Source organism: Pezoporus flaviventris, unplaced genomic scaffold, assembly GCF_033815535.1.
Source record: "Pezoporus flaviventris isolate CSIRO_AGI_PZ_B2104156 unplaced genomic scaffold, CSIRO_AGI_Pfla_v1 ptg000076l, whole genome shotgun sequence".
NCBI classification, from domain to species: Eukaryota; Metazoa; Chordata; class Aves; order Psittaciformes; family Psittacidae; genus Pezoporus; species Pezoporus flaviventris.
In genome coordinates, this window is record NW_026892624.1 from 838227 (window position 1) to 953489 (window position 115263).

Sequence of the window (115263 nt, forward strand, 5' to 3'; positions counted from 1 at the left end):
TAGAAATACTTCTGTTCCTGACTATCCATCAGAGAAGTGATTCATAAACTATGTACAAACCAAACCAGTGCAGCACATTTCTAAATGCTTCACATTTGGTCCTCATTACACAGAAAATGCAGAACATTCTTGTCCTTTGTGGCTATCCCAGAGGCCTATGAAAAAGTTGGAAGACTTTTGCATGCTGGTAGTTTACTGCAATCACTGGACAGAACAAAACTTTCTGGTTAAACCTCACAGCAAGGCAATACCTAGCACTTCTGAAGTTTAATGTAGACCTCTGAGTGAAGCATTTAAGCTAACAACATCATGTGCTAAAATTAGATGCCCAAGAAGGACATCTAAAACAGGCAGCAGGATGAGTAGGGAGCTATTTAAATTCAATGTAGACAGTTTGTATCTGTCTAGATTTAGGACAGAAACAGTACTGGAAATCTTAAATTCTGTTTTGCAGGTAATACAAACAGCTCAAACAGCTAATTCTGGATTCCTGCTTAATTACTGGGACTTTTATAAACAAGAATTTATTTAATTTATTTCAAAGATATAGTCAAAGTTAACTTTTTTAACAAAAATATCAAGTATGTATTAGAATGGCAGGGGATACTGTTGTTACAATTCCATTCTTTTAAGGTATCTTTTGCAAGATGAAACTGTCTGTATACATGTATAGGTACTTTTTTCATCTATTTGTTGTACCCAAAGTATAGACCAGCTTGAATCTCCCTTATGTAGTTGCACAAATTATGCTCTTGTGAGCCGAAGAACATACCTTATATGCAAAGCCAAAAATCTATTGTTATTCTAAGTAAAATTTTAATAGTTCAAGAAATTATTAATAAAAATTCATGTTGTCCATCTAAATGTCTATCACCACTTATAGTTCAGGCTACCTACAGTTAAAACTGATACAGGCAATCTTTCTAGTACCTACCCCTTTCTTTGCTTTTATGCTAACCTCTCCACTGACCATCTGAGTATGAAACATCAATGGCTTCAGTTCAGGGACTGCATCCTGAATCCATCACTGAGAGGATCATGGTAGTGATGGTGGGATTTCTTCCTCCTGCTTGCTCAAAGAGGTAAAATATTGCTGCTGATGATTTCTTTCTCCTCATGAATCTGTTTGGAATAATTTCTATAGGCTTCTTCAATTTTTTATACATTGCTCTTCATCAGACTTCAATTGCAGGGTAGATCAAAACTTACTATAAGATGTGGTTTACATATGTTGCATACCTGTTCTTTATTTTGTTACCACTATGACAGGTTTTACCCAGCTCCCAAAACTGCACTGCTTTAATGACCCAATAATAGACCAGTAAGTTTCTTATAGCCTGAGGACCCCACTATCATTCTGTACCTAGGTGTCTACTGTCATCTGATTTCTCTAGCCCTCAGTGCTGTGTTTTGTTAATGGGGTCATAGATATTTCATTCTAAAGAAAATAATTACTTCCTGTTACAATCTGTTTATTCCAAAAGGCAACAATTTGTTACAGTAGGCTGACTACGCTTGAGTATGACAGCAGCCATTGCAACATATGGCACTGCAATGCTAAGCAAAAGGTAAAGTGTAATGCAGTAACAGGTAGTAGTCACCTAGGTAAAATATAATACAATAATAGGTAATTATCACCTAGTTAATTACCGAAAGAGTTAGATACTTGCTCATAGAAGAAAATAAACAAAAGCAGAACTCCAGGTAGGCCAGAACAAATCCAGGCAAGTGCTAAGGCTAGTGTTGCTGGTGTAAGACAAAGCCTGTGTCCTATTACAAGGATTTGCATACCACATTTAGTGGACTGTAAGGCCACTATTTTAATGTAATTGCAGGCTAAGAAAAGCACAGGAAACACTGCATGAATTAATGTTTACAGTTACTGAAACTAGTATCAGTGTTAGTTGAGCTTGCAGACTTGTGTTTGAGGTATACAGGTTTTCAACTGAGAGCTGAGAGAGGTTCCTCTGCTAGGGCCATGGTATATTAGCATTCCAGTGGCCATGTAAATTAAAGTGGGGATTGTACTTGTCTGAAATAGAAATATAATTGTACTGTATGTCTTAAATATTTAACTGCCTGCATACTTACAGTGACAGAACGTAACAGGATTGGCTCAAAGCTGAATTAGGGGAGATTCAGGCGAGATATTAGGAAACACTTTACCAACAGGCTGGTCAAACACTGTAACAGGCTTCCTAGAAAGAAAATCAATGCCCCAAGCCTATCAGTGTTTAAAAGGCATTTGGACAACTCCCTTAATAATATGCTTCAACTTTTGGTCAGCCCTGAAGTGGTTGGGCAGTTGGACTAGATAATTGTTGCAGGTCCCTTCCAACTGCAATATTCTAGTCTAGTCTATTCTAGTCTAGTGCATCCTATCCTATCCTATCCTATCCTATCCTATCCTATCCTATCCTATCCTATCCTAATCTTATTCTATTCTGTGCAAACATATGCTACTCCATTCCATTCCATTCTGTTCTGCTGTGCTCTGCTCTGCTCTGTTCTGCTGTGCTCTGATCTGTTCCAGGCCATTCTGTTCTGTTCCGTTCCATTCTGTTCCATTCTGTCTGTTCTGTTCTCTTGTGTCCTGTCCTGTCCTATCCTATCCCATTCCATTCCCAGCATATTACTATACCCACCATGACCAACTAATTAAAAAAAAAAAGGAAAAAAATCTATGAGAGAAAATAAAGCGCCCTGACTAATGGTTATTCTGATGAGTGCTTGCACACAAGGTCTCTACTTTGATCCACTTCTGATTATAAACAAATATATGAAACTTTCACAGATGTATGTGGTGTTATTTACATAATTGGTATTTTTAGCTAGAACCACAACAGACCCGGCACTACAGAAACAGATGAATAGGTGTAGTATAGTTCAGCTGACCTTACACTACTTAAAAATGTCTTAGCTACAAGCTAAGTTACAAGCACAAGCATTGTATCATCCTCCTACAGTAAGACAGGTATTGAAGCTTCTTAGTAGAACAAGCACATTATTCCAGACAGAGAGGACACTACATACCTGCATTCTTGTCCCTTATCTTGCATCCTGGTTTTGGACCTCTTCTGCTTTTGTTCTGCCTGTGGGCATCTGGAACTTAGCCCTGCTTTATTCTGCAGGCTGACTATTCCACATATTGTAAAGGATTTTATTTCATGTAAAAATCAATTGTTGCAGCAGCTGTTCTGTACATGTGCAGACACTGTACAAACATTGACTGAATTTGTGTTCAATATGCATTGGCACAACTCTAGGCAAGTAGACATGATTTTGACTCTGTTTGTGTTAGAATAACATAGTTTTTCTGTTTCCTTCTTCAGTTATCTTACTTAGTTCTGTAAGAAATCTGCTCTATTAAAGACAGAGCTATAAGCAAGTCTCAGCTTAACTCTGTAGGTGAGCTGACTATTCAGGGAGCTCTTCTAATTTCTTATGGAATCTAGCAGTTTGTAATGAATAGTTAGAAGTGTTCCTTGACTAAAATCCCTGTCTAAGTACAATAAGGTATCACTTTCTAAAGACAATGTTAGACAGTTCTTCCAGATGGTTAATTGACGTGGTATAAGTGATGGCATTCTGAGCATTTGTATATCCAGGATGGTAGTAAACTATCAGCCTTCTGTATACTGTGGCTGACATCCTTCATTTAAAACAAACAAAAAAAAAGTAGATCTTTTATGTCACCGTGGTGCACATACTTGCATATTCATTATATTCAACAGACACAGAGTGACATATTCAACACATCAGATAGATAGTAACTATAAAGTATTAAAACAAGACTAAAAAAATAAAGGTTGAATTGTACCAGAATCTAACTTAATTATTTTTTCCCTCAGTATATTTTGTGGGTTTGTGTTTTTTTTTTGTTGTAATGGTTGTTATATCCGCCATCTTGCACTTGCACATTATCAGCCATTCTTTTGTACAGGAAACTGAAGGTCATTGTTTTGGGAGGAGACCTTGCACTTGCAAATATGCAGACCACAAATGGAAATGTTTGTTCATCTGTTTGAGCAAAGTTTCCTGAGGCAGTGGGCCTCACTTCATGCAATTAAAACACTGTAATACGGTGCTTAGGGAAATGCAAAACCAGAGGGTAGTAAGGGAGCCATCCAGTGGACTGTTGTAAGACACACAGCCAAAATTAATAAATATAAACCAAAATTAAATAATCTGATTTTTTTCCACCTTTTCGTTTGCAAGATGTTGGGTGTTCTGCTTTTGTCCAAAACCTGCATGTACTATTAAAAATAAAATTCCTTTTCTGTTCATTATAAGGAGCTAGTTTTCCCAGAAACGTGAAAGTTTTTCAAGATCAGGATATAGAGCTGTATTTTCTAGAATTTTCTAGTTTAGTTTCTACTAAACTGTGAACATCAAGTTGTTTGGTTTTTTTTTCAGTGTAATGGAAAAGGAAATATACCATATAAAAATTAATGAGGTTGGAAGATATTAATTCATCCCTTTGATTTCTATTCTGAAATACGGTTTAATCCTAATGTTTTCAGTTTTAAGTGTGGGATATTTTAACTGAATTTAAAGAGTTTCCAAATTCTCATTAGAGATTTGTTTGGATTATTTTCAGAGATTCTTACAGGTGATTTATTTTTTTTAATTTTTTTTTTTTTTCACTTACCAGAGTAAATTGAAAAGCAATGGAAAAATATTACTTTTAATGCACAAGATTTGCAAACCAGAAAATATTAGAGACTAGCTCAAGGAGTAAGGAGAAATTGGCAGTCTTTCCTAAGCTTGGAGAAAATGTTAATTGAAAAGAAAATTAAAATTTATCTTTATGCCAAATTACACAGTACATAGTAGATTCTTTTTCCTTATCATTCTTACTGATCTAAACCCAATCAGGGTTAGATCTTCAGAAAATAATTTGACTTTGTTTCTTGGCAAAGAATACTTAAATAGTTATAACCTTAGATATAGTCACAATGTCAGCAAAACATGCAACTGAGCAACTGTTAATTGAAAAGGTAAGAACATTTCAGCACAATACCATAGATGGCCTTCAAATTTTTGTTCCTTCCTGTATGGTGTGCTCCTCCTGGGCATCTCCTTTGATTTTTTCACCAATTAAAAACTAGCAGTATAAAACAGTGTCCTGAGTGCATCTGAACTTTTTGAATCTTTTGCTGAAGATAACCTGACATAACAGTCATAACAGACAAAACAGTAAGTGTGGGTTTTGAAGTATGCCTCTCGTTAACCTTTTTGTCTTGAGCAATTTCAGGGACTTTGTCTTTTTTTATTCACCTTTTACTAAAAGTGAAGCAAATCAAGTTTTGGGTAATCTAGGTAAGTATGTGAAAAAATTCTGAATTTAGCCAGGTTAGATTATCAAATAATTGATGCAGTTCCACAATGAAAAAAACGTGAATAAAGATCATGCTCATGAAAATTAATGATCTTGTATTATGAATACAGTAAGTAATGTGTCTAATATTATTTGTTACTTCAGTGTCTTTTTGATATAAAAATATTAGACCTTTAAGGGCATTTGAATAACTCTTTTAAACTTATTTATTTTACTACAGAATTTGGAAGCCCATAAATCTCATACAGGACTAAAATGAGTTCACATACCAAGTGAGAGCTACGTATGCAGTAGTTCAGGGTTTCATTTCTTAATGCTGTAGTATATGGACTGTAGCTCTGGCTGACATACCATTGCAAAGCCTTACATCTGGCAGGTCAGCAATTTCAGCCTGTGAATTTTGTCCTACATGCCTATGCAAATTTGTCTATTAAACAAATAAAAGCCTGGCTACAATTTATCTTCTTCTGTGTTGGCTGAAAGCTGTGCTCAGAATTGCATTAAATTGTTACAATCATAATTTTCTGCTGTTCCACTGGATTCCTGAACTATTTTGAGAGCACTCCTTCTATTGATGAAAATGTGTTTGCTGCTGTTAGGTTCAAAGTACAGTTATTTTATATTTCAGAAATGATTGGATAATTCTTTTTATAGTCACACTAATATTAATAATTTGTTTAATTGATAAATTAAAACACTTGAAAATCATTTATTCCAGGAGAAACACTGCTCCTTTTTCAGCTCTTTACAAATTTTTAGTTTCGGCATGGTTGGCCAATAGGAGAGAAGTGAGCAGATGCTGTTCTTAAATGCAGCTTGGTCACTATACTTTTACGTGACTACCAAATGAATTCTATGTCCAGCTCAGGTGGTTTGCTGGTATTTCACAAATGCAAACTGGAAACTGCTTCTGTGTAAGACAACTGCAGTATATCAGCTGATGCCTTTAATGAGGAAGAGCAATACCTTTGTTATAGTTGTTACAATAAGTATGGACTCTGTTTGGAAAGTTGTTATGCGTGTGTTGATTCAAAGGTGCACAATGCAACCCTGTGTTGAATGCTCTTATTTAAACAAACAGAGGTAGAAAGCCATGTATCAGGATCCTCTGCACCAGGCACAACCTACCATAGTTGTCTAACTATACTGGAAGTCCAGAACATTTTGAAATGGGCTGCAAGGTGACCATAGTTTACATACTTATCTCATTGGAAGTTCAGTTTTGTATTTTGAATGAAACAGTGCCATTTTATTTTGTCCTTCCTTTATATCAGTTCAATGAAATTCAGTTTAGGCTGATTTAAAATACATTTGCTGCAAAATAGCTTCTTCTCAAAGCAAACATTAAGGAATTGTAAATAGAATACATTTAGTTAAAAGGTACAATCTGATGATTTTATTAATGCTGGCAAAACAATCATGCTGCTATGAGATACAAGGCGTTCAGGCCCGAGACCTGATACAGTATACACTGCATACCATGTGTCCTGCTAACTCAAACCAGATAGAAAATAGTGTTTTCTCTTTTCTCATGGTAATTTTACTCCTTGGTGTTTTTTGCTTCTTGGGTTTCAGGTTTTGGGTTGGTTTGTTGTTTTTTTTTTTGTTTCTTTCCCTATTCTCTGTAGTCTTTATTTTTCTATTTTCCCTATTCCTTCTATTCTCTCTACTTTTTTTTTTTTTTTTTTTGGGTGATATTGGCTGGAAGGATACAGTTTCTTGCCAGCACTGGGCTTTTTTGTATGTTGAGGGAGGAAAGATCAACAAATAGACCTTCTGTCTTGATTTCCAGCAGAACAGAGAGGAAATAATCCAAAACATATCCTTCTTTCATCTGTCTTAAATGTCTGGGGCTGGTGAAAAGGCCTGACTTCAAAATATAAGAACAGGTTTTAAAAAAAAGGTAATTTAAGAACATATAATAATTTTCCATGGTGGAACTGGTAAATAAAATACTCAAATGAGAATGACTGTTTTGTTATAGACTATACTTCACCGCCTTATTTTTACTGTTCAAAATACACCAGTATGTTACAGGATTCATAGTTACTATATGAGCAACTCCTGTACAGAAACTAAACTGCTAGATGAGAATGTAAAATAGTCTGTGTTATAATCTCTTTCAGCATCTAAAGTTAAAAAGGTCAAATCTTTCCATCTAGGTTTTCTTATAATCTTCCCATGCAGTTGTTAAAAATGAGGTGGCATAGCTGATCTTTTCCTAGACTTTCATTATGGAGCAGCATCAAGCTATGTTTTATTCATCTGTTAGATGAACTTACCAGTTATTGGAGAATAGAAAGCATTTTCACAGTGCACCCTGAGAAAAGGGCGCTTTATTTCTGACTTTAAATTTTGAGCTCACTAAATCACGCTGCAGTTAGGGAACTATTTTCAAAATAAATTGATTTCAAAACATGAGTTTAATTTACTTTCAGGTTTTACATCTGCCTCTGACTTTCTTCTGCCAGATATGATAGGCTGAGGAAGTTGGGGCTGTTCAACCTGGAGAAGAGAAGGATGCATGGAGACCTCATAGCAGCCTTCCAGTATCTGAAGGGGGCTATAGGGGTGCTGGGGAGGGACTCTTCATTAGAGACTGTAGTGACAGGACAAGGGGTAATGGGTTAAAACTTAAACAGGGGAAGTTTAGATTGGATATAAGGAAGAAGTTCTTTCCTGTTAGGGTGGTGAGGCACTAGAATGGTGAGGCACAGCTTCCCCAGGGAAGCTGTGAATGCTCCTTCCCTGTCAGTGTGTCCTGGGTTCAGCAGTAGCAGTCATGTTTCTCCTTCGTGGTAGCTGGTGCAGTGCTGTGTTTTGACTTTCAGCCTGGGAACGGTGTTGGTGAAGCCGATGTTTTCGGTTGTTGCTAAGTGATGTTTACCCTGACCAAGGACTTTGTGAGGCTCATGCTCTGCCAGGGAGGAGGGGAAGCTGTGAGGAAGCAGAGACGGGACACCTGACCCAAACTGACCAAAGAGGTATTCCATACCACAGCACGTCATGCCCAGGGTGGGGGGTAACTGGGAGTTACTGGGAAGGACACGGGCTTCTGGGTGGGACTCGTTTCTTGGCCGGTGGTATCGTATTCTCTTCCCTTGTTATTTTCTCTTATCATTGTTGTAGTTGGTGGTAGCAGTGGTGATTTGTGTTGTACATTGGTTGCTGGACTGTTCTTGTCTCAACCCCCTGTAGGAGTTGCACTCTTTCGATCCTCCTCCCCGTTCCTCTGGGAGCGCGGAAGCGGAGAGCCCCGGGGGGGGGGCTTGGTTGCTCCCAGCCCAGCACCACTCACTGGGAGTGAGTGAACAAGTTGCCTAACTGGGTTTAAACCACGACAGTTCTTTTGACTGGGAGGGTAAAAGGATGTCTCCTTCACACCTGAGAAGGAGAAAAAAGATGTGTAATCGCTAAGCTAAGCACTTCTATTATATACCTCCCAAAGTATAAAGGTGGTGACCACACTGGGAACATAAGCCAGATCAGTTTCATGATCAATGATTCTATTGTATTACAAGTCATTACCATAAAGTACAATGGGACAAAAACCTTAGCCCAAGCCCCACACTTGAGAAACACCAATACAGCAAATACCGGATGGAAGTAAGATACAATATACTGAAACTGTGAGATCAAGAGGAACAACCTTGAGAGCCAATAAATCAGCATTGTGACGAGTGACTATTAATCCAGTCAGATCTGTCGTTATCTCAACCCCTCGTGCCTCACATTGGGTGCCAAAAAGAACTGTCGTGGTTTAAACCCAGTCAGGCAACTTGTTCACTCACTCCCAAGTGAGTGGTGCTGGGCTGACAACAATCGAGGGCCCCCCCCCCACTGGGGCTCTCCCCTTCCCCGCTCCCGGAAGAACGGGAGGAGGATCGAAAGGGCGCAACTCCCATGGGTTGAGACAAGAACAGTCCAGCAACCAATGTACAACACAAATCACCACCGCTACCACCGACAACAACAATGATAAGAGAAAACAACAAGGGAAGAGAATACAATACCACCAGCCAAGAAACGAGTCCCACCGGAAGCCTGTGTCTTTCCGAGTAACTCCCACTGCACCAGCTACCACGAAGGAGAAACATGACTGCTACTGCTGAACCCAGGACACAGTGTTCAAGGCCAGATTGGACAGAGCCTTGGGCGACATAGTTTAGTGTGAGGTGTCCCTGCCCATGGCAGGGGGGTTGGAACTAGATGATCTTAAGTTCCTTTCCAATCCTAACTGTTCTATGATTCTATGAGGCTTTAGGATTGTATTTTCATATTTTAAGAAAAGTTACTCTTATGCTAAAGACATATTCAAACAGAAAAGGATTGAAACAGAGTCTTCATTGTGCAGCTGAACCGGCAAGTGTTCAAGAAGCAGAACAGTTACTAGGAGATCTGAGAAACCATTATTCACAGTAGCCCTAAAGCCTTTCTAGAGGCTGCCAACACCAGCAGATTCCAAACAAAAAACCTCAGAGCCACAGTTTTCTTATACTGACTTCTCAGCTCTACCACTCCACCCTGGTTAACCTGACCCAGGAATTAATATACTTCTATTTTAATTCTCGGGCACTTGTGAATTACCAGTGTGCACCACCAGTGTGAACTGGTGATTTGGCCTGTTTTAGAAAAACATTAGCATTCTGACACAAGCTGAAGCATAACTTTTAAAACCAAGGAAACTGATAGTGGCAGTATCACTGCATTGAGCAGTAAAGTTGTTCTTAGCATCTTTAAATGTAGCTGAACTTTACTGTGGGAAGAGAGGACTCAAGGGCAGCTCTTCCATTAAGGACAATAGAGTTCATTTCCACAACAACTGTACCATGAATCACACATGAATCACCTTGGTAATAGCTTTATTTCCTTTGTGCTAAACACAGACAATGTCCGAATGACAACAGCAAGGTAGGCATCATAACCACAGAAAAGCATGGTGCTGTAGCCCAGAGAGGTGGGGACTAGCTAAAAAGCATCACAAGTGCCACTGTTTTATCTCAGATTATAGCTCACATTGCAATCTCTTTTCTTCACCCCTCAAAATGCCCTCATTAGAAAGCCTTCTGCCTTCATTGACAATTAAGTAACGCACAGATTTATATAATAAAATTATTTTAATATTAACCATTTATAAATTAGCATTTCAGTGTACAGCCAATAGTCTCTTTGTTTAACAAATGCCTATCCCACTGTGATAAAGTGTATAATTGTCTTTAACAATGGAATTACACTAGTATGTCTCTGGATTCTCTTATCGACAACTTTTAAGAGAAATGATAGCTGCTCATTAGCACTAGTACTACAGAATTGCCCACAGAGTAGCTCCATGTTTGAGTGGCAGAATTGCTAGTCAACAGCCTACTTCAAATTTAGGGTCAAAAAAAAAAGTTATTACTAGAATTATTAAAAAGAGTAAATATGTCTGTTGCATCTATTTGATTAAAGTTTCATAGTTGGAACTAGGACATCAGTTCTGAGTGAGATATTACTTTGTTTAGATTTCTATTTAAAGTAAGATGATAAGAGACTATAAAAAATGATGAAGAGAATAGGCTTGCAGGCAAGAGCACAGAAGAGTTGCAGTGTATTTGTGTGTATTATGTCTAATCTGTGTGTAGTATGTCTAATCTGTGTGTATTATGCCTGATCTGTGGATTTTAATGCGTTTTGTGATTTAAGGGAAGCATAGGGAGTAAAAGTTCTTCTAGACTAAATGACTAGAAACTAAATGTCTATTATGCTTCTAATTTCACAACCAGACTTTATGACTGAGCTGATCCTGTCCATTCACATGGTTGTTCTGTATTTTACACAGGTAGTTCTTAACTTTCAGTAATCCATGGTAAATTCCTTTCCCTATGAAATTCAACTTGAAAGTCAACTTCAAGTGATATTACTAGATTTAGGGTGTTAGCTGATGGAAGCTGAAAAATAACAAGAAGTATACTGAGATTAATTTTAGGTTATAAATAAAAATATTAGCTCATCATCGTAAATTAAAGTAGTGCTTTTGGATACTGAACAGGTGGCTAAAAAGCAAAAGAGAATATTGTCAGATTGCCTCTTTGCCCATAAAAATACTGGACCCTATCTTGCCATAAAGGCTGCAGGAACGAAGCCCGAGATACACTCACTTCAATATGAAGCTAAATATACTGCCAATTAGGCTTGCAGATGGCTTATAATGAGGCTATGTTGCGTCTGTATTTCTAAATTGTCAGTTTAAAGCTAGCAAAACCTTAAATGTGTTCTAAGGAATCAAGAGGAAAGCTGCTGAATTTTTCAGTTACTTGTAAAAACAGTAGATAATACAACACTGAAAACACTGGACACATAATTAAGAAGACATTGTAGAACTCTTACAGTAATATAATCTTCCAAAAAAGAGACTACCTGGGATTCGTACTTGAGGATTAACTCAATGTCCTTCTGAACAGAAAATTTCATATAAACAAATGTTTTATTCTCACCCAAGGGATTTTTATCCCATTTCCATGTTCATGGTGCTCCTCCCAAAAGGAATTTTTCCAGGCATAAATTCCTCTTCAGCAGCAGTTATCATAGAGTAATTGAGGTTGGAGGAGATCTCCAAAAATAATGTAGTCAGCTCTGTTGCTCAAAGCAGGGTGGACTTGAACATGTTACTCATCGTCATCACTTTTTGTCTAATTCATGACTGATCTTGAGATCCATCTCATCATGAGAAACATATCTCATATAAAGTTCTTCTTTTTATCTGCTGCAAGAACTGGGTTTTGCGCTGCATCCATATTACAGTAAACTCCAGTTTCAAAATGAGCAATTATCCCTGTTAATTATTAGACTAATTTAAATGATAGGCAATTGAGAAGAATGAGTACTGTCCAGGTATTGAAATGCCTCTAGAAATTTGACAGATGGTCTTTAAAAGTGTAGCAAGTTGTTAATATCTCAATTACATGGTTTTGGGGAAAAAAATGGCAAAGGCACCTCAGTATGACAAGGTGAAATACTAATTTCTCTGCTCTTGAGTCAAGTTCATAAAATATTTTCAAGGCATATCTTAAGAATAAAGCTTAATTGTTAGCCAAAATTATCTAACTTTAGAAAGACTTTATTCTGTATAATGTTAATCAACATATGATAGTGGTTAATACTAGTTTTAATACTAATGTGTTAGTATGACTCACAGTCTAGTTTTTGTATAACCTTATTCAAGATAACTGCATAATTACTAAGAAAATATTGAAAGCATTTCAGACAGAAAATGTAGAGCTGCCAGGAAAGGCCAGAATGTATGGGTCTTCTAAAAGCATACTTTGAATTATATATCCCTTACTTCTAAACAACAGCTTTATAAGTAGCTTAGACTGAAAACAAAACAAACTCATAATTTATTACAATTAACTACTTTCCGTCTTTCTAAGCTGTCAAAGTAATGAAACCAGACTGAGAAATACTGCAAATTCTGTAGTAAAGATGCAGTGAATAATGAAGAACATATGACTTTCTAAATAGCCAAAATGCAAGTACACCACATGCATGGATAGCGCTATTCTTTTTTTTTTTTTTTCTATTTTTTCCCTTCTCAGCATTTTTAAAGAGGAAAAAAAAAATTCACTGTGCCACCTAGGCAGTTAACATGATGTCTATTGAGGAGCTAAAGTTTCAAACAACCAGTAATAGATTTAATTTCTCTTGTGTATGAACACCTACCTGTTACCTTACAGGAAATCATACACCCCAGGGCACCATTTCACTTTGCCTATCTTATTTTCAGTTCTCTGTATTATTGTAGAATAACCTGGGGCCAGAGTGGAACATAGCCATAAAAGAATTTGTTTAAACATACCATTATGACTTCATTGAATTGTGATTTGCACTCATTTGGGAAACTATTGGTACTATGATAAAAGGGACTTGGGACCCATACGGAGATTTCAAGTCATCATCCTCTGCTTAGCTATGTGAGAACTACAGATTTTTACCTGGGGTTAGTGTACTTAACTCTTCTATTTGTTGGTTTTCTATAGGAAGGAAGGAATGCACATATGTTTTCCCTTGGGCTCAAGCCTGCATGTGGTCATGAAAACATTGTGCTTTGGAATGAAATCAATAGGATTTCTTTTGTTTGCTTTTATGTGTCTCTTCTGTATGTTTGTGTAGGTTGTATTGAATACTTTTGCTCCTTGGATTAAATATTCGGTAAATTCTAAGACACTGCAGCTGCCTTTGAGTCATAGTATCAAAATATAATTTACATTGGAAGAAACTTGGGAGGTCATTTCCTGAAACTGCCTGCTCAAGGAGTTGTGGTCAATGACTCAATGTCCAGTTGGAGACCAGTAATGAGTGGTGTCCACCAGGGATCCTTGTTGGGACCTATCCTGTTCAACATCTTTGTTGGTGACACAGAAAGTGGGAATGAGTGCGCCCTCAGCAAGTTTGCCAATGACACCAAGCTGTGTGGTTCGGTTGATACACTGGAGGGAAGGAATGCCATCTAGGGGGACCTTGACACGCTTGTGAGGTGGGCAGATGCCAACCTCATGAAGTTTAACCATGCCAAGTTGTCCTGGGTTCAGCAGTAGCAGTCATGTTTTTTCCTTTGTGTTAACTGGTGCAGTGCTGTGTTTTGACTTCTAGTTTGAGAACAGTGTTGGTGAAGCCGATGTTGTCGGTTGTTGCTAAGTGATGTTTACCCTGACCAAGGACTCTGTGAGGCTCATGCTCTGCCAGGGAGGAGGGGAAGCTGTGAGGAAGCAGAGACGGGGCGCCTGACCCGGGCTAGCCGGGGAGGTATTCCATACCACAGCACGTCATGCCCGGCGTGGGGGGTAACTGGGAGTTACCCGGAAGGACAGGGGCTTCCGGGTGGAACTCGCTTTCTTGGCCGGTGGTATCGTATTCTCTTCCCTTGTTATTTTCCCTTATCATTGTTTTAGCTGATAGTAGCGGTGGTGATTTGTTGCTGGACTGTTCTTGTCTCAACCCGTAGGAGTTGCACTCTCTCGATCCTCCTCCCCGTTCCTCCGGGAGCGGGGAAGGGGAGAGCCCCGGTGCAGGGGGGGGGGGGGGGGAGACGGACACGGACCTCGATTGTTGTCAGCTCAGCACCACTCACTGGAAGTGAGCGAACGAGTTACCTGACTGGGTTTAAACCACGACACAAGTGCAGGGTCCTACACCTGGGTTGGAGCAATCCCAGGCACAGCTACAGGTTGGGCAGAGAAGAGATTCAGAGCAGCCCAGCGGAGAAGGACTTGAGAATGTTGGTCGATGAGAAAATGAACATGAGCCAGCTTCAGGGTGATCTCGCAGCCCAGAAAGCCAGCCATATCCTGGGCTGCATCAAAAGGAGCCTGACCAGCAGGTCAAAGGAGGTGATCCTGCCCCTCTACTCTGCTCTTGTGAGACCTCACCTGGAGTATTGTGTGCAGTTCTGGTGTCCTCAACATAAAAAGGACATGGAACTGTTGGAACAAGTCCAGAGGAGGGCCACGAGGATGATCAGGGCACTGGAGCACCTCCTGTATGAAGACAGGCTGAGAAGGTTGGGGCTGTTCAACCTGGAGAAGAGAAGGATGCATGGAGACCTCATAGCAGCCTTCCAGTATCTGAGGTGGGCTATAGGGGTGCTGGGGAGGGACTCTTCATTAGGGACTGTAATGATAGGACAAGGGGTAATGGGTTAAAACTTCAACAGGGGAAGTTTAGATTGGATATAAGGAGGAAGTTTTTTACTGTGAGGGAGGTGAGGCACTGGAATGGGTTGCCCAGGGAGGTTGTGAATGCTTCATCTGTGGCTGTGTTCAAGGCCAGGTTGGACAAGGCCTTGGGTGGCATGGTTTAATGTGAGGTGTCCCCGCCCATGGCAGGGAGGTTGGAACTTGATCTTAAGGTCCTTTCCAGCCCTAACTGTTCTGTGATTCTATGATTCTATGCCTTCAGTGCTGGATGAGCCCTTGTCCAGTTCAGTTTTAAAAAACTCTGACAATGGACACTACCATCACAAACCTGTTCCAATTCCTACATATCTTTTTCCCCCCCCTATCTTTACAGGCAGTCAGAATTTCCCTTGCTACAGCTTATAACAACTGCCTGTTGTCCTCTGCTGTGGACCTTTTAGGAAAGCTTGGCTCCTCTTCTCTGCAGTCTCCCAAACCCTGCTGCTCTACACTCTTCTCCTCACATGTTCCATCATCCTAACCGTCCCCTGCTCAGCCTTGCTCCAATATGTGCAGGAAAGCCGCAGACTTTACACAGTACTGCAGATACGGCCTTGTGACTGCCGAATAGAGGGGAGTTTTCTTTCCTTAACCTGCTTGGCTGTCCCCTTCAGTCGTTCCCAACACAGGAGATCTAGGCCCTATACTGCTTGGAAGTAAACATCAAGCTCTGGAAAAAAGAAATTTTTATTTTTATTTTCAGTCTGCTGAGAACTTTTTTGTAACTTGCAGATGTCAACTTTGGATCCAGGGTTATTAGTGCCGTTCACCTGTTTCCACGAGGTGGTGCTAGAGAAGGATTGTTTCAAAGAGCTGTAGGTTAGTAGGAGCTGTAGGTCGGTTAGCAGCTGTTTATCGTCCTTGGTGTTAGCCCATGTAATTTGCCAGAGACAATAGATAGCAGCTGGTAGAGAATCTGCTTCTCTGCAGCTATTCACATATACAAGGAACATGAGGATTTGCTTTTAAAGCACACAAATGTCGGAGAAATTTAGCCTGCCTATGACTTCCTTGGTTAGACAAATTTTGGACAGATAGAAACAAAACCGAGATGACATTTTTAAAATTTGTTTATACACACCCTCTACTTCAGAATTCATGCCACATATATCTAAAAGCAGCAACACTCAAACAGAATACCCTAAATCAGTGGGAAACTACAAGATATATATATTATTATATTTATTGTAATGTCAACATCATCACACCATCCTAGCTAAGAGAAAAAAGACCCTTGACTTGAGACTGAGTAAGTGCAGGGGTGAGAACTTAATACCAGGGAAGCGGCATAACCGAGTCTTTGTGTATTGATGTGCTGTGTTACTTAAGTTTCCCAATAGGAACTGCATGATTTGAATTACTTACAAGTTTTAGTACTGTTGCAATTACACTAATGCTAGATTGTAATTTTTTGTTTATACTGTAAAAGCATTTATTAGACTAACAATTTCTAATTCTAATTTCTAGTTCTTTCATCTGAAGGTGGTATGTAACAGTGTATATACTAGGAACATATTACAGGGCTAGCAGGGCTGGCTGCCAATCTCTTGCTTTAACGCAGAATGGTTGTTCTTAAACTCACACTTAAATGCAGTCATTCTTTTACCAGTTTTCAGTGGTTTTCACTGTAAGTGTTGATTTGTTTTTTTTTGTGGGGTTTTTTTTTTTCTGTTTTTTGTTGTTGTTGTTGTTTTTTGTTTGGTTTTGTGTTTGTTTTGTTTTGTTTTTTTACTGTAAATGATCATTCCCTCTCTATGATTGAAAGAATTCTGGTTTCCTAAAAAATTAGCACATAGATTCTAAGACAATATAGTCCCCTCTATTAAATACATCATTTTGGTTAGCTTTTTTTCAGGTTAACTAGCATAAGGATCACATTGTTTATAGTTATTGATGTTATTCTCACAAAATTTATTCTAACAAATCATAAAGTTCTAGAAGTTATATGTGAAGGATACTTGCATTAAATTGTTCTGCAGCAAATAAAACTTGGTATTTTTTTCAAAGCACAGCTTTTGAAGAGGAGAAAAAAGAACAAAATATTTCTATTAATATTGTAATAATTGTCACATCTGCTAAGTGAAAGTTGAATATCAGTACTGTTTTGAAAATAAACTGCAAAATAGTAATTATGTTTCTAATTCAACTGTTAAATACATTTGATAAATGGGTTTGCATTCTAAGTGTTACAGGCTATATTTTTCTAAAAGACTCACTGGTTTTCATTCTCTGTTTTTTAAATAAAGTTTCTACATGCTTTCTTCCTCACGAAAGAAAAACTTACCTGCCACTCCTGAGACACTGAGATTGGTGGGAATACAAAAATGTCAGTTTGAAGAGTTGGTATGAGCAAAACAAAAATCCAGGAAGAATTAGGATCCAGGACCTGATAACTTGTTTTTCTGTGTACATCTACAGTTACAAGCTGCCTGAATTTATTGTGTTTCCTGAGAAAAATTGTAAAATGACATTTCTATATTAGAACTCACATCTGAAAAATTACCAAATTACCACCGCTGCTTTCCATAAGGACTTTTGTCCCTTAAATGGTTAAAAAAAAATCTTATTTTTAAGGTAGATGGTAAAAGTACAAAATTCTGCAAAGAACCATAATTTCAGTTTTATGTATAAAACGGATTCAAAATTCACTGCTAAGGATACTTTTTTGCTGACGTCAGCAACAGTGATTTCGTTAGTATGCTTTGTGTGTGCTTTATGGTGAATTGTCATCATTTCATCAACTTACCATCTAGAGAGCATGGTCTGCAATTTAGTAAGCTGGTCACATTGCCAATAATAAATCATAGAATCATAGAATCATAAAATCATTAGGGTTGGAAAGGACCTTAAGATCATCTAGTTCCACCCCCCCTGCTGTGGGCAGGGACACCTCACACTAAACCATATCACCCAAGGCCTCGTTCAACCTGGTCTTGAACACTGCCAGGGACAGAGCATTCACAACCTCCCTGGGCAACCCATTCCAGTGCCTCACCACCCTAACAGGAAAGAATTTCCTCCTTTTATCCAATCTAAACTTCCCCTGTTTAAGTTTTAACCCGTTACCCCTTGTCCTGTCATTACAGTCCCTAATGAAGAGTCCCTCCCCAGCACCCCTATAGGCCCCTTTCAGATACTGGAAGGCTGCTATGAGGTCTCCACGCAGCCTTCCCTTCTCCAGGCTGAACAGCCCCAACTTCCTCAGCCTGTCTTCATACAGGAGGTGCTCCAGTCCCCTGATCATCCTTGTGGCCCTCCTCTGGACTTGTTCCAACAGTTCCATGTCCTTTTTATGTTGAGGACACCAGAACTGCACACAATACTCCAGGTGAGGTCTCACAAGAGCAGAGTAGAGGGGCAGGATCACCTCCTTTGACCTGCTGGTCAGGCTCCTTTTGATGCAGCCCAGGACACGGTTGGCTTTCTGGGCTGCAAGCGCACACTGCCGCCCCATGTTCATTTTCTCATCAGCCAACACCCCCAATTCCTTCTCCACAGGGCTGCTCTGAATCTCTTCTCTGCCCAACCTGTAGCTGTGCCAGAGATTGCTCCAATCCAGGTGTAGGACCTTGCACTTGGCTTGGTTAAACTTCATGAGGTTGGCATCAGCCCACCTCACAAGCGTGTCAAGGTCCCTCTGGATGGCATTCCTTCCCTCCAGGGTATCAACTGAACCACACAGCTTGGTGTCATTGGCAAACTTGCTGAGGGCGCACTCAATCCCACTGTCCATGTCACTGACAAATATGTTGAACAAGACCGGTCCCAACACCGATCCCCGAGGGACACCACTCGTTACTGGTCTCCAGCCGGACATTGAGCCATTGACCACAACTCTGTGTGCGGCCATCCAGCCAGTTCTTTATCCACCGAGTGGTCCATCCATCAAATTGATGTCTCTCCAATTTAGAGACAAGGATGTCGTGTGGGACAGTGTCGCACGCTTTACACAAGTCCAGGTAGATGACATCAACTGCTCTACCCCTGTCCATCAGTTCTGTAGCCCCATCATAGAAGGCCACCAAACTGGTCAGGCAGGATTTCCCCTTAGTGAAGCCATGCTGGCTGTCACCAAGCACTTTGTTGTTTTCCATGTGCCTTAGCATGCCATCCAGGAGAATCTGCTTCAAGATTTTGCCAGGCACAGAGGTGAGACTGACTGGTCTGTAATTCCCCGGGTCATCCATGTGGACTGTGAAGTGGTAGTGTATCAGATAGTGAAATGGAGGTGGACTAGATGACCTTTAAAGGTCCCTTCCAACCCATACTGTTCTATGATTCTAGAAATTATTATACCTGATATGTAACTGAATTTATTATGCAACATAATAGATAGTGCTACAATAATTTTAGTGTAATGTATGCTGAAGTCAATATCCAGAGTTTGTGGTTTTTTCTTCCTATTGACTTCACTGAACTCTTATCATATCCAGAAGTTGTGTCATTTAGGGAATACTCAAAAGCTGTCTTCTGTTCAGGCAGCATTGGAAGCAATGGATTGATTTTCACTGTTTGAAGAACACAACAAGCCCAGCAGTGAAACTCCACACTGCTAGTAGCAGGGGGTGGGGAGGAAATCTTTCAAGATCTCACAGACCTTTGGAGTTTGGTCTACTGTAGATAATTACCTTACTGTAAGGGCATTGGTGTGATTGACTGATGCTAGGATTCCTGTTTCAGGTATGCATTGTTGATTATATTTACAGAGAACAATTCCTGCAACTGCTGTGTAGTTTGTAGGTTGTTCCACTGCAACTAAGCAACAACTTCTTGGCATGGGTGCATGTTTGTATATAAATATACACGTACTTGCATCAAATGACACCTACTTGCACCAAATGACTTGCATCTAAGAAAATTGCCACAAAATCACAGTGGTACTACATGCACAGCAGTGGAAAATCAGATCTTTAACAGCTAGTGATCCTGATCACTTTTGATTTGTCTTCTTCTGTATTACAACTGTTTTGTTCCTTGCAGGGTATGGCCTGTTGACATTTGTGTGTCAGCATCTCTTTCACACTGATACACCCTGTTGGTAAAAGGCAGGTGCTCCTCTGTTGTACCACATGCAAGTGCCTAGTTTTTACTTTGTTCAGTCCTTTTGAACAGTTAATTCTTTTTCAGGTGTTGCTCTGCACTCTGCTTTGCAGCTGAACATGACTGTGTTTCCCTCTATGATTCAGAAATGGAAGCCAATATGTCAGAGCAATTTTCTGCTGGTATTCGTAGGCATGCGCTAAGCCTCATCAGTTCAATGTGCCTCCTCTCTGCCTGCACATCCTGAGTCTGATGCTTAGTGTACATTTTCTTAGAGAGCTGCCATACAGGATACATGCTGAAATTGCATAATGGAGTATATTGGCTGACTTAGAGCTACAAGGGCAGAGAGATCTGCCTATCCTTCATCTTCTTCCTTTGTTCTCAGACCTGAGACACCTTTTCCACTCCTTTTCCAAAGCCAGTAAGTCAGACAGGACATACACATATGCATTTAATAACTTCTAAATCTTTTCTTCTGAAGTTCAGGTGAGCTTTTAAGAGACATTTTTAAAAGTAAAATGTTTACCACACAGAGAACTAACTGTGCTTTGTGTTTCATATCCATGTATGCTTCCTTCTTTTTCCTGTCTTTGAAATATCCCCTGTGTATTTTTTCCCTTTCAGAAGAATTCAGCTCCTTAAAAGCATAACTGTGCCGGTAAGACAAAAAAAAAGACTGACTAATTAATATGTTTTTCAAATCTAGCCCTTCTCTTTTCCTATTGAAAGTACAGAAATAAAGGATGGTAATCACGCAAAGAAACTACAAAGAAGTGAAAGTTAAGCCAGGATGGAAATTAGATGATCTCAAATTTCCTTCTTTTCTGCTAGCTTTTGTTATTATACAAGTTGGTTGGGCACCTAGGCCACTGCAAGATAGACAAGTTACTTTTCCTGTAAATATGACACCCTGAAGTAAAAATTTTTGTCCTCGTTGGGTTCTTTGTTTTCCAGCTTGCGAATATCAAGCGAGTCATCTTTCACATACAGGTAGTAACTTGTGTCTTCGTAGCACTGGAACTGCACTGAATCACCTTGGTAATGCATGATGAAAAAGTGATTATCTTCACTCAGCTATGAAAATACACAAAGTAAAGAACATAAGTTATATTTTAATATCCTTTTAAGAGGTTTCCATGTGACAAAAATTGATGTTTTTTCTGGCTTGTTTTATTTTGAATGCTTTTCTCCAGTAACACATACTTACTAATTTCTAGATAAATCTTTGGCAATACCTAATCATTTCGGGAGAGATTCTATCATAACTATGAGTAAAATAATACCTGCCTCTCTCAAAGGACTGAGTATTTCCAGACCCAAGCATTCTTTTGCTTCATAAAAAGACCAGCAGTTTTCCTCTGCAGTATACCTGTTATTTGGATCATTTAGGATTTTCAGCTGATTATTTTCTTATCACAAACCTACCCCGTCAGTTGTCACTAGCAACAAAATGTCAATCAACAGTTTTTCCTGCCTCTTTTGGAGTGAAATTGGAATGTTTCAGTCTCAATTACTCTTAATCAATTTTTCTTTTACCTGTGATTTTTCTCTCCAGTTTCCAACACACTTTTTTCCAGATACATCTTTGGAGGAATGGCTTTTGTCAAAACAGCCCCTCTGTGTGTCGGAATGTGTCTGGGCTCTCTAGGTACCTCCAGGTGAGGATGGAAAAACAGTTACCAGAAAAAAAACATGTCAGAGAGTGGAAGAGGGCGTGCTGAGAGATAGCCTCTGAAAACATAAGACCTCGGGTTTACAAGCCCTGTTAAATCTACAAGGACAGGTAAGGTCAGGATACCAAGGAGGTGCTGAACCAGCCCAAGGCCTCCAGCACAGACTGGCACCCACAACGGATCATGTAACCCACACCACACCCAAGAAAGCAGCGGTTGCTGTAGGAGGGCAGACTACAGGACAGTGTTTGTAAGCACACCCGCTGACACAAGGCACTGTGTGCATGAGTGACCTTGCGCACAGCTCCCTGGTGTGGGTACGAGGCCCTGCTCCCAAGCGTGTGCACTGAGTGAGGGAGTAGCTGAGAAGACTGTGTGAATAGTTACATGCTGCTAATAGTAAGAGCTCAATTAATAAAGGGTTGAGATTTATGATTCCCCCAACTCAACCTCTTGTCAGGGGGCAGGGAATTCATACCATCTTTTGCAGAAGGCTGGGGTGGTAAATGAATGCATCACAATCAAATTATTTCATCTTCCCTTTTTGAGTGACCTGTTTGAACACCCTCATCCTACCTACAGGACAGTTCTATAAATCTGACCAGTCTGGCATATTACCATAGTGCACAATGTTTAAGGGGACCTCTGAAGTGAAACTGAATGCCTGGGGGAAAGGCTTGCAGCTGTGCTGCATATTACAGCATTGGCAATAATCACCCTTCCACAGAAGGAGGAATGTGTCCTTTCAGCCACTGTGACAAAAGGGGACATAAAGAAAATGTCCTGCAGTTATTATAAAATACATGAAAGCAACTTGAGGATACACCTCCTGTATTAACAAAGATAAAATAAGGAAGAGCTAAAACATTCTGTCCTGATCAAGCCAGGCACAAAGGAGTGAAGGGCACACTACAATCTACATTTTGCCTCAGATGAAACAAGGCACATGATCAAAAACTGCATGAGGCATAAAATGATGAAAAGTGAACAAGCAAAACTGAGCTGCAACCTCAATTGCACCAGTGAAGCTACAGACCTTGGAAATATTACAAATTAATTGTAAGGCACTTTGAATTTGTTATTAAAATGGGGTTGAAGACACACCAGTGTTTTAGTTACTGCTGAGCAGTCCATGCACAGCATCATCAAGACCTTCTTATTTCCCACTCTGCCCCAGCGAGTAGGCTGGGGGTGGACAAAAAAGCTGTGAAAGAACACAGCTGGGACAGCCATCCTGGACTGGCGAAAGGGATACTTCATGCCATATGTCATGGGGAGCCGTAAGGACTAGTGTAGAGAAAGCAGAGGGTGCGGATATTTTTTGCTTCTGAAGTGGCTTTTGCTCAGAGACTGGCTGGGCAATGATCTGCTTACGGGATGAAGTAAGTGCTTCAGCGTCACTTGAGGGTTTTTTACCTTCACATATTATGCTGTCTTTCTCTTGACTCACAAGTTTCACTTACACTCTTGCTATTCTCTCCCCTGTACCACTGGAGGGGAGTGGGATTGAGTGAGTGGCTGTGTGGGGGCTTGGCTGCTGGATGTGACCAACACACCTCAGTGCTTTTCTTTTCACAGATGGTCCTGTCCTGACAAGTGGCAGGGCTGTGATTCCAGCCCTGGGGCAGTCGGTTCCAGGCATGCTGGATATCCCTTCACATGAAAGCAAACTGTGGCCAGCACTCTGCTGCCAAAGGGATCAAGAAAAATGCTTTGGCAATGTTAGCTGTAGCATACACTGACATATTTGACTCCCATTCATATTGGAGCTCTGGACATCTGATACAGCAGCACTCGGTGGTGATATGACTTTTCTCAGGCCAGAATAGTTAACTCCCGCACTCCACTAGATTTTGACATGGGCAATATGGGACTACTGAAGGGTGAGTGAACTTTGCTGATCACTCCTTCATTTTCCAGTAGATGAATTAAAATTTTTGAGCCAAAAAATAACCCCAAACCCACAAGCTGCATGCTGGGTTGATCCCAGCCAGCAGCAGAGCACTGTAAAAATAGCATTGGTGTTTCTGACACAATCAAAAGTTCTGAACCAACATAATTCTGTGGACCTCACCTGCCAGATTTTGCCTGTTTGGAATTCCATTTTCTTTATTATGAGCTATTTAACTGATGGAAAGAGTAAGTCCCACAATCAGATAATGGAATCATAGAACAGTTTGTGTTGGAAGGGATCTTTAGGATCATCTAGTTCCAATCCCCTGCCATGAGCAGCGACACCTCACACTAAACCACATTGTTCAAAGCTCCATTCAACCTGGCCTTGAACACTGCCAGGGATGGGGCAGCCACAGATTCTCTGGGTAACCTGTGCAACAGTGAACAACTTCTTCCTAATATATCTAGTCTAAATCTACCCTCTTTCAGTTTAAAATCGTTGCCCCTTGTCCTGTCACTACTTGCTTTCATACGGAGTCCCTCTCCACATTTCTCCAAGGTCCCCTTTAGGTAGAAGACCACTATAACGTCTCCCCAGAGCCTTCTCCAGGCTGACCAAGCCAGGCTCCCTTGGCCTTTCTCCATAGCAGAGGTGCTCCAGCCCCCTGATTATATTCGTGGCCTCCTCTGGACTCACTCAAGCAGGTCCACATCCCTCTTGTGTTGGGGGCCCCAAAGCTGCATGCAGCACTGCAGGTGGGGTCTCACGAGAGCAGAGCAGAGGGGCAGGATCACCTCCCTCAACCTGCTGGTCACGCTCCTCTTGATGCAGCCCAGGATACGGTGGGTTTCTGGGCTGCGAGTGCACACTGCAGGGTCATGTTGAGCCTCTCACCAACCAACATCCCCAAGTCCTTCTCCTCACGGCTGCTCTCAATCCAGTCTCTGCCCAGCCTGTAGTTGTGCCTGGGATTGCCCTGACCCGGATGCAGGACCTTGCACTTGGACTTGTTGAACTCCTTGAGGTTTGTGCTGTCCCTCTGGATGACATCATTCCAGTGTGTCAACCACATCACGCAGCTTGATGTCATCATCAGACTTGCTGAGGGTACATCAGTACCACTGCCTATGTCACTGACAAAGATGTTAAACAGGATCAGTCCCAACACTGACCCCTGAAGGACACCACTCATCACCATTCTCCACTAGGACACTGAGCCATTGGCTGCAATTCTTTGAGTGTGACCATCCAGTCGATTACTTATCCACCAAGTGGTCCATATGTCACATCTATGTCCCTCTAGTTTAGAGACAGGATGTCATGTGGGACAGTGTCAAACGCTTTGCACAAGTCCAGGTAGATGACTTCAGTCGCTCTTCCCTTATCCACCAATGCTGTCACCCTGTCGTATAAGGATCTTTCATGACTATATAGCTAACTTTTGACTTAATTTGTCTGTCTTGTTTAGCTTCATCCAACTATTCAGCAAACTAGAGAGGACCCTAGAATAAAAGCTGTTAGAGCTCTGAATGGAGGTATGAGAGTTGTAGCCTTTCAGACCTCCAGGCTGGGGAATTCCAGTCAAAGTTTTGGGAAAATTGCATCCACCTATCATAACCTAATAACACTGCGTTATCCACCAAGGCAAAACATGGAGAAAAACAGTCAGATCTAGTGATAGAATTATTGACTTCATTAATCTTTCCAGAAAATGTTCCAAGTTGAGAAGGAATTTAGGAGGAATCAACTGAGGAAGGAAAAAGGAAAGAAGTTTTGAAACTGAGGGAAAACTGAGTGCTACAACTACTTAATAAGAGCTGAGAGGGTTAAGTATACAGATACAAAGGTCTGAGAGTGATAAGGTATCATGAACAGTAAAATACTATGGTTGAACCAGAACAGAAATAACACTGAAGGGAGATAATACATGTATGGACTGAAGTAGATGTGTATTTCTCCGATAACCAATATACAATGGCTAAACACTCCACTTCTGGAATGTAATTAATGAAAATGGAAAAAAAAAAAAAAAAAAAAATTAAAACCTATTCCTACATATAACAACACAGAATGTGATCAGCTTTTGTTAGTAATTCCCTCCTCTACTATTTTGCCCCCTGTACTCCCTCCTCCTACAATCTGTTTAGCTCTCTGTGTCCCAAGGATACAGGCTCACCACTGCTACTACATGGCTGCACAATTTTGGTCCAGACTTCTAAGGAAACTGCTAATTTGTGAGGCAGCCTAAAAGAAGAAAGAAGGGCTGGGAACAGTACCAGTCTAGCTGAGAACTCCAGGTCAAATCAAGCCATTGATGCCAACAGCGAATGCTAAGTAAAATTCACTTCAGCATCATGTGTGGCCTACATCAAGTGACAATGTTTATAAATGTAATCTTACTTGCGCTTAAAGAGACTGTGTTGGCTAGTGGGAGAATTATGTATAAGGGGTGGGAAACATCCCATCATTGGCAACGTGTTGTAGGGAGATAGTTGTGAAAACCTTTTCTATTGTGTAGCTAAAGGGAAATACAGTTCTGTATTTCTTAATTCATTCTGTTGTGTGGTTAGCTGCATTTGCTTGTATGATATCATTAATTATGATATCCATGCTCCATTATAGAGTTAAAATAATTACCATTATAAGTAAATGTGAGCCTGCTCCTGAGTGAACCACTGGTGTTGGCCTCTGCAGATGGGTGACTGCAAGCATGTGCAGTGCCTGAGGGAGTAACTGCACATACAATGCAAAGAGTTTTCCACTCTTACCAACATAGTGTTGCAGTAGATGCTGGCTGTGGTCTGTGTTACCTTCCTTAAGGTTTGATCCCCCCCCAGAATAAGATGTTATTATAAAATATTATTTGCTGTTACAAGCTGTTATTATTTTATTGTGTTAATAACAGCCTAATTGCCAAAGAAACTTTCAATAAATATTGATTGTGAACTCTGCCTCCATAAGCCTTGCTTACAGGAATAGAAATTTATAGCACTCTATGCAACTCTTCCTGCTGGTGTAACAGCAGGCTCCACAGATTCTCGTGTTTCTGGTAATTCTACTGGCAGCCTTCCAGTAAAAAGAAAATGGCTCTCTTTAAGACTTACTATTACTTACTATTTCTCCATCTCAGTTGACTATTCATCCTAAGGATAGTGGGAGCTTAATTCATCACACCAGATACTATTTCCTGTCCAGTGTACTCACTCCAGAAGGTTTATTAAGAATCTCATGATCCAGACTTGATTATGATTTTGCCTCTTGGCTTAACTGGATGTGGTTCAAGTATGGGCTGCTGGTTTCTCCTCACACAAATGAGTAATATTTGTTTTAATTCTACTTGAAGATATCAGCAAGAGACCATAACAAGTAGATCACTGTCTGTCTTGCTAGGTAATGAACAGGTTCTCAGAATCAGTTTTTCATTTTAATTATCTATTTAGAAACCCAGAGTGATGAATAGGTCTCTACAGGCAACTGTTACAGATCTTCTTTCCAGCTGTCCCCCAAACTTGCAGCCATCAAACACTAATTCTTTCCCTATGAACAGCTCCACAGAAAAATGACACATCTTCTTAAAAGAGTACGAAGTACATTTTAGAAGAATGCAATATGACTGTGATAGTTTATATCACACAAGGACTAGAACTAGAAGTTGCCTTATAAATTTCCTAAGCTGCACTGCTTTCTCCTTGAATGTAGAGCCAAGGAACGTTAAGTGCCTCAGCAGGAACTTAAACTGAAGGACTGACATGGATTTTTCAGGCCCAGTAAGGAGAAGTTTTTTTCATTAATTATTGAAAAAAATATACAGTAGTGTAGCTCATTCCTTGAAAGACCGTTTCAGAATGACTTCAAACAAGAAATTTGTTGTGGTTTCAAATTACCAGAGTTCCTTTCTGATTCAGGAGAAATTTTAGGCATGTTAGAAATACTAGGCTGGGAATTTTAGGTTTTCAGTGTTTCACATTTGCTATTATGAAGTTCTGATCCTAGATAGCTTTAATTTTGCTCAGTGAAATTGGAAAGACTGTCTTTTCAGTCCCTTGTGTAGCAAGTTCCCTGGACTACTATTATTACTTATATTTCCTTAGGTTTTCATTTTCTCCAGGTTATAATGTCTGTCTAAGGTATCTTACAGAACAAGTAAAGTACTTACTTGTTCTATAAAGTACTTACTGTGTTCACAATATTTTATCACTGGCTCTAGGAAAGAGCCAACAAAATCAAGCTTAGGTCACAAAAACATATTAAGAAACCACCTGTCTACCTGTATTTCTATACAGAGTGCATTAATCCTGGTTTATAATCATCTACTGATGAAGAATTCAGTTTGATAGTATTTCAGGAACTGCTTACTTTTTATATTTATATTAAATTATATATATATTTTAATGGTTTCGTTACTTCTCAGTAGTTTTTGACAAAGGGTTCACTATTTCTGTAAATTATCATTGTTTTTGTAATCTGACCCTTCTAGACCTGCTAATACACTCATTCAGATTTTCTACATCTCATCTAAGAATTTGTACCTGGTGAAAACTGTTTTGTATTTCCCTGTATTTTATATGAGTATAATACTACAGGAAACATCTCTGTCTTTCACGTTTTGATTGAAAGTCAGATATTTTTCCTGTACATTAAAGGATGCACTCATACATTCAAGCCAAGCCAAAAGTACAGAAAATTTCTTATTCTCCTTTTTTTTTTTTTTGAGGAAAATACTAGAGATCAGATGAAGTTAGAAAGCAAACAATTTGTCACTTAGTGAGTAACAGCAGGATGCATTTAGCTGCACTTCTCACAAACCTGTATTTGCATACACACCCTCTCAGACACACATTTTTACATGTTCAATCATAATCAGATACCTGTTTGACATCAGGATCTTCATGGTTGCATGTTTTCATGTTGCATTTTTCCACTGAAGGATAATCTGGCTCTGAACTGCATGCTTTTAAGACCTGTGTTTATAACCACCCAGATTGGTAATTTTGTCTTCATATTTAGCTCTTTTAATCCACTGAATATCTTATTAATTCTAAAGAACACTCCTTTTTTTTTTTAAAAAAAAAGTAAATTCTATTAATGATTAAATTCAAATTAGCCAAGATTAATAAACTGTCAAGCTTTCAAAACTCATCCCTGAATATATCCCTCTTTTACCATTTGCAATGTAAAATGGAGTGGAATGAAGGCAAATACCAAAGACAGTACTTCAAACTGTCTAATGCCCAAATTCATTTTGCATTGCAGCCAAGACTGAACCATGCTGTAATACCAAATACCGAATTTTTTTCAGAGATAAGGGGACATCTTCCAAACCAGAATTCCTGATGAGATTAAGAAAATTAATTGTATTCTGCTGGGGAAAGAAAAGCCCATGATCTTTCAGAGGTTTTTACATATTTGGAGACACTAAACATGTCTGTCTTAATTTCCAGATAAGAACTGCCTTTAATCATGTAAAGAAACATAGTGTGGTATAACCCAGTACTTTAAAATACGTGGTTGAGAAGTAAAATCCATTAGGGCTCAACTCTTAGCTCTTTCCTTGTTTTGGCAAAACACCTTTGAAACAATTTGTGAAAATGTAATCTCTGAACTACAAAAATTCTTTTAAAAAGATTGCTTTTTCTAGGACAGAAAGGAAAATCCCAATGGGGTAATAGGCTATAAATACAATTAATGTATCTCACAACATTCATTTGCCCAGATAATTTCAGGAAATACATCTTAGGGAAAATCATCTATGAATTAAAACCAAATGAAAAACATCAAAGACTTAATTTGAGGAAACATTTGATGATTTACATCACCATACCATGGCCAACATTAGATGAAGGGTCATTCTTTATCTCAATGTAACCTGTGTAATGAGAGCTTCTTGAACCTTTGCCCTGGTTTAGCGGGTAAACTCTACATAATGTCCTTGCTCAAATGGATTTTAATAAATGTTATAACCCTCCAATATCGAAAGCTATCCTTGCCTGCTCTTCCTACCATAAGCAAACTTTCGCAAAACTGGAGAAAATGAGAATGCTCTCACGATATATGGTAAATGTTTAGAACAGGATATTACATTCAGCTGTATTTTCTTTTAATCACATTCCTTATCTTGTAATTCAGGTTGATTGAGAGAAATATATTTCCCATCTTAAACTTCTCTCTCTCAAAGACAGCATTCATCCTCCTTCCTCCACTTTTATTTCTTACATGTTTTCTGGTTGAGAAGTCTCCTGTCCCTCCACAGACACTGGAACCAATATCCCTAACTGTCATTTAGTGATAGTATCAGCTACTTAACCTAATAAAACAGGTTATTGAAAAAATAGGATTTTTTTTTTTTTTTTTCCCCCAGGAAGTGTAGAGGGAGTTGGTCAGAAGTTGTGAAATGTGGAAGATGGTAAGTAAAAGAATATTAATTTGAAAAGGTCTGGGGGGGAAATTGTCCTATAGTATGAATGAGCAACCCTAAGTTACAAAGGAAATAAACTTACCTTCAGAGAAAGATGCTTCTTACCCTTGCACAATAGGACAAATTCATTAAGCTTTGATCTCTGAGTGAGGATCACCACATTTTTAGAATCTGTTTTACACAGAGGAGAATATTGTAATAAAATACATATCACTTTATAAAATGAAGCAGAGCTGAAAGTATTTTGTACAGAAACAATATTCAGGTTCAATTTACACTGATGCATATAGGACTGGTAACAAATATAATCACTTTTGGTACCATTGTCTTCTGTGGTGCATGTAAAGGTTACGGATTTATGATGCTTTAAGTTTGCTATATACACACTTTACTTGTCTATATTTATAGCTATAGAATATCAGTTATATATTAGTATTGAATATGAACTACAAAGGCATATATATTAGTACTTGGTGCATATATGTAATATACATGCTTATGTAATACGCCTAAATATGCATACTATGGAAAATGTAGGATTTTTTTCCTTTCATTCTCTTCATGCTTTCTTTTCAAAATCTTTCCTCTGTCGTAAATGTGGGTGCATTAGATTTACTTCCTTTTCAGATAACACTGTATTTTCAGCTGCAGGAAATAAGACCATATGAATATTACAGGACACTCCTCAGCCTGATAAACTGACAATAGTCATTACCATACAAAAGCTTCAGCAAAAGGTAGACAGGTCAAGGGACCCTTTGTCAATTGACAGGGTATACAAAAGCCCATGACATTAATAATTATGCAATGATGCTATAACTGCCTGACTGTCTTGCAGATTTACTTCAAATAATACATCTTCTGCTTTTAGAAGTATCTTAGGTGCACTGTTTAAGACAAAAAAAAGATTAAAAAAAAAAGTAGCAGTTATCTGTATGTCTGTCACTGCAGCAACTGAATGCAATCTTTACAGATGTTGGGTAATCATAAATGAACAGTTGCAGTTGAGGAGATTTTTTTTTTCATATTACCTAAGGTATTTTTTAGCCTTAGAAGGACATTCAGAATCAGGAGAACATAGTCATCCCACCTGGCTAATCTTAGCTGCTCTAGTCCTGGCCACAATTTCAGTTGCCCTAATTTACCCAACTGTAATGTTTTTGTGGAAGTCTTCTGAAAGAGTATTTTCTGAGCCAGCTACAGCATGAAAATAGCATAAAATTCCTGTTAAAAAGCAATACACACTCCAGCCTAGTGTATTTTCCTCAATTTACATACGTATTCAGATAAATGTAGTGGAACGTAGAGGGTCTAAGATTCTGCCATTGTTAGTACATTTTGTGACATCACCAGATTGCCTCAGCCACTATGGTCCAGCTTCAGCTGTAGCATGTAAGAGGCACATCATCAGGCAAGAGAGATTTCATATCCATGTTGAGAGTGTTCTGACTTAGATGTAAGAGTGGCAACAGAAGAGATGCAGGAGTCCAGCCAATTCACCGGGGACACATCAATGTGAGTTATGTCCTAGCTATCCTTGGCTTTCTCTGTCTGTAGAATTTACTGTGACTTGTTTATTCTTTATTTAGCTTGAGTAAATCCAAAGAAGTCTAATTTTCCCTGTCACCTCTACAAAATATGACAAGTGGTCTACCAGGCAGACACTGAATGGCAAAGAAAGTAAGGAATCTTCCCATGATTTCATATGTGATGCTTCCACTCTCTGGAGGCCTTTGGATGAATTACTTCACCTATGTGATTACTTACCAGAGTCTAAGGGCTGATTTTACAGATTCATGCAAAGGAAATGCTTTGAAATCAGCTAATACAAAAAAAAAAAAATTCTTGCTTGGGTTGTCCCTGAAATGTGAACCATTGGAATTTGGGAGGATATCAGTATCTTATACTGTAACCTAGAAATCCCATTTGGCCATTGTTCAAGGTATGGTACTGGGACAGATAGGTATTTCCTCTCATCTATGACAGCAGCCCTTTATGGCTGAAATTGTAATACATTTCTCCTCTGTTGGAGAATACCTGGAATTAAGATATTTTAGATTTTCCCAATAATTTCTTACTCTTCCATAATATTCAAAGAATGTATTTCCTTTTCCTTGACATCCATTTCATTTTGGGTTTCCTCTCCTGTTACAACAGGTCTTTGCTAGCTAAGACCCATATGTCAGCAATACAGCACACACACTTTTCTTGGGAAAAAAAAAAAAAAAGAAAAGAAGTTGGATTTTCTAGCTTGTATACATTATATTTCCTCATATACAAACGTCTTCAGTCCAAGCCATTACTTGCTAAGGCAAATTTTGTGACTTCACAGATTTTTTTCTTATGGAACACAGAAGGCTCTTTAATTTTTAGAGTTGTCCAGCAACCTGACTTAAATGAAAATCTGGTATAATATGTTACTTCTCTGTAAAGTCTACATATAAATATTTACTTTTCCAACTCTCAAATGCCTCTTCAATACCACGCCCTAACAAAGAGAATGATACCTTTTATTCTAACAGAAGTCTTACCAGTAACTGCTGATTCATTCCTGGTAAACACACTTAACCACGCAATATCTAAAATAAAAGATATTTAATAAATATGTGGAATTGTTTAAATTTAAAAGCACTGTAAGCAATTTAAAGAATTATTTTAAAACATAATCTGAAAGAGACTGAGTAATAACAATTGGTATCAGACTACATTTCTTGCAGGTTTCTGAATTCATATAACCCCAGAAGACCGTGCAGTTAGACTTGTGAACAGGTACCCTGAAGTCTGAACTTTGAGGCTAATAAATGTATTGATTGAAGAATTACCTTTTGCAAAAGAGAATGCACCTGAGAAAACAGAAGTCAGTAATGAGATGTAAGGCCTAAAATGCTATTGAAGAGAAGCCTGGAAGTCTTTGGCAGCAGATGTGAGGACCCTAATAAGAAATGTAAAAGATTGGAAAATAACACATAGCAATAGCAGATGGTTTCTGGCTTTTCCAACAACAGCCTGAATCACTATCTGTGAAAACATCACTCACTTCAGGTCAAAGTCACAATCATCTGGGTTACAGATGTTTCCTAATATGTTGCCTGAACTGTATTGTCATTAATATATGTTTGCTGTGATTGTGTTTACATATACAAGAATATCACATAGCATTTTCTTTTTTTTTCCTTTTCCTCTAGGAACATCAGTATCTTCTGCATCAGGATTGTCATACTACAAATCTATTCACAAACTGTTTCTATTGTATACTTCTACAGATTGTGGTTCTGTTCATAAATTAGCAATACCAATTGTATAGTTTACTTCAAAATTCTATGAAGTTATCAAGTAAAAGATACTTCAAAAGATATAAAGCACACTTCAATATATTATCAGTGCAGCTGCCATTATTCACAATTTAATAGAATAAAAATAACACTAGCTTATAAATATATCAAAGAAGCCTTACTCTGTCTTTGTCTGAAGCATATGTAATGGACTTCTCATTCCTGTGAAAGCTGAAGGTTTGTAAGAAATAAAGTTTCAGTAACTTAATAGCTATCTTAAAGATTTCATCTTTTTCCTGTATTTTGGGTAGAAATATGGTTTATTGGTTTTTGTTCTCCCTACTTTCACATCTCTGGAAAATGTATAATTCTAGAATAATTGCATTTGTTGTTATTTGCCTCTTATCTACTGAAAGAATACCCTCTAACAACTAATGTTCTGATGTTACTTATGATATCATTTTTAGTGTCAGAGAAGTCCCACTTGAGATAAGAGTTCCATGAAACATAAAATAATCCCCCAAATTCCAAAATCTCTTCTATTTTGTTTTTTTTTTTCCATTTTGACCTTGTCTCTGAGGATTATCTTTGCTTTCACTGTCTTCATAGTAAATATCTAGACCTCCCATTGACTAAAATGGGGGTGAACAAAGTAATCTTCTTACCATCTAAGTATATTAATGATAATACTGTACATACCGTAAACTGGAATAAAACTTTTCTTATATCACTATTGATATTCATGAAGATGCACTAAAACATTATGTTTACAGAAAAGATAGAATCACAGAATCATTTAGGTTGGAAAAGACCTTAGAATCATCTATGCCAACCATTAACACAGCACTGCCAAGTTCACCACTGGACCATGTCACTAGCACAGCATCTATACGTCTTTTGAACACCTACAGGGCTGGTGACTGAACCCTTCCCTGGGCAGTCTGTTCCAGTGCTTGACAACCCTTTCGGTGATGACATTTTTCCTAATATCCAATTTAAAACTCACCTGGTGCAACTTGAGGTAATTTCCTCTTGTCCTATCACTTGTTACTTGTGAGAAGAGACTCATCTCACCTCACTACAGCCTCCTTTCAGGTAGTTGTGAAGAACGATAAGGTCCCCCCTGCACATCCTTTTCTCCAGGCTAAACAACCCCAGTTCCCTCAGCGGCTTCTCATCAGACTTGTGCTCTCTAGACCCTTCAGCAGGTTTTCTGCCCTTCTCTGGACATACTCCAGCACCTCAATGTCTTTCTTGTAGTGAGGGGCCCACATAACAGTATATTAAATAATATCCTATAGTACTACGCATACAGTTGGCAAGTTTTGGTATAAAAAGCACACTACCTTCATGGGATTGTGAATCCTTGGTTGATATTTCATGGTGACCATCTTCATCTATGTCAAAATGCACTGTTTTTGAATCTTCAGTCAGTATATAGCATTTCAGTGTTTCTCGCAAACACAATGCTAATAAAAAATGAGACTTAATTAATTTTACTGGCAACAGGAAAATGGTAAAAATCCATATAAAAAGATCAAGTGTATTTTCACAGCAATCTTTGCTTGGCAATCTATGTATACTTGAACTATGAACAGTATAGCTAACATATAGTAGAAATCATACACTGGGTTTAAGCAGCTGCTTGAGGGGCTTGATGGTGGTATAAAGAAGGAAAGCATAGATTTCTTTTCTTGGAAGGTTATGTCAGTGAGAAGAGGAAATGTATGCTGAACCTTTTGGGAAGTTCACAGGTGCGAAAACTTCAGCTTGACAAAATGCCTTCCAATCCAAGAGCTTGAGGGATAGTGTAAGAATGTGGGAGTGTGGAGGTGAGGTGATGTGGACAATGTCCAGATGGCTGTAGTGAAAGAGATTGTGGGGATGGGAGTAATTTGAACATAAGAAAGGGGTCAAAATGAGGAGCTGGCTGGTGAATGAATTATTTTACAGTGGGGGAAAGATCCCTGTGAGAAACCAGAGCCAGAGCAAGGCTGTGCACAGGAGCCTGCACACAGAGAAACATGAAAAACACAGAGTTAAGTGACAAGATTTCATTCTGAGGAAGAGGTGAAATGGGAAGTATCTCTGCAGCATACTGTTTCTAGTCTAGTTTCTTTTATGTCACAGGTAGTCACCTCTCTCTCAGTTTTGCACTTTGAAAACTGGATCTGCATACAGACAAAAGTTTTAGGTTAGAGTGCTTATGGCTATAAAATAGTAGCATTTATTTTGGTGACCTGATGCCTCCTACTGAAAAAAAAAACAGGTCTTCGTAGCTAAAGGCTGTCTACAAGGAAGTGCTTCCCTATCACTACTTAACAAAACTGTGCTATTCTGGATGTCAGAAGTATCTAAGCCCAGATTCTTGGGTGTCTGACACCTACAGAATAACTATGAGGCACAATGTTGATTACGTTAGGCCAAATACTGTTTTCCTGGAATAGGTTTTCTACTTTCATATTCAGTTAAGACATTTATCAGACCACACAGACCACACTGGGTGTGCTGTGAGATAAACAGTCCTTTCTTCACCAGACCAATTAGCCAAATAAAACAACAGGATACTCAAAACGCATCAGCAGAGACCTAACATTCTGGGAATGCTAGACTTCACTGAAAACTTTGTTACTCATTTTATATTGATGTAACTCCTCTGAAACATCTGTATTTAAGCAGACATTTTGAAAGAAACAAAGTTGTTTCCAAGAAGCTTTCTTTCCACCCTGTTCAGGCCGAGCAGAAATTCTGCACATGAAGTCAACAAAGAAATGGATGATGCACACCCTGACAGCCCAAGTTACACCCTCCAGAAGTGGCAGGTCTGACACATCCTGTGTTGGACCTTCATCACGTGCATAGCTCATCCTTGTGTGGGCAAAGGTCTTCAAAGGCCTTTGAATAACTTGATAACAAAGGCTACCAGGCTTCCAAAAAAAAAAAGGTGGATTGTTCTAAAAAGCAACAGGGCAACTACAATAATCAATACAGCAAACCTTCTAAAAATTGTTATAACAGCTACAGTGTAAGAATTCTACTTCCAGCTAGAATCACAAAAACTAGTACAGTGTCCAAAATAAAACAGTAGGCAGGCCTGCTATGTCATTCACTCTTGTCCAGCTAGGTAGAGACATACTTTAGGAATTACTCACCTGGATTTGAGGTGTGAAAAATCTAAATAATTCTAGATTTTTTTTTTTTTTACCCTATTAGAGATAAGCTTTTCCAGATACTTAATGTGGTTGCACTCTGCTTTCTGTTGGAATTGTCCTTCCAATATTACAAACACAGCTTTCACTCAGGAAAGTTACCTGGTTTTCTGGAAGCTGTTTTCACAGTTCCCAGCAGAGATTTCCTCTTAACAGACTTCCTTTCATGGAACAACACTTCATATGGCTTCCTGCGGCCTGAGCGGAGCAGCATTGCAAGAGCACTTGAGAAACCCTGGTAACTCGAGTTGCTTCACTTTTCAGTCCTAAAGCAGGAGTTAGAACTTGTCAAAATATTTAATGTTTTGATTGCAAAACAAGTTCACAAAGAGTATATTTACATATATAAATATATTCTGATACGTAACAGTTAAAAGAAGCAAGATAAGCTCAATAGATATTTGACTGTTTACATGACCAAAGCCTATGTCTTCCAAGGCAAAAACAGTGTATTTCCAATTAAACTAAATCAATTACCTACCTATACTTCCACAAAGATGCAGGTCACCATGGATATAGTTGTGTTGAAGGAATATATTTTTAAATACTTCCCCTTAGATAAAATATAGGCACTTCATTTGACTTCAAGTTAATTTATTTATCCTTCTCAATCCAAGGAAGAAAGCTGCACTTTGGAAGCTGGATTGAAAATCATATTCTTTTTGTTGTTCAGAATACAGTTAAAGATAATTACCAAAGCATACATAAGTGATTGAAAATTATGATAAATTCAACACAGCATAATCTGACTTTCAGTAAAGACATGTAGCCATACTGCAACAATTCATATTTTCAAATGATTAATCTTTACTTTCAATTCAATAATTTGACTTCGGTGTGCTTTGCATCTCTTAAAATAATGTTGTATATGTGACTATATTTACAAAAAAAAAAAAAAAAAAAAAAAGTTTTTCAGTTTTCAAAGGCTAGATGAACAAAAGGGAATAAAGTATTACCTAGTCTAGTATCCTAAAGAGGTGCTGGTGTCTAGGAATGGAAGCTACGTTAATTGAGGAACCACATAGGCAGCGAATGAGATATCCTGAAAACACAGCTTAAATCACTGCATTTCAGAAAAGCTAAGGATCTTAATTTGGTTTGAAGAAAAGGAAACTGGAATTCTCATATCTGCACACTCTCCTGAGTGTGACACTCTCCTGGTTATGACAACAGTTTATGTCAAGTGCAGACAGAAAAACCCAAGGAGCTTCATTTTGTCTGGTTCCCTGGGGGATGAACCAAGCAAAGATGTGTATAATTTTAGCCCCATGCAGCTTTGCATAGTAGAACTAAATATCAGTTATGCCAGAGACATCATGGTTCTGACACTGAATTCACGTGGGGGAGGGGGGTTCTGTCTTCTGGTTGAGTTCATTTCACTGATGGCAGAATTCCACTTTAAATATTTATGTGAAAAGGTAGAAATGGAAGAATTCTGTCCCTGACAACTTTCCTGTTACTAGACAACAAAGGCTATCTAAGGCATTTTTTCACTGTTTTTGGCTCTTTAGTTGTAACTAAACATTCAATTAGGCTACTGAAAAGTGAAACATTTACTAGAAAGCATTAACTTTCTAGTAAAGATGTCTCATTTTTCAAATGTCTGATAACTTGTAGTCAGAGGTAGAAAGTAAAGGCTGGATCTTCTTCATCTGGCTGAAATTGTTTCATCACTGAGCGTGTTAAGCAAAAGGGAGCAACTCTGTAGTTTTCCAGAAAGTCCTAACTGTGACCTTCCTTCTGCAAACATGTAACAGAATCAGGCACTGCAGAGTATGGGGCAGTAATACCAGCTTGTGAATCTTGAGAGGCGTTAAGTGTGTTAGGGGTTCAGCATTCACAAAGCATCAAGACCTTGTTAGAATTAGGATGCTCAAAACAAGACAGTTAATCCCTTACAGAACATTCCTACTGAATACAAGTGGAAAACATTACATAACATTCCTACTGAAAATAAGTGCAACTCAAGTTTGGCTGCACTTGGTCAGAATTTCAGAAGGTCCCAATTCCTGATTCTTATACCCAGTGAAGCCATCAGGGAATGGTCTTCTGCTAGATTTTCCCTTCATACACTGCAGCTATTAATGCCAATGTATGTTGAGTTAGTGCTAAATGCTTAAGGAAATATTTTTGGGGGCTTTTGAGAACCAATGTGATACCATGCCAGCCTAGATCCAGAGTCTTGCATCCATACTATTTACACCCACCACTGCAAGAAAAGGAGGATGATTACAAGCCAAGACCCTGAAGAGTTCCTGAAGAGGGAAGACCAGTTCAAAGAAATTTTCAGAACCTTATTTAGGAAGTGGATAAATTCTTAGGAAGTTTTCTATGGAGAAAGTTATACAGGAAATCTTGATATCTGAAGGAATGTACTTAAGTATTTCTGCTTGTTTGAACAAATAGAAAATGGGAGTCTGTGGTAGAATTTCACCTCGGTTAGCTCTCCAGAACAAAGAAGGCTCTCTACAAGAAATAACAAAAGTTTCCATAGCTTGAATTTCCTCACATGTCCCTTAAGACTGAGTCCCATTTCAATAAGCCTTTTCTCTCATGTCACTACTCCCACTTTTTGCATTCTTACTCAGTTTTAAATATCGTGTGTCTCTCCCTATGTGTTTTTGTTTTGTTTTCTGTTATTTTAATCTCTCTCATACCCATTTCTTCAGTTTGTTTCCCTCTTCTTTAATGCGTGTGCTGCTTGGAGATGGCTAGGAAGAGCTGGATACTGTTCTTGGCTGCAGACCTACTCCACTGTTGATTGTTTTGGAAACTTGGGTCTGTTCGTCTCACATCTAAGCTAAGCACAAGGGAAGCAGAAAACTGAAGCTATAGCTCTTGCAGCTGCTGAAATCAGATATACTTGAGCACATTCGTGGCCAATGGCAACAAGGTCACTGTAAAAGCAGAGGGAGTTTGAATTTTTTTCCTGCTACACAGACTGTATCAGTGCATTTATATGAAGGCAGCAGAGAAAGTCTGTTGTATAGCTTCTCCTGCCCTCTTAGCGATCTAATTCGTTCTTAGCCATCATTCTCTCTTTCACTTAGCTACAGATACATCTGATAAAAAACTAGATCAAATTCAGTACATTAAAACAGGATTTAAAATTTTGGAGTCCATTCCCATGGTGATATGATCCAACTATTATCTCATACTGTCTTGGTACATTGATAGCAAGATATCTCTAAGAATGCTTAAGGATCAGAACTCTTTTTTGTCGAATTTCTGACAAATATATTGGGTTGCAGCTGACAGTTCTGCTTCCAAATAACATAAGTAACTACTCCAAATTTGTTAAAATCTAACAGTGGATTAAAATGAGCTTCACATCCTTTATCCTTATAATATCCTTATAATAAGGCTATCATCTCTTTCAAATCAGACAGACTTTATTAAACCTCTAAACTAGACACAGGAATATATAAAAATAGCTATGAACTAGTCTAATGAAGAGATTTTAGAAGAAAACTCTAAAGTCAACTGAGAAAAAATCACTTTTTGTTAGAATCTTAACAAGCAGTCTGATAAAATAACATTAAATTGAAGCCTATTTAAAACCCTGCTGCTATCTTCTGCTCTTGCTTACCTTATTTTGCCTTTTATTGTCTCTTCTGGGATACTTCTACTCAGCAGAATGCTAGAAGCAGCTCTGTTACAGCCAATTTATTGCCTGAATGCATGGCAGGAAGCCAGACCTCCAAGTAAAATAAATGTCTGACGTGGACCCAATCTTTTAGTTTTCTACATTCGCTTACTACACCAATATTCTCCTGGCTCTAGCTGCTGCTAGCATTTCAGGAGTGCTGGAAATGGTAAGAAAAAACTTTTAACCATCTGTTTCTCTAAGATACCGCAGAATCTGTCTTTTCCTGGAACTGTATGCAAATTTTAGCCATTAGTTCTGAATCTGCCTGAATATAGTCATAAATACCATTCTGATATTTTATGTTATTGATATTGTTCTTGCTAACTGCCATTTCTGCCAAGGCTGATTCCAGAGCAGGTGCTTGGTTTATGGTAGTATAGGCATATTTAAGTTAGGAGTGTAATTTCAGTTGCAGGGAGTTTGAAACAAGTTAACTGCTTAAACATTTACTCAAGTGGGCTTTGCAGGCATTGCAACAGCAATAGTTGGACTGCTTCTGACATAAGTGAACTTACTTAAAGTGGATGCACTGTATTTTTTTGCCCATAAAACCCAGAGAATGTTTTTTATCATACATAGCTCTTTCATTATCATATTTGGCATGTTGAGTTGGCTTTATCTATCTACCTACATACATTCCTAACCCCTGACTCACCTACTGGTCCTCTCCATTCATACACACTAGAGTTGTTTTATTATATAAGCCTTGAATTTTCAAAGGAGTGAATCATATTTTTATATACCTCACTGAAACAATGCAACTCCTCTAAAAAAAATGACTTCCCCCCCGACTTTTCTTAAAATCAAGCAGCTACTCTCTGTATCTAGAACTTGTACACTAAGTCAATAAAGTTCTATATTTAACCTGGTTTTGGTTTGGGAATTTTGGGAAAATTCTCTCTTATTTCATTAAGCCCACACTGGACATTGGTTGTATATCAGATCTGTAGAAATATTTTGTCAAAAAGATACATTTAATGACAAAGGAATTTGAAACTTTGAAATCTCAAGATTTTGGCTACTACTCAAGCAGCCTGAAAAGTGTGGGAAGAATTCTAAATGTCACAACATGAGACTGTCATTTCAGTACAGGACCTTCCTGGTTTTGTCTCTGATAGAGTTGATTTTCTTCCTAGTACCTGCTACAGTGCTGTGGGTTGGATTTAGCAAGAGAATAATGTTGATAACACACCAATATTAAAGCTATTGCTAAGCAGCATTTACACTGAGTCAAGGATTTTTTAGCTTCTCATGACACCCCACCACTGAGGAGGCTGTGGGCACAAGAAGCTGAGAGGAGACACAGCCAGGACAGCCGAGCCCAAATGGTCAAAGAGATATTCCATACCATATGGCATCATGCTTAGTGTATAAACTAAGGGAAAAGCTGTCCAGTAGCCGCTGCTCATGAACTGCCTCAGTCAGTGGGTAGTAAGCAACTGCATTGTGCATCACTTTTTTTGCATGATGTAATTACTGCATCACCATTATTATTATTTTCCCTTCCATGTCCTATTAAACTGTCTTTATCTCAACCCACAGGTTTGGGTTTTAGTTTTTCTCCACAGTTCTCTCCCCTATTCCACTAGTTGGTGGAACAGTTCTGTGGTGTTTAGCTGCCTGCTGGGTAGCATGTTGACTCACAACGTGGGGCACAAAGGGTTGAAATAATGACAGACCTGATCTGAGCATGTTAAATGTGGGATAGTATGAGCAAGTGCCTAGGACAGCAGTCACTTCCAACATTTTGGAATTTCACCCTGAGGAAGTGCAGCACCCAGAGAAAACTAGCAAACTATTTGGAAGAAGTATGCTGTTACCCTGGCAATTCCCACTGAGAGACACAAATCACTTCAATGTGCTGGAGCTTGGACAGCACCTACCAAGCCTTGTTCAACACTATTCAGCACCCTCAGGAGGAGGAGAAGGTCTCTGGATCTGATGACATTTAAAATAACACGCACTGCAGCTATTCTAACTCCATTGACAGGCACTGCAGCTGAACAACAGAACCAACTTGTGCCAGTGTAAGTTGCCACTGTGCAGAAAAAGAAATCCTGGAAGCAGGAGTCAGCTCATTCAGAAACAGTGGTGGGGCTTTCAAACACTGGAGTACATCCAGCAAAAGCCTGCACCTGGGTCAGAGCAATCCCAGGCACAGCTAAAGGTTGGGCAAAGAAGAGATTCAGAGCAGCCCAGCGGAGAAGGACTTGGGGGTGTTGGTTGATGAGAAAATGAACATGGGCCGGCTTCAGTGTGCGCTTGCAGCCCAGAAAGCCAACGGTATCCTGGGCTGCATCAAAAGGAGCGTGACCAGCAGGTCCAAGGAGGTGATCCTGCCCCTCTACTCTGCTCTCATGAGACCTCACTTTGAGTATTGTGTGCAGTTCTGGTGTCCTCAACATAAAAAGGACATGGAACTGTTGGAACAAGTCCAGAGGAGGGCCACGAGGATGATTAGGGGACTGGAGCACCTCTGGTATCAAGACAGGCTGAGAAAGTTGGGGCTGTTCAGCCTGGAGAAGAGAAGGCTGCGTGGAGACCTCATAGCAGCCTTCCAGTATCTGAGGTGGGCTATAGGGATGCTGGGGAGGGACTCTTCATTAGGGACTGTAGTGACAGGACAAGGGGTAACGGGTTGAAACTTCAACAGGGGAAGTTTAGATTTGATATAAGGAGGAAATTCTTTCCTGTTAGGGTGGTGAGGCACTGGAATGGGTTGCCCAGGGAGGTTGTGAATGCTCCATCCCTGGCAGTGTTCAAGGCCAGGTTGGATGAAGCCTTGGGTGACAAGGTTTAATGTGAGGTGTCCCTGCCCATGGCAGGGGGGTTGGAACTAGACGATCTTAAGGTCCTTTCCAACCCTAACTGTTCAATGATTCTATTATTAGTCAACACTAGGGGATCTGCCAATCAAACTAGCCCTTCCCAATCAAAACTATTACATTCTATAGAAGGAGATAAAGTTCCTGTAGCGCGCATAAAGAATGAGCTGGGGAAACCAGTCTGTGTTATTCCTGCTTCAGACAAAGTCAAATCCATTTGTGGGAGTGCTTTTGCTCAAGGACCTGGACGCACTTGGTGGGTAATACAGGAGGATGGGGAAGTCCAGGGTGTACCTCCAGGGGATTTCGTTCTAGGTAAGAATAGCCAATGATTTGAATTGTATCATGTTAATTGCTATATAGAATCACAGAATTGTTTGGGTTGGAAGGAACCTTTAGGATCATCTAGTTCCAATCCCCTGCCATGGGCAGAGACACCTCACACTAAACCACATTGTTCAAAGCTCCATTCAACCTGGCCTTGAACACTGCCAGGGATGGGGCAGCCACAGATTCTCTGGGTAACCTGTGCAACAGTGAACAACTTCTTCCTAATATATCTAGTCTAAATCTACCCTCTTTCAGTTTAAAATCGTTGCCCCTTGTCCTGTCACTACTTGCTTTCATACGGAGTCCCTCTCCACATTTCTCCAAGGTCCCCTTTAGGTAGAAGACCACTATAACGTCTCCCCAGAGCCTTCTCCAGGCTGACCAAGCCAGGCTCCCTTGGCCTTTCTCCATAGCAGAGGTGCTCCAGCCCCCTGATTATATTCGTGGCCTCCTCTGGACTCACTCAAGCAGGTCCACATCCCTCTTGTGTTGGGGGCCCCAAAGCTGCATGCAGCACTGCAGGTGGGGTCTCACGAGAGCAGAGCAGAGGGGCAGGATCACCTCCCTCAACCTGCTGGTCACGCTCCTCTTGATGCAGCCCAGGATACGGTGGGTTTCTGGGCTGCGAGTGCACACTGCAGGGTCATGTTGAGCCTCTCACCAACCAACATCCCCAAGTCCTTCTCCTCACGGCTGCTCTCAATCCAGTCTCTGCTCAACCTATACTTGTGCCTGGGATTGCCCTGACCCGGATGCAGGACCTTGGACTTGGCCTTGTTGAACTTCATGAGGTTTGCACTGTCCCACCTCTCCAGCCTGTCCAGGTCCCTCTGGATGACATCTCTTCCCTCCAGTGTGTCAACCACACCACACAGCTTGGTGTCTTTGGCAAACCAGCTGATGGTGCATCAATGCCACTCTCCATGTCATCAACAAAGATGTTGGTCCCAACACTGACCCCTGAGGAACACCACTCATCACCATTCTCCACTTGGGTATTCAGCTCTTTGTGTGCAACTATCCAGCCAATTCCTCATCCATTGACTGTTCCATCCACCAGTTCCATACATCTCCAATTTAGAGACAAGGCTGTCAGGTGGGTCAGTGTCAAGCATAATAAACTACTGTATGTCACCCCTACTATAGTTGCTGTAGGCCATATCAATGGTATTACTGTAAAGATTTCCCAGATTAATGAGGAATGCATTTTGATGAAACTGGGAAAACTGCAGCAATGATAGAACCCGAGAAGTGCTTCTGAACTGGCTTCAGCATGCAACAATCCACCGCCATCTCTCTGCTCTGAAGAACTACTGTGACAGATGGAGCCCAAAGTCATGGATTAAATGAAACCAACATACATTTTAGATGGACGGCCCACAGGCGGAGGGAATGATATATGTGTGTATCAAAAGACAGGAGAGGATGTACTGGAAAATGTGGGACCTGTACATGATGTAAATGGTATGGGGTAAGGGGTAGGTATTGTCCTGGTTTCATCTGTGATAGAGTTAACTTTCTTCCTAGTACCTGGTACAGTGCTGTGTTTGGATTTAGCAGGAGAATAATGTTAACCTCACAGTGAGCTTTAGTTGTTGCTAAGCAGTGTTTACACAGCGTCAAGGCCTTTTCTGCCTGCCACCCCACCCCACCATTGAGTAGGCTGGGGGTGCACAAGGAGATCGAGGTGACACAGCCAAGACAGCTGACAGTAACTGATCAAAGGGATATTACAGGCCATATGGCATCATGCTTGTGGTATAAGCTAGGGGAAAGCTGGCCTGGGACCACTGCTCATGAACTGGCTGGGCCTCAGTCAGTGAGTGGTGAACAATTGCATCACTTGTTTTATGTATTTTAACTCACGGCTAGGATGATGATCTCCCCTCCATTTCTGTCTATTAAACTGCCTGTATCTCAACCCACAAATTCTACTTTAATATTTTTACCATCTTCTCCTCAGTTCCACTAAGGGAGCGGGGAAGTGAGCAAGAAGCTGTTTGGTGTTCAGTTACTCACCACATTAAACCACAATGACAAATGCAACGAAATATGTATAATGCAGCAAAAGTGCTTTATCTGGTTTTAATACAGTTGTTCAGGGGCTACACTAGGTCAAGATCTGACAACAGTGCAACAGCTGCAAGTTTTGGTAAGGAGCAGATGGATCCAGATTGAAGATGTAGACTGCTTGTCACATGAATTGTCCTTACAGGCTCTATCAGTCTGGGCCATGAGGTGACATCCCAGGTTTAAATGAAGTGTTTGTGGTCCTTACAAGCACAACAACACAGAACTTTTTTTTGTTTTGAATGACAAACCACATGAACATTATAATGTACTACATTGACGTTACTGTAAAATAGCTGAACAATAGCATATTCAATCAGCAGCCACAAAGAGAAACAGTCTTAAAATAATTGATACAATCTGGGTGGATTAAGCCATGTAAATACTGAGGATGCATCCACATTGCAGCTGACCTTCCGTCTTAGCCTTTACCATTTGATTTAAACTTTATTGTTGTTTAAACTTTAATTGACTACGTCATCTAGCATTTCTGGACCTGAAGAGTCTTTCTAAATCCAGAATGGCAGTGGTCTTCAACAATAAACAGTGGTTTTAATTTATTGTATTCCAAAGTTTATTGCTGGCAGAAAGCTCAGCAATGAACCAGCTGTGTTGCACCTTTCTTGACCACTGTGTGCTCCCATTCAAAAACAGCATCAAAAGTATGAACAACCACTGGTCCAGGCCCTAAAGAAAAAGATTGAGTTATCATGGAAAATATACTATGGGAGGACATCTGCTTCACTGGAGATGGAACCAAGGGAGGACACCGATCCGGCGAGCGCCACATACATCTTTTCCTGACCACTAGGAAATGTTTTTCATTCTCTGTCTCTCTCAGCCTCCATACCCCATTTCTTTCTTGGCTCCTACACTTCCCTTCTCCTTTCTCTGCCACTCTGTCTCTCACTCTACTTCCTTGTGTGTTTGGCTTTGTATTGCTTTAAATTTTCCTAGAGTCACCATTAAACTGGATGTATTCCATTGGTTGTGGACCCCCCTAATAACTGTATCCCTATAAGTTAACAATGTTAGGTCCAGTTCATCATTGGATATATCTCAAATTTTTCTTTTAATTCAAATTAGTGTCTCAAATTATCTTGAAAAGCAATAGCCTTTAGAAAACAGTCATATTAAGAAAAATGTCAGCAAAACAACTATAAAATTAGTTTTAGTACGATTATTGGCATGGAAAGTAATAAGGAAAACAACTGCCTAAACTGGTTTGTTTGGATTTTTTTTCTTTTTTTTTAGGTAAAAGGTTATTCATCTGAAAAAGTCAATATTTGCAGCATTGAGAGGAAGGAATGGTTTCCTGGTATCACATGCTATTGCATGAATAACATTGAGCATTCACTAAATACCAGAAACTACATTTTATCAGCCAGCTGATTTGCAGGAGACCTAACTCAGAGTCTCTAAGGCTGGAACAAAACTGAAATATAGCCAACGGACTGTAGCAGAAAAAAAGATAGAATCATAAAGTCATAGAATCATAGAATCATAGAATAGTTAGGGTTGGAAAGGAACTTAAGATCATCGAGTTCCAACCCCCCTGCCATGGGCAGGGACACCTCACACTAAATCATATCACCCAAGGCCTTGTCCAACCTGGTCTTGAACACTGCTAGGGATGGAGCATTCACAACCTCCCTTGGCAACCTATTCCAGTGCCTCACCACCCTAACAGGAAAGAATTTCCTCCTTATATCCAATCTAAACTTCCCCTGTTGAAGTTTTAACCCGTTACATCTTGTCCTATCACTGCAGTCTCTAATGAAGAGTCCCTCTCCAGCATCCCTATAGGCCCCCTTCAGATACTGGAAGGCTGCTATGAGGTCTCCATGCAGCCTTCTCTTCTCCAGGCTGAACAGCCCCAACTTTCTCAGCCTATCTTCATACAGGAGGTGCTCCAGTCCCCTGATCATCCTCGTGGCCCTCCTCTGGACTTGTTCCAACAGTTCCATGTCCTTTTTATGTTGAGGACACCAGAACTGCACACGATACTCCAGGTGAGGTCTCACGAGAGCAGAGTAGAGGGGCAGGATCACCTCCTTCGACCTGCTGGTCAGGCTCCTCTTGATGCAGCCCAGGATACGGTTGGCTTTCTGGGCTGCAAGCACACACTGAAGCCGGCCCATGTTCATTTTCTCATCAACCAGCACCCCCAAGTCCTTCTCCACAGGGCTGTTCTGAATCTCTTCTCTGCCCAACCTGTAGCTGTGCCTGGGATTGCTCCGACCCAGGTGTAGGACCTTGCACTTGGCATCGTTAAACTTCATAAGGTTGGCATCAGCCCACCTCACAGGGTCCCTCTGGATGGCATTCCTAATCAGAAATAAAAGCTTATTTCTAATTTTGACTACCTTGTATTGCTAGATTTACACTGGGGAAAAGTTTGATCACAAGGAGTAATGTTCTAAATAAGGCTATACAAAATATTTTCAATGAAAGTGATTGAAAGTGATTGAAAGTGATTGAAAACATTAAGACTGGTGTGAAATACAGCATTTTCATATTTTGGAGATGTCAGGTCAAAAATACTTGTTATAGTTTTGAATACAGAGTTCATGGTCTAAAATCCAGTGACTTACTATTCAGGAATACAGATTATATTTTCATTATGTTAAAATTCTGATGAGAAGTTCCTCCTTTTCTTTACATTCAGGTCTTTCTCCCCCAAACACATTAGGGTACTAAACTGATTGTATTTAGCAGGCTACTGAGACAAACTGACATGGCAGTCTCCTGATACATTTTTTTTCTTCTTGGAAACTGTAGGCATTTTTAATATTTTCAGAATATTTTAACATGAGCATGTAACAGTCTACTGTATCATACTTCACGTTGTGTTTACATGGCATGCCAAAGACACTTATAGGACTGGGTCTGCTGTAGCCTATCTACTGCTCCCTGTACTTCTAAACTGTCACTGAATAATTCTGTTTTACTGTGCAGTGAAGCTGTCTACTACTGAAAACAGCAGGCACTTATTTAAACCTCCATATGTTTCTATATACAACAGAGGACTAATGACTTACTAATGTCTGTGCTGACCACTCCTGAAGTTTACCATTTTTTGAGAAACCTCTGCTCTTAGTAAAAAATGGTGCTGTATAAACAGAAGCTATGTCTGCTCCACTGACATCTTACTACATTTTAACATTTCTCAAAGTCCAGAGTTCTTACACTAAAAGTTACTGCAGTTATTCTTTACTCACTATGGCTTCCATAATGTTTGGTGCTCCTAGGAATAATAGACGGATGCCTTTTGAACCTGACATCACAAAAGATGTGCTCTCTTCACTTGTTAGGGGAGGCACAGGTCCACAGAAGGGGTTCAAGGAAAGTGGTCCACGGCACAGTAATATGCTGCAATACCCAGCAGTGTTCTAAGTCATGTGCTTTCACTCACACAGAGAACATGTAGGCTGTCAGCATATGTCCTTGGACTACAGTAGCTTCTCTTTCTTACGTACAAAATTGAGTCGCATTAACTTTGGCTTTAGCTCTTCTAATCCAGAGCAGAGTATGGTTAACTTCAAAAGAGTGGGAGTGACACAATGTAAAGGGACATTCTAGCTGTTTATGTTTTCATATTAAAAGTTACACAAAGAGAGGCCATGCTACCTCTTTAAAAACAGATAACTTTCTCTTTAGCTGTCATGATTTCAATGGGGACTTTCAATGAAATTCTGGAGAGGTTGTGGAGCCTCCACACTTGAAGATATTCAAAACCAAACTGAAAAAGGACCTGGGCAAACTCCTCCAGTTGACCCTGCTTTGAGCATGGAGGCAAAAGACCTCCAGAGGTCTGTTTCAAAATCAACTATCCTGTGATACTATGAAATTAATATTAAGAAAAGGATTAATTATTTATATAGATAGATTCATTTACTCTGACTTTTCTAAATCTCTTATTTGGAGATGTTTTTTCTTTGTATGTAGAGTCAAAACAGATGTACAGAAGAGATGTGGTTGGATGAGACTGAAGACTGTTAAATTTTAATAAAATTTCACTGATGGATTCCTACAACATTTATGAAAACCTTCCAGAACAAGCATCAGTATTTGCAGTTATCCAGAAATACAGATCATCCTTTTAATTTATACTTTTCAAGTATTGCCCAGTCTTTCCACTCTTCTTTGTTGATGGACCAGTATAGTAGGATACAAGCGTTGTCATGTATGTGTGTTCAACGTGCAAGGTGACTAAGCCCTACCACAGCTTCTTTTGTTAGACCTTCCTTTGTTACACCAGCCACCAGGCATAGTGACACGCAATGCATACTGTAAAACTGCTGATAATGTGAACATATTCTGAGGAGTTTGCTTTTTGCCTGTCAGAAGCAGACATTCATATCCGGGTGACTTCAGTTTTAGTCCTGGTCTATGATATGTCTTCTCAGATACTGTAGAACACGGTCTTTACAGTTAATGATTATAAAAGAACTGAAAGGGCACTGGATGGAGAAAATGCTACAGTCATCTAAAAACTGCCTCTCTATATACTTCAATGTCCATACCCAGTCTCTCTTAAAAGCTCTCTGCTACTGAAATTATTTCTTTTCTTCAGCAATGGGAAAGGGAAATAACTGCCATTTCTATACTACCAGAATAATGAAAAACAAGTTTCAGCTCTGCAATTAGACATACTAAAGTGTAACTGCAAAATCTTCCACAAAAATTAAATGTTAACTCCGTATGAAGCACTTTTGTGGTTGTCTTTCTTGTGTTGCACAATTACAGAGAGAGGAGTAAAAATGTACAGTGCTGATTTTCTAAGGAACTGAGGCTCATACAGTTGTGCTGTCTGCTGTCTCTCCTCTCCAATAACTTTTGAGCCTGCTGGAAAATGTTCAAGTTTGCTGAGGGAATGGAAGGAGGAAGCTCAGCTGAAATATCTTTTCAAGGTTTGTGAATATCAGCAGCTGAATAGCAGACAGGCTGACATACTCTGCTGAACAGAAAACTGCAACTAAATGACTCTTTGAGGGTGGTGGAATGATGATATCAATTTTTACAACAATACTATATTCTCCTCGAAAACGCTGGGAGAGACAACAATTTGAGCCATTCGGCCTTTGCATTTAAGAGGGTTTTTTTGTTAATTATTTTACATGTCTTCTGAGAAATACATACAAATGTCTGAGAATGAACATACAATCTCTTCTAAAATATAGGCAATGGCCACAGGCAATGCAAGGAGTTAAACCTGTTGGATTTTGCCCAGTAGTTTGTCTTACTCTGTATAGTATTTGTAGCCACTGGCTGTTCCTTTATGGTCTAATAACACTGATTTCAGTTTAAGAGCAAATGTAAAGGCGAAGTATAACTTTAGGGCACACTATAAAACCCAAATCAAGTTTCAGAAATAGATTAAATATTTACAGTATCAGTGGGTGTCTGTAGAAATTGTAGATGCTTTCATGGTTGGCATGAAACTGAAATAAAACTGAAACTTAAAACACTTGACTTTAGATCTCTGATTTTGATCTCTGTGATGTGCTAAGGTTTCCTCACCCAACATTCTTTTCAGAGGTAAAGGATACTGGTCAGGTGTGACAGGTCTCTCTATTCCTTTACAAGATCAGTCCCCTTTGTGAGCTGTATATGGAAGACTATTCTTCCCCAAACATATCTCAAATTTCTAGCTCGTGGTATACCTTTATCCACAAGGCATTTGCCCTTTTCCCTAACCACCTCAGACATTGTGGATAATAATCCTATTGTGAAATTTGTCATCTTTGTGATAGCATGAAGGCAGAGGGGCTCATTTAGTGTAATGTTCTGTCTTGAAGACAAGATATGATCATGCAGATCTACATTTGCAACTATTTTTATGTTAAAAAAGATATAACTCTACATGATGACACTTCACAAAAGTTGTATACAAAATTCAGATGTATGGAGAGAAAGCAGAATAAGCTTCAATGAAGCATTAAATGCATCAGCTGTATTTATTCTGAACAATATTTTTTCTGATATATGGGTCACAGCTCCTGTTACTAATACAGCATGTGGTTACAATGCAACTCCATTTTATCGCTGTTACATATTTTATAAAGTTTGTTTGCTTTTGCTCCAGCAATTATATCCTGGCTACTTCAAAATGGAGTCCCACCTTGTAACTTAAAGCATGGATGGAGTATGGTTTTTATTCAACAGTGCACTCATGTGGCAAAACTTAGAAAGAACATAGTGTATTACTGGATTGGTTATGAGATTACTGAAGATTAAGGACAGGCCTGATCTCAAAACTTGTGAGGACTTCTGGCCTTACATATTGTTAGGCCAAAGACTGACGGGAAAGGGGAAGCCACTGCTTGAGTGTCCTGTAGGAAGAGGCCCAAGAATCCTGCTTGGAAGAATTTTCCCGTTTGATTGACCTAGTGGTACCAAGTGGTAAGCAAGTGTTATTGGCTGAATATCCAGAAGCCACAAAGCTGCTAAACCTGCTGCCAGTCTAATCTGCTTATAATTAATTTCTACTAGAAATTCCCACTGTAACTTGGCTGGTTGCTTTCTATCATCTTAATCATGCTTTTTCCACAGTTGATTTACTTGGAGTATTGTGTACAGTTCTAGTGTCCTCAACATAAAAAGACATAGAACTGTTGGAACAAGTCCAGAGGAGGGCCACAACGATGATCAGGGGGCTGGACCTCACATATGAAGAGAGGCTGAGGAAGCTGGACTGAATTTAGTCTCTGTCTCAAGTACTGTAACTGTGTCGAATGTGTCTGTGGGATCCCCAGTGTATGTGTATGTGAAATTAATAATAGGAAATCAACAGAGTGAAGGAATCTTGAAAAAGAATCCTTTAGGGAGTATTTTGGCACATTGGAAAGAACTGGGAGGGTTTCCTGGGGGCTTGGTAAACAAGAAAACTTTGATAAAATACTGTAACCAATGGTGGCCTTTGTATACTTTGGAAGATCAGGAAAAATGGCCTAAAAATGGAACTCTGAACTATAATTCATTGTTACAATTGATATTGTTCTTAAGGTGACAAGGAAAATGGGATGCAGATATGTTTTTCACTTTAAGAAACCACCTGGAATGACAGACAGAATGCGAAATTCACATAGCTCTGCCAGATCCCCTAATTTTGGCTTTGGAAAAGGACAAGGAAAAGCAGAAAGCTAAGCTGGAGAGATGTTGTTCAGCCTGTGATATTGGGGAAAGATGTTTAAAGTTAAAACAAAAAAGAAAACCAGAAAAAAACCCAGAGTAATGGGGAAGATCTCTGCATCTGTCCTATCTGATATTGATAAGGAAGAATGTCACTGGCAACAAGCAGCAGAATCACATTCAGAGTTAAGAAAGGGTTAAAACAGAATGAACGCAAGGGGAAAGGAGGGGAGCTCGAAGCTCCTGTGTCTGCGTGTGGGATGAGTGCTGGGGCAGATGGACAGGTAGGAACAGACATGTTAACAGACAGGACTGAGGGCTTGTTTGGTAAATGTGGATGGGAGTGAAGGAGGAAGCAGGGAGCGCATATAGGAACTAGGAACAGGTAGAGAAGAAAAAGCTGAGTCATGCTATAGACATGGCTATGGTAGCTGCTTTGGGACAAGTAGAAACTGGTGGAGGGACTAATGTGAGATGACGAGGCAGAGGTGGAGGAGGAATGTCAGGCAGAGGTGAAAGACTGAATTCTCCTATGGGACAAGATCAGTGCACATACTGTAAGGAATCTGGATGTTAGAAGTGAGACTGCCCTAAAAGAATACCCATCAGGTCGCTTCGGTGACTGTATTAGAACTAGACTGACAGGGACCTGGAGAATCTACCCTAGCAGATCCACTGGTAAAACTAAAGCTAGGGATTAGAGAAAATGAAGTGGAATTTTTAGTGGCTACATGAGCAACATATTTGGTGTTAAATCAGAGGGAAAAGAATTTGTTACAGCTGTGGGAGCTACTGACTGCCAAAAAAAAACCAAAACCAAACATCCTTTCTGAAACAGTTGAAGTACAAATTGGGAAAACAAAAAACAAATAGGAATGTATAAATTTTTATGCATGCCAAATTCTCCAAAATCTTTATTAGGGTGAGAAGCAACATTTAAAGAAGGCAAAATGAAATTAAGAGTTGGAAACAATCAATTAATTACAGTTTTGAGTGTATCTTTAATTCAACAGAAAAGCAAACAGAAGGACCTCCCTGAAATAGAAGAAATCCTTAATCAGGTATATCTGGGAGTATGGGCACCTGAAGTTCCAGGTAAGGTGAAAAATGCTTTGCCTGTTAAAGTAGAAATAAAAAGGCAGGGCCTGTCCAATTAGAATAAAACAATATCCCTTAAAATTGCAGGATCAAAAGGAATTAAAAAATCAGTGATAAATTTTAAAACATAGATTATTAACTGAATGTGAATTGGAATATAATAAAGAAATCCAATGGGAAAAGTTGCAGCTTGGTTCAAGATCTCAGAGCAATCAACAAAATTGTGGAGGATATTCATCCAGTAGTAGCTAATCCATATACCTTATTGACTAAATTGAATAATAACCAGAAATGGTTTGCCGTCTTCGATTTAAAAGACACATTCTTTTGTTTACCATTGGCCAAAGAAAAACAGAATTTATTTGCTTTCGAATGGGAAAATCCTGACATGGGAAGGAAAACCCAATTAACTTGGATGGTATTACCTCAAGGGTTTAAAAACAGCCCAATGATTTTTGGAAATCAGTTAGCACCGGAACTAGAATCATGGAAGCCACCTACTCAGACGGGAACTCTGTTACAATGTGTGGATGACCTATTAATTGCCACAGAAACAAATGAAGAATATGTCCAGTGGAATTATTGAATTTTCTGGGTCTGAATGGTTATCGGGTATCCAAACTAATTCAAACCTGAATCTCCGACTTAGGATATGAAATAACAGGAGGACAGAGAGAACTTGGAATTGCTAGAAAAGAAGCCATTTGCCAAACTTCATGACCGTCGACTGTCAAGGAGCTCAGGACGTTCCTGGGAATGACCACATGGCACAGACTTTGGATCCATGATTATGGTGTTCTGGTAAGACCACTATATGAACTGTTACAAGGAAATCCTCCCTCTTTAGAATGGACTGATTCAGCAGAGGAGGCTTTTAGAAATTTAAAAACAGAGTTAATGAGAGCTGCAGCTCTGGGACTTTCGGATGTGACTAAACCCTTTTGCCTATATTCTTACGAAAAACGAGGAATAGCCTTAGGGGTCCTCGCTCAGAAATCAGGACCCTATAAGAAGGCAGTGGCATATTTTTCAAAACACCTGAATGAAGTGAGCAAAGGATGGCCCGGATGCCTAACGGCTGTGGCGGCAATTGTCATGAATATTGAACAGGCTTCAAACTCACCTTGGGACAAAAGATCACTGTATCAGTGTCCCATGTTGTATCAGCAGTCCTGGAACAGAAAGGAGGCCATTGGTTATCGCCTTCATGTTTTTTTTTAAAATACCAGGCCAACCCTTGTGGAACACGATGACATAGAAATTATAGTCACTAATGTTGTGGATCCATCATCGTTTTTGCAGGAAGAACTGACAGAACTACTAACACATGACTGCTTGGCCACTTATAGAGACTGTGTATTTGAGCCAACCATATTTGAAAGAGAAACCTCTGGAACATGCTGACTCTTGGTTTACTGATGGTAGTACTTTCATGAAAAATGGTGAACAGAAGGCAGGATATGCAGTTACCACCACTTCACAGATAGTAGAAGCTAAACCTTAACCCGCAAACACCTCTGCCCAAAAGGCGGAAATAAAAGCATTAATGAGAACCTTGCAGTTGCCTAAAGGCGAAAGGATAAATATTTGGACTGATTCATTCTGAATATACATTTGGTGTGGTCCATGCACATGGTGCCATCTGGAAACAAGGACTTTTGAACACAAGGGAAACTGATTAAACATGCTACAGAAATTCTGCGGCTACTGGAAACTGTTCAACTACCTGAGGAAGTAGCTATTATGCATTGTAGAGAACATCAACAAGGTGACTTTAATCAGGAAATTGGAAATAATTTGGCCAATTTTGAAGTCAAATGGGTAGCTGAACAATCTAAAATCATGTCCTTAATCCCCGATGGCAAACTAACAATTGAAAAATCTAAACCTAGATATTCAAAAGAGGATAGGAAGTTGATTGAAGATCTGAAAGGACAGGAAAACAAAGAGGATTGCATTCAGATACCTGATGGGCGAATTGTAATTCTCTATAATCAACTCTGGAAGCTAGCTATGAGGAACATAACGAAACTCATTGGGGTACCAACTCTTTATATAAATACTTACACAAACAAATTGTAGTAAGGAATCTATCTATATACACCATAGTTCAATTGGTGATAACACAATGTCAGATCTGTTGTAAGAATAATCCTAAAACTGAAAATAGAAATCAAATAGGGACAATTTGGAGAGGAAGTAATCCACAACAGCAGTGGCAAATAGATTTTTCTGAATTATCGAGACAAGGAAGCTATTGATATATGTTGGTGTTAACGGACAGTTTTTCAGGCTGGGCAGAAGCATTCCCTTGTAGAATAAATAATGCAGGACAAGTAATCAAAATGTTATTAAAGGAGATACTACCTTGTTTTGGAGTACCAGTGGCAATTTCTTCCAACCAAGGCTCGCACTTTAGTGCAAAATTGTTACAAGAAATTAGTAAAAAATTAGAAATTGATTGGCAACTACATGTTCCATACAGGCCTCAGGCCAGTGGGCAAGTAGAAAAGATGAACAACAGATTAGTAAAATATGTCAGGAAACGAATTTATGTTGGTATTAAGCTTTACCACTGGCTCTATTAAGAATTCAAACTAAACCTCAGTTGAAAGAAGAGGTTAGCCCATTTGAAATACTATATGAAAGACCATATCAATCCCAGTCTAAAGGAGAAAGTCTTCAGGAAGTGGGAGAAGGCTATCTCCAGCAACTTCTGGTCAATCTGAGAAAACAATTAGAAGAAAGAAATAAAAGAATATTAGGGACAAGAGTGAGAGTTTTGGATTATCCGATTCACCCTGTCAGATCTGGAGACTGGGTTTATATTAAAAACTTTTCAGGAGATCCTCTACAAAAGAAGTGGAGCGGACTGTACCAGGTATTATTTACTATCTTTTCAGCACTGAAGACAGAGGAACAACCTGCTTGAATACATTATTCAAGAATAAAGGAAGCACCAGAGCCAGAGAAGATATGGTGGATAGAACCTTCAGGACCCTTACGTATGAAATTGCGTCGGTCATAATTTGGATTTATGTCATAATTGGAGTACAAGCCTGGGACCAAAATTTATACTTGAAATGAATTGCAGGAATATTAGTATTAATTGTTTCAATATTGATTACTTGTGGCATGATACAATGTTACTTCTGGTGTTGTAAACGATCTATGATAAATTATGAAGATTGGAAAAGGAATGAAATCAAGCATCAGGTAGAAACAGGAAAATATTTCAAAAAGACTCTAAATGGTAATGGAAGTATATAAAGTGTTGCAAAAGAATTTGCAAAAGGACAGAAAAAGGGGGGATTTGAGACAAGAAGGCACAAAGTCAAATGCAAACCTTTGTGAGTAAGTAGAATCAGTTCTAAGTAACGTTAAGTTTGATGGCTTTGTAACAGTAGCCATGGAAAATAACCGAGGGACATGTTCCAAAGAAGAAAAAAAAAACAGTAAGAATGCAGCTAGAGAACGTAATGAGAATCCTTGTATAAGACAAACCGCTGTAGTTGGCATAGTTTAAGGTCCTTATGACCTTGGTACAAAAGTAAGTGTAAGAAAAACAGGACATGTAGATAAAGAGTATCTAAAACTAGCAGATGTCCAGGATGGGCTGCAGCTAAGCTAACTGATAAGTAGGACAGGATGATTATGTCTGCAGTGTTGCTGAACCAATTAAGCTGGTGTAAGCGTTACCTACTGTGCGTGCTTCAAAGACTGCCAAAAGTGATGAAGATTGTTGGAGGAAGTAAACAACCCCCAAAGACCACCACCACATTTTTGTACGTATGCGAGGAAACTTTCTAGAAGAATGATGTAATGCATAAGTAGTCTCATGCATATGCATGTATGTACATAATGACTATGTATGATTAGCAACTATATAAGGATGGCTCGTTTAGCAATTTGGGGAGACACACTAGGAGCTATCTCTGGGTCTCCTAGCGCTATAATAAAGAATACCTGCTTGTCAACATAAACTTTCTTGGCAAGTTCCTGGAGATTTCTCTGAATCACTGTTCAGCCTGGAGAAAAGAAGGCTGCATGGAGACCTCATAGCAGCCTTCCAGTGTCTGAAAGGGGTCCTATAAGGATGCTGGGGAGGGACAGCAAGCTCACTGCCCTGGACTTCAAAAGAGCAGAATTTGGCCTCTTCAGGAACCTGCTTAGGAAGGTTCCAGGGGATATAGCCCTAGAGGGCAGGGGGGCCCAAAACACTTGGTTGATATTCAAGGATCACCTGCTACAAGCTCAGGACTGTTGCAACCCAACTAGAAGGAAGTGCAGCAGGAGGGCTAGGAGACCTCCTTGGATGGATAAGGAGCTGCTGAGGAAAACTCAAATTAAAAAAGAGGCTTATAAAAAGTGGAAGCAAGGACAGGCAGCCTGGGAAGAGTACAGCGATGTTGTCCAGGAAGCTAGGGACCACCAGGTTAGGAAAGCTAAGGCCCAGTTAGAATTAAACTTGGCTAGGGATGTTAAGGATAACAGGAAGGGATTCTACAGGTACACAGCAAATAAAAAACAGACTAGAGAGAATGTAAGCCCCCTCAGGAAGCTCTCGGGAGAACTGGCTACACAGGATTTGGAGAAGGCTGAGGTTCTGAATGAATTCTTTGCCCCAGTCTTCACTGGCAAAAGCTCTGACTGCACCACCCAAGTCTTGGAAGGCAGACGCAGGGACTGTGAGAATGAAGACCTTGCGCCCACTGACGGAGAGGATCTGGTTCAAGACTACCTTAAAAATCTGAAAGTGAACAAGCCCATGGGACCTGATGAAATGCATCCGTGGGTCCTGAAGGAGCTGGCAAATGAAGTTGCTAAGCCACTGGCCATCATATTTGAGAAATCGTGGCAGTCAGGTGAAGTTCCTGACGACTGGAAAAAGGGAAATATAACCCCCATTTTCAAGAAGGGTAAAATGGATGACCTGGGGAATTACAGACCAGTCAGCCTCACCTCTGTGCCTGGCGAAATCTTGGAGCAGATTCTCCTGGAAGGCATGCTAAGGCACATGAAAAACAACAAGGTACTTGGTGACAGCCAGCATGGCTTCACTAAGGGGAAATCCTGCCTCACCAATTTGGTGGCCTTCTATGATGGCGCTATGGAACTGATGGACAGGGGTAGAGCAGTTGATGTCATCTACCTGGACTTGTGTAAAGCGTGCGACACTGTCCCACACGACATCCTTGTCTCTAAATTGGAGAGACATCAATTGGATGGATGGACCACTCTGTGGATAAAGAACTGTCTGGATGGCCTCACACAAAGAGTTGTGGTCAATGGCTCAATGTCCGTCTGGAGACCAGTAACGAGTGGTGTCCCTCAGAGATCGGTGTTGAGACCGGTCTTGTTTAACATCTTTGTCGCTGACATGGACAGTGGGATTGAGTGCGCCCTCAGCAAGTTTGCCAATGACACCAAGCTGTGTGGTTCGGTTGTGTCGTGGTTTAAACCCAGTCAGGTAATTCGTTCGCTCACTTCGCCCCCTTTCTTGCCCTCCCCCTGCTCTCGGAGGGATGGAGAGGAGAATTGAAAAGAATGCAACTCCCACGGGTTGAGATAAGAACAGTTTAGTAACTAAGGTATAACACAAATCACTACTGCTACCACCAATGATAATAATGATAAAGGAAATAACAAGGGAAGAGAATACAACATCTCACCACCAGCCAACCGATAACTCGCCCCCCAAGCCCGACCAAGCTCTGACCGATACCTCCTCCAACCCTGCAGTTTCCCAGCCCTTCCAGCTAACTCCCAGTTACATCCTGGGCATGATGTGCTGTGGTATGGAATACCTCTTTGGTCAGTTTGGGTCAGGTGTCCTGTCTCTGCTTTCTCTTGGCTTCCCCTCCTCCCTGGCAGAGCATGAGGCTCACAAAGTCCTTGGCCAAACCAAAACATTGCTATCAGCTCTGTTCCCGAGCTGAAAGTCAAAACACTGCACTACACCAGCTACCAAGAAGGAGAAAAATGACTGCTACTGCTGAACCCAGGACAGGTTGATACCCTGGAGGGAAGGAATGCCATCCAGGGGTACCTTGACACACTTGTGAGGTGGGCTGATGCCCAGTCACAGCTACAGGTTGGGCAAAGAAGAGATTCAGAGCAGCCCTGCGGAGAAGGACTTGGGGGTGTTGGTTGCTAAGAAAATGAACATGGGCCAGCAGTGTGCGCTTGCAGCCCAGAAAGCCAACCATATCCTGGGCTGCATCAAAAGGAGCCTGACCAGCAGGTCGAAGGAGGTGATCCTGCCCCTCTACTCTGCTCTCGTGAGACCTCACCTGGAGTATTGTGAGCAGTTCTGGTGTCCTCAACATAAAAAGGACATGGAACTGTTGGAACAAGTCCAGAGTAGGGCCACAAGGATGATCAGGGGCTGGAGAACCTCCTGTATGAAGATAGGCTGAGAAAGTTGGGGCTGTTCAGCCTGAACAAGAGAAGGCTTCATGGAGACCTCAGAGCAGCCTTCCAGTATCTGAAGGGGGCTTATAGGGATGCTGGGGAAGGACTCTTCATTAGGGACTGTAGTGACAGGACAAGAGGTAAGGGGTTAAAACTTAAACGGGAAGTTTAGACTGGATATAAGGAGGAAATTCTTTCCTGTTAGGGTGGTGAGGCACTGAAATAGGTTGCCAAGGGAGGTTGTGAATGCTCCATCCCTGGCAGTGTTCAAGACCAGGTTGGACAAGGCCTTGGGTGATATGGTTTAGTGTGAGGTGTCCCTGCCCATGGCAGGGGCGTTGGAACTTGATGATCTTAAGGTCCTTTCCAACCCTAACTGTTCTATGATTCTATGACTCTTCATTAGGGACTGTAGTGATAGGACAAGGGGTAATGGGTTCAAACTTAAACAGGGGAAGTTCAGATGGGATATAAAGAAGAAGTGCTTTCACTGTGAGGGTGGTGAGGCACTGGAATGGGCTGCCCAAGGAAGTTGTGAATGTTCCATCCCTGGCGGTGTTCAAGGCCTGGCTGGACAGAGCCTTGGGTGACATGGTTTAGTGTGAGGTGTCCCTGCTCATGGTAGGGGGGGGATGGAACTTGATGATCTTAAGGTCCTTTCCAACTGTAACCGTTCTATGATTCTATGATTTCATATCCAGATATGTTGCAGGAAGACCTCCACAACTTCTGTTTCCCTGATGACAACCCTCCACCTTCATCTTGGAGTGCGAATTAGACTAACTGAACACTCTTTCTGACGTAAGCTATCAGTGGAAACACAAGACAGCATTCCCTCTCTTTTGCACCAGGACATGCTGCTCCACTGTGGGCCCAGTAAAAAAGGCATTCTGACACTGCAAAGTATAATTTAAAATGCAATTTATTAGAGTTAATGCCATAAATAGAGAACTGCTACCTTACAGCATTTCAGATGCATGAACCACAAGCAGTGCAGCATCAAAAGGCCTCTGATCAGAGTACACCATGAAGACCCTGCCTGTGAAAAGGCTCCCCCATTATGACCATTAAATCTATTAGAGGATTTTCTTAAAAAAAACCCACAACTCTAGTCATCATTTCTCCCGTCAAACAGAAACAATATTCACACATTAACTTCTCACTGTTCTTTTAGATAGAGGCATGATCATCAACACGGAGTGGTGTAATTGCCAGTACAACATGGGAGCTGCCCGCCACTCCTCTAACAGTGAGCTGGCTGAGTTTATCCTGTGGCCATGGGATACCTATAGCACAACACAGGCCTGCAGGTCACCCCGTTCGTGGGTACACTCAGTTAACTGTTGCACTGATCACTGAGGCGTCAAATGCACAATGGCCCTCCAGGCAGGATCACCTTCCTCCAGTGTGGAAGCATGCTGCAGCTTCCTATTCCAATACCACACCTGGCATGCTCAGGTGTCTGACTTCACAAGTTTGGAGTCTGCAATTCAAGAGATTCTGAAGGATAAAACCAGGTAGTTCTAACATCAATAAGTGATCAGGAGAGATGGCAGGACCTCAGGGGTCAACCTTTTTGCACAGGCTGTACATTGTAGACTGGGGCTGGAAAATGGGGCTAGAGGGGTCTTTTGCTAACCTTGTGGGTCCCAAACTTCTGTCATGTAGCCACAACCTGCAAGGAGGCGTAGCACCTGAGTGGTACCATCCCCACAGCCTCTGCTCAGGCTCCTTCCACAAAAGCAGCTTGACAGAACCATTTATGAAAGCCAACTGTGATCAAACGGAATGTAGGAGGTGGAAATTTCGCAGTGTCCCTAGAATGAGGAAGTGCAGTAAGAACAGGGGAGTGGTTATGCATTTATCTTGCAAAGTCTGGTTTGTTCCTGTCAAGATGTCATGCACAGGGTCTCCGGAGTGATCTCTGCACCAAGTTACCTTGCAGAATGTATGTGAATGGCCCTACAGCCCTGAACTTTTACCTCATACATGTTGATAGGATGAACTCAAAACTCGGCCCACTCATTACTGTTCCCCGGGTGCTTACTACTACTGTGCCGTCCCCTGGAGCCCTGCAACGCTCTTCAGTATGTCGTTGTAGGGGTGATCGGGGCTGGAAGATGCTGAAGAGCAAATGTGAAAGGGCTGCAGGTGCACCCCCAGTATGGCTCACCGCAGTTCCTCACAAACCCCTAACTCCTCGGGTAAGCGCTTCAGGCGGCAGAACCGAGAGCTCTCACAAACTCCCTCACATTAACCGCCGACCGTTTTTAATGCAACACCTTGAACGTTCGGGAAAACCGTTACGTGGGTGTTCGTGTCCTTGCGAGGCCGATGGCTGCCGCGATGCGCCAGCAGCACCACCACTATGCGAAGTAACACCCCCGAGCGCGACATTACACCGCCATCACCGTCCCGTCCCGTCCCATTTTCCCTCATAAACCCGCGCCGCGCCCCGCCCCGCCCCAGGCGCCCTTTGATGACGCCAGCTCACCTGGCCCCCAAGCCCCTCCGCGCGCCGCCGGTCGGGCGCACGCGCGTTAGGTGAGGCGCTGCGTTCCTTTCTTCGACCTGCTCTCCCTTCCCCCCTCCCGCCGACCGTTAAGTGGCCTCGCTGCTGCTGCGCTGCGAGGCGAGGACGGGAAGGGACGGGAGAGGAGTGGAGCGGAGCATCCGCAGCGCAGACACGGCACCGGCCGGCCGGCCTCTGCGCCTCCCTTCAGGAGGCCGCGGGCGAGTGGAGGAGGGAAGCCCCGTCATGGCGGGGGATGGGCGCGGGCAGGGAAGGGGACGGGAGCGCGATGCGCGGGTGTCCACCGCGGGAGGCGGCCCCTGCAGGCGAGCGCGGTCCCCAGGCGGGCGGGGCCGCACGCAGGCCCGGGCGCGCCCGCCCGCCCGGGGCCTGGGGAGGCAGGCGCCAGGGAGAGGCGGGCCAAGCCGGCGGCAGGCCGCTGCCTCCGCCCCGGCAGCCGAGGCCCGCCCTCCCCCCGCAGCTGGGGGCAGGGCTGAGGTCGTCGCGGGGGAGCGTGGTGAGGGACTGAATAGTGTCTCTCTGCATAGGTGAGCCCGATGTCGATTCGCCGGCTGGGCGAGGGGGAGCGCGGCGGTCCCTAAGTGATGCTGAAGAGCCGGTCCCGTGCCGGTAGTCGCCCCGCAGCCGGCGAGTCCCCGTGCGTGAGCGGGGTGGGAGACATGGACTCGGCAGCGCCCGCGGGCGCCGCGGCTGGACACTTCTCGACGGATACGCCCGCGGTTAGCCGCCTTGGCGGGGAGGAGGAGCCGGACAAGGAGGAAGACGAGGAGGGAGGGAAGAGCGGCGGCTGCTCCTGGGAGCAGAGCCTGAATCCCGAGCTGCAGCAGGGATACCGCATCTTGCGTGAGTTTCTCCTGGAGAAGTACCGGCCTCTGACAGCACCGTTTTTGAAGCCCCTTGCGGATCAGGCATCCATCAGGGAAGAAGGAGCTGGCTCCCTCTCGGGTCGTAAGAGTAGTCACTCATTTCAGCAGTCGCCAGCTGGAATGTGGTTGTTAAAGATGGAAGAAAAATTTTCCAGTGGGCAGTACACGGGGATAGCAGACTTCGTGGGTGACTTCCGGCTAATGCTGGAGACTTGTTACCGACTGAATGGTGTAGATCACTGGCTCTCCAAACAGGCCCAGAAGCTGGAGATGATGCTGGAGCAGAAGCTGGCGCTGCTGTCCCGGTAGGTGTAGAAAGCATAAAAGGGGGCCAACCACGTGCTGTTTACGTAAAGTAGGAAAAGAGGGTGTGTTTGATTATGTAAAAAATACCATTTGCATGGGTTAAAAAAACCCAAACCTCACAATAAAATACTTGAGAACTCTCAGTGCTTACACAAAGAGGAATGTTTCCTGGTGGGAACTATTCAAATACAATTCAGTCTCCTTTGGAGATTTCAAACCTGAAAATACCAAAATATAAAAAAAGTGTTCAGCGTTTCTTGGTTAAGATTTTCTGAAAGAAAGTCTTCAGAAGCGTTTTAAAACTGGAGGCAGACTTGTTTAGACAAGATGTCAAATGCTCTTTTCTTTGTTTTGTTCTGCCAAAAGCAAGTGAAACCCAAGCTTTGCATAAGCATCTGGCTCTTCAAAATTATTTCTACAGTCTGAAATTTTTAATGTCTTTAAAACAAGTAGGAATAAATTCTTGAGCCAAAGTATCTGCTTTGAAATAAAAAGGGTTTGGTTTTTTTTTCTTTTTAATAATCATAAAATGAAAGATAATGTTTGGCATGTTATCGTCTTAAATGGCAAAATGGAAATTTTGGTATGTTTAAATATAAGCCCGCGGCAGGAACTTGTTTATCAGCCAAAGCAGCTGAAGCAAGGAAACCTGTCAAGGTACATTGTAGAAAGTCCAGCTTAAATCATGACTGAAATGCAGTCTCTCAGGAGTTTAACATAGGCAGAGGGTGAAGGTGAAGAAGGAACAGTATTGAGAAATGCATAAAGCTGTGCATGTCCATCAACCTTAAACTTGCTACTGACACAGTATTGGCCGCCAGCTGGTAAACGGGACCTTGTTTTGTGTAGTAGGAGCACTTGAGAAGTGTGGTGCCGAACTCGGTAACTCGGAGTGAATGTATTCCGTATTGGTGTAGCAACACTATATTTGAAACTGATTTTGTTCAACAACAGTTCTGGGACAGTGTGGGACTAGAAGGGAAGGAGCTGAATCTAACAGAGCATGAATGTTGCTAGTCTGCTTGAGTAAAACTTGATTAAAAAAAGACAGGTCAGAATTCCTGGCTTAAGAGAATTACTGCTGGATAGCTAACCAGATGCAGCCTGAAGATTTGTGCCAGGTTCCCTTTATATGTTGTGCTGACTGTAACATCTCAACTGTATGGAATTGATAGGCATTTTGTGGAGGTCTCTGTTGGATTAGATGCCTACTCATTGGATTTAGTAAGACCTAAGAATGCTCAATGCCTTTTTATTAGAAACTACAGAAGAAAGTGAAGTCAATTTAGGTATTGTCATTATATCACAGTATATGTATTTACTAAATGCAGTTGTCATTCTTTCACAAATGCAGTCTTTATTCAGATAAATATCAAGAAATATTAAACAGGCAATCCTGAATTTTTGGTATTAACTCTTCAGAGATTTGTAAATATTTTTTGTCTGTATACACTCACTTGATAAAAGTTTCTAAGAACTAGATATAGAAAGGATTAGGGAATCTAGAAATCTCAAAATTCTTTCATAATTTTTGTTCAGACAGACTTGTTTGAAGTGTTTAACAGAAATAATTTTATTAGTAAAATGGAATTCAGGAACTACTTCTTGGAATAATCATTCTTGTTTCACTAGGGCAGTATTTTCCTCAGTGCGCCCCATCAAGTGAGTCAGGGTTTGTTGCATGACTCAGATACTGCAGACCATAGAAAAATCACTTTAGAGCTGGAGGTTGGACTTTTTTTGCCCCCTCACCTCAGATGTTTTCGGAGGTGTGATAGAGTGTTACTTCTCATACCAGTTTTGCTAGAGTACTTTGAAACAGTGTAAGATACAACTTTACAGGCAAATTTATAGTGTTATGCTTTTTGATCTTTTTTAACTTTTAACAAAACCAAACTGCTGTTAAACACACAGCCCCTCTGACCCAAATCAACAAGTGCACACCCCCCCCCCCCCCCCCCCCAGTATTTTTAGATGTCTTCTAAAAATGATAGTTTCTTATCTCAAGTCTTGTGGAAGATTTTCTGTCTGATTTTTTATACCCATTAATATAGGAAGTTAAATCTCCAAATAATATTTACTTACTTGAGGTAAAGATCCACTGTTTTTAACAGATACGAAAATAATAGCTCATGTTAGCATGTTGGTTTTAATTTTTTAAATTTCTGAAGGAACTTTCAAAGTGGAAAAAATGGCAGGTGAAAACTGCTTTTTTTTTCTAAGTATGCTTGATATATGATTGGTAGTGTAGGCACTGAAGTGCTGTTGATAAGAGAAATTATAATTTTGAACTGGCTTGCTCTTCTAGGCATTTGAGAGAGAAAACTTCAATAGCTGTAACATCTAGAGGATGTTATGGGCTGGAAGATGAGAAAGGAGCAGCATGCATTTCAACAAGACGTCGTTCCATGCCTCGCAGTTTAGTAGGCTTGTCAACAGGCATGTTTGAGTCTGTGATGGTTCAGGTTCTAAGACAAGAAGAACACCTGAGAGCAAAAGAGGAAAAGAGGTAATAGGAAGAACTGTTTTGTTTCACTTTTAAATAATTATGTCTTCCTAGTTCTCTACAGGGACTAGCTCCTTAAGGCTTTTCTAGGTAAATAAATGCTGTAGTGCTCTTTGTCTGAAGTTCATGACTAGGACTTCAGTACAGTGCATCTGCAAAACAAGAGATTAATTTTTGATTTACCACATTTTTGAAAAATTTCTGAAGTCATGTAAACTTTAAAATAAATTGGCTGCTCTTATTTTAGGATTATAAAACTTCTAATAGTAACTGCAAGAACCTGCAGCAATTTCCTGTTACTTCAGTCATGGTGTATCACAGCTCTTCTTGGATTGTTTTCCATGCAACAATTAGATTAAAAACTACCAGAATGCTTAATTACAGTCTAATTCTGTGATCTTGCCACTGCTTTCCTCACTGTTAGCCAAAAGCAAATTACCACTGCCACTCCTGTTATCTCATTGATGTGGAATTTAACTCTCAGTAATAAATTTAGAATGTGTATAATTAACTTTGGGATTTTGAGGTTTTCATAAATTTAAGAGGTAATTAATTCTAGGCAGTGTTTAATGTTGATTGTGATACAGTTTACTTTGAGGAAACCAAAGCTTGTAAACTTGTATACTTTAACAGTAGCTTGGGGGACTGTGTTTGAACATGAAGCATGATGGTAAGACTGTATTAATTTTAGGAAGCAAGATCTTATCAGCTTTTTTCAAAGTATACAGTTTTGTAGAATTTTCCTGTGTATAACCACTGTCACTTTGCAGGTAGTCCTCATTTTCAGCAGATTTGAGGACATGCAGTTTTGGCTGACTTGACTGTTAACCAGTTATTTTTCTGTAGAAATGAGTGAATTTTGATTCATATTACCACCTCATACTTTGCAAAATCATTAGGATTGTTATTTCTCTGGTAAAATTCTCTTTATTTGTGCTCAGTTCTGTGCTCTAGATCTCTGAAATTCATAACAGTTACGAAAAAGGACATTTTGATTACGTTTTAATTCACCTGTAGAGTCAGGATAACATATTACCTCATGAAATAAAAATTTTGCTTTCGTACATCTTGTTTATGCACTTTTCTGCAAAACTGTTGTAATTAACAGTTAAATGCATTTATCTGGATATACTCAAAAGTCCCAGTGCAAAGGATACCCCCAGGTAGTTAATTCTACGCATTAACAGAAGCTCGCAACTAGCTTGTGTCTTTATGTCCTGAAATTTTGTACTATAGCACGTATTAGGAAGCAATAAAAATGTGTCATCAGGTAGCTGGTTGAATATTTCTTTGATTCTGTTGATCTCCTCAGATAATCATGCTTCGGATACCTTCTTTTCTTATTTGCTAGTGGGATTTACCACATTTTTGAAAGTAACTTGAGCCTTTCTATACCAGTTGTTTGCCAATTCACCACAATGCAGATGTTCTAGAAGTACATTGTAGAGGTATTTTATGAAAAAGCTTGGAAATTGGGAGGCCTAGTTAGTAATACATTACCAGTGAAGATCATATCATACAGCACATACACATTTTTAGAGTGTTTTATATATGACTGCATATACTTACAACACTAAGATGGGATACTATTTTTATTAAAAAGTGGCTTTCACTTGCTCTTCATTATAACAAAAATGAAGTTTGCTGAACTGAAATTGCATTTATATCTGTTTAAATCTTGTACTAAATCCGTAAGGAAAATTAAATATTAGATTCTGAACAATTATCTCCATCTTTTTCAGGCCAGATATTGTTACTGCAGAATTCATATTTTAATGTATGCCAGTAGAATTCATGCTATAAACTGTATTCATAGGACTAAAGCACTGCTTTAGTGGATACATATTATTCTGTTGGTAATTAATATTGTTCTAGTTGGTCTTTTATCAGAGTTGTCAAAGAATTAGTGTCCAAATCTGTTGCTGTAATACAGGATATCCTGCATCAGGGTATAGTTATGAGTGACTGGGATGGTCACATCAGATGAGTCTGTAAACTGTTCAGGATTTTAAATTCTACTGTACTGAGCTTTGCCTTCCTTCTGCTCTTTCACTGCTGCTGTTTTTCCCCATAAACCTGTGTGCAGTGTTGTGGAGTAACTTGCCTGTGTGCTTGCTCATCAGTTTTGTTTGGATAGGCAGCACCTGCTGTTTACACAACTTGCAGATGGGTTATCAGGAGCATGCAAAAATGCTCACTTTGTAGCCATCCAGCTGACCACTCAGCATACATCTACTTTCTAGCTAGTAATTATCTTAGTTTAGACTGCTTAGTCACCTGAGTAGGAGTTACATGCTTTCAGCCCCAGGTAAGTAAGGTTGCAAATATAAGTGCCTTTCTGCAAAACTTAGGCAGATACCTAAAGAAATTGCGTGTTGAAGTCCAAGTTAATCTCTAATCCTTTGCTTTAGATACGCAGATGCTCTTGTAAAGGACTGCCGTCTTATGATGAATAGAAAGAAATGCAGTAAATGAAATCGTTAAAATAGTTTGTGATTATTTCCCTCCCCCCCCCCCGAATGTTGAAATTGATTTTAGAAGCTTTTATTCAGCTGTGTATTTTGGAAGACTACTTTGAGGTGTGATTTTTATCTTCTTTTCCTTAATCAACTTAATGGAAATCCTACTCCAAATGCTTTTGTTTCTGGTTTTGGGTTTTGGTGGGTTTTTTTTGTTATCTAGGTATTCTTTGTAGGAAGTTCTCTTCTTCTTCGATGTAGTTTATCTACGTCTTGCATAATCTATTTCACAGAAACATAGAATAGTTAGGGCTGGAAAGGACCTTAAGATCATCTAGTTCCAACCCCCCTGCCATGGGCAGGGACACCTCCCGCTAAACCATGCCACCCAAGGCTCTGTCCAGCCTGGCCTTGAACACCACCAAGGATGGAACATTCACCTCCCTCACAGTAAAAAACTTCCTCCCAATATTAATCTAAACTTCCCCTGTTTAAGTTTTATCCCATTACCCCTTATCCTGTCACTGTAGTCCCTAATGAATAGTCTATTCCCAGCATCCCTATAGCCCCCTCCAGATACTGGAAGGCTGCTATGAGGTCTCCACGCAGCCTTCTCTTGTCCAGGCTGAACAGCCCCAACTTTCTCAGCCTGTCTTCATACGACAGGTGCTCCAGTCCCCTGATCATCCTCATGGCTGTCCTCTGAACTTGTGCCAACATTTCCATGTCCTTTTTATGTGTCCTCAACATAATTGATTTCAATTTTTTCCTTATTTAGTGTTTACAACCTCCCCCAACTAATACATTTATCATGGTAGACTCAACATGTAAAAATTGTGAAGATGTCTTTGCAAAGCTAATTTCAGTATTTTGCCGCGGAGAGTTTCTGAAGTGCTTCCCCCCCCTCCATGTATGTATATAAGGACATCTTATTTACTATTCTTGTCAATCTTGTTGTTCTTTTCCTACAGTTGTTCTGATTATCAGAACATTGACTGTCTTACTTCAGTTATCAGCTACATTTCCATGGGGTTCTACTCAGCTGCTTGATTATGTGTTAATTAAGTAACATATTAACATACTAACTTCCATATTAGTTAACAATAAATAATGGTGGAATTGTTATATAATTCGAAGTGCTTGCCCATTGAGAGGCATTTATAGACATAGAGGTAGTTTCCTTCTGAAATTTTTTAAACAACCACTGAATGCTAGGTAATTAACTGGTTGATTTCAATGGGAATAATGTACAACTTTGATTTGTTGAAAATTATGCTAGGCAAAACTATGTCTTTACCACCACTGAAAACATGACTCTGGGATAAATTTCAGACATGTTCATTGAAACATTTAAAAAACTCAATTCTGGCTGTAAGTTAGTCATTTAAATTGCTAAATTGTGAAATGAGGTATGTGTATACAGTCAGTCTAGGCTTTTGCGAGGATGTGAACATGGAATGAAGTGTGTCCTATGGAAAAATGTATGTAAAAAAAGTATGTTGTAATACAATATAAGACATTACAGGTAAAGAATTAAGGTCACATGGGCATCTCCAAATTCAGTTTCTTCTAACCGTCAAATCTTGATCAAATTTAGAATAATGCATAATATTGCTATTTTTATACTTAGCTTTCTAGTATAATTTTAAAAAGAAAGTTTGTAGAAACAACTATTGTAGAATTAAAGCAGTTCTCTATACCTTGCCATCAGAGTTCCAGTACCATACCATTTACCTGTGAAAAATTACTCAATACTCTAGTAGTTCAGAAGTGATAATTTGGGGGCAGGGAGGAAAGTACTATCTAGTATTTGTCTATTCTGCCCTCCCAGTGAAACCTCTTGTTGCAAGTGAGAAGGAACTAGCTGGCTAGATGCGTCTGCTGTCTAAAGAGAGAAAATTACAGGTGGGGAATTTTCTGGACTCTATTCTAGGGGCTATCTCTACTTGGGCATGTCTGCTGAGTTTTAAAGTCAGGTTTTATCCACTGCTGCAGACGTTGTTTTAGGAATATGCTTGTCCTTTGTTAGTCTGGAAATGTCAGCTTGACCTTAAACCTTGTAATAGTCTTGTGTTATTATTGTAAACAAAATGTGTGCCTGGAAACATGTTCCTCATAAATGTAAATAAAAGTATGAACAAAGGGTTTTTACTGTTGCTGTCAGCATAAAAGCCAGATATGTTTGTCCAGAGAACTTCTCAGTGTAAGGTTATTTGTCCTCCTAAATATCAAATGTTTCTCTCTCTCCCTCTGTCCTCTGCACTTTCTTCCTTGCTGCACCTCCTCTCTCTACTTCATCCCCCTCCTCCCTCTCAAAAAAGAAAACCAGCAAAAAATGCCCCAGAAAAAGCTATGCCTTTGAAAAGATAGGCAGCTGATAGGAAGACCTCAATAAGGAAGATGTGAAAGTGTGCAATTACTTGTACCGAGAATGGAATGACTACAGATACTGTGATAAAATGACAGCTTTTTTAAAAAAGGCAAACTTTTTGCAAGTGGAACAAGATACGTTCTTCTTTTAAAAAAGATGTCTAAAGTAGTATAATGATTGTCATTTTATGACACACATTTAGAATTTTACATTTATTTATATTACTAATTGATGATAAGTTGAAACTGCTTGTGAAGATGGTATTTTTAGATCTATGACCTGTGTTTTTATTAAATGATACTGACATGATTGTTTCTACAAATGTTCCATCTAACTGTCTTCATATTTAAGCATATTTCAGTACTATTTTAATAGTAGTCACAGCTTTTGAAGGCAGCAGGTTATTTGAAAATGTTTTATGTTTAGGAGGAAGGAGGGAATGGGATTTGAGAATGCTTTGAAATTCATTTTTACTTCGTATCATTTCTTCCTCTGTCCCGCTTATTTATTTCAATTTTTTTAAGTTATATTTATTTATAAATTAATGCAGTATTAACACATAGAAATAGAACAAAAATCAGAATTTAAAAAATGCTCACTTTATACAAGCAGTATTGTTGAATCTACTGGTTTATTCATCTGGAATGGCAAATGGGCATTTGTTATTAGACCACATTCATTGTATGTTTTTGTATTAGTGCTGCAGAGTGGGGTTTTATCTTGAGATCTCATCCATTATACAGTAAAATTAATGGTGCACTGAGAGGGTGAAGTTGAGAATTTACTGATCGGTTTGCTTTTACATTTTATTTTTATATTTTACATGAATCTGCTTTTCTGCATTTGATAGTTAACATAAAAAACTAGGTTGCATATATGTGGTATTAAACATTTCTATTCAAATTATATTCAAGCAAATACCTTGACCTTTATTTAAATTATATAAGGTAAAACATTCAGAGGAATCTTACTGTATTATGTGTCATTTTGCATACACAGAGGATGTACGTTTGAAGTTCGTGGTCATGGCATATTTCTCCTGCATCCATGCTAAAATGTTGGCTAAGCTAGGTTTGTCACATTTTTTGCACAGAGATACATAGTTAATGCTTCAAATATACATTCTTAATGCTAGAAGCCACTATTAGCTTCATGCTCAAAAGAAAGATTTTAATATACTATTATTCTTTGGCTAAATTTGGAAAGCTTTGAATGGATACACGACATTTTCTAGTTTTGTATGAAGAAATATAATTGGAGGTTAGAAACTGGGAAATGTAAATGCCAACAACAGGTCACATTAGTGATGTACACAGGAGTTTGTTTCTAACAGTGGTCAGTGACAGAAGCTTCAGAGAAAAGAATGTGAGAAAAATATATGAGAAGCTTTGAAAGAGCTCTAGAAAATGTTTCTTCTAAGTACAGCTGTATCCTAATCCTACCTTTTGGAATCTGGTTATGCCTTAAGGCAAAAATGTTAGTTTGCCATTGAGGCATTAAAGGAGAATCCCTCCTGTTACTGATAAACCTTGATACTCTTGTGATTCTTGCAGATGTCCTATTTTTCACTTTGGAACTAAATTAACATATTAACATATGTCCTACTAAGTTAGACCTTAAGCTACAAATAATTAATTATCTAAAGTGGAAGCATTTTTGTCATCTTAAACTTGTTGCCTTTAAATTTCATGATAAATTTACAAATAAAAGTAAACAGAAGTACCCACTCTGTCATATTACTTTTGTATATTGCTGTCATGTTTCCTCTTGCTAGTGTTATGTGTGGATTCCCAGATCTTTCAGAAGTTTTTAACAGGCCTCTGATTACTGATGACCTCTTTCTCTGAATACCCACTATTTCTGCTCTATCCTTTTTTTTAGATAGGGGGACCAGAACTGAATACAGTTTTTCAGGTGAGGGCACACCATTTATTAACGACATTTTATTTCTGGTGTTATTTTCCATCACATTCTTCGTGCATTCTGATATTTCGTTCCTTTTTGACCACCATTGCAAATCAACTAGTAACACACCTGTGGGTGGGAGGGAAAATGGCTTCTATATGTGAATGAAGTACTTAACAGTTAGACAGTACACTTGTACACTGAGGGAGTTAGTTACAAGGTAGGTGACACAAGCCGCAGGACAACCGTTTGAAAGCAAGTCTTACCTGAAATTTGTTTTCAGATATTTTTATACAGATATTTGTTGGAAATACTAAATCTTGCCAAAAAACGGATTGGGGAAAGCAGTGCATTTAAAAAAAAAGTATATAAACCATATATTTAAAATATATAAACCATATATGCCAGATATTTTCTTGCCTTTTTCCTTTCTTAAATTAGTGGTAGAAGAAGTAAAAGGCTGTAATAATTTCCCATTTTGTTGCAGTGATGCATTGTGTAATCCAAAGTAAGACAAACTGAACTGTATTGTTATTTATTACTTCAGGACAAGTATGTTTGTCATGCTGTGGTTCTGATATTTTTCTCTCCTGTTTCTTTTTGTTCTCCTGATTCCTCAATTTTCATAAACTTTCTTTTAATAGGCTGAGAGAGCAAGAAAGAAAAGAAGCAGAAGAAGCTAGTCAGAAAGAAATAGAAGAATGGGAACAGTCACTTTTAGCCCAAGCAGCACCTACAAGGATGGAGACAATGTGGGAAATTCCAGCTATTGGTCATTTTCTTTGTTTAGCACAACAGATTTTAAATTTACCGGAAATAGTATTCTATGAATTGGAACGTTGTCTTCTGATGCCTCAGTGTAATGCTTTTTTGTCTAAAATAATGACGTCTTTGTTAAGTCCTCCTCATCGCAGATCTACATTACATCGCAGGCCTCCACTTTCTTACAGGACTTGGGAAGCAGCACTCAGACAGAAAGTACGACACTGGTATACTGTTGTAGGGCAGACTGACAATCCTAATAGCTCCGCAGAAAAACTTGGATTATGTCCCCAGTTTTTCAAAGTCCTTGGAGAAGTTAATCCCTTGGAATCAAAACCATTTCATGAGCTACCATTCTACCAAAAAGTGTGGCTGCTAAAAGGTCTCTGTGATTTTGTGTATGAAACACAGAAGGATGTTCAGGATGCAGTGCTAAGTCAGCCTATACATGAATGCAGAGAAGTAATTCTTGGTTATGACTACTTGGAGAATGCATACGTTCATTTTCCACAGTTCTGTGGTGCAGATGTTCGGATTTACAAACAAAAGCCTTTTCAGGCTCCTGAATTCCCATCTCCTCCCATCAAAGTTAGAAAAGTGTCACGTATTAAATTAGAAAAAGTAAAACGTGAATATGTGAGGAAAAGTAATGGGGAGGTTAGTTCTGGTGTCAAAGAAGAGCTGCTACATCCTTCCAAGGCGGAAGCAGAGAAGACTATGGATTCCATTGTTAGCTGTCCAGAAAAAAAAACACGTTTAGATAGCTTTAGAGTCACTACAGAGGAGATTAACTGTGACATCAAGCCCTCAAGATTCTGCGACATCAAGAAAACTGGTTGCTATAAAGAGAACTTGGGGAGTTTGAGTAGTTCAGGAGAAACTGTTGGTATGGGTGGTCACCTTAGTTCAGGAGAAGTAAAGACTGTGGAGAATGGCCATAGTTTTTCTGAAATGGCTAGAATAAAAGCTGAGATGAGTCCATTCAAGGAGAATACACTGAAAGCTTGCCAAATGCATGTCAATGGCACTCATAATGACAACCAAGACGTAAATTACCAAGAATCTGCTAAAGAAACAATGCTAGAGAAGTCACTGCGAAATAATGAGAAACTAAGTAAGTTGCGAGTGAAAAAGAAGAAAAAGAAAAAAAAGAAGTTGAAGGATATTCTAAATGCAAATCTACAGAGAAAACTTGATGACTTGCAAAAAAAACGTGAGATTCATCTTCATCCATTCAAATCTTACAAAACTGAGATCCAGAACAAGTTGTTTATAATTAAAAAGAAAGCAAAACACAAGAAGCACAAATCTGGTAAGTTAGCATTTTTACCTTTAGTAAATTTAGGAGGATACAGATTTTGTTAGTTGATTAGTCTATGTTTTATTTTGTGAAATAGAACAGCCTTCATGGATTAGGTTTTTCTGTTAGTGGGAAGATTTCCCATTGCAATAACACAAGCACGTAAAATAGATTAATTGGCTGATTAAACCATGATTCATTTGCAGAATGTATCTTTAGAGAGCATGTCTCATTGGAAGAGTTTGTCACAGAAGTATTTAAGAAAATCTGACTGAGTGGTTAGCATCAGAGAGTGTAGCTTGAAGTTGCTTTATGCTGTCTTGTAGCAATTGTGGAAATATTTCTCCCCTTTCTGGTAATGTTAGTTTATATAAATCACAAAGAAACACAGAGTAATTACATAACATCATGAATCTAAAATCATTTCTACTGGAACTGTACAGTCTTAGGTCGCCAGTCACCAAATAGTACTGCTTTTTGACTGCAGGCCTGATCAAATTTCTGCTTAGTCCAACAACTGAGATACAGAATTTATGTAGATGGCATTTGTATTATGGATGTTGGCAGCATCTAGTTAAATGTTTCAGGTAGGTGATACATGATCCAAATTCCAGTTAGCTCACTGGAAAATTTTAAAATTAGGAGAGTGAAGTTGGAAGTCCTTAAGTCAGTTTCCATTGTCGGGTAGTATTTTAATGCTGTATAAAGCACCATAAAGCTTGGTCTGCTGTCCTGTTCATTCAGGGGCTAAGCTATCTGTGCTAGATTTCAGCAGGCTGCTTCAAACATATTTTTCGAAGCAACAGGCTTATTTTCAGAATCAGTGTAGATTGACAGGTAAATACTGGATTTCAGTTAAAAGCAGAGAGCCAAAACCAAACATCTCTGTAACAAAACTTCTTCTAAACGTAAGGGAATTCAGAGATCTGATGCTAATGCATTTTACCTAGAAATTCAATGGAAATTTAAAGCTAAGAAAAGTAATGTTTAGATCCCAAATATTTGTGCAGAATACTCGAAGAAGTGTCTTACCATATAAATCACAACTTCCTCCCTCCAAAAATTTTCAATGCCCACATCTAAACATAAATTTTAAGAGTTACAGTTGAAGTTCATAGGTGCAGTATTCAGCAAAAGAAGTTTATTTTACATTCACTTTTGTGACTGTTAGCTCTGGAAATATATCGCATTCCATTTTTTAAATCAGACAACCACAAAGTGAATAATAACCTAAATTTAAAATAAGGGCTCTCTAATTTATAGAAATTATTAGGAAAAAAAAAATGGGACCAAGTGACTTTTTTTTTTTCTGTGAAAGTAGTTAAAGTTGGCCTTAGTCTTTGTTGTAACCCTCATTTTATAGCACATGCCTAAAAATGTACTTCCTATAAATGAAGCAATGCTCATAGAACAGCATGTGTAATTTTTTAATAGATTTTTGTTTTGAACCACTGTTCTCAGTATTTGAAAGTAGCCTTTGAAGTTAATAGAGATGATATTCACTGTGATAATGGCTTTTCTTACGTGTGTCATAAAAAACCCCAAAAGTTAAAAAAAGTTGCCCGTTTGCCTCCATCTTGAGGTATTTATAGCTAAAAGCTATGTTGTGTTTTTAGAGATGAAGAGACAAATTTTTGAGTGCTCTTAGAAGAACTGTAGATACTGGCAGTGTGAATTTAAACTTTATTCTTACAGAAATGCATCATAAACACCTATCACAGAATGATTGTATTTATAATAAAAATATATCCTATAATCACAGTGAAAATTCTCATATTTTTAATTTCTAATTTTTAGTTTGTAGCGGTTAAAAATTTTTGATCTTGAGTAGGTCCCTGACCTAATCCTAATGTATTTTAGGAACCAGATATGTTTCAAAAGATTTTATGGAACACAAGCTAGTGTTCCATACCCCTAAAACCATGAGAATTAAAACAGTAGTTATTTTAGTTTTAATTTGTGTTTTTTACATGACTGAGTAGTAAATTCAACAGAATGCCAGGAACCGCTGTTTTTTCGAGTTCCATATTGTGTCATAAGAAGCTTAATGTTACCAGATGTAATTTAATATAGAAAATAATTACTGTCTATAAGAATATCTGTAGCTGTAGACCAGTATAAGATGCCATTAATCATCTCAACTTGGTTTTAATTATTTACATTTTCATCAGAGGTTACTGCAGGTACAGCATTACTCCCATTCGTTTGATTTTAGCCAGGAAGGAGATGTGTCAATGCAGGTGGAAATCCAGAAAAGAGTAACAGTTTTCTTTTGGCTATTCTGGTGGTATTTGCACAGTTTTGCAAACCTGTCTGCACATGGAGACGTGTCTCTTCTGTGCGAAATTACGGAAGTTCCTACGGTTCTCTCTACTTGTACTTCTCCTGTGTCTCTCACTACTTGATCTGATGGATCTAATAGTCTCTGCTAGTCATGCTCAAATGGTGTGTTTGCCATTCAGGTGGAGGACATAAAACATTCCTTTTCATCTGCAGGTGACAGACGTTGTCCTGGGCGTGATACGAAAGGATCTATTTCTTTTGGTACTTTCTTTTCCTTTATCTCTTAATATATGTTCAGGCATTCCCCTTCTTATTCTGACTACTGTTTCATTGCAAACTTCAACATCACTGGAGAAAATTTTCCGAAGACTTTGCAGTATTACAAGAAAAGAGCTTTTCTTCCGATGCTCGTTAAGTCTGTTAGTCCTGTAGCTGTTAGGCTGAAATGGACAGGATTGGATTGAATTCATAGCAATGCCGTATTATTCTGTAATGTTTCATAATGTTTAATGCTAGGTAGTATTTCTCAGAGCTGTTCTGCAGTTTTATCTTCTGCTTAGAGATAGACTTATAATGTAGAACAGAGAAAGCGATTTGGTAAAACTTGTTCTGGATTCACAAAAACATTTGATTTAAATGTGATCATAGCCATAATTGCTCTTTATAATGTTCTTTAAAAGTACAGGAGGTAGAAGAGAGCATTAGGAATGTAAAATTTTTTAACAAGCTTGACTGTTGTTTCCTTAAGGCAGCTAAGTTTAACTTTTAGTCACAGTTCGTTTTCTTGTTGAGATAATTTACACACTCCTGATTGCTGTATCAGAGGTATTCAAAAGATACTGTTCATGGATATAGACTGGTTGTGTGGTTTTTTTAGCTGAAAACTTCCTGTAACTATTTTGAGCAAAACTGACTGGAGAACATAGCCACATCAATGAGCATTTCTTACAAGTTATGAAAAGGAAGATGTAATCACTGTATTCAGTCTGTGACTTTGGAACAAGGTCGTGGTTATTACTGTGGCAGCATACTGTGCCAGTTACTGACAGAGTACTGAGTATAGTGAAAAGACAGAATCAGAGTAATTATGTAAACAAGTTGGATGCTACACATTAATTTTAAGTGTTAGATAAATTAGTTTATAAGTTGTTGAATTAGATTGTGACGGTGAGGGGCTTTTTGGGTCTGGAGTATAACAGCTATGCTGAAGTAAATCATGGAGTACAACAAAGACTGCAGTGCAATATATGGTACAGAAGCATGAGAATTCTGTGGTTGCATGCTTGAAACAGTGATTGGATGAAATTCAGAGCATCTGTAGGGTTGAGAAAATAGGAGGACTGTTTCAAACAGCCAGAGACTGCTTGAAATAACTATGGTGTCCTGAAGCAGAGGTTGAAGTAAGTGTAAGTTGAATCTCTTTTATTCCAACTGGTGTAGAAACACTAATACAGTGCACAGCTTTAGAAGAACCTTGGTGTAAATCTGATACCCTATACTTATGCTCTGAAAGATTCATAGCAGTCCACCTGCTCAAATTCTGTTTCACACTATATTTTATACATTTTGTGAAATAAAAAGTTGCTTGAATGTGAAGAAATCAGTTTAACAGCCTAGCAGCAGTTTTGTAGTGTCTGATGTACTGTGCTTGGTAGTTTAATATTTTGTCTTCAGAGTTGCAAAAAACTTCACTGTAGTGTTGCCTAGCCTCTAGGTGTTGAACAAATAGCCTGGTAACCCTGTTGAAAACATTGAGGTATTCTACCAAGTTGTAACAATGTACTTAATGCATTAAGCTGCAATGTCAGTATCTTCAGAAACATATATCACTGAGGTTTTATTGGGTTTACTTACATTGTTCTGTAAATCAGCTTTACTAATGCTCTTGTTCAGATTTGCTTTGCTATTTTGACTGTATGAAAGCATATTCTGTGGCAGTGCGGAACCTTCAAAAGTCATTAGCAATGCTTTGTTTTCCAGATCACTGTAAGTTGTATTTTCTAAAAGAGGAACTGTTAGGAGCAGGAGAGAAGATTAGCAGAATACAGAGAAAACAGGACATGCTCAGTAGTTGCCAAATCTTTGAAAGCCATGAAATGTGTCTTACAAGTTTGTGAGGTGGAAGCTGTATGACCAGCTTTTCAATTTGAGAACTTTTGAGTGGAGTTGCTGCTAGAATGTAATGAGAAAATAGGAATTCTTGCAGTTGGACAGGGCTCACTTTTTTATCGTGGCACATACTACTGATTTAGTGTTTTATATCAGAAACGTCCGTTTCCCCGTTGATGAATGGGGCTTTACTGCATATGCAGTAGAAATTTCATTTTTATTTAGAATTATAATTAAAATATTTTTTATTAAAAATTGTTTTGTTTTCACTTTGTAATTTAATACATGAATTGACATTAATTCCTCGAGGAGCCACAAGGACTCAAATATCATAGTTCATAATAAACTTACTACATCTGTGAAAATGTTCCTGTTTTCAAGTCAAAATTATTTGTTATGAGAACTTATAAATTGGTTGTATTGTGTTTGCTGCGGTAATTTACAAGTGTCAAGAGCATTTCTGTGGCTTAGTGCTTTATTTGTCTACATTTCTATGTGCCTAAAATAGGACTAGAAGAGATCTGAAATGTCATTTATTTGTTCCTTTGTCTTCACCTTTAGATGGCAGGACCAACTTGAGATGCCTTCTGTTTAGTTGCATCTGATCTCCCTAGTGTGTTTTTGGATGCTCATAACTAGTGTTGGGACCTAGTTTGTATATTACCTTGTTAAGCCTGCACATGTGTTCAGTGATCCCATCTGTGGAACTTGTTTTGGCTTGAAAGGAAAACCTAGGGCAGCCAGGCATCTTCTGGACCTGCTGAACTTAAATAACGTCTAAGAATTTTTGCAAAGCTGGCTAAGGGACTCTCGGGTAATAAAATGTCGATCTCCAAGGAATCTTAGAACAGAAGTGTTCCATTGATGGTTATTTAAAAGGAATAAATTTGAAAGATCCGTAGATCTGGGTCTGTTTTTATTCCAGTTCAGTTACCTTTAAGCAGAAAAATCCTTGAATAAAATTAATCAAGGATCAGATTTCCAAAATAAAAATGTATCAAGATTTGCTAGTTTAAATTCTCAGACCAAAAGCTGACACATTCAGCAGAAACAAAAGAAATGGTGAGGGATGTCTGCTTCTACCAGTTACTGGCCTTGTTGCATGTAGCATAACCATACAAACGCTTCATCTGTGCTGCTACAGAGTAGTCATATAGCTTCAACTTCCAGGCTGAGGCAGGCATAGATTTTGTGTTGAGGGTAAAATCACTAAGGGGTTGGACAGACATCAGCTGTGAATGACAACTTCTCAAACCACTCCGCTGAGGTCTTCAAGAGCTCCGTTACATGTAATCCTAGGTAAAGAGACCATTTAAAATGGCTTAATTTACTTCAGGAAGTGATGTTTCTGACAGCAGCTAGATGAATTTTGAATCGCAGCACGTGGTACCTTTTGGAGCAGACAATGTACAAATGTACTTGCTGACTAAAAGCAATCAGAGTTAGGAAAGCACCCCTAAGAAATAATAAAGAAAAAATATTTCTGATAAGGAAGCTTATATGCATGATCTCTTCAGGTCATCTGTTCAAATTTAGCACATCCTTGCTTGCTGCCTCTTGATCCCTTGTTTTTACTTGCCATAATTTATAAACCAGTTAAGAGTTCTACATGTAGACAAGCCAATAAAGTAATTTCAGTACAAAAATTATCAGAGGTAGAAGGGAAACAGTGGCTCAGTAACTAGATTTCCATCTTTACAGTTCTTCTAGTTACATCTGACCTGATCTGGTATTCATGGCAGTCCTGCTTTGAAACAAGGAATCAGACTAGGTGACCTCAAGCTATTCCTTCCAGCCGGCTTTTCTATAGCAGGCCTGTCAGGCTGTCCTCAGTGCTACAGAAGGCCAGGGAGCAGGTCATCCTAAGCGTGATCACACAGTATGTGTGGGAAAATGGAGGCCCAGTTGCATGGGTTCATGAAGGGCAGGTCCTGCTTGAACAACCTGATCTACAATAAGGTGACCCGCCTGGTTGATGAGGGAAAGGCTGTGGACATTTTTCTGCTTGGAACTTAGTAAAGCATTTGACGCTGTCTCCCACAGCATTCTTCTGGAGAAATTGGCTGTTCATGGCCTGGATAGGTGGATCCTTTGCTGGGTTGGAAGCTGGCTGCATGGTGGAGCCTGAGAGTAGTGGTAAATGGTATCACATCTGGTTGGTGACCGGTCACTAGTGGTGTCCTGCAGGGCTCAATATTACGGCCAGTGTTATTCAGTTGATTCACTGATGATCTGGATCCGGGAATCAAGTGCACCCTCAGTAAATTTGCAGACAACACCAAGTCGGGTGGGAGTTTTGATCTACTGAGGAAATGACGGCTCTGCAGAGGGATCTGGACAGGTTGGATCGATGGGCTGTGGCCAGTGGTATGAGGTTCGACAAAACAATGTGCTGGGTCTTGCATTTGAGCCGCAGCAGCCCCATGCATTTGAGCCGCAGCAGCCCCATGCAATGCTCCAGGCTTGGGGAAGAGTGGCTGGAAAGCTGCTTATGGAAAAGGACCTGGGATGCTGATTGATGGAGCTGAACATGAGCCAGCTTGTGGCCATGCAGCCAAGAAGGGCAACAGCATCCTGGCCTGTATCAGCAACAGTGTGGCCAGCAGGGCCAGGGCAGTGATCGTCCCCCTGTACTGGGCAGTGGTGAGGCCCCACCTCAAATCCTGTGTTCAGTTCTGGGCTCCTCGCTACAAGAAGGACATTGAGGGGCTGATGCGGGTACAGAGAAGGGCAGTGAAGCTGGTGAAGGGTCTGGAGCACAAGTCTGATGAGGAATGGCTGAGGGTTGTTTAGTCTGGAGAAGAAAAGGCTCAGGGGGGACCATATTTAACACTGGAACAGGCTGCCCAGGGAGGTTGTGGCGTCTCCTTCCCTGGAGACATTCAAAACCCGCCTGGACGCATTCCTGTGTAACATTATCTAGGTGTTCCTGCTCCGGCAGGGGGATTGGACTAGATGATCTTTCGAGGTCCCTTCCAATCTCTAACATACTGTGATACTGTGATACTGTGATACTGTGATATTGCTGTCTACAGCTACCTGAAAGAAAGATGGAGAAAGGAGATGTCTTCCTAAGTAGAAGTGATGGGACAAGAAATAATGGCCTGAAGCTGCACCAGGGCAAGATTAGAAAAGATATTAGGAAAAATTTCTTCACAAAAGGTTAGTCAGGCACTGAAACAGGGTGGCCAGGGAAGTGGTGGAATCACTGTCTCTGCAAGTGTTCTTAAAACAAGTAGATGAGGCCCTCAGTGACATGGCTTAGTGGTGGTCTTAGCAGTCCTGAGGTAAAGGTTGGACTTGATGATCTTAAAGGTCTCTTCCAACCTATTTGTTTCTGTGTTTCTATGTTGAAATGTTCAAGTAAAATGTAAATGTTCATTTTAATCATGTTCAAATCTTTTTGTAAAGAAAGAAGACAGTCTAGCTGCTCTATGTTTTTATCCCTTCACATTCTTGCCAGGTAACATTCTTTTGCAGGCTGTAACGAGGAATTCCCATATGATCAGGTTTCTTTTTGGGTCAGTTTGCCAAGAATGCTTATATTAGATGTCTGATTTAGTTTGTTAGGAGGATAGTACTGTTTGCAGTAGTAGCAATTACGTTTTCAATGCAGCTGGATTCATAAAATACATAACAAAAATGCTGTCTTTTTTTTCACATTGTTAAAATGTTTGGGTTATTATTCTAATAAACGTGCTTCTCTGTTTTATCACTTGTCCTGTAATGTGAAGCCTGTGAGTGTTTTTGTTTGCTAGTTTAGGGCTTTTAGAACTTTATTATGTGTTCAGTATGTAGAGTTTCAAATCTAGATTGGTTTATTTATTTTTAATGTTTTAATTTTATGTAGAGTTTCTAATCCAGGTCCTTACCTTCTGTAGTCCTAGGACCATACCATCGAGTCTTGTGTTCCACCTCATAAATGTATTTTATTTCAGATTTGGGTAAGGTGTTCAGGAAGCTCACAGTATAGTAAAACGAAAATAGGATGCTGTAATAAACTGAAAATTTACATGCTAGGCATCTGTGAATAGGGATGTATATATGTGTATATGCATTTGCGCACATAAGCAAGTATGTATTAGGAAAAAATTAAATGCAATTGCTGCCAATATTTTCATTAATATAAATAACCAGGTTTGCACATGTTTCTGTTATTACCAAGTGCCTGTAATGATTCTATTTGACAACAAATTCCACATATTTGTGGTTTTGGGGGGCTTTGTTTTGTTTTGTTTTGTTTGTAAGGATTTTTGTGTTTTAGGACTCCTGAGTGTGAGTGACAGTAATTTTAGAGTGTAGGCTTGTTTCGATATATGATGTTAACGTAGAATGACCATATGAGAAACTCCATTATCTTGCATATAGGGCTTGGTGAAATAGCTACTTGATTTAAGTGTATGTGACTTGTGAACCCTGATACTGTAGGCAGTAAAGCACTTGCCTTACCTTCAAAGATGCTTTTAGTTACCTCCATATTCTTATATAGCACAGTGGTTGTGAAGGGCGTTTTAGGAAGGAGTTTGCTTCCTTTTAAAATGTTAGATTTTGCTACAGCCAGAAAAAACAAATCAGTAATCTGATTTCGTTGGTAACTTAAGTCTGTTCATTGAGAGATTTCTAGATATTGCCAGTATTTTAGGGTATTTTCTACTATAAGATACAGATGTGTGGTTCACTTTACAGTGTCAGAGAACAAATCTTGCAGGTAAGATGCTATATTTCTTAAGTTTGTGGCTTAACATCTGAATTTCATGGCTTTCAAAATGGTGTAAATGTCTTGTTTTCTGACTTAAATTTTTAGTATGAGCATTGTAGCAGATTTGTTCTTTTTTTCTTTTTTTTTTATTTTTTTTTTTTTCCTAAAAGACTCTCCTACACAGATACTTGTCTAATGTTTGGTTTTACGGGGTTCATTTATGATTCATCATGTTTACATGACTTATCCTAAGCCTAAGACCTAACCCTTTGTTAGTTACAGTTTAATTTTCAGGTCTATATGTAATTTGATTTTGTTAATAACAAGCAGCATTATGAAGCTTTTCTCTTTTAATCTTACAAGGGAAAAAATCGGTATCTAAAAAAGCAATCACAAAGAAGAGGAAAGGTGTCACAAAGTCTACCATACCAGAATTTCAGGTAAATTATTCTGATTTTCATTTTAAGCACTTAAAATCTGAATGTCTGTGAAGTAAATCCTTTAGTTTCTGATAGAGATCTTGGAAATCCTAATGAATTTCCTTCTTCTAGTTCAACTTTTTTAATCTGATTGTGTATTTCAAGTGCATTTCACCTTTTCTTGGTAGAGAAAGTTTTAGCAGTTTTCATTATGTGGAGCTTAGACACCATTTCACAATACTGTTTAAGATCTGAGATACATCTGTTACAGGACAAAACCTGTAAAAATTAGGAGTTATTAACGGAATTTTTACAGTAGATGTAATTTTCTGGGATGAAAATACTTGTGTTTTATATGAGGTGTGACACTGGTGGCCTTGAATTGAAATCTAGCTTGGTTTACTAGAAGGACTTGAAAAAAATTGGTAGCTTCTGGGCTCATCTTGTGTGCTACGTTTAGGCACATGACTTTTAGACCAGAGATCACTAAGAAAAGAGTGCTAACTGTGATAGTGTGGTTTTATGGTACTGTGATGGAAGTGTTACAGTACTTGTGTTCAAAGTCACAATTTATGCATGCATGCATGCATGCTTGGATTGAAGTTCTCCTTTGGCTATAATTTTTTTTTTCACAAACCAATCTGCTATTCTGAGCAATAGACCCACATTAAATCATGACTGTTCCGTAACATCCTCACATGGATGATAATTAAGTGTTTCAAGTGGAGCTAGCAGAATTTCTGGTGATAAAATTGGCTAGTAACAGTCAATGTTGAGAAAGGACTAATATTTAAGTATACACTGATTTTTGGCTATATTCTAATGGTAGGAACTAAAATATTTCCTAGCAGCTACAGAAAGCAGGTACAGTGTCTAAAAATTTTCTTTTTCCCAGCGTATTACCTGCTTGCCATGGATATACATGGTTAGATTAGAAATATTTTTTTACAATATTGAACTGCTGTATTTAGTTAGTCCGTCTAAAACATTATCTCAAACTCAGCCCAGCTTTCTATCTAACCAAGGTAATCTGTATATCCAGCTGTAAAAGTAACGTTCTTATAGTTACCTGTGTAAAATGTTAAATGTAACAAAATAATTCTGTCTCTTTTGGTCAAAGCTAGGTATTACATCTGTTCTAGGTAGAGCTAAAATTGATTAGTATGAGCAGTTTCCTCTTTGGGAAATTTTTAAGAGTTTAACCTGCCTTTTTCAAGAGGGCAGGCATGACTGCTAGAAGTATCTGCCAGTATTAAAGTATATTCGGAATACTAGTCGGACTTTTAGAGCCTAGTAAAGTATGCTTCAAGATACTCTGCTCCGCACTGTGGATGTATAAGCCTTATGAAATTATGTGACCTTGTTTGAAGGTGAGTGTGTATTTTTTAAATATTTGGTAAGAGAGCTTGAGTGTATGCAGGCCCCCTGAAGTATTCCAGGGAGAGTATAACCGTAGGAATATTACTGTTCATACCTAAACATCCGTTCTTTTGGAAAGAAAGTAAGTAAATGAAAATCTGTAAGTTGTTCTATCTCCTTGCAGGCTACAAATGTTATTAGAAAAATGACCAAAACCACAGAGCACTTTATTTTGTAAGACTAGGTCCTGTAATTCAGTATAGATCCTTACCTGAAAATTATAACTTGATATTAAAGCTGATAAAATTATTATTAATAAATCTTTCAATATGTGTTAAAATTGTTAAAACTGATTATTAATCAAAAAAATCACCCCTTTTTATGTGATTTCAGACCTTATACTGATTTCTTAGCTCAAGGTTGCTCTAAAAGAAAACACCAAAACTCAACACCGCAAAGCAAACAAACCAAAACCAAACAAAAGATAAGGAGATGCAAATTAAATTCTCTACCAAATAAAAAGACACAAAAAAACATGTCTTGTTTTCCATATCTTGAAAATTGTTTGAGAAGTGAGTTTGCATCTTTAAAGAGTAGGAGTTAGTTGGCTGTTGCCTATTTCCTGTTAAGAGGCACTATGAGTTACAAGCTTATCATAACTACTGTTCATTAATGTTTTAAAGAAATGACAGTTACTATATTGCTGTACAGAAGAGACATTAATGTGGGGGGGTTTAGGTTTCTTTTCCGGTTACAAAGTTTAGGATTGGTAACAACTGCTTTGTCTCAGTCTTCCCTCATGTACCTATATAAACCTACCTGTACTATAATTAAGGAAAAAAGGAACATGCACATTTTAAGCAACTGTCTAACTTAATGTTTTCTGTTTAACTGTATTATTAACAATTTCAGGGTTGTCAGCTATGGTTTATATTAAATCTCAAAAGGGGCTGTCTGGACATTTACCACATGGAGCTGGCAGCAATAAAAGAGCAGGTTCATAGGAAATAAAATATAACTTAGAATCATTATACGGTTAAGCTGAAGTTGTTGCATCCCAACTAGAAGGAAGTGCAGCAGGAGGGCCAGGAGACCTCCTTGGATGGATAAGGAGCTGCTGAGGAAAATTCAAAGGGAAAAAGAGGCTTATAAAAAGTGGAAGCAAGGACAGGCAGCCTGGGAAGAATACAGGGATGTTGTCCAGGAAGCTAGGGACCAGGTTAGGAAAGCTAAGGTCCAGTTAGAATTAAACTTGGGTAGGGTTGTTAAGGATAACAAGAAGGGATTCTATAGGTACGTAGCGAATAAAAGACAGACTAGGGACAACGTAGGCCCCCTCTGGAAGCTATCAGGAGAACTGGCTATCCTGGATCTGGAGAAGGGTGAGGTTCTGAATGACTTCTTTGTTCGGTCTGCACTGGCACAGCCTCTGACCACACCACCCAAGACTTGGAAGGCAAATGCAGGGACTGTGAGAATGAAGACCTTAGGCCCACTGTAGGAGAGGATCTGGTTCGAGATCATCTTAAGAACCTGAACATTCACAAGGCCATGGGACCTGATGAAATCCATCCGCAGGTCCTGAAAGAGCTGGGAAATGAAGTTGCTAAGCCACTGGCCATCATATTTGAGAAATGATGGCAGTCAGGTGAAGTTCCTCACGACTGGAAAAAGGGAAATATAACCCCCATTTTCAAGAAGGGGAAAATGGATGACCCAGGGAATTACAGACCAGTCAGTCTCACCTTTGTGCCTGGCAAAATCTTGAAGCAGATTCTCCTGGAAGGCATGCTAAGGTACATGAAAAACAACAAGGTACTTGGTGACAGCCAGCATGGCTTCACTAAGGGGAAATCCTGCCTGACCAATTTGATGACCTTCTATGTTGGGGCTATAGAACTGATGGACAGGGGTAGAGCAGTTGATGTCATCTACCTGGATTTGTGCAAAGTGTCCGATACTGTCCCACATGACATCCTTGTCTCTAAATTGGAGAGACATCAATTTGATGGATGGACCACTCGGTGGGTAAAGAACTGGCTGGATGGCTGCACGCAAAGAGTTGTGGTCAATGGCTCAATGTTCGTCTGGAGACCAGTAACGAGTGGTGTCCCTCAGGGATCGGTGTGGGGACTGGTCTTGTTCAACATCTTTGTCAGTGACATGGACAGTGGGATTGAGTGCGCCCTCAGCAAGTTTGCCTATGACACCAAGCTGTGTGGTTTGGTTGATACTCTGGAGGGAAGGAATGCCATCCAGAGGGACCTTGACACGCTTGTGAGGTGGGCTGATGCCAACCTCATGAAGTTTAACGATGCCAAGTGCAAGGTCCTGCACCTGGGTCGGAGCAGTCCCAGGCACAGCTACAGGTTGGGCAAAGAAGAGATTCTTCCCCTGCGGAGAAGGACTTGGGGGGTGTTGGATGATGAGAAAATGCACATGAGCTGGCTTCAGTGTGCTCTTGCAGCCCAGAAAGCCAACGGTATCCTGGGCTGCATCAAAAGGAGCATGACCAGCAGGTCGAAGGAGGTGATCCTGCCCCTCTACTCTGCTCTCCTGAGACCTCACCTGGAGTATTGTGTGCAGTTCTGGTGTCCTCAACATAAAAAGGACATGGAGCTCTTGGAAGAAGTCCAGAGTAGGGCCACGAGGATGATCAGGGGACTGGAGCACCTCCTGTGTGAAGACAGGCTGAGGAAGTTGGGGCTGTTCAGCCTGGAGAAGAGAAGGCTGCATGGAGACCTCATAGCAGCCTTACAGTATCTGAAGGGGGCTGTAGGGATGCTGGAGAAGGACTCTTCATTAGAGACTGTAGTGATAGGACAGGGGGTAACGGGTTAAAACTTTAACAGGGGAAGTTTAGATTGGATCTAAGGAAGAAATTCTTTCCTGTTAGGGTGGTGAGGCACTGGAATGGGTTGCCCAGGGAGGTTGTGAATGCTCCATCCCTGGCAGTGTTCAAGGCCAGGTTGGACAGAGCCTTGAGTGGCATGGTTTAGTGTGGTCCCTGCCTATGACAGGGGGGTTGGAACCAGACGATCTTAAGGTACTTTCCAACCCTAACTATTCTATGATTCTAAGTTAAGTATGAGACCTCACTGAAGTGTGTAAAAATTTATGCTATAAAAGGTTGGCTGAAGTAAACAGGGGCAAGTGTGGCGCATCAGTGATCTGGGGAGTACACTAGGTTTGTATTTATAACTTGATCCACAGATTAGATTTGGTTTTATAATGATAAGTATTTCATTTATAAATTCTAAGAAATGGATCATGGGAGAATCACAAGCTGGGATAGAGCTTGGTCCCCATGTCTTTTCTACAGAAGTCTGGGGAGACTTCCTGTCTTTCCTCCTGGAAGTTCTAGGAGTCAGTGAGGGTCTTTGAGATCACTGAGGCTGAACACTGAATTTGGACGTCCCCTGGAATACTGAATACCTGAAGCTTCCATTGTATTCCATTGAAAAACAGGATGTTTATTGTCTGAAAATTAAGCTCATGTGTAGAAAATACTGTGCCTGATGTGAAAACATCCGTATTGTAGTTAGTATATACGTAACTATTTACATGACTTGTACATTAATGGAAATATTAACACCCTGAATCTTTAAGCTACCATGTTGTGTTCTAGAGAACAGGCACTATCTTTCACTGCCTTTGGTAAGTCATAAAGGGAACATTTTCCTCCTCCTATCCTTTTTCTCAGTATAAATGATAAGAAGGCATGTTCTTCAAGAGCAGTATGTGAAACTACAAGTGAGCTGTCACAATGTGACAGAAAGATTAGTTTGTAACATTAATACCTTTCTTCTTGCTTTGATGTTAAATTACCTGTTAAAACATAACAAACAATTTAGGAAGGCAGTGTTTGCAGAAAATTGAATTACTAAATTCAGTGAGTTAACAACCATGAACAAAGAACACTAAAACATTGAGTCACATTATGAGAAATAGCACCTAGATTCCATATTAAAATTATCATACAAAATACACTACACTTTTTCATTACTATTCTTCTCATTTTTCCTTCAAAATGCGGGCTTCATCTTGTAAGATAGGAAATGTTAACCAAGTGAGAGAAAGTACAGAAATAGCTTCCTGCCAATCAATGTGCAGCTTTAGTACCTCATCTCAAATCCTTCTGTGAATGAAGAAATACATGTTTCTCCTTGAACATTTTTATAGTGGTTTGCGGTACAGTATTGGAGTATTTCAAATACTAAACTCATTTGACAATAAATCGTCTTAAACTGAGCTGCTGTTTCCTTCCTTGTTTTACCAGCATATAACTGATACACAGATGTTAGCTTGAAACATACACCTCCTCTGATGAGAATTGGGACTTAAAGATTTCATTACTTTTTATAGTCACCCCAAGCCCCAAGACAACTAAAAGTGATATGTTTGTATTGTGCTCCACACTTCCGCAGTTTGGATTGGTACACACTTAACAGTTTTGCAGATCTGATCCTTACATCTCATGTGAGTGTCCCAGAAATGAGAAATAGGACTGGGACCTGTGAAAAGTTTGGCCACATTAATTGTGTGATGATATATAGGAGCCTTTTTATGGTAGAGGCAAAGGTACAGTTGGTATTTCCAGGACAGCACTGAGCTAACAATAGTGAAATCACCCTTCTCCTTGCTAACTCTTGCCTTTCTAGAAGAGGGTTCTGAGAGAGAAATTCACCCACATCTAGCAAATGAAGACAGCATCTTTTTTGGTTCATAGTTCTGCTTGATTTTTGATCTATGGTACACTGAATTAAACGTATCTCACAGAAGAAAAAGCATTGATAAAATATAAAAACTGAATTATCAGTTATAAAGTCAAAGGAGTGGATTATAATTGGATAGGGAAAATCTTTATCAATGCTTTTATTCTGTCAATGGCCTCATGTGACTAACTTGCACCTTTTTGTGTGTTAATACAGTATCATAGATTTCTTGAAGGCCAGATGGGAAAATAAAAGCCAGTATTTGGCTTCCAGTTTACATCTTATGTGTTTGGACAGGCACGCATGTTGAACCTAGTAGAGTTACACATAGTAATATTATTTTTTGTGTAAAGAGAGAAACCTTTTGCAAGTTAATGTTACATAACATTGTCTACAGGAAGACAGTGCCAGAATCTTTTCTCATTTGCCAGTTTAAACTTGACAAATAAGAGCACATAATATATGGCAAATAAATAAGGAAATTGGCACTGTCTTGCTGTAGACAATATATGCTACATTAGCTTTCGAAAGGTTTGTCTTTTCAGCCATGTGGAACACTATAAACTGTGGAAAATACTTATGTAATATATGATTATGAAAATAATAACCGGCATGTATGCATTAGACACTTCTGACATTTATGTGTTTTGCTAAAAGTGTTAGTTCTGTGTTTTAATAGTAAAAGTAAGTTTTTAAAATATTAATTTGCTGCAATTCTCAAACTGCATGTGTAATTAAAGTAAAAATACATTGTTATGAATTACTTACTTGGAGAAAAAATTAGTAGTTGTATGCTAAAAGAATTTTTGTGGGTTTGCTGCTTTTTTTTCAGCTTGGATTTCGTTTTCTGAAACTATTTCAGCATGTTTTCGGTATTAATGAAAACATTTCCACTTCAGGGTGTTTAAAAATAAGCAGGTCTTACTATACAATAAACTGAAAGAACCTATTAAGTCTTTAATTGCCCTAAATGACGGTAAGCCAAACATACAGATACTTTTGTTTGACAAATCCTAAAGGAAATAATATCCATGTTCTGAAAGGGAAAATGTAAAAAGCAATTTTTAAAGACAGGAATAAGAAGAATATAATACCTTTTCAAAACATAGGTAGGTAGATTTGACAGACATGGCTAGGTTATACTCCGTGTAAGCACATAAAGGTACGTTCAGGAAGAAATTGTAAGAAGTGTAATTATTTGTCGTCCAGAGCTAGCTAGCTTTAATTCACCAGGGAGTTGTTTAGTACTGAAACCTGTTCCAGCTCATTACTATACTTGAGACAAATTTGTGGTAGTCAGTCACAGGAGTTTTAAGAAATACGTGCATTTTGAAAGGGAAACCTCCAGGCAGACATGAGCCATGTCTGAAGAATTTGTTTCTGAAGAATGATTTTCTTACTAGATTTTCTTCCTTTCATAAAGTCCTTTTTTTTTTCCTTCTTAATGTTTGAAAATACTGTAAGAAAAATAAAAACCAAATGGTGGCACTAAGCGATAACATGTGCTTTTGGATTTGATTGAACTTCATTGTGCATTTTCCAAGTCCCACATTACCAAGTGTTTGTGTTCATTTGTTTTTTAGCTTATTTGCACTAATCTTGATGAACTCAGGGAATTAATCACAAAGATTGAGAATGAACTCAGAGATCTGGAGGACATTAAAAAGAAATCGGTATGTGATATTAAAAGCTTTCTCTTGTGTGGGTATAAAACAGTGCCAGTTGTTTGCTGTGGTTGTCAACTGAACATTTTATGCCTGTTCAGTAACTGCATGAAGCCTCATAAGGTTGATACCTGGAGACTGTAATTTTAATCTTTTCTGTATATAGTGCTCTGTTCAAAATGTTCTTATATAAGTAAAATTTATAAATGTGTTAACACTTTTCACTGCCAAAATATGTGTGGATAGTGGTTATACCTTAGAAGGAGCAGTTAACTTCTAATAAACGTGATCATTCTGCCCTGATGACAATCTCTTACCTAAAAAGCAATTACAGGATAGAATTCTTATGTCTCCTTGTGCAGTGCTGATAAATCTTGTGAGCTGACTCTTAACGTTGCTTATTATGATTCCTAACTCCTTTTGTTTACAAGTAAGTTATTCAAATTGGCTTTATTCAATTTCTATTCAAGTGGGTTGAATAAAACCCAGGAAAGCATGTTATCTGGCTTTTGATACCAGTTTGAGATACAAATTTTACCAATGTACACTGGATCACTCAGTCTGTGCACCTGAAAACCTCAAATGAATAATGGTTAGACAAGAGAACCCAACACGTTTGGGATTTTGTAGGAGGCAGTGATTCTCATCACGATGGTGGATTGTTTCAAATACGTGAATAGTACTCGTTTAAATGGTCCTCTACATCCAAATTATACTTTCTTTCATTGCAGTTTTGTTTATTAAACCTTTGGTAGGCATTTCTGTGGCATTTCTGTGAACAGTAGCAGTTAAAAATACTGCTTTTTCTATATTTTAGTAATTAGGCTGCTAATTTCTGTGTGTCTTCAGTCTCATGCAAAACCAATGTTTTCTTAAATTATTTTAATGGGGAACAGAGATATGCTAGGTGAAAAGCAATATAGATTAGGACCCCAGTCAGTGAGACACTTAGTGTAATAGTTGTTAAAATATCCAAAGGAGTAAAACTAGACTTAATCTGAAATTATTTTGTAGTTGCCAAATTGCAAATTGGTTATATGGTAAGATTGTCAGAGGTTATCAGAAGGGCTATGTCAACAGTAGAAGAAAGTGCCAACAATGAGAGTACATATCAGCATATCAATAATGTTAGTATAGATGGGACTTTTAGTCTGCTAGTAAAACTGTACCAACAAGACTTCTTCAAGGGTAGACAAATGCTAAATATGTCATAATTGCTCTTTGGACTGAAATCTGATAATGTCATTACGTAAATAAGTTGCATGACTTCAGCAGGAATACTATGTTTAGTTCTAATTGCACCGTCTTAAAAAAACCCACTTAAGTACAGGGGAGTTAAGATACAACTCATTCAGCATTCAGGAGCTGTGAGGTAAGGACAATCTTTCTGTGTGTTTCTATAGTTCAGGACTCCGGGTCTCTAAATACTTGTGTGGTTAGAAATTTTATGTAAATTAAAAAGGCTGTAATTTATTACTGAAGTGATGATAAGGAAACAGTAAAGTGTTGTTTTTTAAAAATTAATTATCAGGCAGACTTCATATTCACTTTTAAACACACAAATAGGTGTTATGTTAGATCAATAGTTAGTAAACTTGCTTTGCAAAAATGAGGTTTTATTTTCAAGGGAATTCATTACAGTTTCATTTTGATGTCTTAATACCATGTACAGCCAAGATAGATACCGTAAAAAATGGAGGAGATCAGAATTTCATTCTTCAGCTCGGACTCAAATGACAGTGGCAGTTTCAGAAACATCCAGAACAGAGTTTGTTTCAGCTTGTCTGAAGTGCCTAGTCTACTAAGTAAAACATTGTTCTAATTTGGCGATGGAAGTTTAACCTAATATGAAAACTTAATGGTATTAATTTTGATGCTGTTCATGGATGCCTTTCTTGTTTTGACCTGAAGATGATGGTATTCTTACTACTTCATGATAACTTTATTGATCTTTGATTGCAGTGATGACCTACATGAACTCATAGGAATCTCTTCGTGACTAACCTGCTTGGTAATTGCATTTTCAGTAGTTGTTTGCACATGCTACTGAGAGAAACCCTTGAGGCAAGCTTTAAAGCTTATGATACTAACACATATTAGAAATACTGCTGTCTAATTATATGAAGACTCTAAAGTATAATCTTTTTCTTCGTCCTAACTGCCCTTTGTTTCCTAGGAGACCATTCTAGAGTACATAAAAGGAATTCCTTCTCCAGAACTTGGAAGTACTGGAGGCTGTAATGAAAAAGCTGAGCTGTAAGACTTCTTTACCATGAGTAAATATACTGTTCTCCTGCATTTTTTGTAGGTAGTTGGACCAGTTGTATCTGTCACTTCTCAGAACATCAGCTTGAGCCAAAAAATGACCTGAGAGATTTTTAGCACAGAAAAGTTTTGTTTGGCAAGTTAAAAGCAAATTAGAACAATGTTATGTAATTGCAAGCCATGGGTAATTTTAACTGCAGGCATTACTGTCAGTTTCTTCTACAATAATGAAATAATAAGTCTTTTGGAAAGGTTTTTCACTGGTTGATTAAAACAGTTTGGTTATATACTCTTTTGAACACCTGTATTGTCTTTTGAATTAGCTGTGAGTTGTATTTTTCTATTTAAAAAGTCTTGTGCTTTTGCTTGATGACTGGTGAATTTGCAACATTGACGAGATCTGCTTTGTGCCAGTTTGCCATAAGTGTTTAGAGAGGAAAATTAAATTTTACCTCAGTTATTTAAACAGAAGTTCAATTCAGTCTTAGTGTTATCTCTTCCTGGACTGCTTCACTTTTGAACTCCAGCTATAGTTCTGAAGCAGGTCTGCAATTTCATATGTTTTCAACTGACATAAGCCAAAATACTGCCAAATAAATAATTCCTATCCTGTCTCTGGCAGCTTATGTTTTCTGTGCCACCCCATGAGAAAAGGTAGCAAAATTCTTTCTTCAGCTGTATGGTTACTCTGTGATAAACTTAACCACTTTTACTGCTCCTGAGGTATTTGTAACCCAGATCAGTTTTCTAGTGAAATTTATCATGCAGTTGCTCAAATACCTTTGCTTGTGTTCTGCCATAGTTTGAGGGGTCTTTGTAAGAGCAGCAATGAGCATATGGGGGCAAAAGAAAGTGGGACTGCTTTTGACACAAAAAGTGCCATTTTGTGGCAAGTGAAGTTGTCCGTGATACTGCAAGAAGGGGTGCTCTAAAAAGTCGGTCCCTTCAGCTACTAAACAGTTCCTCTCCTTGCCACTTACTATGCTGAGAAAGAGAGAGAGAATAACTTAGTTAATTTAACTACTTAACTGAGTACCTGACTGTAAGTCAGAAAGAGGGAGGTGCAGAAAAGGGACTTGAGGACTTGAGTCTAATGCTCTATGCATTGTCTAGTGAAAAGGTGGAGGATGCTTCCCCAAGGAATGTCTAAGCTGGACTGTCTTCTAGCTTTGGAATGTTCCATAGGACATGTGAATTGAGATCCTTTAAAGCTGTGTGATTAAGAAGTACAGTAAAAATGGAATTAATAGAAGAAATCCCCAAGGAATCTACCATAACAAGAATTAAATTCTACTAAAATTGATGTCTGTTCTGTTGCTAATTCTGACACAGGTAAGATGTGGGGAAAGTCAGGAGTAAGTAGACAATTATAAATATGAAATAGAACATACTGGCTAAAAATTCTGTTGAGATTTTATTGTATTTTTACCTCATGTTTGCTGAAAATTTAGACTGCATACATAAGTGTGGAAGTTCAACTGAATGTGAGCTCTTACAAATTTGCTAGATCTAGCAAATTGATCAAGACATGCAAAGTAGCCTAATTCCACTTGAAAATCTACTTGCAGCAGTATTGATGAAAACCAGTTTTGACAAACATATGTACTGATGAATCATTTAGCCAATTTATTTAGTGTACTTAAAGGCTTCTGTGCACTATATGAAATTTCTTTTGTGAGAAGGGTTAGTAAAGTAGCACTTTCTATCCTGATTAGTATGCAAGATAACAGCTATCAGTTTCTATCATTTTAGATCACATTTTTCGTTCTCTCCTGTGTCAGGTAAAATCAGTGGGAGTTGCAGAGTAAACGGAAATCTCTACTCCGTTTCAGATAATCAATGTCTTGTGTGATCTGAAGTCACTGGGTTTTTGCATGAAACTGTTAAGCCATTCTGTAGATCACTTTTATGTATTTATTGCATATCATAGCAGAACTTAATTTTTTGTTACTGTTTTTCAAATTCTTTCTTGCTATTATGTACTGTGAAACTGATGGGATTGTGGATATTTCTATCAAATAGTGAACTTTGGGCTTTTTTGCAGATGTCATTTTGCAAGCTGACTTTGTAGTATGCATATGAACTGGGTTTTGACATGAATGCTTAATTCTAGACCCTGTCATGATTATATTGAAGCATAGAGTATCTTGGAGGAACATAAACATTGAAAGATTCCTTGTTTACTGAAATGCAGGTATTTACATTGGTAGCGCCATTGGATTTGAATTACTCCCTGCAAATGCAATTGGTAAGTGCGTAACCATCAGGGGAGTGAAAAGGGAGGCTGGTGCCCCAGATTCCCACACTTACATTGACAAGGTTAAAATAGATGAAGGACAATACCTTCCTGAGAAGTACCTTCTCTTCCCTGTGGGGAGAGAAGTCAGAGTGAAGGGAAGGAGAATTACTCAAAAGATACCAGCCAGGTGCACAACTAATTAGAGTCTGGAGAAAATGTATTGAAGATTCTGTTGGGTTTTAGTGATCTGTAACACATTGATGTTCCTGACTTTGTAGCAAAAGAGATGAAAAAAAAATAAAGGTTTTGGGTTCTGCTGTCTTCTAATATTGTTCCTGAAGGTCTTAATTCGACAGCTGTACTTCCCAAGACGCGAATGTTTTTGTCTGTATCAGGGAGGTGAGTCAGAAGGGCTGAAAATAAATGGAGATTTTCTCTACACCTGCAGAAATATGTATTTTGTAGTGCACCTGAAATATTTTCATCTGTAGGATATTGAGACTATCCACAAGAATATATTGGGGCAGAATGGAATGTAATATTTTCTGTCTGGTTGGGTTTGGTTTTTTTGGAACTCCAAACAGGCTGCTGTTAAATTTGTTCATAGGAAGTAAAGATACTCTCAGTAGCAAGAAATTTACTATTTAGTTGGATTGGTTTCTTTACTTCATTTGTTTGTAATGTTTAATAAGACAGTATGAGATACCATTTTAGCATATAGCTTCATGTGATCAGATATCTAGATGCAGATTATCAGCGCAAGCTGAAGTCTTAAAAACAATAAAAAAAGTTTGATGGCTGCTATAAGTTATTTTTTCATTAGTTGCTGATAAATGCTCAAAGATAAAACTGCTTAAGAGATGTCATAAGTGGATTTATCAATTCCTGCACGTCATTGTTCCTGACTGTATTCAGGAGCAATACAGTATTAGACTTCAGACAACATCAGAGGTTAGTTGTTGATAGGTACTTATAGTATGTAGCTTGATATTGCTGAAGATAGAACAGAAGATACTGAGTTTTGGGAACTTTTACTGTAGAAGTCTAAGCATTTTCAAAATGAAAACACTTTCAATTACAGATCATTTGGTATAGTAAAACACGTGACTCGTCAGGACTGTTATTCACTCAAAACTGCCATGGGAGTAAGTGTCTGAAATTCTGGTATTTGACCACTAAATAGGTTAGTAAGAACATATCTGAATTGAACAAGTTATCAATTTCTTTTCTTTAGGTATCTGATGTCCAAAGCAGCTGCAGATCGTCAGCTCCCTCTCTGTGTAATATCACTAGAAAATGCTAGGCTGGTGATGTCACACATACCACAGAAACCCACTGCAGAATGGAGCAGGCATATTAAGGGTAAGTTTTCTCCCTCCACCACCACCCCTTTTCAACAATATTGCATGGTTTTATAAGATTTCTAATTTATTTTATGTCCCTGGGATATAAGGTAAAGATTAAAGAAAATCTTATAAAACTGCATAATATTGTGGTTGTGTGTGCTTATTTAAAAACAAAAAACTACCCTATAAAATTCAGTCCTTACCCCATATATCCGTATCCTGGCTCCAGTCTGCTTTGGGGTTCCATGATGAGTATGACAGTATTGTGTATACTGGGGCATCACGGAGAGTGGAGTCAGCATTTCCTGGCTGCTCTGGATGTCAGAAACCTTATTTTAAAAGGTAAGCATTCAGTCAAGAATGTGTTGAATGTCTCTCTGAGTTTATATGGAAACATTCCGCACATCTCTAAAATGTATTTTCATTGTGTTTGTGTTTTTAAAATCTGGTTGTAACTTAACACAGCTGAAAGTCATATGTTATAGTTGTCCGCACTACAAGCGGTTCTGTTCTTAATTCCTTACACTGTATTTACAGAATAGCGTTTTATTTGTCACTTACCTGGAACAAGGTGGTACTAAGTTCTATTCAATGTCTTTATCAGTGATGTGGACAAGTGCACCGTCAGTAAGTTTGCAGACATCACCAACCTGGGCATGAGTGTTGATCTGCTGGAGGATAGGACGGCTCTGCAGAGAGATCTGGACAGGTTGGATCAATGGGCTGTGGCCAATGGTATGAGGTTTGAAAAGGCAAAGTGCTGGGTCCTGCACTTGGGCCACAACAGCCCCATGCAATGCTCCAGGCTTGGGGAAGAGTGGCTGGAAAGCTTGCTCAGTGGAAAAGGACCTGGGATGCTGATTGATAGAGCTGAACCTGATTCAGCTTGTGCCTAGACAGCCAGGAAGTGAACAGCATCCTGGCCTGTATCAGAAATAGTGTGGCCAGCAGGGCCAGGGCAGTGATCATCCCCCTATACTGGGCACTTGTGAGGCTGCACCTGAATACTATGATGCCTTTATATGAACGCTTGTTATATGTGGAATAAACAAGAGGAATTAGAGATGTGTGCACATCTATGGGGATATGATGTAACTGGTATCACAGAAACATGGTGGGATGGCTCCTATGACTGGAGTGTTGGAAGAGAAAGTTACAGGCTCTTTAGGGAAGACAGGCGCTGCAAACGGGGAAAGAGAGTTGCTATTTATGTCAGCGATATGCTGGAGAGTATGGAACTCTGCCTGGATACAGGTGTGATCAGTTAACAGAGAGTTTGTAGGTAAGGGTCAAAGGGAGAACAGCTATGGGGGACATTAGTGTGGGGACCTATTACAGGCCACTTGATCAAGAGGACTCTGTGGATGAAGTGCTCTGTAGACAGATAGAAACAGCCTCATGCTCTCAGGCCCTTGCCCTCATGGGGGACTTCAACCACCCTCATATCTGTTGGAGGGACAGTACAGCCCGGCACAAGCAATCCAGGAGGTTCCTTTTGTGTGGAAGACAACTTCCTTCTGCAGGTAATAGAGGAGCTGACAAGGAGAGGTGCCATGGTTGACCTTGTGCTCACTAACAGGGAGGGGCTGGTTGGAAATGTGATGCTCCAGGGCGGCCTTGGCTGTAGGCATCATGAGATGTTTGAGTTCAAGATCCTCAGGTTCCATTGGCATATAGTCCTAGAGGGCAGGGGGGCTCAAGACTGTTGGTTGGTATTCAAGGATCACCTGCCACAAGCCCAGGAGTGTTGTGTCCCAACTAGAAGGAAGTGCAACAGGAGGGCCAGGAGACCTCCTTGGGTGGATAAATAGCTGCTAAGGATACTATGGAGCATTCACAACCTCCCTGGGCAACCCATTCCATAAGGAAGAAGATCTTTACTGTTAGGGTGATGAAGCACTGGAAGGGGTTGCCCAAAGAAGTTGTGAATGGCCCGTCCCTGGCAGTGTTCAAGGCCGTGTTGGACAGAGCCTGGGGTGACATGGTTTAGTGTGAGGTGACCCTACCCATGGCATCTGTCTTCATACGGGAGATGCTCCAGTCCCCTGATCATCCTCGTGGCCCTCCTCTGGACTTGTTCCAACAGTTCCATGTCCTTTTTATGTTGAGGACACCAGAACTGCACACAATACTCCAAGTGAGGTCTCACAAGAGCAGAGTAAAGGGGCAGGATCACCTCCTTCGACCTGCTGATCATGCTTCTTTTGATGCCGCCCAGGATACGGTTGGCTTTCTGGGCTGCGAGCGCACACTGCAACCGGCTCATGTTCATTTTCTTATCAACCAACACCCCCAAGTCTTTCTCTGAAATGCTGCTCTGAATCTCTTCTCCACCCGCCCTTTAGGTATGCCTAGGATTGCCCCAGCCCAGGTGTAGGACCTTGCACTTGTCATGGTTAAACTTCCTAAGGTTGGCATCAGCCCACCTCACAAGCGTGTCAGGGTTCTTCTGGATGGCATTCTTTTCCTCCAACATACCAACCGAAACACATGGGCGCACTCAGTCCTGCTGTCCATGTCACCAACAAAGATGTTGAATAAGACTGGTCCCAGCACTGATCCCTGAGGGACACCACTCATTACTGTTTTTCAAGATGCAAGCAGCGGTACTGGTATAGTATTATTACAGACTGCATAAGAACATAACTCAGTGCACACCTGAGTTAGAGGCTTCTTATCTATCATCACATGGTACCCTGCAGTCAGTGGTTGAAAGGGGTATTTGGAGGTGTCCCCACCTTGAAGTAGGACTGTTGTCAGTGCTGTATTAAGTCATTGGTGACCTGACTAGCCCGGTTTTGAAAACAGGACAGAAAAAAGGAAATTCAGCAGCTCCTCCGTGCAGCCTGTTCCAGTGCTGTATGTTTCTGATGAAAATATCCAGCCTGAACCTCCTAAGCATTGGTTTGTAGCTGTTTGGTGTTTGCCACACAGACATTTGTAATGGCAAGTTTATTATCTGTAGAAAATAGTAACTGGGGTAATGGGAAATAATTCACTAACATTTGCTTAAAATTATGTTGCTGTAATAGTTGTATTAAAGTTATTTTGAAGTAGATACTGAGCTTTCCAGAGGTTACATACGGAGGACACTGTTTTTGTTAAAAAACAGCTCTAAAATTCAGAGGAATGGTTAGGGGTTTTTTTCATTTTTTGTAAACAAAAAGACAAGTGACTTGTATTTGTTCTTCTAGGAAGTGTTAATAAAGGCAGTACATTCTTGAAGTTTGCTCTTGTTTAAACCTTCTGCTTATGTCTGGTTATTCAGTGCATGATACAGTTACCACTTCAAAGTTTTTTCAGTGATCGGCTGATACCTAATTCATAAGTACTCATTTTTTTCTACTTAAGCCAAGATCTTAAGCCTGGTTTAAAGATGAATCTCATAAATCAATAATTTCTTGTTGTTCTTAATCTGTAGTAATTACATAAATATCTTTATGCTTTTACACATCTCATTTTTTGCTATATCAAATGCATGTACAGCATTTCTGTATTCTGATAGTGGTGGCATTGTTTATTTTTGCCATTTTGATTTTTGTTTTGGTACAATCAGCTAATGCTTTGTAGTATATTAATTCATCCTTTTGAAACTGAGAAATGTTTTGTATGTCTTACAGAAAAGATAAAACTGTATACATAATATTCTTTCATATGTTAGCAATTAATTCTTTTGACTGCTTCATTAGGATGTGATAGCAAATGCTTTCATAGGCCACAGTATATACAAATGCTGTTTTCTGTTGCAGTGCTCAGTATCAGGTTTTATGGGGCAGTGCATTTACCGCTGCAGATGTGACTGGCTTCAAATAAGGGAGATAAGAATACAGTTTGCTGGTTTGTCTTATGTGCTCAACACTAACCATTAAGGGGTAATTGGCATAATTTCCTACTTAAAATCTTTGCTTTTATGATTTTAATTAAAGAATGAAAAGAATAGGTATTGTGTTATGTAACATGTAAATTATTATCCATAAAAAATAGATACCTGTTCTTCAAACAAGCATTCAGACTGATTGATCTTGCTGTACATTGGACAGATCTGTTGAAATGTATAGAAAGGAATTGCTCCAAAAGAAAATCATTATTGCAGACTGTTGAAAGGCAGCTGTGTCAGGCTTCATCCAGCTTTTCCTGCTCTGCATTTCTTGGTGTGGTAGACCACAGGAAGCTGTGAAAGATATGCGCTCTATCAAAATAAATAAATTCCCAAGTCCTGCTTCTTTTTCTTGGAAAAGAGGTCTCTTCATTGTCTTATATCCTTTCTGAGAATTAAAGAGATAAAATCCTCACATGTAAAATGCGCAGAACTAGTAAAATGGGAGAAGTACCAGAGTATGCTGCTTCTCTTTTTCTAGCTGTTATGTATATATGAATTGTTCAGTCTTTTATGTAATAAAGTGGAGAAAAATTAATGGGAAAAAAAGTACTTCTAAGAGTATCTAGAAGGGTTAAGAGATGTACTCTGCAGTGTTATGGCCACCATGGTTGTGCTGTATGTATGTATGCGCGTGCTAATTGTCACTTCACAGTGTCTTTTATCCACATTCAGACTTTCCAGACTTACGAAAACATGAATTCTTCATTGAAGATCATAAGATCACATGTATCAGTTTGGAAAAGGAAGTAATTTTTGATTATACATTTGAGTTAAAAGCTGAAATCTTTAATGTTGGAAAACTGATTTCTACTGCATAGTCTGTTAATTCATAAATGATGAATTTGCAAAACTTTTCATAAAAAAAAAACCCTTATAGAGAACTTTGAATAACATACAAAATGTAATGCAAAAATTGTGTGAGTTTTTTTCCCCGAAAATTGTAGTAAATTGTTTTTGCAAACAATTACAATAATATAAATTGCATCACTTATGTTAAATGAGATTATGGTAAGACTTTTCTATAGGAATTCTTTCTCTATTAGGAGTATGCATACATGGTTAGTTTCCTTAACCTGTGTTAATTAAGTAATTTTAAACACATGGTATGTTTGTTGGATTGTACTTAAGTTTCACCTATCAAAAGTGAACATCTTTGCAGTATTGCTTTTTTAGCTAGGACATTATCTATAGTATAAAAAAGTAAAAGTCTTACATAGGTTAAGGCTAAACTGTGAAACAGTATTTTCTTGCAGCTGTTTTCTTCATATGCTGTATTAGTAAACCAGGATTATTGTAATACTAATAAAATATAAGAAGGTTCAGGTCTAATGCAATGATAAATAAATGTCATTTATATTTGCAGGGAAGATGGTACCACCGGAAGCAAGCAGTAAAGGAATTGCATGGTACATTGATACGACTGCTTAATGAACTATTACCATGGGAACCAAAGCTAATGAAAGCATTTCAAAGAAACAGGTAATCAGCTGGTCTTTTTTGTTTTTTTTTTTTTTAACAAGAGTGTATGGAGTAGAAAACAGCAGAATTCTCCTTTTAAAAACTAATCAATAAGTTAGCTTCTCAAATAAGTGAAAATACTTCGAGGAGAGCAGTGAGGCACTGGCAGTGCTTTATTTGGAAGAATTATTTTATGTTCCAGTCTCCAAAGCTGCCTAATAAAGTTGAGCTTAACTCCCTAATATTTTTTCCCCTAAAATGCTTAATTGTGCCTATTAATACTTGCAGTTGAGTTAGGATATATATTGCTGTTTATTTGGTTAAGAGGTGCTGAAAACCTGTGTCTAGAAAACTAGGCTAGGGCATCTGTCATGGTTTCAGTCCAGCCAGTCACTAAGTGCCGTGCAGCCTCCCTCTCACCCTCAACTTTCGCTCCCTAAGCAGGATGGGGAGGAGAATCCAAATAATATAAAATCCCTGGGTTGAGACAAGAACAGTTTAATAAAAATAAAGTAGAATGTAGTGATAATAAAAATAATACCAACAATAACAACACCAATACTAGGGAACAACAACAACAACAGAAATGAAGTCACAAAATACCAAGTGATGCACAATACAACTGCTCACCACCTGCTGCTCAATACCCAGCCCATCCCCAAGCAGTGGTTGAATTTTGAGTGTGAAGGAAGCAACTTACGCAGTTACATGGTGCAGAACTTTGTCTGAAAAGTGTAAAAAGTGCTATGTTTAAAAAAACCAACAGTGTAGCACCAAAGACAGTAAACATAAAACTACTACAAATTGGTTCCTAAGTAGCTCATTCCATCAATACGGTGTATGAATTAAAATCTTTGTTTGGAAATCTAGGATGTTGTTGAACGTTTTGCTTTAAATAATGGACTAAAGTACAAGTTTTGCTTTTTTTTTGTTTTTTTTTATTTTTCTGTTCATTTTCCTTAGATGTTTATTTCTTCTCGTTCGTAGCAATTCAAACTCCTTTTAAAAATGTGGCAGATTGAAATCCTGTCTAAAAGTATTACTGTTTCCAGTATGTGGGGTTATCATTTATGCAGATTGATTCAGCAGTGTTAGCTGAAGTATTTCATAGCATAACTGTTTGGGCAGACATTTCATATTACAGCTGTTTGGACAGACACATAGCGTACCAGGGAACAGCTCCAGATGAATAACAATCTCTACAGATTGTGGGGAGGAAAGAGAGTTGGGTGGAGGAAGGCAGCAGTGTAGCACCAGTTACAGTGGTGCATAAAGGTATCATGTGAAAAGAAAAAAGCAGTTGAGTAAAGATTGCTTATGCTGGTATGAACAACAGCACCACGAAAAGTCTGGCTGCAGTTGCAGTGTCTATAGGGGGTCTCAACCAGATACTAACATCTACTAACTGAACGACAGTGTTGGCCTTCTAGGTTGTGAAAGGCTTGGCAGAGCTCCTTCCTTCTGTGTAAGGCCTCATATGGAATAAGAAACTGGAGTTTACCCTCCTTAATTTTTTGATGTTTTCAATTAGTACGAGCAGTCTTTATGATCAAAATCAGGTTTTTTTACTTCCCTTCTGAAAGGTCCTCTGGTGTCTTCGAAATTATGACAGAGTATAATGTTGAATGGTATTTGAATAGCAGCAGTGTTTAAAAGAAAAGGTTACTTTTGTCCACTGATCATATTTGTTCACTAGACCCACAGCAGAAGTTCCTCAAAAGAAAAAGGAAATTCCCATCCAGAAGCTTTAGTAGTTGCCTAGTGTCATTCTGTAGTTCCTCTATGTCTCAGCTTCATGCTCAAAATCCTAATGACTGAATCATACAGACTTCAAGGTTTCTGTCTCTCTGTGAGAGTGTCAAAGCTGTGAGTAACTATTAGGCTTTATGGATCTTAATCAGCTTCACCTGGGCCTCCGTCCACATCATGTTACATGCCCATGGCTAGGATCCCCGTTTCAGGTCATTCTGCAGCCTTCAATCAGTGCCATAGGAATACCAGTTTCCCACTCAGCTACAGCAGTTACCTGCCTGGCCACAGGTCCTACTGATCTGGATTGACCCTCAGACTGACCTTGGGCCTGTATCATCACTGTGGACCTTCCCTGAAATTACTCAACCAAGTCCTGACCCTCAAGGTTATCACTGGACTTGATCCTGAGCTGAAGCTGCAAATTGGCTTCCCAGCTTGACTTCAGACCTGTCTCAGCACCAGTAACTTGCCTGCTGATCTGGGCTCTTGATTGAGCACAGTTACCACCTCTAGGCCTGCCCTGCTCCTTCATTCAGAGGTACTGGGATGGCATCCTGGCTGGTGAGGCTCATGCCCTGCCAGCTATGACTTCATAGAATTATAGAATTATTGAATGGTTAGGGTTGGAAAGGACCTTAGGGTCACCTAGTGCCACTCCTGCTGCCATGGGCTTCATGCTTGGCTCTTTCCTCTTAATTCCTTAGATAGCAGCTGGCCGTTGCTGCACTCAGGGCAAACAACTTTATTTTAATGCAGAAGAATGGGTAGATTTGAGGTATTATTCTTACTATCATACAGGTTAGATCCAGACTAAATTATATTTCACACAAGGTGCTAATTGCTGTAATGTATTTATTCATTCACTAAGTAATCTTCCTAGATATTGTATTGGTCACTAGCTGAATCCTGTAGTTCACTGTATATTAAAATACTCCCTAAATCTCACCTAAACAATGGTTTAGAAGAAGGGATAATGGAAATATGTAGCTGGTTAGGAGAATCAAGGTAAATGGATGTGTTTCTGAATAGTGTTAGGTAAGTAAAACAGCTATGTATTTGTCATGTATGCATTTTTTAGTTGAGTGTGAGCCTATGAATGTAGGTAGCAGCTGTACTAATGGCCCAGATACAGGAAAGTTCTCTTAAAAGAGAAAGTTAACCTTATGGTCCCATAGCTGGGCCAAAAGCATGATGCATGTAGGAAATAAAAAACTTACTTAATTCTCTATTTGGGGTTACATTCAGAGGAAGGAGTGTATTTGTTACAGTTAATGCACAAGTCCATACAGATTCATTTGTCACAGTGCAAGATGAAGGAAAAAACAGAAGATGGATGTAGTAAAGCAGTGATGGTCATACTTGTCTTTTGGCCTATTGTTTAGGATTTTATTCTTATGTGGAATTCTTGCGTGGAATAGAATTTAGTCTGGATCTAACCCCCATGACAGTACGAGTAATATCTTTTGGCCTGTTATAAGATTCCATGACATAGTATTCAGCTTTGGTGAGGGAAGGGATGTTATTGTCACTTCACATTTTCTTGGTTTTGGAGACTTGCAGATAGAGCTACCCTGAAATTTTTGAAGGACACAGGCAATTCTACAGTAACTTTTTTTGTGTGGCAGCAAATACAAATTAAAAAAAAAAAAAAGGTATGGTTTTTTACTTGTTAGTTTCTTTTTTATTTTCAAGATCTAGATTGAAGAAGGACTATGATGACTTTAAAAGACATCCAGACCATGATAAATTTAACAGAGAATTGTGGACTAATGATGAAAGTGAAGTTGATTCTGGCAAAGATTTATTTGCAGTAGTATGTGGTAAATCTTCAGAATCTGCAGAATATGTGGAAGTTTCCAAAAAAGATCACCCCGACAATGGTAAGCATTTACTGGAATTTCATAGCTTGAACTTGATTCACAAGCTTCATTTTTATGTGATACTTCTACCTTACCTACTACTGTGATTGTATTGAAATTGCTCATGATGTGTGTCTGACAGATGTAGACTAGAAGAGGCCAGACATGACCAAGATGAAAATTCTGATTAATGCAGGTTGTTGCCATTTTTGTGTTTAATTATTTCTGTAATAAGATAGTAAGCCTGCTCAAAATTTATGCTTATGATGGGTTGACTTTGCTGACTACCAGATGCCCACCCAAGCTACTCTGTCAGCCCCCTTAACAGGACAGGGAGAGAAAGTCAGATGGGAAAACACTTGGGTCAGGATACATACAGGGAGATTACTCACCAGTTACTGTCACAAGCAAAACAGACTCACTTGGAGAAAAATAATTTGATTTATTGCTAATTGAAAATAGAGCAGTAGGATGGTGAGAAACAAAGACAAAAACTGAAACATCTTCTTCCACCTCACCGCACCGCTGTATCCATCTTCTTCCAGGCTCAACTTCATTCCCAATTCTTCTACCTTCTCTTCTGTCAAGTGATGCAGGCAGGTTGGGGACTGGGGGTTGAGGTCAGTTCATAATACTTTGTCTCTGCTGGTCCTTCCTCACACTTCTGCCCTGCTTCAGTGTGCAGTCCTTCCCTCACCTAGGATACAGTGCTTCATGAACTACTTCAGTATGGGTCCTCTCCACAGGCTAGAGTCCTTCAGGATAAGACTGCTCCAGTCTGGGTGCAACATAAGCCACGGGTTCTGTCAGAAGCCTGCTCTGCTGTGGGCTTTCAATGGGCTGCAGCTTCCTTCAGGGCATATTCACCTGCTGTGGAATAGGGTCCTCAATAAGCTGCAGTGTAGCTACCTACTACAGCATGGTCCTCTGTGGGAGGTGGTCAGCCTGTTTCACCAGCGTCTTCACAGGTTGCAGGGGAGTCAGTTCCAGTGCCTGGAACACATCTTTCCCCTCTTCTCCCCTGACCTTGGTGTCTGCAGGGTTGTGTCTCCATTTTTGCTTAACATCTCTTTGTCACACTCTCCAGCACAGCATTTTCCATGAGGCATCACCAGCTTGGCTGACAGGTTCATTTATGCCCTGCAATGGATCTCTGTTGGAGCCAGCTGTGTCTGGCACAGGCCCCTCCTGCAACCCTGCACTGCCAAAACCTTGGCAACACCTCAATGCACAGCACCTCTGTCCACCCAGCACCCCTGCCTGCATCATGGGCCCTCTTATGTACTTCAGTGTCTCCCCTGCTCACTGATTGGTGATGCTTGATGGTTGATATGAAACGTGTGGCATTCACACCCTTTTCCCACAGGCCCCACACACTTAGAACTCCACCTGATATGCCCAGTCCCCAGCCCCATCTGTTTGCTGGCTAATCTGTCTTGAAGTTTGCCAGTCAATAACATTCACTGTCCCCAGGTACACTGGATTTGGGGAAGACACAGACATCCCCCAGCAGCTGGCACTACGTACATAGGCTGCACTTCTTGCTCTGTCCTTGCACCTCTCCTTTCCGCTGCACATCCCTTCATGAGTTTGTATAGCCCTACTGATTACCTCACCCCTTCCAGCCCAGTGTCCAAAACCTACCCTGGAGAGTCATACCTGTTGCAAACTCCAGGTTAATCTTCCTGAAAGGGGCACCTGCAATTTCTTGATAGCCTGTCAATTGGTGTGATCGGTGAGGTTGACTTATTGTCGTTATCTCCATGGATGTTTTGTTAGATTGGTGTCCCTGTATATTTTTTTTCTGATGTTTCCCTTTTTCCCCTCAAGATGACTGCTGGAATAAGCGTTCTCACACTCTTAAATGACTTCATCAGTTACTTTGAATGACCAAGTTTGGTTTTCCTCACGATCTCCCGTGCTGATGAGGTTTATGTCCTTGCATGTTCTTGTTAATTACTTCCTCCTTTCTTTATTACCATCTTTTCTAATTGAAAAGGTTCTTGACCAGATGCCCTCAAAGAAGTAGGCATTCTTTTTCTCACATATCCTTATACTTGCAAACTATGAATTTGCCTGAACTAGACACTATACAATTGTTATATAGAAGTAATCAGTCACAAATATGTAAAACATAGTTTCTGTTTTAATATCCTTGCAGATGAAATGAAACTATTGGAGATGAATTTACCTGCAGGACAAAACAGATTTCTGAAAAAAGAATCAACTTCCAAAGAAACTCAGAAGACACTGCCCAAATGTATTAAACGACAGTCCAAGCAAAATAGTTGTCTGGATCAAAGCATTAATGAGCTTTCACTGAGGAAGAAAGCTAAGCTGAGCACTAATGAGGCTGGGGTCCAGATTTCAGAAAGTAACCTGCAGCCAGATAGTTGTTTGACTGAGCCGAAACAATTTGAAGGGTCAACTCCAGAATCATTTTCCTTGACAGATCCTACAACATCAGTGTCAAACTTTCTGAAAGGGACCAAACCCATCCAGGCGTTGCTTGCCAAGAATACTGGGAACAAAGTGACCTTAACAAATCAGCTGTCACCTCTCACAGGCGTAAGCGTATCTACTTCTGAGAAGACAGTTTCACCACCTTTGGAACCATCACTGATAAAACCAGCATTGTCCTGCCAAACTAGTTCAAAGACTCCTTTACAAATGGTATACAAAATGCCAAATGTCCATTGTGTACCAGTAGATCTTCAGAACAGCTCTGTGAAAATTCAAATGCAACCTGTGATGGACCCTAAAACTGGAGAAAAAGTTATGCAGCAAGTTCTTATTTTACCTAAGAATTTTCTTATTCAGCAGAAGGAGGGAAAAATTGTGTCCAAGGACATTCAGTCACTACATCAAAAATCATCTGACCTGCACTGTACAACTTCATCAGAAATATCGAATGTCAGTGTTTCTTTAACATCTGTTCTGGTGACAGGCCCTGCAAATGCTAGCACTCGGTCACCTAGTACAGTTTTTAACAAGGATATTACCCACTTGTCACAAACGACTGGTCCCCTAAACACTGCACAGCCACTGGCTGCTGTAACTTCAGCAAGTAACTTACTACCATCAACTGTTAAGGTGAGTCAGACTGAAACCAACAAAATCAAGGCCACAGCTTCAGCTGCCACATCCCCTGTATCTTTGACTTCACCTACTCTTTCAACAGCTAGCCAGTCTTTGATATCAGCAACAGCACTAAGTGGGTCTACAAACACTACTTCCACCTGTCATATTCTTGCACCCCAGCAGACAACTGACTCCTTTGAAACTAGGCAAGAGCTGAAGACTGTGTGTATAAGAGAATCACAATCTATTCTGGTCACAACACGAGGTGGAAACACAGGAATTGTTAAAGTGCGAACAAACCCAGACCAGATTTCACCTAGTTTATCTTCTAGTTCAATTTTCACTTATGCACCTCAACTTCAGGCTTTTCTTGTGCCAAAAACCACAGCATTATCATGTTCTTCTGTTCCATCTGTAGCAACAGCCACATCTGGTCTCTCACATACTGGACAATCATCTCTTTCTGGATTTGATCCCTCAACAGCTGCTTCTGTTAACATTCCAGCTTTCCCAACTGATTTTACCCGAGCAACAGAGAAGAATATCAAATTGACATTACACCAGCCTGCTGTTGGAGGCGCTTTGGGCCAAGTAATAGGGAACTCTAGCTGTGTGTCCTCTCCTTCTTTGTCCTCCATTTCATTAGCCAGCAATTTGATGTCAAGAACTCCAAACAGTCCTCCTAGTGTGACTAGCATTGGACAGAATAACACTGTTGTAACTCCAGATTCTTCTGTGCTGCAACAAGATGATACTAAAACTGTTATACAGTCTGAGTCTTACTCAGCAACAACTGGAGATTTAATCAGTGGTATACCAGTCCAGAAACTTACAGTACTCACAAATCCACCCATCTTCTCGCCCTGTGGGGCATCAGGAGTCAGTATTATACCCTCTCCAGCATCTGCTGGTGTTAATGCTCCAAAGTTTATTTTCATTAACACACAAATTGCTAATGGTCCATCAACCACCAATCTAGTTGCTGAGTCACTGAAACATAACCTCCCTTCTTCCCTGAGCAAAACCTTTGTTAGTGCCACAGAGCAACCACAGTTGGTTCTGATCCCATCTACAGTAGGAGCACCAATAAGAATAAATTCATCACCAAGTATTGCTCAAGTAAAAGATGTGAAAATTGGACTAAATATAGGTCAAACCATTGTAAATACCAAAGGCAATGCACAACAGGCTCCACCAGTGAATATATTGCACTCTGCCATTTCTAAGGGAGAAGACAAAAAGAGCATGGACTTGGGGCTATCTTTGACAGGTAGTAGTACTTTGGTTCCTGTTCCAAGTTTTGTGAGTCGAAGTGCTGTGTCAGTTTCTGAATCTGTATGTGTTACAACAAAAGCTGAAAGTGCTCTTACAGTAACAACAGCAAATGCATGTGTAGAATCTGTTTCAGTAACATCAAGTGGGACTTCTGGGACACGGCCCACTGTCTTGGTTGGTGGAAATGATCCCTTGAGAATAAGGCCAGTTATGGGTAGTCAGCTGTGTACATCAAATATTGGAAATACTGTGGGTATATCAACTGTGAAAACAGGACATCTTGCTTCATCTGTGCTGATTTCAGCAACACAGCCACCAGTATCTCCTCAAAACTTAGCATCTGCTTTGCAATTTCCAGTCATTAGCTTGCCTGGATCTATAACCACGCCCCACAAAGTGTTATGCACAGTTCCTCAGTTAGCAGCAGTTCCAGCTCCTCCTCCAGTACCAAAAAGCCAGTTGCCTACACTGCTTCAGTTTCAGTCATCAGGAGTTTCAGCTGCTATGCCAAGTAATGCAGGTACTCACAAACCTCAGAGCGTGTTGCCCCCTCCATCACTAAATGCAGGGAAAGTCATTAGTTTTCCCAACTTTTCTTCCCTGCAGTGCCAGCAGGTGCCTCCCAGTGCAGAGAAACAAAGTCATGCTTACACTTGTGCTTCCACGATTCATATGCCTGCAGCTTCACCAGCTGTAACAAGCAAAGCAGGAAGTCAGTTGTATGAACCTTGCATTCAACAGAAAATAGTCATTAACACCTGTATGCCTTTGGCACCTGGAACTCAAATAATGATTAATGGTACTCGTTTTGTTGTTCCACCACAAGGCCTTGTAGCTGGCAGCCATGTTCTTCTTCTCTCTTGTAATACAAAACAGACTCCTCCTTTAACTATTAACCATGGTCAAGAGGCTCAAGATGTACCAGTTGTTAATCCAATAACTTCAAAAATTATGCTAGCACCAAGTAATTCATTAAGTTGGCAGATACCAAAACATCATTTGAAAAGCTCCACAAAAATTGTGAACTCCTTTGGGTCTGCAGATGCATTACCCATTGTACATGCAACACCCCAGATACTTACTACTCCAGCTAACTCCTGTACTCCATTGTCTGCAGCAACACCATCTATGTCTTCCGTGATAAAATCTCCTGTCAATGTAGTAGCTGCATCTTCTGTGGTTTCTGCCATTCATTTGCCAAACTCTCATTTACCAAGCAATACTTCGGTGCTTCACTTAGACACTTCTATCAAAAAACTGTTGGTCAGTCCAGAGGGAGCAATTTTGAATGCTATAAATACTCCAGCATCAAAAGTTTCTTCCATGTCTTCAGCACTGCTTCCTGTTGTTGTATCCACAAGCAGAAATCCTACCACTGTCTTCCCTGCATCTCAGTCATCTTGCCTTGATAAACCTGACAAAGCTGCATCCTGAATTTATTGCAAATGAGCCACTTTGAAAATTTGGGGATTCTTCTGACTTTGAAAGTTGTAACTATTGAATAATTTCTTATGTTGTTTGAAACAGTTGATTTACTAAAAATTACTTGAGATTACAGTTCTTTCCTGTTTACCTGTGGGGATTAAGAAGAAAAGTTTTAGTTTGTTGGGAATTTTCAGAGTTCTTTAGTAAAAAGGTCAGAAATGAGTGACAAATTCATTAAACATCTTAGTTTGGAGAAACCTAGCCTTTTGCACATGTTCCATCATACAGTATGGACTGTTTGCCAGTGTTTATGACAGTATATGTCTCCTTTTTATTTGTCAAATTTATTTTTTATTTGTTCCTGTAAAAAATATTTATGCATTGTAAAAATGCAGTCTATGGTATAGAATTGTACATATTCATAAATTCCTAACAATCTGTACTAAACTATATGTACAAAGAACTCTGCTGTCTTATTTATGTTTTGTTTACATATGTATAGTTTTTTAAGTATTTTAGTAACTTTGGACCAGTGTACTGTTTAGCAACAATGCAGAAGAATCTGCATATAATAAATCAAGTTGCTGTACTGCTTTGTGTTGGCAATAGTTTAAAAATGTGTGTATCTATTGCAGCATGGCAGAATACATACGTATATCATCCTGCTTAAAGCAGGTACATCTCAACCTTTGGAATATAGTAGAATGAAGTTATTTAATCTCTTCTACTCTTCTTTGTTATTTACATCTCACATGATTCAATAGGAGCTGGAAGGAAGGCCATCTTGATCCTCCCAATACAGGGCAGGATGTAACCCATACTTCATTCATTCTTAACAAATGTTTGGTTATATTGCATAAAATCTCCAGTGATGTGGTAAGGCTAGAAATCATTTCCCAGACACCAGTCTAAGTCACACTGGTTGCTGGTTAGGACTACCATGTTTTGTCATAAAGCTCATAGATACGTTCATTATTCTCTTTTTTACAGCCCTGTATGTATTTCCAGGGGTCTAGTAACTGTAAACACTCTGTAATCTTCCATGTAGCCATAACAAGCTGTCCATTTTTTTTCACCAGTCATGCTTTCTAGATTTGTAATTTTTTTGTTTAGTTTTTAATTGTTCTGTCTGGAAGGATAGTACTAAAACATCACACAGTATTAAAAGAGGCCTTATTAGTGCTTTGAGTGGGAATAATTCACATATTACATAAGTCCCATTTTTGCACTGTATTTGTTGGCTTAGGTTCAGCTTTTGATCTGATGAAACCCTTGGGTTATTTTCTGCAGGTCACCTGAGTTCACAGCTGCCTGCTGCAGTGTTCATGGAAATATAAATGTTTTTTGGTTTCCTTTGGGACTTAGTCTATACTGACTTAGCTGCCTGTATAGGAGCTCTTATTTTATGATGATTTTTATGATGATGATTTTAGAAGTGCTGTATTAAAATCTGAAGTCATAGTCTCCGTTAGTTGCTTGAGAGATCCAGTCTCAGGCTGAACATCTTTGTATGTGTAGGATTTTTTTGTTTTTTTTTTTCTTTTTTTACACATTAGAAGGGAAGATTGTAGAACTCCTCATGCATGTTAGTTGCCTTTTTAATAGCTATGGCTTTAAAGGGGGATAAAAGCATACATACCGTTACATAGCAGCATTCTTAGACTGATTTTTATCAAGATGAAGCTTCAGCTTTGCTTTTCATCCTGTTGAGTTTTCTCCTTCCTTCCCCATTTGCTATACAGTTTGGATCTTGAGTTGTAGAATTAGACCACAGCTTACTCCCTCTGTTTTGGCTTCCCTTCATTTTGCTCTGAAAAGTAATCTGGTAACTAGTTAACTGGAGTTATGTGGAAGTGGGGGAATAAAGGCATGTGCGTTCCGTAGTAGCTTTCCTGTCTGCACTAACTAGAAGCTTTGAATTGGGAAGTTGCCTTTCAGTAATCTCCATCTTATCTCAGGGTTAGGAAAGATGGAAGCTGTCAGTTTCAGGGAGACAAAAGGTTGGTTTTTATTTCAGAAAAAGCTGCCTATTTCTCATTAAAGGTAATCAGTTTTGAAGATGCATGGCAGTAAGTACTTCCTGTCTGCTGGAGTTTACAGTATTAAGGCTTTTTAAGTTTGACTGCGTTTTGCAGTTGAATCTTGCAGGTGAGTTTTCCAGAAGAGGAAGATGGCAAAGAATGGCAGTTCCTTCATGGACATTTTACGTACTCTAAAACCATATATACCAGCAACACATTTTATTTCTATTTCACTGGTTGAACTTTGGAACTGCCTTTCTTGGATTTTTCTCTTCTCTTGCAGTGGCTGATTTTCCTTTTAATTTTTATTTCTCTTTGTTGTCAAG

At 39.5% G+C, this 115263-nt stretch overlaps 2 protein-coding genes across 5 annotated transcripts; one reads left to right on the forward strand and one right to left on the reverse strand.

Moving 5' to 3' along the window:
- Positions 1-20532: 20532 nt before the first annotated feature.
- LOC133279412 (uncharacterized) lies at positions 20533-40381 on the reverse strand. Of its 2 annotated transcripts, none has more exons than XM_061473099.1 (7): positions 40150-40381; positions 36663-36826; positions 34698-34820; positions 32587-32658; positions 30162-30250; positions 28533-28625; positions 20533-21168 (listed from the first exon to the last, which is right to left on the reverse strand). In XM_061473099.1, exons 2-7 carry the CDS (start codon positions 36772-36774, stop codon positions 20980-20982), a joined length of 678 nt encoding a protein of 225 aa, XP_061329083.1. In that variant the 5' UTR covers positions 36775-36826; positions 40150-40381; the 3' UTR covers positions 20533-20979. The 2 variants fall into 2 exon arrangements, with proteins under 2 accessions (XP_061329083.1, XP_061329085.1); XM_061473101.1 differs by having other exon boundaries at positions 32611-32658; positions 40150-40378.
- Positions 40382-63007: 22626 nt separating this feature from the next.
- BRD10 (bromodomain containing 10) lies at positions 63008-113505 on the forward strand. Of its 3 annotated transcripts, XM_061473073.1 has the most exons (8): positions 63010-63784; positions 66094-66294; positions 73671-75100; positions 84543-84619; positions 92256-92345; positions 103430-103545; positions 106969-107156; positions 109297-113505. In XM_061473073.1, exons 1-8 carry the CDS (start codon positions 63198-63200, stop codon positions 112923-112925), a joined length of 6318 nt encoding a protein of 2105 aa, XP_061329057.1. In that variant the 5' UTR covers positions 63010-63197; the 3' UTR covers positions 112926-113505. The 3 variants fall into 3 exon arrangements, with proteins under 3 accessions (XP_061329059.1, XP_061329058.1, XP_061329057.1); XM_061473075.1 differs by lacking the exon at positions 66094-66294 and having other exon boundaries at positions 63008-63784; XM_061473074.1 differs by lacking the exon at positions 92256-92345 and having other exon boundaries at positions 63009-63784.
- The last annotated feature ends 1758 nt before the right edge of the window (positions 113506-115263 follow it).

Bases quoted from the DNA above. Each gene is read 5' to 3' on its own strand.
- BRD10 (XM_061473073.1), top strand. From the start codon at position 63,198: ATGCTGAAGAGCCGGTCCCGTGCCGGTAGTCGCCCCGCAGCCGGCGAG. The intron at 63,785-66,093 runs GTAGGTGTAGAA...TTGCTCTTCTAG, and splicing joins AAGCTGGCGCTGCTGTCCCG to GCATTTGAGAGAGAAAACTT. The intron at 92,346-103,429 runs GTATGTGATATT...TTATATTTGCAG, and splicing joins AGGACATTAAAAAGAAATCG to GGAAGATGGTACCACCGGAA.
- LOC133279412 (XM_061473099.1), bottom strand. From the start codon at position 36,774: ATGCTGCTCCGCTCAGGCCGCAGGAAGCCATATGAAGTGTTGTTCCAT. The intron at 32,659-34,697 runs GTAGTGTGCTTT...CTTTTATTTTAG, and splicing joins GGATTCACAATCCCATGAAG to ATATTGCGTGGTTAAGTGTG. The intron at 30,251-32,586 runs GTATCATTCTCT...TGTGTAAAACAG, and splicing joins GACTTCTGTTAGAATAAAAG to ATTCTAAAAATGTGGTGATC.